Consider the following 134,474-nt stretch of genomic DNA (forward strand, 5'->3'; position numbering starts at 1 on the left):
GCCTGACAGAAGGTCTTGTTGAACTAATTGCAGATCATGACTAAAATCAACTTCCTTCTTGTTTCTTTTCCCATTTACCCGTTGATAGTTTTATTTTGAGAATATAATATAGTTACTACTTTCCTGCAGGTGTAGTGGTGTGGTGACAGGAATAGGGGACTCAGATCCTTATAGATGGCCCAACTCAAAGTGGAGATGCTTAATGGTGAGTTCCTAATATTAGCTTGTCTACTTATGCTTTTGTTTGTATAGTTTATCATGTCTAGTCTTTATCACAACACTTGACAAGTTTATATATATGGTCTTCATCAGAACAGTTTACATGCGTACATATGTACTTTATGCAGAACACTGAGGAACTCTGATAAACCCTTTTTTAAGAATGGCAAGTAATTGATGCACAAAACAACTATGAAGGTGTCCAAATTCACTTATTCCAACTGTCCGATCAAAAATACATTTGTACCTTCTTACTTAAGAGTTCTGTAGCTGTCATTGCCAAAAACTTTTTTCCAACTTGGCTCATGTTTGGGGTTGATTTTAGGATTTAAAAATGAAATAAAATAAATTGTTCCTATCATCAGACATTGAGGCCTTCACTTTAAATGCATAGACATGCACATGTTTTTTCTTTTTGGCTATCTGTGCATTCGTGTTGATACATGGAAGAAGAAAAATTTGAAGCTATAAAATGGATCTTGTATTACATTTTAAGATCTTTATTATGACATTTAACAGGTTAGGTGGGACGAAGATATTGTGAGTGATCACCAAGAGAGAGTTTCCCCTTGGGAAATTGATCCTTCTGTCTCTCTCCCACCCTTGAGTATTCAATCTTCACCAAGGTTGAAGAAACTGCGGACAGGTCTGCAGGCTGCTCCACCTGACACCCCCATCACAGGTATGAATCTTTTCACTAGAATGGTTGTAGTGTTGCAATACTTGATTTATATGTGCATCCTTTAAAATGTTCTTTTCTTCAGGAGGGGGTGGATTTTTGGACTTTGAGGAATCAGTAAGATCCTCTAAGGTCTTGCAAGGTCAAGAAAATGTAGGTTTCGTATCACCCCTGTATGGACGTGATACTGTAAACTGCCCGCTCGATTTTGAGATGCAGTCTCCAGCACATCAAAGTCTTGCGTCAACAGGAATTGAAAAGACTAATATTAGTGAGTTTCTAAGGGCTCGCGCCACCACTTACACGGGCTTTGCAGAATCTAATGGGTTTCCAAAGGTCTTGCAAGGTCAAGAAATTTGCCCATTGAGATCCCTAACACAGAAGGTTGATCTCAACCTTGGCGTTTGGGCAAAAACCAATCTTGGTTGCAATTCTTTCAACATGCATCAAGCACCCAAAACCAATTGCTATCCGCTGGCATCAGAAGGGCTTCGAAATATGTATTTTCCGTATAGTGACTTTTACAAAGCTGGCCAGGATCCTACAATGAGCTCTTATACATCTACGTTTCTAAGAGGCAATGTCTCGTTTAATCCTTCATCAATTAAGACGGGGGTTATTGTGGACAGTGTCAGAAAACCAAATCCATTGAATGAGCATAAGCCATTAGAGAATATTGCAAGTCCTGCTTTTAGGAAAAATTTGAGGAACCAACAGGATGACTGCTTCAAAGGAAATGTGGCTGGATGTAAACTCTTTGGGTTCTCCTTGACTGCAGAATCACCCACTCCGAACTCACAAAATTCTGGTAAGAGGAGTTGTACAAAGGTAAGTTATCTTATGGTCAAAGTGAATTTAACTTTACTTCCTATTGCTCTGATAGTGACTTTGACTTGACCAAGTGAAGGTTCACAAGCAAGGCAGCTTGGTTGGAAGAGCCATTGATCTCTCAAGACTGAATGGATATGATGACTTGATGACTGAACTAGAACGTCTATTCAGTATGGAAGGCCTTTTAAGAGATACTGATAAAGGGTGGCGAGTTTTGTATACTGACAGTGAGAATGATGTAATGGTGGTTGGAGATGACCCGTGGCAGTAAGTTTCACTCTCCTTGCTGTCCAGTGTTCAGTGTGTTGCATGCATTATAATGATTATGCATATCCAATGTCTTTATGGCATTGTCATTAAAATCAATAGTAATTGAAGATGTCAGATCTTTTTGCTATACTTTCTCCCTTTTTCAGTTCATTTGAGCATTGCATCATGCCTTTGAGCTTTGCACAATTAAAATGCATGTTAGTGATCCACAATGTTTTGTTATCATCGAATCAAACTAATCCTTGGGGACAACAAATCTAGCAGGCAGGGTGAATGAGAAGCATCAGCCAAGGGGCATGACTAAATGAGAGTTTGGCATTTTCATTGCATGCTCTTATCTTGACCTCCCATATTTTATGGGGCAGTAGCAGTGAAGATACTGAGGCGAGTGTTTGAGAGGCTCATTTCCCCCTATTCACTTGCTCAGTAAGAAAAAGAAAAGCAACTTCTTTAAAATCATAAATGGAAGATTCTTGAATGATTTTGCATTGTTGGACACATGCTTGGAAAGCAGTAAGACAGGAAACTAGAAAAGGGGGCTAAGAAACTTATAACAATATAATTAGTAATTCTTCATAGCGTTCATCAGCCCCCATTGGGAAGGGAAAACTGCTCAAACCTTGTTTACAAAGTTTCAAATGCTGATTGAAACTTGTGGACTTATGGTGTGTTTAAAATATCCTTGCATATGATGAGCTTTGTCTGTTTGCAGTGAATTTTGTGACGTGGTGTCCAAGATCCACATACACACCCAAGAAGAAGTGGAGAAGATGACCATAGGAATGGCCAGTGACGATACTCAAAGCTGTCTGGAGCAAGCACCAGTGATAATGGAAGCATCAAAGTCTTCCTCAGTGGGCCAGCCAGATTCCTCTCCAACAGTTATAAGGGTATGAGGATCGGTGTTTGTTGTTAGTGTTGTGTTGTGTTTTGCAATGTGTGCACAACTTATTGAACCCTGAAGCTATCTAGCATGTATTTGTCATTATCGAATGAACATGTCCGAAGGTAAAGTGGCCTTTCCTGGCCTTATGGTATTTTGACAATTGAACTTGATTGAAGTGATTCAAGCCCGGTGCTTTGTAGAGTCATCGACAATGTGTGGCACCATAATCGGATCCATGCACTGTCTCTTAGAGGGTCATTTCAATGCCTGACATGTGGTAACAATCCACATGAATTAATACCGCTTTTACATTTCGGGTTACTCTCAAAATTGGGTTTTCGGTTTTTTCTGAGCAAAAACTTATTGTTTTCTGAATTCTCAAGTGTTTGATCTCCCGGTGGACCTTGCAATGCTCAGGAGGTTATGTTATCCGCAGCTGCTCTCAAGCTGCTACCTTTTTTCTTTGAAAAGATTTCCTGTCCCTGCCCCATCCACCCTCCGTAATTTATGAACAAAAGAATTAAGCCTAATTAGGGTAAGGTCGGACTCGGGGTACCAGCCAGGCTGGACCTTTTCATCGCCCTTCGTCACTATCACAACAGATGAATGAGGCTAGCAGGTGACGAAGCTACTCATACTGCCACCATCAATCATGGCGGGCTCTCGCTTATAGATTTTGTGATATAATTGATTTAAGACTAACCATATTAATCTACGACGAACCCTAGTTCTCTGTACATCAACAAAAGGTCATAAAATGCAATCCACATCTATATCAAGCTGTTTTATGAGAAAAAAATATTATTATTATGATTTGTTTTCTGTAGTGTCTACAAGCAAGCAAATCTTTAGTATTGTAATGACAGTTTTCATACTCTCTTAGTTTACTGCTGCTTAAAAAGCTCACGACCAATGACCATTCTTCTGATTTCGCTAGTTCCTGCCCCAATTTCATATAGCTTGGCATCTCGAAGCAGACGGCCCGTCGTGTACTCATTTACATATCCATTACCCCCTAGACATTGTATCGCCTGAAAAGTCGAACATGAACACAAACAAATGATTTGATAATACATTAATAGCATTAATCAGATCACAAAACTACAGAATATACTCATGACCTCCATGTATCAGTTTGACACTTTCAGAAAGAGCGAGTGTGAAAAAGGTCTAGGCTGAATTAGCAAAATACCAGTTAACTAGATACTCATGTGCTCTATGATACATGAATGGAGAGCCGAAGAGGCAAACTGCAACCACCCTTCAGTCTTTACGGAGTTCACATGTTTATATACCTTTCGCAGATCAATATGTTATTATCATTTTAAGCATGCGGTCAGCTTTTAGTCTGCATGTCTTAATACTAGAACTTCACTTATTAGTTGCATTATTGCATAAACAATATAAAATGAAAAATGTGAATAAAAATAAATAAATCCTTCACCTGCAAAGCAACTTGAGTGGCTCTTTCAGCTGCCCAAAGTATAACTCCAGCACAGTCCTGAAATTTTGCATCCAGAAAAGTTATTGCATGCCTGATTTCTAGTGTGCTATACCGCTCAATGAGAACATAAATCTCTCTAATTTAAATTCCATGAAGTGATCTATCATCAAAAGAATTCAAGATAACAAAAATTGAACATCAAAAGCAAAAAGAAATGTGTTGCAAATTAAAGGTGTTTCCACATATTGATTTAAGTAACATAAACAAGAAGGTGATTGGATAAACAAAATGGGAAGGAAAGAAAATTACAAGACACAGTCTTCCCATGGCATCTACTCAAAAAACCTTGTTGAATTTGAGCAAGTTAAAACCATTATGAACCGGCTTTGTAGCATTTATACACACTTGAACAGCATGCCTTAAGCTAGATGCGTGAATTAGATATATTGCACAAACAGGTGTCCATGCAACAGATGAACAAACCATATGGAACATTATACTAAGCTGTTCATCTGATCTATTAAGGGCCTGCAATTGTGACTACCATGTTTTGTCATTACAGCAGTCGTTAATTATATGAGATATATTCATGTGCGTGTGAGCAATGCAGAAAACAAATACTGGCTACATGAAAGTCTGGCACATTACATGAAGCTTTCACAATGCTGCGTTTGGCAAGCGTCAAATAGAGCATGCTCACTGTTGTCAAACAAGTGAAAATTTAATTTAAAAGCGAGAGAGAGAGAGAGAGAGAGAGAGGGAACTCCATATTATCTGGTTGCGCAGCAGATAGCATTTGCAATACCTTTTTATTGGAGAGGGGGAAAATAAAAGAGATTAAATTTAAGCAAGTTGAATGTAGTAAGAATTCATAGTAATTGCGAATAGCCAAGAAAAATGTGTAGGCAATCACCCACCACCAGCAACCCCCCCCACCCCACCCCCCCCCCCAAAAAAAAAAAGAACCTCTATTAAGGGCTGCATTTTATTAAAAAACAATTTGATGATAACACTCTATAATGGACCTTGCAATATTGCACATAAGGACCAGATTGGAAGAACTTATCAACTTTCATACAAGAATAGGTACATACAATTTTTCAGATCAGGAATCGGGAGAATGGGAAAAGAAAAGGAATTAAACCTTAGGGTCAACTCTTCCATTGTCGCAGTCCCTTGCAACAGAATACACGTAGGACCTGAAAAATGAAAGTTAACAACTTCTGCCATATGAAAAGTAAATTCAGAAAGACTCTAGTATTTATACATCACATTGCTATACCTTGATGATTGTAGAGACGTATACATGTCAGCAACTTTACCCTGTAATAGCAGGATAAGAACATTAATCTAAGATTTCAAGACAAGCATCCACAGGACATTATCAAGATAGCTTCTGCTAACAATAATTACAAACCTGTATAAACTGAAATTCCCCAATTGGGCGGCCAAACTGTACCCTCTCTCGTATGTAAGGAAGAACAACATCAAGACATGCCTGCATTATACCAAGGGGCCCAGCCGCCAAAACAAGTCTCTCCAAATCTAGTCCTGACATTAATACATAAACCCCTGCAACAAGCCAAAACCATCAATTACAACATAATACAAGCAAAAGTTATAATTCCTCACTACCAATGCAGAAACATAAAAGCAAACAACTTTGCATAGCACTTGCATAATCAAGAGTATACAGTCAGCCTCCTCTAGCAGTTTTTTTTTCATTTTAAATACTCTTTGCTTCTAAAGCAGATTTTCTTCAAAAAGTAGAGCAGATGGATCATGTTCAAAATCCCATGACATCATCTGATTAGGCAGCTGTGCTATCACTCAATATTTCCTTCCTATAACCTGAAGAGGAGGGAAAAGCTTTTAGAGGCAAAACCTTTTCCTTCTTTTCCGAGAACATTTTCTTCTGGAACAAAGCAATTCTCAAAGACAAGCTCACATCTGCTCAGACCATCACCATTATTAGAATGAAAGAGAGCAGAAATGGACTTCAAAATATATGACTTCATTTACAGCAGAGCAGACATACGTATCACTTCCTCGCATCCCAAGTTTGTCTAATTTCTGAGCAGTACTGAATCTGCGTATTATCAAAATATCAAAAGATTAATGAATAAATCTAATTTCTAATTTTGCTATTATATTCCTGTCCTAGATGCAGGTCTTTCTTTATCTTTAAAGAAGATATTTTAGGAAAGGAGCATATATGTTGGAGGTAATACCTCCATTTTCTTTGGGGAAACAAAATTATTTGAACAAATAAAGAGTATATTGATTTCTGCCTTGATGTACTTAAAAGCAACCCAGGCAAGCAATTGGCCATTTAGTAAAGGGTGCTGAGGTCTCTACTCTCTACAGCCTAATTGTTAGTGTTCCATGTACAACATCCAAAAGCAAGACAGCTTAATGAATGGGCTATCACCCCAAATGTACAAGTGTTATAATAGACAAATGGTTTGACTTTCCCATTTTTTAAAATAGAAGATAATGAGATAGCTCTGATGCAAGTACCCAGGCATTCCCTTCTCGATAATAAATGCTGTGATTCCTTTTGAGCCAGCTGTGACATCTGTTTTTGCATAAACAACCTGAAAAATTTGATGAATCAGTATAACACGAGAATTGATGCCTTTCAAAAAAAAAAAAAAAAAAAAAACACAAGAATCAATGCAGAAGAACAGTTGTATGCTGAAAGCAGAGACAATAACTCTATCCGCATGAGACATAGCTTTTACAATCAGACACTCTAGAAAGGGAGTTTACCACTTATTCATGTCAGAAGGGGGAAGGGGGGAAAAGACGAAGAAAATGTAAGCATATTCAGAAACTCTTACCTTTAGCTCAATGGTGGGTAAGAGTTGGAACTTGGTAGAAACAAAAAGACACAGACAAAGCATTCATCAACAGAATTGTTTCTAGTACAAAGCCAATTCTGGCAGTCTTTGTTGTTGTATCCATAGAGTACAGTATATAGCTTTTTACTTTAGTTTAATGAGGGTTAAAAGAGAATTACACATTCTTGAAGCAATTATATTTAGCAAAATTAATCAAGTAACAGCAGCATACAGAAAATTAACCATAGCCATGCCTAACAATGTAAATATATTCTCAATAGAAATACCAATGTTTGAGCAACTGGACCATTAGTGCACCACATCTTGTTCCCATTGAGAACATAGCCCCCATCAACTCGATCAGCTTTGCACTTCATGCTAACAACATCAGAGCCAGCTGCAGAGAATGCAAAAAAGATTAGCCAGATCAAATGATCAAGAGCTGTGCAGCTTGAGCAATGTTTAGAATTGTAAGGCATAAGCTTAAGAAAGGTTCTAGTAAGTTACAATTGGGTTCACTCATTGCAAGAGCGCCTACATGCTCTCCACTGATGAGCTATAAAAAGAGAGATGGTGGGTATGTCATAAAGGAGATAGAATCCAAAATGAAGAATAATACAAGGGGCAGGGGACCGACTTACAATACCATCCTAATCAAAATCAAAGAGAGAAGATTACATTGGTACACAGAGTATCGGAGGGAAGCCAGAGAGAAAGGGATCACAATATCAAAATATTCTAATAAATGTAAAAATGCAATTGAGGAGGGAAAAAGGAAACTAACAGTTAACAAATACTAACACATTGAAAACAAGTCCTACTTATAAGAAACTCCAGTTTGACCATAAAGCAATATAAAAAATCCCACAGGCAATTCTGATTATAGCAATACATTTGCCAGAAAATACTGCACAACATAGCACGATGATCAATGAACACTAGTGTTCTACAAACGCACAAAAAACTAGTCTTTGGATAGAACATATCGGCAATAAGACACTGAGTTGGAAATTAATGAAAATGAAACACTAGAAATAGAACCTTCGGCAAGTACTTCTCTTTCTGCGCAGGGCTTCCATTCCTCACCTACAAAACCATAAAAAAAACCACTTTATGACCCTCTTAGAAGACAGTAGATGTAACTAGAACAACATAGAGTTAGTTATTTGGTTTACCAACTGATTGATGCATAGATTAGAATGAGCACCAAAAGAAAGACCAACAGAGCCCGAAGCTCGGCTTATTTCTTCCAATGCTATGCAATGATACAAGTAACCAAGACCAAGTCCCCCATATTCCTCTACAAGAGAATCACAAATACAATTTTCAGGAAAACAAATAAACTAAAGTTCCAGGCCTAAGCAAAATGAGTTTAGAATAAATGAATTCAAAAAACTAATAGGGAATTCATTTCATTTCACAGTTCTTTGGTCATCCTTTGATCGGAAAAAGTGATAAGTTTTTACCTGGGGCAGTTATTCCATGGAGATTAAAATCTCCCATGAGTTTCCATAAATTAACGTCCTGGAGAATGGAGAAGCAAACTATATTCAAAGAAATGAAACGCAAAGAAAGAAAAAGTAGCAAATCCAAAGCAAAAAGGAAAGGGAACGAAAAAGAAGAAAGGCAAGTTGAATGCGAACCTTGGGGAAAGAATTAGATTGGTCTATTTTGGAAGCATGAGGGGCAATATTTTCTTGTGCAAATTGCCTAACACTTTCTTTAAACTGTCACCATTACCATACAAAAAGGAAATTAAAGAAAACGTAAGATCAAAAACTGGAGATGAAATCCAACAATATGTCAAACATAAAATCGCTTTTTTTTTTTAATTTTTGGAAAAACATTGAGAAATAGAAAAGAGAGACCTGTAACTGAGTGTCGTCGAAGAGCAAGGAAGTTGAGGAAAAGAAAGCGCGTTGTCTCTCTTTTCTCAAAATTTTGCCACATAAAGACCTTGCTGCCGATATCCTCTGCATCCTTTTGCACTCTTTTTCCTTTTCGCTTTGCCTGCTCTTCTCTGTTCTATTATAATTTAAATACAGAGAAAGAAATGAGAAGAAGATGAAGAAGGCCAGCCATATGGCTCGTTTCCTAGTTATAGGATTACTACACTCAGTCAAATGCTAGAGAAATTCTGGTACTTGTTTTGTCGACTGACGCGTGGTGATTTTCTATTGGTGGGAGACAGTGTCCCGGTCGTTGATTCATGAGCTGGCTAAGTGTGGGCTGAGTTAATAGGTGCCTGACTAAGCAGTAAGTAGTTGAGTTGTCGAGGTTTATCCTTTTTATGTTATTTTTTATTAATCATTCTATCATTTTGAAGTTTTGGGGTGCAAGAGTTTGGAATCCCACGTTGGTCTAGATAAGGACAGAGGACTAATTTTGCTTGTCCTTTGGATCCATTTGATAAGACGTATACCTCTACGTTACGCTATCTAGGGGTTCGCAATTGGGTAATTTTGTCAGTTTCATTTGTCATATTTAAAAATTAAATAAATTAAATATTTTTGAAAAAATAATTAAAATTATCAATCATAAAATATAAAAGAAGATGTAGCCGATAAATATCAAATTAGTTCGATCGATTTGAATTTATATAAAAATATTAAATTTTTTTTTTTTGTAAATTATAATATTAAAATTTATAAATTTAATTTATAATAATAAAATATGAAATAAAAACTAATAATAAAAATATATTTTTTATATAATTTTAAAAATAATATATAAAATATTATATATAAATTAGTTTGGCCTAAAAAATTTAAAATTACGAACCAATTAAATAATCAAATTTTATCAAACTTTGTGGACTAATAAACTCAAAGGATTAATTGGATCAAACCATTTTACTCAAAGTATATTCAGTTCAATTAAGTTATTGATCCGGTTCAATTTTACTCACCTTTAACGCTATCTATATTTGACTTCATCAGTGGATATATCTTAATCCTTGCCACTTACATTTTGTTTAAAGAGGTGTGTTTTATTGGTAATTAAGAACATATATAGATCGAATGTAGAGTTCATTGTTAATTCATAAATAAATAAATAATTCATACTTGGTATTGGATTAGTGGTGTAAACCTAGTTTGAGATTCTAAAAATTGTTCTAAGTTTTAATATATTGTTTCAATTTTAATACTAAATCATAAAATCCAACATTTAAATACTTGATTCAATAATAAATATATATTTTCTTATTTAAAAAATTAAAATCAAATTTTCTTTCTTTCAAAATAAACAAAGAGAATAATTTTTTAAATGAGACTTAAATTTATAAATCTATACCTAAATTCAATTATCTATATAAAATCTTTGTTTCATTAGAGAGAGAGTATTAAACAAATTTGAATTTTATATAATTGTGTTCCTTTATTATGATATGAAAATATTTATGTTTTATGAGAGTTGACATGTTGAATGCCTATATGACATGTTAATATACTACGTTTAATTAATTATATTGATAAATTATTTTACATTAATATTATGTTTAAAACATTTAAATCCATTAATTGTTTTATTAATATTTAAAATATTTTATTATTCACATTTAATAAATTAATCATATGTACCTAAATAAATCAATTGTATTTGAACGTGTTAATAGTTTATTTTAGGATAAAATATTTTTACCTCTCTAAGTTTTGATCAAAATTACATGAAAGTCTATTAGTTTTCAAAATGGACACGTTGCCCTAAAAAAATATTTTTCGTTGGACATTTAAATCAAATCGTTAGTCAACCGTTAACGTTTTCATCAATTTAATGAAGTGGTAAAGGTAAAAAGATAATTTTATCTTTGATTAATTTTTAAAATTACTATTATATAAGCCTCGATCAAGCTCCCTAAGGGGAGCTCCAAATCGATGCTCCTAAGGTGCTTCCCTCCTTTGGGAGCATTGGCCAATGCTCCCCTTTCTTGGGGAGTTCGATACTCTTTTTTTTAATTTTTTTTAAAAATATAATAATATTTTGTAAAATTAATAAAGAAAGAAAAATTATTTTAACTTTTTTCTAATCTCTGTTAACATTATTTGTATTTTTGGATTAGAGTATCCATTTAAAAAAATGAAATATTTTACTCTTTCTTTTAACACAACAGGATTATAATCCCTTAACATAAATTGTCAATGTGTGAGTGACAAATGGCTAGGAAAAGTGAATGGGAATTAGGCATTAGCCCTTTTTATAATTTTAACCTTTAGAATTACCACTATAGCCCCAAATGACTATGTTACCTTACCGTCACTCATAATAGTTCTATTAAAACTTGCTAATTTAATCCATTATACATTTCCCGTTAGGCCATTATTCTTAAATTAAGTTATTTCAAGACTTTTCAATTTATCTTATTTTTTCAATTTATGAAATGTAATTATCCTCATTTTTAATAGTTCTATTAAAAAATAAAATTGTTATAACACAATATACACAAATGTAAACATAAAATTAAAAAAAAAAAACTTATTGTTACCAAATAAATGTTAAAAGCCCTTGACTATTCAATTGTCTAATTGTCCAACTATAGCGAACAAGTCACATTACTTTATTTATTAGGGAATTGTTTGAACAAATTCGAATCACTCTTGTTATTATTTTGTATTTCTTAATTGTTTAATTTTCTTTTTGTTTTTTCTTAGAGAGAATTGTAATCAAAAGTACTATGCTCAAAACTATTTCTTTTATGTTTAATTTTGACATAATATTTTAAAAAAATTCAAATAAATTTTTATACTGGGATGAGTCTTACAGCCAATTAGGATTGATTAAAGCTTGATTCTAATCGTGTAATAATATCATTCATGTTGAATTATTAGAGGTTTTCCTTCATCAATAAGACACTAGTTATGATGGGTTATAAGTCTAATTAGATGAAATCAATGAAATTAATATGTCTTGCAAAAGAATTGTGATGGGCTGCAGTTATGAGATCTCCATACATTGAAACATAATTTCTAAATATTCTTGGTCGATATATCATTGAAACTAGACATCAATGATGCTTAGAGACTGATACATTCTATATTTCTTACTTGTGAAGTAAACAACCGATTTTATAGGTTGAAGTATAAAGATATTTGGAACCAGAATGTTGGTGCTTGCTTAGGAGAGCAAATTCACTAAACATGCCTGCCATGAGAAGTGCATTTAGTAACATGTGTCAATTGTGTAAAAACTCCCTAAACTTGAGACACTAGGTTATCTTATATGTGAAGTGTTATACTTTGATTTTATCTTTACGGATGCCTAACCAAGGATGCTAAAACAGAATGCTTTTAGGTATAGCATAGAGCATGTAAAAGCAAATGAGTGGTTAAGATAAGAATCATTACCTCCAAGTGATTCAAGGAGACATATACTCTCAATTATTGGTTGACATTAGTTTATTGAAATCCTTGGCCAAGATGACTTGGAGAATATGAAAAGAGTTTCATAACTTTTTATAAAGCTAATGATCTAGCTGTAGGAACGACTATGGAAGTCATTAAGGGTAGACACTGCACCATGCTCTTATCATCTCCGAAATATATGATGAAGAAATAAATTACATTGATAGACTGTACATTGAAAGGTTATCAAAGAATCCTTTGACTCTTATAATAATTAAGTGGCCATGATGTATTGCTAAATGTCAATCTTAGTCTATGGAATTAAATTAATCGATTAATATTACAATTTAATTCCATTGCCAACTTGTTAAGAATCTAATGGGTCACACACAAAAGTTGTACAATGAATTAAATTGGGAGTATGATAATTTAAGTTAGACTTAAATCAAACTCTAAGTTTGAACTTCTAAAGACTTAATTAAAATAGTTTAATTAAGTGTAAGGTCAATATTATAAATAGTTATAATTTTAGAACCTTAATTGCAAACATGATAAAAGAAAATTAATTTCATTTTAATTTTCAAGGGCTAAATTAAAATGGTTTAATTAAGTGTTGAGTTAATATTATAATGGGTTATAATATTGGACCTTTAGTTGCAATTATGGGAGTTGTTGAATCTAAGTATAAATACCACCTTTAACTACTTCTCACATATGACTATGAAACCCTAATTGTTAAAACCAAAAATTCTCTAACCGCCTTTTGTGTTTGAGAGAAAATTCTTGTGATGAATTTCTCTAGAATGATCCGGCTTATATTGTGTGTGAAAAAAAAGTACAATTGTTGTACATTCTATTAACACAGAGAGTAGTTAAAAGCTGTTAACCTACTATAAGTTCAAGGGCAACTGTGTGGATACCATTGGAGGCCAAACGCTTGGGTGGCTTGAGTTCTTCCTCTTTTTGTGGTGTATATGAGCTTGAGTAGAAACAAAAATAGTGTCGTATCTTCTCTCAATTGAGAGGATTTGTCATCGTGATTACAACATCACTTGGCTAGGTAATATTTTTTATTACTCCTCCTAAATTTTGTTTGTATTAAAACCACCAAGGTAATCCATTGGTGACAATATAGTATGATACGTTTAAGTTTTTTGTCTTTCACTGCCATTCCAGTAATGGTATCAAAGCCTTCTTTGGCTCATTTTAATACAAACGATGTCTCATTGTTGTTGATTCAATGTTTATATTTGATATTAGGTGTTTGGGTTTAAGCTGGTAAGGATTTAAAATTTTTAAAATCGATTTTGGAGTTGTTTCAATTTTTCTGGATAGATTTAATTAGCAAATTTTAAATCTTAATTTTGGATATACTAATCTAAGTTTTAGTGTCTTGATTTGGCTAGATTAAGAAGTGCATAAGATGCACAAATTAAATTTGCAAAATCATATTCAAGTTCATGATGTTTTAGTGTTGTTTAAAGGGAAAATTTTGACTCTGTCCAACAATTGTTGTGGTTTGATTTTCAGTATTAAAAATGTATATAATGGCTTTGAAAAATATGGAAAAATCATGGAAGTAATATACTTTGGAATAGTTCCAAGAGAGATTGTCGGCTAAAGGTGAATGGTGGTGCAATAGCCACAAAATCATGGCTGAAATCGCTGCTGCTATCACTTATTTCAGGCCACGTTTGAGAAATTTTGGCAACTTAAAAGGAGTCTAAATTTGTGCAATTAGCTGTTTCAGGCCATGATTTTGACAAATTTTGACAACTTAAAAGGAGTCTAAATTTATGCAATTAGTTGCACTTATTTGCTAAAATTTTAAGTTTTTAAAGGAGTATAAATATTGCACCCGAGCATTTGACTCATTGGTTGGTGCATGATCCCCCTGCCTAAAGAGTAGGGTTTGAATCCCTTCTCCCTCAATTATAAAAAAAAAAAAAAGAAAGAGTTTAAATATTGCCAAATTTGAAGCTCAAAAATCAAGGGATTTGATCCCTAGGATTTTGGAATTGTCAATGCCACCCAAGCAATTGAAAACGTGATTGTGTCCAACAGACATAGGTCACAGTTTTTGAATTTTTTGGGTAGCTTATTTCTGTCCAAAAATTATGAAAAATTAATATGAAAAGAATCCATATGTTAGCTGACCATGAAAAAAAAATTAGAGATTAAATTCCATGATTTGGACCTACTTTAAAGCGTAGAACTATAACTACACCATTGATAGCAACAACAGTAAAAAATCACGGCTTTGAGGTGATTTGATCAATCAATTTGCATCAAAAATTTGTGCAAATTTGATATGGAATAGTTCCATATGTTGACTAACCAGAAAAAAAATTGAAACTAAAATTCCTAAATTTAAGGCCTCATAAAAATCGAAAATTGTTACTGCACCAATGCTGCTTGTAACTGACTAATGCCACTGTTTTGGCATTGATTACTTGCCTAAATTGCATCCTTAATTGGTGCAATTTAAATTACAAATTGGCTATTTGAACATTTATGGAAATGCTCCGAAAAAGATAATTTCGACATAATTAAATTAAGGAATCTGATTTCTTAAATAAAGGATGTTAGGATTTAATTTATAACACTCATAAATCATGAAATTCGATTCCTAAAGTTATGGGAGTCAATAATATTCAAAAGTTGATTGGATAATTATGGAAATAGTTCCATAAAGATAATAAATTCAAATATTTTGAATTAAAGAATTTGATTCCTTAAATTAAGGATATCTGAAATTATTTGTTGACACCAAAAATTAAGGAATTTGATTTCTAGAATTATGGAAGTCAAAAATATATGAAGGCAAGTTTTTCATCATGAATAAATTTCCTTTAATTAAGGAAAGAAGTTTGAATAAGATATCAAGTTTAAATTAAAGATTTTCTTGTCTTAGATTTGATCTAAATTACCGAAAAAAGATTAGGTAATAGAAGACATGCAATTTTTAATTAAATTGGATTAGTAAAAGAGTTACCTAAAGTATTTAAGACAACAAATTAAAAATATTTTAATTCGTAATAAAATTTAATTCTAAGCCTAATAAAATTAGGAATGGATAAATTACTAATTTTGATTAGTAATACTTACCATATATGAAAGAAGTTTCCATATATAGAATTAAATGATTACTTGAAAATTTGAAATTGGTAAAGTCAAATGTTGAAAAATTGCTAGTGCCAAATACCTCAAATAATTTATATATATATATATTGATGGATGTATGTGGATGATTATGGACTTCGGCCCACTATGATTGTGTTATGGTTCAATGTATATTCTTGGTATTTTTTAATAGGGTCTGCGTGTCCTGCCTTATCTCTTTATCTCAGTTTGTAAAATTCTTGCCTCATTTTACTCCCCTTGAATGTAATCAAAGCTTCTACATTCAAATGTAATTAAAATTATGATAGATTAGGAATTGAATTTTGAAAAAATTGACGATGGAGACCCGAGGCACCAAAAAAGGACAGAGATTACAAGCAAATTTTGAAGATTATTATATGTAATCTCCTAGGTTTGACCAAGCTAGTTTTCTTTGATGGCTCAAGAAATTAGTATAGTTAAAATCCATAATCATCCAAAGTAATTTATATGTGATAAATTTATTTTATGCAATTAATAAATGCTATGCATGCCAAGATGAAACCTTAATAAAAACAAATAACAAAATCCCTCAGTAAATATTAAGTCGCATGCCGCATATGATTAAGTTACCTTCCACCATATAGTAAGATAACATGACCACTCTTTTAATTGGAGACTTGTTAAGTACACTCAAGGTCACACTTTTACACGAGTATGTTTAAGCTATTGGTGGGTTTTACTCAACTAGTTTCATAAAATCCGAATGCTTGGAAACTTGATTATTATGAAAACTAGAGGCAAAGGCTAGGCGAAACATATATGATATGTTTAGGCAATGTATTGTCACCTAACTGATGTAAGAGTTGTGTAGAAATATAATTGGTAAGGTCAGTTACCTACCTAATCCACTTATCATGGTTTGTCGAGCGCACTCAAGGCTATGACTAGATGGATGAGATCCTAACCTATTAAAAGAATCCTAGTAGAGATCTTTCGATGTGATATGGAAGGTTATCATCTTGTAAAAATAGTGGGAGAACTATTTAAAATTTTAAAATCTTGTTTTAAATAGTTTATGCATGTTATTTATCAATTACTGTATCTATTCAAACATGTTTATATACATTTCAAATGACTAAAATCTGTCACTATAGTGCATCTTGGATGCAAATCAAACTCATTATACTAAACCTTTTTGAAAGGTACCAAGACTTAAGAAATGTTTTGAAGTAAAAGATTGTCTATTTATAGGAAGCTTTGCCATTAGCCCATGTTGAGGCAAATGGTGATAAAGCATGGGATGTTCATTAGACTCGTTAAGCCACATATGTGATGTTGGCTACTATGACTACAAAGCTTCAAAAGCAACATGAAAATATCTATGCGACATGTATGACTTTGCAATCAAAAGAATTGTTCTATAATTAAGGTCATACACAAAGGTATAAGATAACATAGAAATTGTTTCTATGCGAAAAGATAGAAGATATTTCTATAAAAAGCAAAAATTTAAGGTTGCTAAGCTTTATGGTAAAGCTATAGCAATGTGTTTATCATGAATTAAGTATCGACTTCATTCCCTAATCTCTACCAAAACAATTCATAATTAAAAGTGAGCTTCTATGAGATGGAATTTACATTGTCTTAATTATGAATTGGGAAGACAAACACAATAAAGGCACTAACTTGGAAATGTTCTCAAGTATCTTTATGGTAAATATGGATAAAGAAAGGACTAAAAATGTTGACAGAGTTAAAGAAAAAGAAGCTTATAGAAGTTTCTACTTTGTCAAAGTTTATGATTGAGTTAGAAATTATTATTATTGTATTAACATTATAAGCATTCGATACTAAATGTTGAATGCATTTAAGTAATGACATAAAGTGCAAAATAATAGTAAAAAGTCAACGCTCAATATAAATGTCAAGAAAACTGATTGCATATGATCTCGATTATGGCATTTGAGTATTGGTCATTGAAGTAAAAATTAAAGAATGAAGATACTTAGATCTTTTTAATTGAGAACCATAAAGCGCTAGTATTTCTTAATAACATGACTAAATCACTTTTTATGCAAAAGTGAACGACTTGATATGTTCAAAAGGTCTTATACATATAGATGTGTACAAACCATTGAACATAAAGTACTATTGCAAATGTTCCTAATTCATTAAGTTTACATAAGACCAAATTGAGATTTTGTCTTGTATACTTAAAGAAATATAATTTGAATTCTTGAAATGTTCAGAGAAATCAAATATAAGATCATATGAGTTATATAATATGAAGTACTCTTATTAAGGTATGATCTTAATGCAGATTGCTCTTACTTATTAATTAATCATTTAAAAGATGAATGTAGATTCATGTGAAATGGAACTTTCTTATGAATCAAACATAGAGATGTTTGTTCAAAAAAGAAAGCAAATTCATATAGTTATATGATTTGGTCCTTATCTTTCCAATATATATGTAGCCAATTATATTATTCCAAACCAATACTATTCTAAACATATATTGAGATACATGTATATAACATCATGGAATATTCAAAAGAGTTTGAATATTACTCTCACAAAGGATCTTAGATATAGTGAAAGCATGATGACACTAAGAAAGGAGTTTTTTTAGTATTACATGATTACATTGAAATCTAACTTTTTAAGATTTTCCATAAAGATGCATAATCATATATATGAGAACTCCATGGATTTAGTAAGATATATTAAAGGTGTATTATTCATATGAGATGAATCTATTAAATATGTTTTTCATTGGAGTTATACACTTTGTTCTATCAAAAGGGATCCAAAGTGCTAGATTTAATACAATGTACAAGTGTACTTATCTCATAAATTTAAGGAAGCTAGTAAGAGTGAATACAATTCTTTGGTGATACAATTACATGGGATGTAATGTGTATACAAAAAAAGTTCCAAAATTTAAAAGAGACAGATGGCATAATTGAAGAGTGACAAGTGCATATAATGCATTCAACATAGTTTAGTTGGAATGGTTTTAAAGAAAGAAAAAGGATTATGTACATGTATATAATCAAAGCCATATACAACCTATTGAAGGCTCAAATAAGAGGATATTTAGATCATTAGTTCACAAAACTAATATAGTTCTAAATATTATTAATGCAACAATGAAGCCATACAAAGAGAACCCGGGTCTCATTGGATCTGGATCTGGATCTGGATCTGGATCAAAGCATAATCTCTAAATGTTCCTCGTCGATATATTATTGAGACTGGACATCAATAATACCCAAAGACTAGTACATTTTATGTTTGTTACTTGTGAAGTAAGCAACTGATCTCATAAGTTAAAGTATAAAGATATTTAGAACTAGAATGTAGGTGCTTGCCTAGGAAAGCAAGTTCACTGAACATGACCTGCCATGAGAAGTGCATTTGGTATTTCACTTAAATGTCTATACAATACTTCTTATGTGTCAGTTTTATAAATACTCCTTAAACTTGAGACAGCAGGTTGCTTTAATTTTTTTCCTAATAGTGCCTAACCAAGGATTTTAAAATAAGATACTTTTGGGTATAGCATGAAGCATGTGAAGGTAAATTGAGTGGTCAAGATAGGAATCATTATTCCAAGTGATTTAAGGGGACATATTCTATCAATTCTTGGTAGACATTGGCTTATTAGAGTTCTTGGCCAAAGCGACTTAGAGATTATGAAAAGAGTTTCATAAATCTCTATAAAACTAATGATTTAACTGTAGGAACAAATATGGAAGTCAATAAGAATAGACATTACACTATGCTCTTATCATCTCTGGAATATATGATGAGAGAATAAATTACATTGATAGATTGTACAATGAAAGGTTGTCAAAGAATCCTTTAACTTTCCTAAAAATTGAGTGGTCATGATACATTGCTAGATGTCAATTTTGGTCTATGAATTGAATTAATCGATTAATATTACAATTTAATTCCATTGTCAACTTATTAAGAACCTAATGGGTTACACACAAAAGTTGTTCTATAAATTAAATTGGGAGTGTGATGATTTAAGTTGGACTTAAATCATATTTTAGGTTTAAACTTCTAAAGACTTAATTAAAATAGTTTAATTAAGTGTAAGGTCAATATTATAAATAGTTATAATATTATACTCTTAATTGCAAACATGATAAAAGGAAATTAATTTTATTTTAATTTTCAAAGGCTAAATTAAAAAGATTTAATTAAGTGTTGGGTTAAGATTGTAATGGGTTATAATATTGGGTCTTTAGTTGCAATTATAGGAGTTGTTTAACTTACGTATAAATATCACCTTTAACTACTTCTTACATATAACTATGAAACTTTAATTGTCCAAACCAAAAATTCTTCAGCTGCCTCTTGTGTTTGAAAGAAAATTCTTGTGATGAATTTTTCTAGAGTGGTTTCGGCCTATAGTGCTTGTGAAAAAAAGGACAATTGTTATCCACTCTACTAGCTCAAAAAATAATTAAAAACTCCTACCTTATTGAAGATTCAAGTACAATTGTGTGGATACTATTTGATGCGAACACTTGGGTGACTTGGGTTCTTCCTCCTTTTGTTGTGTACACGAGTTTGAGTAGAAATAAAAGTAGAGTCATATTTTCTCTCAATCAAGAGGATTTGCCATCACGATTACGACATCACTTGGTTAGGTGATATTTTTTATTACTTCTCTTAAATTTTGTTTGTATTAAAACTACCAAAATAATCCACAAGTGACGATATAATATGGTACGTTTACATTTTTTATTTTCTGTTATGTATGATAATTATTATCTATGAGTTTCATACTATTTTAGCATTTTATTTTTTATTATATTTAATTAAATTCTTGTACTTTCATTTTAAATTAAATAAATTATTGACTAAACTTCTTTAATCAAAATGTCACATGCCTATTTATGCCACGTAGTATCATATGGTATGTTGACACATTATATAATAAATGTTAATGTGACATGTTAAAAAGACTTGATAATAATAATCCTATACAATTTTTACCTTTCACCTCAATGTTTGTCATTACCAAATTAAGGTAAAATTGATATCATTAATATATTAAGATAAAATTATTGAATAGCATTTTGATTAATAATACTTAATCAACTATGAATAATAAAACTTTATTTAACTCAAAATAATTATATAACAACTCGATTGAACTCTAACAACCTATTTGAATGATTAAAAATTATGCCTACAATTTTGGAATAGTAATACTACGTTTTATTTATATATTTTTTAATTTTAAATTTTCTTTTGGCTTTGTTTCTAAGCAAATCTCACGGTCTGCTACCAACAGCTTCCAAAGTCGGGGAGGGAGTGCCAGATATTTGAAGTTTTGAAACTCAAAAACTGGCGAGGACTACAATGGCAACGACAACTCCTCGTAATTAACCCACAAACAATGTCATAAGCACTAACATATCTCTATCAAATCCCTCATCTTCCAAGTAACCGGTTAAAACCATGGCAGCAGCCGCCGGCCAAGACAGGGCCTCGCCTCCATCGAAGCCCTCAAAGTTCTCTGTCTACCAGAACCCAACCCTGTCCGCTGCTCTAACGGCTACAAGTCTACAGCCCTCCAAATCAACTATTCTTTGCATCTTTTTTCTCTTATCTGCTTCGGCTTTTGCTCTCCTCTCCATCACTTCCAGGTTCTTTTAACTTTTTTTTTTGGGTTTTTTTTGTTGTAATAGGAACGCAGGCGTTTCGAGCCTTTTAAGCCGAACATATCCATTTTACTTACATATGGATGGTTATTTTAGGGTTTTAGGAGGGTTTAAGCAAAAGGGTATGTTTTCATTGTTCTTTTAGTGTTTTTGATCCTTCGGTTTTGTTAGGTAACGTTTTGCTTGATTTTGTTTCTGAGAAAATGCATGAATTGTAACTTTGTTTTATAGAAACTTCATTGATGTTTCCCGGGAGTTTTTCTTTTCTCTCAAAGAGTGACTTTGATTATAGGAGGCTTTTCGGCTTTAATTGTTTTTCAAGGGGCAAATTTAGGTTAAATTGTGGTCATGCTGTTGTACAGATTACAAAGGCATAGGCTCATTGGTAGCTGCAGCTTTCTTCCGAAGAAAGAGATTCCCAGCTTTGAATCTTCCTTTCCCCTACTTAATTATTGAAAAAACAATTCAGACTGCAAGAGAATGATTAATGGAAAGAGAGTCTGTTGATACTTCTGACTGTCACTGGAATTATGTATCATGTAAATAAGAAAGAAGCAGAAATATGATTGAGTTGGTTAATTGGTAAAAGTATAAAAGTGAACCTTTTGAGGTTTCTGAAATCTATAGATTAACGTCTTCTTTATGTCCATAGTTTTGTTTTGGTTTGAATGTGTTTGAATTTCACTAACACAATCCTTTCTCTCACGTTGATGAAGGGGCAATCTGTTGGCTGATAAACTGAAGTTTGGAGATTTATCTCATGAAGTTGCTTGTAAGTTATCATGTGCAGATGGAATTCCTTTGATTCTTGAATTAAGAGCTCTATTTCCTGTTGTCACATTTGAGTGTTATCTGTGCTTCAGGTATATTTGCCAAAGCAATACAGACTGCATTGGGTGTTGTTTTCATTGGCACCATTTTTGCCTTATTCAAAGCCATCTCTCTGCATAGAGCCAGGAGCATTGGTTGTGTGCCAGCTGTATCTCCTTCTAAAGGTACTAAGGATCAACCTTGTCTGACGAAGCGGCAGCTAGGGCTTTTAGGAATAAAACCCAAGGTTGAGCAAGTTGTGCTAGAGTCTTCAAAGAAACCTCCGAAGTCCAAACCCCTAGTGACATCATCTCCTTCAGATGTTCTTGTCCCACTTCATCTGCCAATTAATGGCTCAGATCGTAAGTCTCGAGTCAGCTCTAATAAATCAAACACCAGTGGTGGGAATAAGATGAATTCTTTTGCTACCCCAACCAGATCCCAGGGTTCTCCTTCTTCATTATATCTTGTTCCAGCATCCACTTCTGCATTATCTTCTGTTCAAACTTCACCAGGCCAGGAGCATGTGGCCAAAACCCCTTGGTCCATTAAACGAGCCTCCTCTACCAAAGAAATAACAACAGAAGAGCAACTTGAACTGTTTCTTGCAGAAGTAGATGAGAAAATCACTGAATCTGCTGGAAAACTAGCCACCCCACCCCCAACCGTTAGTGGCTTCGGAGTAGCAAGTCCTAATACTGTAGCAAGTTCAGTTAATACATCTGGAACGACAAGGAGTACACCACTGAGGCCTGTTAGGATGTCTCCCAGTTCCCAGAAATTTACCACTCCTCCAAAGAAAGGAGAGGGCGACCTTCCTCCTCCAATGTCCATGGAAGAGTCTATTGAAGGTTTTGAGCATTTGGGCATCTATCCCCAAATTGAGCAGTGGTGTGATCGCCTTAGACAGTGGTTTGCTTCAGTTCTGCTAAATCCTCTACTTAACAAGATTGAAACCAGTCATATTCAGGTCTCTCATCATTTTCATTCTCTCAACTTTGCCACTATTTCAGTTACACTGTCTTTATGGAAATGTACAGAATATTCACTGTAATTGCATCCTAAACATGGAAATATTCAAGGTTGAGATTTTCAATTTTTCATGAAGGATATGTGTTTTATCAGGGATGAAAGGACAAGCCTTTTTTGTCAGAATATGGCTATTATGAATGAGTCCAAATTATATTCAGCTTTAATCTTGCAGAATGATTTGCAAAATTTTAAACTTTGCTATGTTGTTGTTGGTCATCAAAATTAGAAAGTTAGCATAATCTGGACTCAGTTTAGAATTTGAGAAATGAGAAAGTTTCTATAAATATTGACATGTTTCTTATAGCCCTTTTCCCATATTTGTGTGCAGCACAGGCTCAAATCTGTTGATATTATTGCTCTTTATCTATGTTTTTCTGTGTTTTGGACATTGCAACCTGATTATTGCTGTTATCTACGTTTCTTCTGTGTTTTAGACATTGCAACCTGATTATTCTCAAATCCTCTGCTTATAGGTAATGCAAGCAGCTGCTAAACTCAATATCTCAGTAACAATTAGTCAAGTAGGAAGTGATCAACCAACCAATGGAAGTCCTGCTACTATGTCTCCACCTGATAGGATGAAGGAATGGCAACCAACATTCACTCTTGAGGAAGAAGGGCTGCTTCATCAATTACGTGCAACTCTGGTCCAGGCTCTTGAGGCTTCTATGTGTTAGTTGCTTTTATTGCTGTTATTAATTTGTTCTTGTATTTGCTAGGTTGGTTTTGTTTATTGGTCTTAGCTGAGGATTTATAATGGTACTGTTTCATCAAATGCAGCAAAGCCTTTAGCCAACCAACAACAATCTCCACAACAAAATCCTTTGATCCCTGTTATGCAGGAGTGTGTCGATGCCATTACTGAACACCAGAGGCTTCATGCATTGATGAAAGGGGAGTGGATGAAAGGTTTGCTACCACAAAGCAGTGTGAGGGCAGATTATACAGTACAAAGGATTCGAGGTATTTAAAAGCTTAAAATAGTCCTCATATGCTGAGTGTCTGTGTTGCTTATAAACCATATTGAGACCTTTTAGTGTACATAATTTAGGGAGTTACCTTTTTGTGGAATTCCACAGAGCTTGCTGAAGGAACCTGCTTGAAGAATTATGAATATCTTGGAAGTGGGGAGGTTTATGACAAAAAGAACAAGAAGTGGACCCGTGAACTTCCAACAGATTCTCACTTGCTCTTGTACTTGTTTTGTGCTTTCCTAGAGCACCCAAAATGGATGTTACATGTTGATCCTAATTCTTATGCCGGAGCCCAATCTAGTAAGAATCCATTATTCTTGGGGGTCCTGCCACCGAAGGACAGGTTTCCAGAAAAGTACATTGGCATTATATCTGGTGTTCCTTTGACTCTTCATCCAGGAGCTTGCATACTGGCAGTTGGAAAACAAAGTCTCCCCATTTTTGCCTTATACTGGGACAAGAAATTACAGTTCTCTCTTCAGGTAAAAGAGTATTTTAAGTTCTTTGTTATAGGTGGCAAGACAAGGGAGTAAAGAACATGATTTAATGAAAACATGAAAGAGTGAAATTATTAATAACTATTAAAGATGATTTAAAGTGAATAAAAAAATTGATGTCAGCATTTGTGAAGCAAGTCTGAAGATGACTTAGACATAGATATAAAAAGATTGTAAAATAAAGCTGGATGTTTTGCTCTTAAAAAATGCTCAAGTGCATGAATGCCTTATCATATGGTTGAGATAAAGACTATCTTAATGGTAAATGAATAACTCTAGTGCTTGAAATTTGCCACTATAAAATATTGTAATTAATTATAATAGATAACTTGTATTCCTATCAATCAATTGTGATTTAATCTTTTCATTTTCTTTTGTGAGGCTTAGTCAACAGTGTCTGCAAGTCTGCAGCAGTTTTATGCCAACTTGACTTTATTCCAAGTCAATGATTTCTTTGGTCTTATGGAAGATTAAGTAGTGTATTGGCAACTTTTTTCTTAATTAAACAAACAATAGCACTCTTGGATGGTGCTTTTGTTTACCTAGCAGAACAAATAGTAAAAGAAACCAATGCAGTTTAATTGATGTCAACAAACGTAGTCGTGGTCTTTTATATTCATTATATTGTGGTTTCCTGTGGTAGCACATCAAAGTGAAAAGCTGAAGAATATCCTTAGCACTGCAGAAGCTGGCCCCAATTCAGTCAAAAGCTTTCCTCCATCCACATGCACGCAGACATTTGACATCTATGGTTGATAGAAAAGATATAAATCGTATGGGTTGGATGATAACAATTTTATTTTATATTTTCAGGGGAGAACGGCACTGTGGGATTCCATCTTGCTTTTGTGCCACAGAATAAAGGTTGGATATGGAGGAATGGTTCGGGGCATGCACATTGGTTCTTCAGCCTTGAATATTCTCCCAGTTCTTGATCCAGAAAATGAAGACTGAGTTCTTGTTAGGCATGCAGCATGCTGCAGTTTTGCCTGTCATGGCCTGTCTATTACAGTAGTCAGATAAGGTTCGCAAATTGCAGTGTATGTTTCAATCAGTGTGGAAGTAGAACTTCTCATGTGGGTTGAAGCTTGTTGGAAACTTGGAATCAAGGGGGAGCTGTTTTCAATATTTTGCTTGATCCTGTGCACTACAAGATCATTCCAGAGCATTCTGATGATTGACCAAGTTGGCAGTTTTGGCAGTGAAGATAATTTGGACCAAAATCTTTGAGAAATTTTGTAAGCATTGTACCTTTTGGCATAATATTTTTGCTTCAAACTTCCCCACGGTACCTATGGCCTATAGACATCTTCTTGTACTTAAGCAGTATTGCTTCTAACCTTTGTGAGAGTCAAAGCTTAAGCAAGAGTTTAATCCTCTGCTAAAAGAGAAGCCTGTTGTTTATACCCCTGGAAAGATTGTGCACAATCTATTAGTCCTAAATTAGTCTGGTTTTATTGATGTCAAGGTTTAGGTAAAAACTTTTAGTAATAATTATGAGGAAATTTTCCTTCTTTTGTATGCAGTTCTTGTACCAATGATTAATAGTACTAGAGCAAAGCTGGAGGGCGCAGAGGCTTGCTTAACCTTTGGATAAGAAGAATAGTAAAAGGAGAATAAAGAATCCAATGAAAATAAACAAGTTTAGTAATGCCAAAGTGAAAAATTAGTAGCATTCGAGTATTTAGCCCATTATTGAGGGTTTATGTATTTTCTCACTCAACAAACCTATGTGTAAGATAGTGAGAAGCGAGACTTTATACGTTCACGAATGAAGGAGCTGTAATGTGTGCATAGTGAGAGTTATACTCTATAATATTTTAAACAGACCTTAGCTTTCCAACAAGCCCGTCTAGCTCAGTCGGTAGAGCGCAAGGCTCTTAACCTTGTGGTCGTGGGTTCGAGCCCCACGGTGGGCGTATAAAGATTTTGTTTTTATTTTTTTCTTAATTCCTTTTATTAAAAGTAAGTAAAAACCTAAATTATTATAAGCAGTTAAATACATGAATTGACACTATACTTTTGATTCATTTGAGGTCCTCCATTTCAAGTTTCTGCAAATCCCAGGTGATTGAATTTCTTTACTCCATTTATCCAAAAACAAGATTGATTCTTTACTCTCTCTCTCTCTCTAATTAAGAAAGAAAAAGACTAATCTTTTGTTTAACCTATTCTTATAACTGCTTTGATTTCTACTTAATTTGTTCTTATAAGAATATTACGTATTTTCTCCCTTTAATTTGATGTTTATCTAATTGTATCAAATGCTTTTCATCAAAAAAAAGCTGAATACCCCTTTTTTTTCTCTTTTAAATTTCGCACTCATTTCCTCAAACAGTTGTGTTGCATTCTGATAAATGATAAAACTGTAATTTCCTTTTTGTTGCTTTTGGAACCAAAAATTGAAAAATAAAGGCAGCGCTTTTGGATATATACGAAAAAAAAGCAAATGATATTTTTGAAGAATTAAAAATTAAAATGTTATTTTTTTTATAATAAAAGGCATGATTTTTATTTTTTTTTTATGTAGAACATTATGTTAAAAAAAATTGGTGTTAAAGTTATAATTTGTTGAGTTTATTTATTTATTTGATTTTCCCATTTTATCTTATGAATTTTTGCTAAGTTTGGGAGACACTGCAGATAGCTAGAAACTAATCAATTGTTGGTTTGAAGAAGAATGAATAATGGAGGGGCAAGACGGATGAATGGTGGAGGCGAAGAGGACGATGATGAAGATTATGTGAATGGGGACCTTGATGCGTGGGAGAGAACTTACACCGATGAAAGGTCGTGGGAATCTTTGCAAGAGGACGAGTCAGGCCTGCTTCGACCAATTGACAACAAGGCCCTTTATCATTCTCAGTATCGTCGCCGGCTTCGGTCCCTTTCTTCCACTGCCACTGCTGCTCGGATCCAAAAGGGCCTCATTCGATATCTCTACCTTGTTATTGATCTTTCCCGGGTATCATTTTTCACCCCAATTACCACTGTAGTTTTATAAATTTGCTATCTTGTGTGAATATGTTCTTATTAGGATGAAGGGAATGGGATTTGCTCTTAGAGTAGGTAATTTGGAGCAGAACAATCAAGTTTGATAAGCAATCTTTTGTAGCTTTAATTTGGTTACTTCTTGCGGTCAAGTTTGGTAATCATTTATTATGAGTAATAATTTGTGGTTTTAAGTGATGTCATGTCGCTCAGGTCTACGAGATTATTACTCAATATCTGAATCACAAGCTTGTGTTTAGCAGAGGCTTAAACTTTCATTACTTTGACCACTGCTCTATGTTCACATAGGGGAGAGAAAAACCTAAGAAGTTTTTTCAAATTTTTCATTGAAGTTTCTCATGGATTTACCTCTTGCATGTGTTAAGCAATTTGCCAGTTTGATATCCTGAAAGCAATACATTGGTTTCAAAGTTCTTCACTGAAAAACCAGTCTATTGCCTACTTTCATATCTCTGTCGTAAATGTTTGATTTGGTAGAATTTGATCTATTTCTTGGGTTGATTGTTATTTGAGGCGAGTAACAGAATACAAATGATACAATATACCCCCAGGGAAATATGTTGGAAGTTCTTCAGAGAACTGGAACCCTTGAATTGAACTTATGATACCACCCAATTGGTTCTTTTATTTTTTTGGATAGTTGGGAAGGAGTAGTTGGATAGACAGAAGGTATTATCATGTTATTGCCTGGAAGTTGGTTATTCTTCTTCAATCATCATGAGGTTTAAAGTAATCAAAATTCCTTACTTCTTTACATGAACTATCAACTCATTTTCATTTGTTTTGCTGTATTTAGGCAGCTTCGGAGACAGATTTTCGACCAAGTCGTATTGTTGTTATTGCAAAACATGTTGAGGCTTTCATTAGGGAGTTTTTTGACCAGAATCCTCTTAGTCAAGTTGGCCTTTTGACTATCAAAGATGGGGTTGCTCAGTGCTTAACAGATCTCGGGGGTAGTCCTGAGTCTCATATCAAAGCTTTGATGAATAAGTTGGAATGTTCAGGTGATTCCTCCTTACAGAATGCATTGGATCTCGTAGATGGGTATCTGAATCAAATTCCATCATATGGTCATCGTGAAGTTCTTATATTATATGCTGCTCTCAGTACTTGTGATCCTGGAGATATAATGGAGACCATCCAGAAATGCAAGAAATCTAAAATAAGGTGTTCAGTTATTGGCCTTGCTGCAGAAATGTTTATATGCAAACATCTCTGCCAGGAAACTGGAGGAACATACTCTGTTGCATTAGATGAGGTGAGTGGAACAAGAGGTATTGATTGTCCATATTCAACTGAAACTGATGTAATAACGTCAACCTGAAATTCTTATCTGAGTCTCTTAATTGGTTACTTAAAAGGAAAATGAATCTCTGTTTTCATAAGGATCCAAAGGACACTTGTCATAGAGAAGCCAAGTGAAATTGCATGGACAAGTTAGGGGTGTCTAATTCTCTATATCTTCTAAATGTTCTATATTGCAAGTTGTTCTCTAATTTTCGCTTTCCTTTGCTTTTTGGTTGTTATTTATTTACCTTTTGAAAGTGGGAAGAGGAGTTGCTGGTTTCTTTCATGTGTTTTCAGTTCGTCTTGTAATAAAGTTTTTGTCTATGGATGGAAAGGGGGAAAATGAAAATGAAAAGTAAATATATTTCTATGTGCTTTTCTTGTGCAGTCCCACTTTAAAGAGTTAATATTAGAGCATGCACCCCCACCACCAGCCATAGCAGAATTTGCAACTGCTAATTTGATCAAGATGGGATTCCCTCAAAGAGCAGCTGAGGGTTCTATATCCATTTGTTCATGTCATAAGGAAGCTAAGGTTGGTGCAGGGTACACTTGTCCAAGATGCAAAGCACGTGTTTGTGAGCTGCCTACAGAATGTCGTATCTGCGGGTTGACACTCGTGTCTTCACCCCATTTGGCTAGATCATATCATCATCTCTTCCCTATAGCACCATTTGATGAGGTGCCTCCATTTAGTTTAAATGATCCAAACCACAAACTGCAAAGAAATTGTTTTGGATGCCAACAAAGCCTCCTCAACCCAGGTAAGTGATGATAAGTAATGAGTACATGATGATTTTACAATACCAGTGTGCGCTTTGACATTATATTTTAATGCTGCTAATATTGAAATTGCAAGTGATAATACCTAGAATTGGTTAATACATTGACATGCCATTATGATTCTTCATAGAACTAAGCTTAAGGCTCTTTGAGGGTTGAAAATGGGTGTTACTGTTAAGTGCTATGCTATTTCCTTGACTATTATGAAAGAAATGTACCATTCTATTAAACCTTTGCCTTTAATAAATTAAAAAAAAAAAAAAAAACAGATGTAGAAGTAATGATGAATTGACCAACTTACTTGCTATGCTAATGGCTGATATCATTATTTAGAACTATGATTGCTGCATTGGGAGAAAGTCAAAAGTGGCTGTTGAACTTATGTACTATGGAGGAATAGAATATTTATTCAAAAGGGACATTGTTCTTGAGAACTTGGAAATTCTTTGATGCACAACTGCCCTTTTTAAGTTTTAGGTTTTGCAAGATGTGCCAAGATGTTGTGGCCGATTAATTTCTATTTTGATTCTTAATTCTTTTGCTTAATCAAATTTGTATTTTAACCTTGTAATGTGTGTCAATTGTTCTTTCCTCTCATGTCTCACATGTATTCAAGAATTTTCCTTCCTGATACTCGCTGGTTTTGACTCAGGAAACAAACCTGGCCTTCTGGTTGTGTGCCCAAAGTGCAAAGGGTACTTCTGCCTCGACTGTGATATTTATATTCACGAGAGTTTGCACAATTGCCCAGGCTGTGACAGCTTCAGGCATTCCAAGGCAGATAAAGAATGAGAATGGCATTGCCCCGGGAATTCATAGTTCATAGTTGTTATAACAAATGCTACTGTCTCTTGTAACATATGCGCCCATTTTTGAGATAGTACACTTACAAATGGTCCCCTTTCTGTCGTTTTTGGTGTCAGACTCTTGAGAGTTTATAATGTTGGGACCATAAACACTAATTTGCTGCCAAGTTCAATGTTTCTCCTCTTCTAAGCGAATGCAAATTTTGTGTTTCCTCTTTGGGTAACAGTGCTCCACAAAATCCATGCTATATGGTTCATGATTAAAACTAAAATCGAAGTTCCAGTCTACAGTGACAGATGCATAGCAGGTAAACAAGTGACGGCCGAGAAAACTATCTGACAAAGGGAATCAATTTGATAAAATAGCATTTCTCTATTAAGTAACTGAATTTTTGAGTGAATTTACAGGTTATTTTATCTCATCTTAAACCAAGAGTCAAAATGGTGGATCCTTGTGTTACTTCAGGGTTGTTTCCCCACTGCAATGCATCCAAAGGTTTTGAAACAATGGATGTAATTCCAATTCTCGGACTAAATGACTAACTGTACAAATTCAATCGGACCTGCTCATCTGTGTTTTAACTGTGGTGGAAGTGCTTGTAACAACCCCGTTACAATGCATAGAATTAGAAGTAGAGCTTCATCGAGTGTGCAGACAACACTAACAGGCACAAGGCCCCGAGCTCACCCTCTTTAACAAAGAACTTCTGCAGCTGCCAGCTCAAGACCATCGGAGATAGGACAGTTCCCTTGCAGCCATTCTTACCTTAAGCTGTGCTTCGTTTCAAAATTTCCATTTCACGTTCACTGGCATGCCAGTCACGAGTGACCACCAAATTTCTCCACGAGATGCCTTGTTTTCCCCAAAAATTCACAAAGGGAGGAGCGCCAGTAGCTTTAGGCAAACAAGTCCAATTACTCAGAGTCTGAGTCAATAGAAAGATATAATCTCTGTCTTACAGAACGTTTTTGCCGCGGAAATAGAAAAGGGCTCTCTGATCTTTGCCTACTTGACTTCTCAGATCTACTGTCGTTCATACCAAGCAGCAGAGAAGCTGCAGAAAGAAGGAACAGCCAGTCAGTGCCAGAAATTGAAAAAAGAACCAAAAAAAACAGACTGATGGAGCTATGAAACGCTAATGCAGCGAATTATGATTCTAGAGTCATGCGTTACTCCAGGAACTTATAAGCCAGATGTAGAGCAACAAACTCCACCAGTACCCTCGTGAAAATTAATCATTATGACATCTACAAACTTCTACTAACTAATAAACTATTAAAAGTGGACAAAAACATTACAATTATTTATAATGTTAGTTCTATTTTGATTAAACTTATCATGATATAATTAATATTTTAGTGTTGGGGTGTTTCCTAGTTTCACACATATAGGCATTCCTAAGGTAAGCACAGTGCAACTTTTGTAAGGATAAGACTACTTTTGTTTTTACTGTTACCTTTATTCAGTAATATTTATATATATAATTCGTATTGATATTTGGATCATTCTATATCATGTTTCCTAGTTTTTACACCCAAGTAAATTTCTTTCTACCTGAACATATAAAACATCTTCATTTTTGTTCTACATAATCTCAATCTTATTTTTAATAACATGCCTCCAATTTTACTGAATTCAAGACAAATTATCAGAGTCAGAAAAAAATCATCAATTACACTTCAATCAAAAAGAATGAAATAGATTTTAATTGAATCCAAATACAAATAAATTCTAACTTAAAATTATTAATAATACTCACATGCAACATATCATGTGCAAATTGCACATAGCGAACCTAATCTGAAAAGAATAAAAAGATGGCAATTAAATATTTAAACAACACTAGAACAGATCCACTACTAATCAAATTCAACAAAACATAACAGCACTGTCCAAGAATTACACATGCTTGCATATAACCAGTTTGAAGCCTTTCCTATTTGCTGGCCATGATATGGCAAAGTTTAAACAAACTTTACAACACTATAGCACCTCAAAAGAACAAGGAAACTAACCGGTGTCATCCAAAGAATCCATAGTGCGTTCTCTGGAAGGTATCTGCTGCCTTAAATTCAATCCATTCACTGTTGTTGAGTCCCCATGACCACCAGTTGCACCATCTCCAAGCCTAAGTGAAATCCAATCATCAGTACGGATGCCATTTGATACATCAGCTTGATCTCTCAAATCAGACTGTGCTGACGCATCTGAAGGACGAGTTGGAAGAAATATCTGAAGAGAAGGATCTTCAGCACCAAACAAGGGATTGTCAACTAAGCGATCATTTATATCTGTATCAGTCTGACCAATGGAAGAACCAGGGACTAGATTTGCAGATCCCATTGTTGTCTCTGGAGCCAATGTATAACCATTCATTGATTGAGGGCAATTGAGAGCATTACGCTGCAGATCAACTAAGGCATCTGAGACATCTGCATTTGTACTAAATAGTTGAAACCCAGAGCCTTCTGGGGGTCCTGGAGGTAATGACCACAGACCCATGTCAAATTCATCATTAGTAGGAAAAAGACCCAAATTACCAGCAGGCCCAAGAGCTGGATCTTCTGAATATGGATGAGAAATTCCAGGAGGAGCCACTGGAAAATTAAGTCCAGAAGAATCATTTTGATTATCCTTATAAAGAGTTGCAGAAGATATCAATATGTCATTCTCTTCATCTGAATCACTAAGAACAATAACTTCTGCATTTCCTGTGGGTGCAGATGAATTTCGGTCCGTAAATTCATATGCCGAATCTATGTTCAGAGGCATGGAATCAAGTTCAATCCCATTGCTTGTAAAGTCGTAAGTCCCACCACCATCCTGATTTACACTAGGATCTTCACCATCCTTAACACTTCCAGTTGCACTGCTGCTCATTGGAATAATTTTTTGCTCATGATGTTCAAATCTTTCTTGTAATCTACTATCAGAAGACGTGTTCATATCTTCAGGCTTGCTAACTTCCCACAACCCATCGCTATTCTTCTTGATTCCAAGTTTCAAACCTGTATGACCATCTGAAGCACCTTCAAGTTTGATCTGCTTCGACGTTTCAGCTCTGGGCTTAACCTCCGCACTGCCAGGGACACATAGAGTACCATCAGGAGAATGCCATTGTGCAAGATCACCAAGTTCTCTACGCTCATTTTCACTTTTAGCCTTTGCACGCCAAGAACCATCAGGCTTGACCTCAATCTCGGTAATATCTTCTCCACAATTTCTCATCTGTAGCACAGTTAATCATGGTCATCACACATTGACATCATAGATAAAATACAGGAGAACCACAGGGTACCCACCTTGGATGTGATGCGATTAAAATAAGGATCAATTATAATGTTCTCCAATGAGTAGTTCTTCAGACAAATTGGGCACTGCCACTGCAATCACATACAAATGCTTGTCAAAAGCCTAAAAAAGAATTATACATGACAATAAACATGTTACTATAGTTGCTTGCCTTCCTAGAACGTTGGTTCAGCTCCACAAAAACTTCAAGATCAAAACAACCCATGTGAACACAAGGTTTAAACCTTCCAGCCACCTTCATTCTTGAACCACTCATCTATCACAGGTAAACACAGAAATGAATATCAGAAATAATTGGAGCAACTTCAAAACAAGGGTGCAGTAAATCAAATGCTGCATTCAATATATACATACTATTGAAAGCAAAAATGGCTCCATCTGGTTGATGATACTTTTGCCTTTTGCTTCTTTTGCAAAAAAAATGAATAGAATGGAAAAGGCCAAAAATAAAAATGAATATAAAACCAAAAACACGTCAACCAAACAAAGCCTATATAAGCAGTCATAAAGCCTAATAAGCAGACAAATATAACCCAAATGGTGCTATAATAGTTAAGTTCTTTATGGAACAAAGCACAAGTGATTGACTGCACACATTGTCCATGTAAAATAATAAATCCATCATATAGGCCACACCATCCAGCTAGCCGAAACCAACCTATTGTCATGACAGATTAGATATCTTGAGAAAGCACTTCAATATAGGATGAAGTGCATCTTCTTAATGTTAATAACACCTTTATGACAATGCAAGAAAGCTTCAGCCAACATTAATACTATACACCCAAACACACACGACATCCCTAGATGTTTCCACCATTGACACTATTGACACACTTTACAAAAACTTTGCTGGTAGGTAAGTGATACTTTTGATCCCTGAATTTTGCAAGGCACAAGCTCTTCCAAAAACACTTTCCAAGATAAACCAATTAAGTACTAAAAAAATAATGTCCCAATCAATTAAAGATGCAGTATTCTTGTTTCTTAGCATAAAACATGGTACAGAGCTACAGAAATATTTGGCAAGAGATTGCTAGCATTTGTAAAAACTATATAACTCACAGGGCAACGTAGGTTGACTCCAAAAAAATCTGCAACAACTTCTAGATCACTGTCACTATCACCATTGTCTGTTGCAGTTCCACCACCAACACAACGACAAACACGAGCAAGAGCGTCTTCAAAACGTTCACCATCAGTCTCCTTGGGAATCATGTTAAGTACCTAGGCAGGCCAGAAAAATATAATATGACAATAAAGACAACAAAAATAGTGATATAGCAAGGTAAGCTTCACTTGCATAGAAACTTGATATTATTAGCAAGGTAAGTACTAATACTAAGATGCTTGAATTCCTGCTAGTAGTTTATCTATGTTTTATCTCAAAGTTAAACTTGATGTTATTAGTTTTAGGATGAACTTGATATCATTAGTTTGCGGCCTTGAAAACAATACAAAATCATAAAAGCAAGCCAACCTCATAGCCAGCCCCAAATATTTAAATAGATTCAGGCCGAAAACCCATCTCCTCAGCTATTAAAATGGCCCCAGACTATGCAATTAAGCTTGTACACAAAATAGCCAAAACGAAACCGAGGAAAAAAAAAATTAAGTTGACCATGTTAATAATATGAAGAGTGGAGCACTTTATGTGACAGTTTAAAACAAAATAAATATATATATATATAAAAAAGCCCCAAATTTCACATATTTCCCCTTTTCTAGATATTCCCTTCATTCTCTGTTTGTAATCTCACCATTTTTCCAGATCCAGCCTTTTACTTCAGTTAATCTTCATGATCACAAGTTTCTTGTGATAAAGACCCATTCTCTCTCTGTTCTTCATTCTTTTTCTCCCAATTTCCTTAAATTAATGATAAATTGTGCTTGTTCGTTGTGTGGTATGAAGATTTTTAAAAAAATAGAAGAAAAAACAGGGTGAAAGGTGAAAAGAAAGCTTTATTTAGGGCACAGATTAAACCCAAATTGTGGCATTCCTCTCGTCTAATCTGACTCTGATCCCATACCCATGTCAATGTCTTGTTGACACAAGCACCTCACCAAAAATGCCAGTAAGTGATAACTTAATGGTCAAGTGTCTAATCTGTAATGATTTTTGCAATAAACATGAAATACAACTAGAATGCCGTCTGCAGAGATATGAAAATAAAACAGCCATATATAACAGCAGTAAATATATTTGCATTCTATTCTGCTTTATTGTTAAACTGATCAATGCTGCCAAAATCAATAACAGATCTTGCAAGCACAGGATAAAAATTGTTACATGCAGAGCTTCTATACTTCACAAATTGGGCATATATCGTTTTCGACTTTGAAGCCCATCAGATGGCAACGGAATAAATCTTGTAATTCCAATATGCAAAAAAACCTAAGGTCAATCTTAAAAGATAAAATTTGAAGTTAGTTAACATACCTGTTGAACAGTTCGCCGTTTAACAATTCTAACTCCAAAACAGAATACGCGAGCATCACATCCAGTCAAAGTTATCTTATTAATTCCATCTTTAGTACATGGAGTTATCTGACAACAGAATAGACGATAGACAATTGCTTAGACACCACACTACAAATGTTTCTTCAATAGGTTAAAAAATATTAACAGAATTGTAAAGCACATGCAATAACCTACGTGCCAGCTTCCCCACCCGTTCCCATCACATGCATACACATGTAAAGTTAAAAATTATGGAGAATATGATTACATATAATTGAGAACAAAAAAAGAATTAATCTGTTTTATAGAAGGACGAAACTCACAATTGGACCATCATCACGGCCATTAGCCCCGAGCAATTGCGAGCCAGGTCTATTAATAGCACGAACAGGTAAGCCTGTTTAAAGACAATCAGTTGGATGATTACTAATCAAAACTGAAATGGAAAAGGTACATAGAAATTAGTAGATGTAAAGATGCAATGAGGAAAAAAATGGCAAACATGCTAAGCATGCTTCTTTTTTTTAAGCTAGATCCAAGCATGCTGCTCAAGTGACAACAAATTCAATAAACAATAGCAAAGCAATTAATCTGAATTTGTAAAAGGAGCTGTTAAACCACTAAGTAGTCAAAGCAACACATAAATAACCATACCATTAACCTGCAAATCTGCATATTGAGGCCACTGCATCCTGAATGGAACTTTGTCATTCAGAAGCATGCACCATGCCTATGTGACAAGATAAAAAACAAAAACATCACAATAGATAACCAAAAAGCATATCATCAAACTGAACGCATTTTTTTTACACTAGCCAACCTGGACATCATACTCTTGTTTTGTCAGTAAGTCCTTGTCTGCCCTGGTGATTTGGAATGTTTTCTCTGCACTTAGGACTGGATTTGTACTGTAAAATGTTGGATTTGAATTACTAAACTAAACAAACAAAGTCATAAAGCATTACACATAAAGCACAAACACGTTGACATTCACACCTAATTGACAAAGCAGTTCATGGGGGCAAAGAAAGAGCTGTACTGTTTCTCATATAGTGCACTCACCCATCATTTGGGATATTTGAAACAGCCAACTTCAACGGATATAAAGGGTGCGCAATAGTAATCCAAAAACTGCACAAGGGGAGTCATATCAGGAATTAAAGGAATGTAACATAAATTTTCCAACAAAAGATACGCTAGATGCATCCAGATGGAGACATAAGAGCATACAAATTAGAATGCAAATATAGAAATATTGTTATCATGAAACAGTTAGATATATATATATATGATGCAGTGAGCAATAAATACTAGATAAATAGTAGATTTCATTTGTAGTAGAGCCAACTTAGCATAACCCTTTTGAGCATTCTATAGCTACAAGTAACAGTATTTGGCTCTTAAAAGAATTCCTGATAGGAAAGTGAAATAGCTCTTTTAGATACCACCAATCACAATACCTAATCTATATTATTTATATAGAAAGCCACCGCCTAAATGGCATCACTGAGATATTAGATACAAACTCAATGAGTTGAGAGTAAATAACAGAATAAACAAAAAAAAAATATCCCTCATTTTTTCCAAAGAAAAGGTTTGACTCCGCTTTCAAATTGACTCAACTTGATATGATCATTTCAAAAAAAAAAAAATTCAGTTCCAAGTGCACTTTTCCTTTCTTCTGCCTAGGTAGTAGGTGGCACAAAAGCTAGTCTATATTTACAAGTCTTGCATCCTAATTTTATTCTGACTACAAAGAAGCCCAACCAGTAATTACTTTTTACCCAACCAAACTGCACTACAAAAGTCTGCCATGTTAATATTGCAACACACATAATAAATTGAAGATAGAACACCTGCAATGAGATGTTAAATAAAATAAACATTTTCCCATATCTATATCACAAAATTAAACATCAGCAAATAACCAATCAGTAAACCAGCACATAGCTGGACCATCAATTTGCAATAATCATACATCCTCGAAGCGCACACATACAAACACACAAACACACACAAATACACGTAGGAGAGTGATTTGGCCAGAAAAAAAAAAAAGAGACATACGGATCAGCTTGGCTCAGCCGACAAATTTCACAATAAAATAAATCAGGAACTGGTGGATTCCCCTCCATAGTCTTCTCTGGAATTATAACACAACGAATATGTTGCCACACTTGACATCTTGGACCTTCACACTGTCATTACAACAAGGGCAAAAAGCTAAGTTGAGGTAAAAGTGTAGCACAATGTTGTATAGGAGAATTTAAAAAAAGAAAATGGAAGAATCTGGAATCTATGTCTTCTCAAATTGGACAGGAGCATATTATACAAACAAGAATTATGAACAGAAATAATAATACGTTTTGATACAACATACAATCCCCTGATATCATTATAACAAGAATCGCTCAAAAAAGGCACACAAAGAAACAAGAAGATTCAAAAGCAATGTAACTCAATACAATTTCATCAGGACAAGATTCATATGAAAGTAGCCAAACATAGACGTCTGCATTAGGAGATACCTATTGTTGTGGAAGGCCACTAGGAAAGATGTATACTTCTTTTTTGAGGTAAATGTTAACCTTAGGGAACTCAATAATTCACCATGAATTTTAGTGGCAAGAAGAAAATCTAGGAGAAAGTCTAATGTGCTGAATCTATGCATTCTTATTCAAAGTCAGTGTTTCCAAGTAAATACACCACTGCCATACTGATTCGTCTATTTCATTTTTTTATAGCCTATCTATCTGCAATTTTACAAGACAGTTTCCCAAAGCCCATCAAAAAGTTATCAGATTCATTAAGACCTCAAAGCCTCAAGAATTACAAAAAAACTATTGAGTTAATAACTAAAGTAAGCAATTTTACAATATAAGGACTTTGAATCTAAGTGTATGAGTCAAAAAGCAAAAAACCTAGATCATGAGATGATAACAGCAAAATGTAGAAGTATTATGAAAATTGAGCATCATATACAATTTCAAATCAAGCAAACCCAAACCCGAACTTGAAGAACCATAAATAAAGTAACATGACATTGAACTTAAAAGGTTACAGCCACCCCAACATTCCAATTGAATGTTTCTGACATTAGATCATCATTAACATAAAATAATGAGGTCAAAGAACATTAAGCTTGTTATCATTACCTTAATAATGTTCTCAGTCTCCAATGAACTTCCACAGGGACAACGAACTTTCATATCTGATTGAAAGGGATCATCTATTTCCCCTTTAACTTTTACATTACTGCTGTCCGACACACCCTGTCCCTTTGATGCCAATTCAGTGGCTCCAGAAACCTGCATCTTTCTGAGGACAAGAAATAAAATTTAGAGAAATAAGTAGAAAAAAAAAGAGAAATACACTTTAGAGAGAGGAATGAAATACAAAGCAGACAAAGATCATAAGCGGATAATCAGATATCCTAGATTCAATTGGCCAGCATTGTTTATCATAAGTCATAATTTGTTCACAAGAATGAAAAAAAAAAAGAAAAAAGAAACAACTAATCCCATTGTAAATGTTGCCATCTTTATTCTGTAATAGAGATAGATGTAAACACAAACCTGTATATGTCATCGACAAGTTTTGCCACATCTTCCTTTCCGACGGGAGTCCTTTTTGCCCACATCTTTGCAACTGGGAAACAGCAAGTAGACCCAAGTTTATTATAAAGGTTAAAAGGAATAGTTTCTGAACAGATAAAACAAATTTATGAGCCAAAAGTGAACTATCTACAGTCAAATGACACTACAAATTCAGAAAATAGTACAATTCCACTGACAAGCATACTTGTATCCAACCCCTTCCCTCCCCTTCCTCATCAAAAACACTGCACTCATAAAAAACCAAACTTTACACAGAGCCATTGGAAGCATCAACAAATTATAATGAAATTAATGGAAAAAATAGCTAAATGCTACAATCTCTGCAACCCAAAGAACCTACAGCAACATTAGGCAGAAAAACAGTTGCATAGTTACTTTCCTTGATCACTCCCAACCGACATCACAAAAAGGAAATAAAAAACTGACTAATATAAGTCCTACTAAGAGCTGAAACTGGAAAAAAATTTTGCAACATTCCTAACACAATCGATTACCAATACACATCCAACAATTTGACTGTGTGAGTACTTTGCAGACACAAGAATATCAACAGCTCAATACTAGCACTTTAACAACCTATGCTTTAGGCTAGCAGAGTAACATCAGAAACAATAAATATTTAAAAGATAATATAACTTATAAATCACTACAGCAGTTATAAATCGTCTATTCAAACAAGAGAGAGAAAGCTGGGAAGAAATATTTTACCTTGTTCATCAGAGAGAGCACCTAATATCCTCTCAACAAGGTCCTACAAATCAATATACAGAAAGGTCAAACATAATCCTACACAATGAAGGTGCAACTTATAATAAAAAATACAGATAATTAACGGAACAACAATTATCATATCCCCTAAATTTTTAAGGCTGCCAAATTTGCTAAATCTGCGGTTATCTTGAACAGATTTATACAGGGAAAAAATACAAAAAGCAAAAAAAAGGGGGGAGGGGGGGGGGGGGGGAACCAGGAATTCAGGATAATAAGAACAATGCCACAGCTATGAAGATAAGACTCAACAAAGACATCCCTCTCATACTCATACAAGATAGATACAGTGCATTATCTCAAGCCCCTAACCTGCTTCTTCCCTTGCTTTGAAAGACCCAATTGAGTGAGAACATCCTTGAGTTCTTTTATTCGAAAATACGCCAATTTATCCTACAATAGGAATATCAGATTGTAATAAACTCTTCATAAGAAAAATAAAAAAAAAATATCAACATATTAGCATCAAAGCATAACAAGTAGCAACTGAAAACATACCACTTATCTACTAAAATAGAGCTTAAAAGGGTGATCTGATACTCTAATTATAAATAAAAAATTCCATTATTTTTAAGTGACTATATAAAATAAAGTTAGCCAAGCGCTATTAAAAAGCCCTTTGCTCACAGCTGATACTAATTCTACCAAATAAAAGAACTAAAACCAACAAAAGTATCCACAATAAACTTACTACAAACCTAAAAGCACTTGATTCACAAAGCCACATAAGCTATTACCCATATGTTACAACAAAAGCATATCCCCATTATTGAAACTAAGTTCAGCAGTCGATACTCCCTATCCAACAATTAAATTACATGAATGTTAACCTAGTTAATTGAATTTGATAAAATAAATAAAAAAAAGGATACAAAAAGTTCGATCCTCAAACAATATTTCAAGAGTTTAGTCTTACATAATTGCATACCATATTTGAAGAAGACAAAAAAATAACAGGAGCTACTCAAAATAGTAAAAGATCAAAATAAAGCCAAAATATTTTACAAACAATATAAAAGTAAAATACCTTGCAACTGGCCACCAAATCCATGTTTAGTTTACAATCTGTAGCCAAGCAAAAAACCAGTAATCAAAAACCTAAACGCTCAAATATTACCAATCGATCTAATAGAAAATAACTAAAACAAAACCGCGTAAATGAAATTAAATAAATTAATTAATCAATCAATCAATCTTCAAAGAAAGCGATAATCCAATAATCAAATTAAAGCAACTCACCAGGTTTTTCTGATTATTAATTAAAAAGGAAAGGAAAGGAAAAAGTAAATGGAAAATTTGATAAATGGAAGAGAAATCGGAGAAATAGGGTTCAGAGTGTGGAGGACGCCGACTTCTCTTTCTCTTTGTGTTTTTTTTTTTTTTTTCCTTTTTTGACCAAAGAGACCCAACCAGAAGGAACCAATCCTTTCAAAAGAAAATTACAAAAGTGACCGGACTTATCGCCGATTATCAAATCCGGTTTTTTGACGGGGAACACGTCCGGGTTTAGTTTCGGTGAAGTTGCGTGTTCGTTTGTAATACACGCCTTCCTTTGTTTTTTTTCTTTTTCAATATTCAATGCAAAATTCCTTTTTATCTAGGAATTCCTAAAGTACGAATGTATATACGTTGACTCAATCTGACGTTAGCTGTGATTCTGCCACGTAAGCAGAAAGTCGAGATCGCATGAGATGGTTGACCTGGTGAGTTGAAAATGAGACTGCCTAGATGGTGTTTTAGCCGTCGGATTTTTGGTATTTCCATGTACGGACTTGAAAATAAATGAATATTAATGTTACAGATTAAATCTCATCTCACCAACCAAAAAAAAAGATTAAATTGCATAATGTTTGAAATTTTGTGTCATTTTTCATCTTCGTAATTCAAATGTCACTCTTTCACACTCAAAACTTTTTTTGTTATAGATTACAAGTTATAAATAGCAAGGTAATTTAAAATTTTTATACTCAAAATAATCTTTTAAAATTCTCGAAATTGTAATTATTTTAAAGAAATCATTTATCAACCTAACAATTACTTAAATCATTAAAAATGGCATGTTCATTTTTTCCGACCAATATAATTGACATATGCTTTAATCATTAAATTTGCAAAAGTATTTATTTGATATAAAACAAATATTTGAAGATAAAACTAAAAGACTTTAAATTATAAAGACAAAGACATTAAAGGATATGAATTTTATATATAACGGTTGTAATTTACTTCAATGTAACCGTGAAAAAAAGTATTGTTTTTAAAATTGGATCCAAAAATTATTACCTATTAAAGTTTACAGATCATCGGGTCACGATTCAATTATTAAGTCATTTGACTTAATGTTAAGTTAATAAAAATATTTTAAAATATTATCAATAAAATGATAAATTATGTAAATATTGTGAGTAATAATATAAATGATAATAATTTATGATAGGAAGACAAGAAATATTCATCATCATTATGAAAAAATGGTTAAGCTTACAAATGCCATTTTTACTTTTAATTTTTTTAATGTATTTTTATTTTTTATAATAAAATTTTAAAATTTTTTTAAAAATAATAAAAAAACATACTTCACTGATACGGATCAATAAAAATCTAAGAGATTATTAATTTATTTCATAAACTCGACCAATCAAATATCAATTTCTCAAATCATATGCATAAAAAATTCAATTGAATATCAATCCAAGTTAAAAGTCAGGTCACCCAGTGGGATCAATTCCACGGTAATAGGATTATTTTTTTAAAAAAAAAAAAAAGGAAATTTGGTGGAAACAACCAGAAGAAGCCAAGAAGGGCTCATCGGAAGTCCACCATGAGAAAAAAGGGACCCATTGGCTACAAATTAATAAAAAGGTAAAAAGTTAGGTATTGAAGGATACAACCTTTTTTTTTTTATTCTTTTAAGTTGAAGGACAATGCGACATGGAGCATTGATTGGTTGATAAAGTCATATAATGAATCTCAACCTGATTCTCATCGCCATGATACCATTCATTGGAATTTTACGCGTAGGGGCAAGTGAAATTATTTTGACATAATATATAAAAAATTTTAAATTATTAAATAAATTAAATAAATTTTTATATTTTTATTACGTTTAATTAAATTTTTATATTTTTATTTTAAATTAAATAAGTTTGTATATTTTTTATTTTAAGTTAAATAAGTTTTTATAATTAATAATTGACTTAGTCAAAATATTAGTTATTATATGTTGCGTAATGTTGATATAATATGTTAAAATATCATAATTGATTATGATATGACATATTGAAATATCAAAATAGATAATAACATGACATGTTAATGTAATATGATAATATGATCACATGACAATTTTCACTTTTTATATCAGTGTCATATCAGTATTATGTACATATAAAATGATAAGAGACATTTTTAATAATGACAGCTAATCAATCATTAATAATAAATACTTATTTAACTTAAAATAAAAAAATATGAATATTTGATTGAATGTAATAAAAAAATAAAATTTTATTTAAATATTTTTAAATAGTTTATGAACATATTTGAATATTATGTCAATTATTTTTTATTTTATTTTTATTTTTTTCACCATACTTTTCGCTTGAAATTGCATTACCCATTCTAAGAAGCTCGTGAGAAATTGTAGAGAACATCATCCCAGATTCCATTCACACTTCCTTTTCTTTCTTTTGATAAAAAGCATAGCATATCCTTTCTTGGAAAGTAATAATCTCGAATTAGAATTTAAAAGGTCACGCCAAATTTGATTTTAGAATATGCTTCTTTTTTTTTAAATGTTATGAAAATATGTTTGTTTATTGAAAACAAAATATTATTTCTAAAAACAGGCAACAAATATCTTTTTATTTAGAACGAACAATAAAGATAATTATTAATATTTTCGAACATAAAAAAAAAACTGAAAAGAAAGTTGAAAATTCGACAACAATTATATTTATTTTTTGTGAATTTTCAAATTAAATTTAAATTATATGCTAGACTTATTTCTCAAAATTTCTGAAATTATTTTAAGTCAAACTAGTTGGATTTCAAATTTCAAATTGGATCTATGTTCACATAATTTAGGATTGAAAACATATACAAGAAATGGTTATTTAATTGGTTGGATCAAATTAGTGTTTTTGCTTAATTTGCCTTAACGCAAACTAGTATTATGTATTATATGTTCTTCTCAACAGTTAAGAGTAATCTTTTGACTAAGAAATTTAATTTTAAACATTTGACATAAAAATTTTAAGGTATAATATGATGAGGTGGTGGTGTTTGACGAGTTTATATATGATGCACTATTTGTGTATAATATTTATATATTAATAAAATATTGTCACCTTATTAATAAATAAATTTAAAAATTAAAAACTTTTAAATGGATTTATATTTAATGCACTATTATTACAGTAAAACTTTTATAAATTAATACTTTTGAGACTATGAAAATTTATTAATTAATCAAGATATTATTTAATCAATAAGTTAATAATTTATTAATTTATACATTAATTAATAAAAAACTAATTTATCAAGGTATTTTTTAATATTTTTCAAAAACATTGAACTTAATATATGTATTGTGCATTGTGATTATACGAATATTACCTAATTACTAATTACGAATTATCATTATTCAATGCATTTGTTTAATCAAAACAAGTTCATGAATATATTTAGTCTTATTAAATAGAAGTAATGAATTTATCCATTTTTACAATAAACTAAAGTTACATTCAATGTATACTTAATTAGAACATGTTTAGCCTAACTTTTTTTAGCTTAAAAGCTATTATGAAGTTTTTATGAAAAATAATAACTTTTAAAATTAAGTGAGAGTGTTTGGTAAACTGTTTAACAAAATAAATTATATAAGTTCTAATTTCGATTAAAATTACCATAAAGGGTATTTATGCTATTTTCAATCAACTATAAACTATAACAGAACACTTTAAACTTATATACGATTTCAGATATTAAAATCAAATAAAATAATAAAGAAACGGAACAATTCTCAAATTTGTATAATAACAATAGTATTAGACTTTTGTTGATATAAAGACCAAAATGCTTCAATTCCAAAAAAAAAAACTATATATTGGACTTTAAAATCTTTTTTTGAGAAAAAGAGAGAAAACCTTTAAATAGTATATAAATGCAGTTTTGAATTTTGAATTTTCTTTTCTTTTAATCTTTATAAAAACAAAAAAATTCTAAATTTTGTTATTCTGTTACTAAATCTTTTGTTTTTTTTTTTTTTTTTTTTTTGTAGTTTTTGTAAAAAGAGGTAGATGACAAGAAGATTGCGATTTGCATTGGAGAATAATGATTTGCAAAGGGAAGGAGGGGAAAGAGACATTAATTGAGAAAAGGGATATTTCTTAAAATATTGATGTGTTTTTAAAAGAAGAAAAGAGAAAATAAGAGAAAGATCTTCCTTTGAGCTTTTCTTTAAGCTCTTTTTTTTTTTTAATTTTGTTCTTTAAAAATAAGTTTTTTTAAAAAAAACTTCTCAAAAATCATGTTTGGTCTTACTTTTACTTTTAAGAAGTAAATAAGCTGAAAAGAAGTTAAGCCAAACAATCACTTAATATACTCATAAATGTTAAGTCAAACAAAAACATCTACAAAAAGAGCATACATTATCACAAATGATAAAGTTAAACATAATGGCTTTTAATCTAAAAAATATAAAAAATCAACAATGACAGATGAAATGCGTAAAATACTAGGTGAATACAACATAAAAAATCTAAATTGCACCCAAAAGCAATTGCAACAATGGGTATCAGAAAAATTTAATTTGCAAGTGAGCCAAGCAACAATATCAAATACGATCAATAGGTCATCAGAGTATTTATTGGCCAATATCAATTTTCTCCTGCAATATAAAAACACTACACCAAAGTTTCTTAATGCAAAAGTTAGAGATGTGGTCTAAAGAGACATCAATTTAAAAAAAAAAAACTAACATTAGAGTCATATGTTACAAAAGTCTCTTAATTAAGTTAAGAATATATATAATTTTGATGTATAAAGAGATTATTAATTTATATATCAAGTGGGACTTATATGTTTTTTTAAAATATATTATCTTATAAATTAAACGAATTATTAATTTACTACGTTGGTCCCAAATCAATACCAGTTTAAGAATATTATTTAATTGAGATTATTAATTTATTGAGTATTAATTTATCGAAATTTTACTATATATAAATTTTATACATTATTATTAAATTAGTTGTCACGTCATTAAAGGTTTATATTTAATGTAAGTGTATAATTTTTATATACGGTCAATGCATAATGAATGTCACATTATTAATAAATAAAAATAAAAACTTATAAGATCTTAAAATAAACATTTAAAGTTTTAACGATTAATAAGATAAAAAAATAAAATATTTTCAAAATCTCTTTTCCAAGCTTCTCTCCCCTTCTCTTGTTCTTCATGTGTAGGCATACAAACCAAAATCCTCTTCAGACTTCTCTCTAGTTCTCTAGTTCTTCATCTGTAGGCAGTTAAACCAAAATCTTGCTTTTGATTTTCTTCTTCATCGATTGTCTCCCCTCGATTTTGTCACTTCTACATAAAAGGAAATGGAGCAATGGATTTGATTTGCTCATTTTCTATTTTTTTTCTTCACCATTGGAATTGCAAAGTCTTTTATAATTAATTATATTTAATGTACTGTCACCTCATTTAGGGATTTAAACTTAAATACTAAAAAGTCTATTGATTTATTAATATAGAGAAAGTATTTAGAGGGAGTAAGAAGATCTTTTTCAAATATGTATTTATAAATGAATTTATAAGCTAATAACCCTTATTTAGTTAGAATTTATAAGATGAAGATAATATTAAGGAATTAGATAGATGTATTAAATTTTAATCTTAATCCAATCTAATCTACATCCAGATCTAAATATACATAATACAAATTGATATTCACAAAAATATTCATAACATATAATAATTAATTAAATAAAAAATTTCCCTATAACCCAAAGTTGTTTGATTATTCTCCTACTTTTTATTCGTCTTTAACTTCATTATCTTCTTTTCCCCTCCTCTTCTTCTATTAAAATTAAATTTGGCAAAATTATTCAATTTTAAGAGATTTTAACATAATTTTTACTTGTTGACTTTTATAATATAATTTTTAAGTGATTTTTACTTTTGATTTAGGGTTATAATGTGATAACCAACTGTTATTTTTTCAAATAAATAAATTAGAATTTTACTTTTAGTTTGATTAAAAGGTAATTAACTAGCATCAACTTAATATCAAATTAAAATTCTAACAGAAATTGTGATAAAAAATTTTCAACACTTATATCGCCCAAAGATAATTTAATGAAGGATTTTTTATCACAATTGGTGATTAAATCGACCAGCTACCCATCCCATTTGGTTCCAATGTTAACCAAAAAGAGAATTACTTCCTTGTTGAGCTACAAGGTGTTTTGGTTCAATAGCACTTTTGTTTCCTCTCTCAAAGAAAAAAAAATCTTAATACCAAATTCTTCACTCTTTCTCTCTCTTAAGGTTTCAACAACATACTCTCTTAGGGATGTAGTAGATTTTTAGTTTAAATACCTATTAAAGAACAAGAAGAAGAAGAAGGTGAAAGAGGTTATGGGGGAAAAGTGAAAATATTTTAATTTTTAATTCCTATGGAAGAAGAAAGGGAGAAGAAAATGGCGTTAGAGAGAGGAAAAATGAAAATAATAAAAGAATGTTGTGAGGGAGTTGGAAAGGAAAAAAAAGAATTTTTATTTTTTTAATTAATTATTAAAATCTTTTAAATAGTTAAATATAAATCTTTGAAATTTTTTAATTTTGCCTCGTTAATGAGATGACAAAATTTGATGAATTGATATTTTAGGCCCCATTTAGTAACATAGGTGTTTGCTATTTTTTTGTTTTTATTTGCAAAAAACACTAACAAAAAAACATATTTGGTAACTCTGTTTTTGTTTTTTCTCTTTTGAAAACGTTTTTGATATTAGTGGAAAAAACACAAACATAAAAAAGGTGTTTTTCATTTTTTGCTTTTGTTTTCATAACAAAAAAATATGCTGAACCACCCCAATTAGACCAACACCAAACCACCTCTCTCCCATTTTTTTTCTTTGTTTCTCTCTCTTCTAACACCACACCCTAAATCATTTTTTTTTTCTAATTTGTTTGCGTTTCCACCTCAAGCGAGTTTCTTCGGATCTTATTCACCTTATATAAGTTTCTTTTTCTTTTTCTTTTCCTCTTTTTTTCTTTTTGACTTTATTTTATCTTTTGGATTTAATTTATTGTTTCTGAAGACTTTGGGTGTCTCAATAGAACAATGCTTCTTCCTTTTTTAGGTCATTTTCTCTGTGAATTATGATGGTTATGTTTACGTTTCCCTATTAGGTCTAAGCATTTAAAACAAAGACGAAATTGGAAATTTTGCATGGTAAAAGTATTAGTTATAGAGGAACCTTGATAAAAATGTTTTTGAGACTCGAGAAAAATGTTGGTGGTAGTAGTTCACAAAATCCCGTTGACATTGATATATCTCGTGGTTGACTTCGCCAAATGGCCTGTGTGAGAAGTGAAATTGCAAACTAGATTTAGAGCATGTTTGGCTTGGCTATTTTTTAATTTAAAAGCTATTATAAAGTTCTTGTAAAAAGTAATAGCTTTTAAAATTTAATTAAAGTTGTTTGGTAAATTTATTTTTTATAAGCTCTTTTTTATAGATAAATTGTTTGGCAAAACAATTTATATAAACTCTAATTTTAGTTAAAATTACTATAAAGGGTATTTAATAAATAATTTTTTATTAATCACGAATTTCTTTGTTCAAAATAAAAAAATAATTTTATTTTTTATCTATTTAAAATAAATGTTTGAAAATATTAAAAGGATTTTTATATAACATAAAGTTTATAATTAATAATAAATCATAAAAAAAGTTTCACAAATAATTTATAAGTAACACATAATTCATAAATAAATTTTTATTGAATAATAATAAATAAATAAAATCAAAAGAAAAAAATTGAATCAAATAAAAAAAATGATAGATGAAAGAAAGCAGTAAGTCGATTACTGGAACGCTTAACCTTAACAATGGAGTAGAACCCAAAAAAGAAGAAGAGAAGTCTAAGGTGGTAATAATAATTCAGGAAAATCACGTTTAGCTATTGATGTACTTATTAACAAAGTTGACCTCCATGAACAATATTATCTCAACAACCATAATCAACAAATATTATCTCAATTTTCATCTAATTTATCTCAACAACTATTGACCTATTTAATTAATTATTAAATATTATATATACCATAAAGAAGTTAAGAATAAATAAACATCACATAATTGTCATATCAAACAATAATTGAGAAATATCAACTAATAAAGAGAGTTTTCAAAGTAAAAAAAAATGATAAAAAATAAAATGAAAAACAAAATAGAAAGAAAAAATAATAATACTGAATGCAGTTTTGAATTTTGGATATTCTTTTTTCTTAATTTTTGTAAGAACAAAAAAAACCCTAGAATGATGATTTACAAAAAGGGAGAAAGGAGAGGAAGATCAATAGGGAGAGAGGGAGGGAGTATTTTTTGAGAGGGAGGATCTTTTTGAGAAAAAATAGCTCTCCTAATAAGCTGACGTGGTTTTCTTTTAAAAAAAAAAAAAAAAGAAGAGAAAGCTCCTAATTGGAGCTTTTTTTAAAGCTTTTTTTCTAGATTTTATTCTTTAAAAAAAGTTAATTTTTTTAAGAGTTTTTTACGAAATTCTGTTTGGCTCAGCTTTTACTTTTAAGTAGTAGATAAGCTAAAAATAAGCCAGGGCAAATGGGCACTTAGACAAGTGTCCATGGTAGATGATTGATTTAAATGTTAATTTGAAAGTTATTGTTCTAATTGTCACTTTTTCCTTTGAATTTTATGTCTTCAGTTGTATTTTTACCTCTTGGTGCAAGTTTTGAACTTGATAAAACAATTACATAAATAATATTTGGTATATTGGATGATTTATATGACTTAATTGTTTTTTATTTTATTATATATTTTTTAATTTAGTATATAACAAAGACAAATAGATGATATTACTGGTCATATTTTCATGTTTTTATTTTCAAAAGTTTCTTATAACAAGAATATTACCAAATGTGTTTTATTTATGCTTTTTTAAGAAAAAAACGAAAACAGTATTTCTGTTTTAATGTTAAGGTGTTGTAAAGACACCTAAATGTTGTAAAAACCCCACTACAGTGAATCACCAATCTGGTTACTCTTTAAAAAGAATCTAGAAAAATAAGTACTTCTGTTTAAGAAAATATTATTTATAAACTCTCCACTTGAATGTCTCATAACTAAGCTTAAGGGTCCTATTTATATTATTATAGACTCACATCCTAATAAAACTCTACTTCTAGTTGCTTAACACAATTAAAATAGTTAATACGAGACTTAAATAAAATAGATATTCTATTCCTAAATACAATATGACTAGTCTAATTAATAATTTTTAAAAGTATTAAAATCTTAATAAAAATAAGAAAAAAATTTAAATCTAAATAGAATAAAAAAATAAATCCTAAATCAACTAAAATTAGAAAAACTAAATAGAATCTTAAACACTCCTGCATCATGTTTTTATTAAAAAAAATTAGATTACCAAACATCAGCTTAATTTTGCATCAAATATAAATCCTCACTACCCGTGAATAATTTTTATACATTATCAAATCATCCGAATATGTTGTACTTGTTCTTTTATTTTCTTCCCACATTTCTGTCTCTCCTTTTCTTCCTCGTCCTTGTTCTCTTTTCTCTATTCTTTGTCGTCTTTCTTGTGTTGTCCTGCTGGTACAAGAAATGGTGGTCGGATAAAACTTTTCATGGTCTGTTCATGTGTTTTCAGGATCTCGCATTTCCGTAGTGCCAATGGCCTTGAAATTGTTTCAATGTCTGGGTATATTTGAAAGCTCAGCCCGCGTCGTGTTGGCATTTTAATAGCAATGAAATTCATTTGATCTTTCAAAAAAAAAAAAAAATCTGTTTGATTACTGGGTTTGAACAGGGAGTCTCAACTTGTTTCTGCCAAGAGCATCCACAACCATTGAGTGGTAGTTTTTTGTAATGTCCCTCTGAAAGCAATACAACTCCAGCTTTTTCATAAAACAAAAAATTAAATTTTTGGCTTTTATATTCCAAACCAGTTTCTTGTTAAGAATCCATGGTGCCTTCTCTTCTTTATGGCATTTTCCCTTTTATTATCAAGGCTTTGTTGCTTTAGATTATGGGAGCAAGAACCATCTGTAATTGTTGAGACTCAGGGCTTTGAAAAATTGTTAGAGGACTAACGATTGTCTTTTATCTATATTGGGAAGAAAATAAAAGATTTTGATTTTTTATTTATTAAATACTAAAACTTTAAAATATTTATTAATAACTCTCTAAAAATATTTAATTTTACTTCATTAATGAAATGTTACATTTCAACGACTTACCATGCATAAAAACAATACACTGTTAGTACATCAAATATAATTTTAAAATATATAGTTTCAAATTATTTTGAAAAGCTGTAATGCACTTCTTCTAAGAATGAAATTTTATTTGTGTAATAGCAATTCAAATGATAGTAATTTAATTAAAAGTTTTATTTTTTTGTGAGGTTAAATTGTGAGTGGTCCTAGTCTCAATTATAAAAAAAAAAAGAATTGAACAAGGAGACAAATGCTACAAATCACTGCTATATTCTCACGCCATGCAAAGGAGACATTGCGAAAATCATTAAATGCCTCCGAAAACTTGAATCTTTCCCTTCAACCCCTGCCTTTACTCTTTTTAACTCCTTTACCCAGAAAAAACAAAACAAAAGAGCCATCTTCCAGTCATCAGTTAAGGGTGTTAAATGCTTTGAAAAAGAGAGACGGGGAACCCATACCAACACCTTTTCCAAGTTTGAAACTTAATGGGAGAAAAGGAGAGAGTGACCATTACTCTAAACAATTATTTAATACTAATAATGATACAATAAAAGGATATCTGATACTAATAGCTAGCCAGCTACCAAATTCACAAGAATACAAAGTTAGAATCAAGACACCACCCTCCCACTCCTAGTTATAGTACTTTTTCTTCTTCTCTTCATCTTACAGAAACCATTTTCTAGAAAAATGCAGTCCATGCTAAACCTTCATACAACTTATGGTCTTCCTCTCTGTGTTTCTGGCATCACCAAACATTTTATCCTCTCTGAAGAGTACAAAACTACTTTTACATCTCTCTCTCTCTCTCTCTGTCTCTTACCTGTATAAGTATGCGTTAATCTCTTTTCTAGATGCCATAATAAACAATTTTTCTTCTTTTTTTTTTTTTTTCCTTCCCTTGCTTGTTTTGATGAGTAGGATGGCAGATCATGACCGCAGGAGGGAGGCCATGAAGAAGAAAAGATCAAGAGCCAGTGAGAGTCTGCATGCAGATCGAGAAATGGGTATTCAAGAAAACTTTGAAACTGTGGTTGAACAGATCATGGAAGGTGAAGTTGATGGAGATGGAGCTATTGTTTTGCAGCATCTGTCCTGCAGTTGCCTGGCTTGTACAGCAAAAGCTGCCTAGTTTAGGCAAGTTTAAACTAGTATTTCTAGGCATGATGTGGCTCAGAACTTTGGTTTTTAACGAATATATGTATATGGTTTTGTGTTAGATTTGGACTCCTTTTGGCTCTTGTGGTTGTTTTCTTTCTGGATCTTAAATTACTATTAATTACTGATTTCACCCAAAAAGCAAATTTAATTTTTGTTCTTGTTGTTTTATCGTTTTGGATCTAACCAACTAGACATGTACAAATTGCATCTAGTTACCAATTGTTAGGTTTTTCCAAATAAAAATAATTAGTGAAACCAAGGCACGCTTACCAAAAAGGAAACGCTGATGCTATGGTTTCGATCAAATAAATAAATTTGAGGTTCATCTTTTCAAAGCAGAGCCCACTGCCCTCGAACGAATTGATTGCTTTAAAAGCCTGGTACCAACCCAAGGGTTGAAAAGGAACAATCGTAGATCAGGGGTACGACCAAGTAATGCACAAGAATCCCCTTCCCATGGGCCGATCCATCCATGTAAGAAAAGCCCTCAAACTTGAAATTTAGTTTGTAAATGGTAGTACTACTTATTTACTTTTGTACTGACGTCTCTCATTAAAAGTTTTTATTGAAAAATCAGAATTATTTTTTATTAAATTTTTTCTCGAATTCTGCATCTAACATGTAACAAGTTAGCATAAATTTTCCCACCGCAAGTAGTAACATAACAGAATACAGCTTTCTTCCCATCCATTTCCTCCTAAAAACCAAATCAAGAGAACACATCTCGAGACACAATGCACCTTGGATTCAGGCCGAGAAATGCCAGTAGACGATAAATCAAGAATACACGGGGACAGCAAACCTTGGGCTCATACTAGATAGATAATCTGATAATGGAAGCGATTGAACAGAATGAAGTAGCTAGGACTAAATAGAAAAGCAGGTCTGCAATAAAAATCAAAATAATGCAATGACTGACAATAATTCCGCAGCAGAATGAAAAACATAAACAAAAATTTTGAGCTACCTTGGGAAACCAAGGCACTCCCCACGCTATAGCTGCCACCGTCTGTCCAGCACCCAATTCTGAGAACAGCCACGGACAAACAAAGACACTCCCCTATAGCAGAGACAAACCGTATCATAACTAAGAATAACAAAGACTCTTAAACTATTAATAAGGTAAAGTACATCAGCTGCGGAAACAGCAAGAGGATTAACCAGCACAGTTCACTTTCCACCCTTCTTAGCTGCAGACTTGGTGACCTTGGCACCTGTTGGATCCTTCTTCTCAACATTCTTAATAACACCAACAGCCACAGTCTGCCGCATGTCCCTCACAGCAAAACGTCCCAATGGTGGGTACTCAGAGAATGTCTCCACAACCATGGGCTTGGTGGGAACCATCTTCACCATACCAGCATCACCATTCTTCAAAAACTTGGGTTCCTTCTCAAGCTCCTTACCAGATCGCCTGTCAATCTTGGTCAACAACTCAGCGAACTTGACAGCAATGTGGGAGGTGTGACAGTCAAGGACTGGGGCATATCCATTTCCAATTTGGCCAGGGTGGTTCATGATGATGACCTGAGAAGTGAAGCTGGCAGCCTCCTTGGCAGGATCATCCTTGGAGTTAGAAGCAACAAAACCACGCTTAAGATCCTTAACAGCAACATTCTTCACATTGAAGCCAACATTGTCACCGGGAAGAGCCTCTTGAAGAGCTTCATGGTGCATCTCAACAGACTTAACTTCAGTGGTCAGGCCAGACGGGCCAAAGGTCACAACCATACCAGGCTTCAAGATACCAGTCTCAACACGACCAACTGGGACAGTTCCAATACCACCAATCTTGTACACGTCCTGAAGTGGGAGACGGAGGGGCTTGTCGGAGGGCCTCTTGGGCTCATTGATCTGATCAAGAGCCTCAAGAAGAGTAGGGCCCTTGTACCAGTCAAGGTTTGTAGACCTTTCAATCATGTTGTCACCCTCGAAACCGGAAATAGGAACAAATGGAATTTTATCGGGGTTGTAACCCACCTTCTTCAAGTAAGAAGAGACTTCCTTCACAATTTCATCATACCTAGCCTTGGAGTACTTAGGGGTAGTGGCATCCATCTACACATTAAATAAGCAAAAATAAGTTTAATGTGTAATTAAAGCAATCAAATGGTAACAATAGGCTTGCTATAAATCCAACCTTGTTGCAGCAGCAAATCATTTGCTTGACACCAAGGGTAAAGGCAAGCAAAGCGTGCTCACGAGTCTGACCGTCCTTGGAAATACCAGCCTCGAAACCACCAGTGGTGGAATCAATAATCAAAACAGCACAGTCAGCCTGTGAGGTACCAGTGATCATGTTCTTGATAAAGTCACGATGTCCAGGAGCATCGATCACAGTGCAGTAGTACCTGGTGGTCTCAAACTTCCACAAGGCGATATCGATGGTAATACCACGCTCACGCTCGGCCTTGAGCTTGTCAAGCACCCAAGCATACTTGAACGACCTCTTGTTCATCTCAGCAGCTTCCTTCTCGAACCTCTCAATCACACGCTTGTCGATACCACCGAGCTTGTAGATCAAGTGACCGGTGGTGGTCGACTTACCAGAGTCGACGTGGCCAATGACCACGATGTTAATGTGAACCTTTTCCTTACCCATCCTGATTCACTGCAGGAAATAACAATGGCAGACAAAGAGAAAAACCACAATATATCAAATCATAGAAAAATAATAGTAGTACACATGGAATCTCACATGGATTCTAAGCCGCTATCGGAGTCGAACCGATGACTATCGCAATTAGATTGCGATGCTCTGACCTCTGAGCTAAGCGGATTCAGACTAATAAATCACACATATAACAACACATGGGCTCAACTAAGGCTTCGTGGATTGGGCTGAAAAATCATTAAAAGCCCGTGACCAGAGAAGCTGTTTACCCAAGTCTAATAATAGTATCGCCTTATAAATCCACGAAATATTTTTAGATAATTTCCACTCATCTTTTCTGAGATTCGAGACAAAGAACAAAGATCTACTTGCAGTTAATTTGAAAAGCAAAAAACCACACGTATCCCAAAAACGTATTCAAAAATCGAAACATAATTCACAATTTCAACACAAAATCGTTCCATAGCTAAAACAAAGCCTTGAATTCATGATATTCGATCAACTAATAAGAAAAAAGGAACTAAAGAAGAGAAGAAACTAAGCTTAGACCTCTCACCTTGATATGGAGCTCGCAAAAAACCCTAGGCGCCGAAAGAACAAAGAAAATTAAAGAGCGGAAAAATGGATAGTTTCTGGGCGCAGTGTAGGGTTTTGCTTTGATATTTATAGAGAGGAAAGCAGCAGAGCTAGGGTTACACAAGGAGACGATTTCTGGTGGTTTACGAAATTGCCCTTATTCCTTTGTTTAATTGACTATAGTCAAAGCCGGTGTTTGCGTGGGAAACATACTGTGTATTTTGTACCGAAAGTATCGTTAAAAGGTCGGCGGTTTTCGTTTTCTCACTAATAACGCCAGTGATTGGATACGCTTACATGGATCCCAGCATCGGCGTAGTTGTTAATCCCATTACCGCCTTCCTTATACGGATGTGATTATGAATTTCCTGGAATCAGTTCACAACATTCCTGCAAAATGTAAAATTACAAGTAACAAATTGATATTCTGCGTCCGGAATCTCAGTTTTTTTCTAATTTTTAGTTAAATTTTATTTTTTTTTAATTTTTTACTATAATTTCCAAAAGTTCTTAATCATGTTAATGACATATATTATAACATTTTTAAAGCCTAAATTAAAGGTAATCGTATTTAAAACAAAAATACAATTAAGATGACGTGCATGGCTATCAAATTTCCACCTTCTTCGTTGATATGATTTGATTCCACGCACCAAGATTTCAAGTTTAATAAAACAAAACTAAAAAATTTAATATTTAGAAAAATAAAATTATAAAATTTTTTAAAAAATTAAAAAAAAAATTATAAATTTTTGAAAATTTGAGAGACGAGCCCTAATAGCCCCCCTCCCTCCGCCTTTATTCCATGTAAATGCCGTGGATAATCGTACTTGTATCCAAAACTTCAATTATTTGTACCATGTGAGATGTTGGATACGGTACGAAGGGAAAAGGATTTCCATTTTGTTGTTAAAAGAGATGGTGCAAACTCTGAATATTTCATCAATTTAAACTATAAACAATCAATTTAAAATCTTCTAAGTTTTTATTTTTACTTTTAACCATGTCTAATAGTATATAATTTTTATATTATCCGTACAGCAAATATAATTTTTATTTATTATTAGATGTGATGCATGTGAACATTTATTTTTAAATAATATCTATATAAAAAGATGGAGATAAACTATCTTCATTTTTTAATTTGTAGGCATAATTTCATTTAAGTCTATTAATATTAAATATAGATAATTTGTTCTAAAAATATAAACATCGTTCTTTGAAAATATGAAAGAATTAAAATAGTTTTTTTATTAATTTTTAAAAATTCTTATTATATAAATGTTTTAAAAAAATTCAATGAGCAAGGAATCAGTGTTTTTTGATTTTTTTAAAAAATTATATAATAGTAATTTTTAAAATTAATAAAAAGTAAAATTAATTTTTAATATTATCAAATTAACAAAAATATTAACGATTTATTAACAGATGAACCTATATGTCTAGTAAAAGATATTTTTTTAAGTACAATATCTATTTCGAAAATAAATGAACGTATTTAGAATTTTGATTAAAATTGAAGAGTGAAGCTATTTTATTCAAAATATAAATATTTTTAAAGTGTAAAATTCAAATAATAGTTCAATTGTGGATTTGTTTGGACGGTTAGATTCGACTATCTCGGACCAAAGGAAAAAAGGCATTTGGGCTGACTAGCTGAGGCCCATGAATATTGTGCAGCGTGGAGCAGAATTGGAGAAGAAATATTTCAGTCTTCACCATCACCACTTAACAGTTGTGTTTTACTCCAGTTTTTGTGTCTTTCTCTAGTTGTCGCAGCTCCAACACGTTTTAAGGTTAGATTCTCTCTCTGTCTCTCTTCTCATATTCATTCTCTCTGATTAAATAAAATATATATACAGATTTCCCACCTGCTAAAAGAAAAAAATTTGTTACTTCGATATTAATCTAGCAATCAAGCCAGCTGCAATTTCTTTCAATAAATAATAATATGATTTCTCTTCATAGAGATTGCTTGAGGAATTTCTACCATAAAACAAAGATTTTTATTTCTACGAACCCTTTTCACAATTTCCCTTATTACTCTGTTTTTTCTTCTTATCTGAATCCCTTTATCAAAGACTTTAAGCCTAAAGAAAGCCTTTTAGGCTTTACCCAAATTGACCCATTGTCCGTTATATCTCCCACTGCAAATTTACACCCATTTTGTTATAATTCTTTCACTTGTTTTTACTCAACTAGAGCCCCATCTAGATCATTTAGAAGAAGAATTAATAAGAGATTAAAAGCTAGTAGCAAACCTGTTCTTGATCAACCAAAATTTGAGAAGGCGGTTTCCCAGCTCCTGCCTAGGTTCACTGCTGAAGACCTATGTAATGTGATAACTCTAGAAGAAGATCCTTTAGTATGTTGGGAGTTATTTAATTGGGCGGTGCAGCAGCCTAGGTTTAGGCATGATGTTTCCACTTATCATATTACCATAAAGAAGATTGGTGTAGCGAAAATGTATGAAGAAATGGATGTTGTTGTTAACCAGGTGCTTGCCCTTCGTACATTTGGTTCTGAGCCTCTTTATAATACCATCATATACTTTTTTACGGAAGCCAGGAAGTTGACTAGAGCTGTGAATATTTTTAAGCATATGAGGAACAATAGAAAGTTGGATTGCAGGCCGTCTATTAGAACATATAACATTCTTTTCACAGCAATGTTGAGTAGGGGAAGAGATTCCTATATAAATCATATGTACATGGAGACTATTAGGTGTCTGTTCAGGCAAATGGTCAATGATGGGATTGAGCCTGATGTTTTCTCATTGAATTCTATGATAAAGGGATATGTGCTTTCACTTCATGTTAATGATGCTCTACGAGTGTTTCACCAGATGGGTGTGGTCTATAAGTGTCTGCCTAATTCTTATTCCTATGATTTTCTGATTTACGGGTTATGTGCACAAGGTAGAACCAATAATGCTAGGGAATTGTGCAACGAAATGAAGAAAAATGGGTTTGTTCCTAGCAGTAAATCGTACAACTCCCTTGTGAATGCTTTGGCACTTTCTGGAGAGGTTGAGGAAGCACTACATTACCTAAGAGAGATGATTGAGAAGAGAAAGTCTGCTGATTTCATAACATACAGAACAATCTTGGATGAGATCTGCAGAAGAGGAAGGGCTGAGGAGGCCACGGGATTGTTAAAAGAGTTGCAAGATAAAGATCTTGTTGATGGGCATACTTATAGGAAACTTCTATATGCAATGGAGGATGATTTTGGAAATTGAAATGCAGAAGCCAGATTAGGTATAGCACACAGAATTGGTAATTTTTATGCATGATATTTTCTGTTTTAAATGCATAAATCGTTATTTATTTGGTATTTATTTCAAAGCCAACCACTAGAAATATGCACTTTTGGCCTAAGCGCAAATCTAGGAGCTCTTACCTGTGAGTAATTGGCAGCTTTTCCTGAGGTTGCACTTATTTTCAGGTCATATGTATGATATAGATGATATATTGACAGTGAAAACTCAAAAGCATGCTTTTAATGATTTTTATACTTCTATTGTTTAAACTTGTTTATTCAATTTAGATTTGCACTCACCTTTCAAAAAAAAAAAATTTAGATTTGCAGTCTCATGAAATATGATGATGTTAAGGTTAAGCTAGATGAAAAGTACATCTATGAAATATCCATGGAAGAGCTCACTCTATCATGGAGTTCCTACTTTATAGTATTATTATTGGTTTTTGCTATCTTCCAGGATATTTGATTGGCTGAAAAATGTTTATTTGATGAAACAACTTATAATTTATGTAGTCTAAGAGAGTTTCGGAATTTGTGCTTCTTTGGTGTTTGCAGTAATGTTGGCGTAAACAATCACTTTCCATGCAGTTTGACATTCAAATCATGTTTGAATTATGGAGAAAACCTTCCAATGAGTTGGAGGTTGCTACTGCCACTTGATATTTTTTTGTGAAGGTACAACTTGGTACTTGATCAACATACAAGTTTTACTTGTGTACCATTTTTATTTCAAATTATTTAGATTTATAGATGTAAAATCTTGGCTGTGCCAGCAGTTAATAAGATAATAAGAGTCAAAGGAATGACTTTATTTAGAACTTCTTATGTGTCTTGTCATTATTTAGGGAATGATGGTGAAAATGGTATTCACATATATGAAGTTTTTACATAGTTATGGTCCCATAGAAGTGGATTATCTAATGGGGGACCTACATATATGATCCTACATTTTTGGATTTTGTGAGCATATTCTTAGATGGTTGAGTCCTACCTTGTGCACTATGTTAGGAGCAATTATTGTTTCATATTTGCGAATTAGAAACTCTTTGATTGGGCTCTTGAATTGGTTTTCCATTTTCCGTTTTTACATAAATGGCTTAATTGTTATATCACTATTTTCGGTTCTTGAAAATGCATCCTTACTCCTTAGTCTTCAATAATTTATGCATCATTGTAGCAAATATGAAGAAAGCTCTCTGACTAGCCTCCATCATATTCTATCATAACTTGTCTTACATCTTATTACATATGTTAACCACATTTTCTGCATTATGTAAAGAGCAATTGGATTTTGTGCAAGGGACTATTGTTTGGTATCAGAATGGTCATTGAATGTTGCTTAAGGTGTTGATACATCAAACAGCATTATTATTAGTATTATTTTATTGAAAGTGCATTCTCCTTGTTGTTCTTAAATGCCTTTCCTTTTCTCTAAGATAAAAAGAAAAAAAATTCTGCAGGGGGTTTTTATTAAACCATATTGGAGCACCATTGATTATTTTCTAGATTGTAACTGAACTAAACTCTTAGGTGAGAACTTGTGACTGGTAGCATCTGGAATCTATGAAGGTATCAAGCCATATAGTTATGCCTCATTTCAACAATGAGCTTTAGATAGATAATCTGTAGGCTAGGTTTCCTTGCTGTTAATATGTTTGATTTTGGCCTTTTTTAACATAATCTGGTTATTGAGACAACATCCGCAAAGTTACTTAGTGTATGGATTCATTAAAGCAGTTATTCTTGCTTGGTCTTGGCTAAAAATAAGTTTGTAATGTGCCAATCTTGCAAAGGAAGGAGTTCTTCTGCATCCAGGATTCCTGCGGGTTTTTCAGTAAGGATCACCTTCTACTGTTAGCGTCCTTTTTTGAATGTGCCACTGGAATGTCAGGAGATTCTGTGTTGGGCACTTGATGATGGAAGGAGAGTTGTTTTCAGTTAGGATTGATGTTGATGGTTCTCTGGAAAGGGTGAATGTTGTTCAAATTGTTGACTGATATTGTGTTGGTCTTGCGGATTTGTGATCGTTTTGTTTTGTCCCTAAGGTGTATGGCTTCAAGTAGGAAGATTCAGGATTTTTGTTGCTCTAATCAGATGTACAAGGAAGGTTCAGAGCGATGTGAGGAGCTGTTTTTGTCTTTTGAATAGGAGTATTGGGAGTGTATACTGTTACAGGTTAAGGGCATACCAACCAATATTCTTCTTGTTCGGCCTGGTTGCTCGCCATGGCCCTTGTAAAGGGGAAAACAAAATTCCCAGCTTTTTAATGATATTCTTCTTTTAATTTTCAAAAAAAAAAAAAGTTTGTAATGTGAAGGCTGGAAGGCACAATACTGGCTGGTATTGATTGAGTCAATGTCTAATTATTTTATAAAAAATTCTCCATTGATTATATTTTTGAATTGTTTCAAGAGAAAGATTGTTCCTTCAACAGCAAATTTGCCTTACTTTTGAATAGGAGAAAGATCTGTTATGCATAATGTTAGTTTGAAATTGCAAACGAAATCATCAAACCAGTACCATAATTCAAGCAGCATTATAGTCGGTGAGAATAGATTTCTTAGTCTGAACTTCTAGACTACAAAACTATCAGCATTTGAAACTCTATCAACATTCAAGAAGCAACAATATGGTTCTAACATGCCTAAACACCATCAAGAGCCACTCATTAATGGCAATTTGCAAGCATCAAAGTTGTTCTTCCTGATACAGAACCTGCTTCAATTACATTATCAATGGCGATTATGTGAGTATAATACCTTACATAAAGCATGCATCAAAGCCACTTCCTACTTTGTCAACGATCATGCGTATCTTTGGCACGATATAAAATCCAGTGAGAAGCAGAAACAGCTATAAGAAATTAACCATCAATTGATTTCAATCATTCTAAATTAACAAACATATTTCCTCAACAGTATGATGGAAAAGATTATCCAAAAATGATTACGCATTTTAACCGCGGAGCTAAGAATTGCCTCCAAACCAAAGCCTTCCAGGCTGCCATAAGAAACAACAACAACAAAAGTTGCTCCATTGCCTCAAATCAATCAACTATCCACTTCGTTTTTAATCTTCTTCTTCCTTGGCTCTGAAGAAGAATCATTTTCAATTCCCTCCCCAATCTCTCTACTCTTCCGTTTCTTCTTGTTCTCCCATTGCCCTTCTGCTTCATGTCTCATTTCACCCTCCTCAATTTTCACCCCATTTCTCTGAAAATTTTCAATTTTTCGGCCACTTTTCTCCCTCTTATGCTTCTTTTTCTCACTTGGTTCCTCGATTACCATTTTTTCCTCATCTTCCTCAGAGTTACAAACCTCATTCTTCTCCTTCTTCCTCTTGCTCTCTCCATCCTCAATTGCACTTTTGCCTTCACCATCCCCGACATTACCAACCTCACCCTTCTCTATCTTCTTCTTGTTCTTATGCTTCTTTCCCTCGCTATCCCCATACCCATGACTCGCCTCTTGACTCAGCTCCACAGCACCACGAGTCAAGTTGAACACACTCGGTTCTAGACTCGACTCGCCGGCACCTTCCACTGCGGCCTCAGACTTGGACTTCTTGTGCTTGCGATCCGATTTCGACTGTTTTCGGAGCTCCCTGTGCAACTGTTTGAGCTCGTTGAATGAAGCGGAGGCGCGTCGAAGGTATGCGCTGACCGCTTGCGACGCGCCGTTGTCTGTAGCGGCGAAGTTGGAGATGATTTTGGTTGCTTTGGAGACGGAAATCGGAGTTGAAGAGAGGATTTTGCCCGTTGCCGTCTTCATCAGGTTTAGGGGTCTAACGTTTACTTGGTTTTAGGGTTTTGGGTTCGCATGTGATATGTTATGGATAAAAAGGTAATTTAAGATATTTGTCCTATCTTTTTATGTGTTTGTTTCTCTTGTAGTTTGCTGCATTGTTGCGAAATATCAGTTTACTTGTACAAGTATGTTCCAAACCTTTTGTTGTGACAAAGTATGCATAGTGCTAAGAGCTAGCTTGCTTCCTTTGGCACCTAACCCCTTAAACCCCGTGTGTGTACGAGCAAGCAAAGTAAAGTTGTAATTGGAATCGTGTCTGACCTAGAGGGCTATCCTGGTCATAGACAATTAAGAACACCACACTTCAAGTTTTGATGCTGCAGTTTCTTTTTTTTTTTTTTGTCAACAGCCAATGCTGCATTTGAAATCCTTTAAAATTCCTTTATTCCCAAATATCTTCCATTATATTTTTCCTTCTCAATCTCTATGGATTGGCTGACATAGTTTCCTACTACAATGCTATGAAGGAAACAATTTAACTTTAAAAACGAAATTATGTCAAACAAACTTTTTTCCATGTGTTGAGTTTATGCAGCAGTAATTGATGATACCTGGGGTTGTGGTACTGGAAAGAAAGGTTTGATAAGTTGATACATGAACAAAATCTTTTTGTTTTTAGCTGAACAATTTTTTTCTAAGCAAACCAAAGCTATCTTATAATGCTCTATCCTGCTCACCAGCTCGCATCCACTTGTGCTTCAGAAATTATGTATCTGTTGATTATAATGCAATGTTCCAGATAAAAATAATATTCTACTCCCTTCAAATTTTCGTCATACTTTAGTACTTTCCATTCATTGGTATGCTTCATCATGGTGGTCTAATTGTGTGCTTTTACCAGATATATTTGGCTTGGAGATGGTGAGGACTATATATCACTTTTGCAATGGTGTACCCCTAGAGGGGGCAGGGAAGCAGGTCAGGTTGCTGGTGTTGTCGTTTAAGCCTGCTGAGATGTATGCAGCCACTGAAACAAAGGGGAAGTGATCCATCTCAATATATTTTGGTTGTCATTATGCATTACAGGAATGGGCGGCCTGTCATGCACCAGCTTTAAATTATAAAATTGTTGGAAGGCATAATCCTGCTTTTGGAATGATTCTATCATCAGTTGTGTCTAAATTGCTAGCATTATCTTGGAGAAGTGATATGGTTTCAAATTTGAACCAGACATGCCCTTATATGGCAGCCATGCATACATGAAAAATGATGCTTCATGTGCTTGTACTTAAGGCTTTGTTTACTTGCTATCTTTATTAATTGCAAATATAAAAAATTTGTGTTTGAAACTTTGAATGCAAAAAAAAAAAAAAAATGAAGAATTGAAATTAAGAATGAGTGAAATAAATTGGACAAACCTAACTGTTTTTTTTTTTTTGAAGGTGCAAATTTTAAAGTTATGTATATAAAAAAAAGAAATAACATAGTAATAGTTCCAAAAACCATATTTTCAATAACATAAAATAATACTTGAATAAAACAAAAAAAACTTATTAAATAAATAATAAAAAAAATTGCATTTAATTATTTATTTAATAAACAAATTACATGTTCTATTTTTAAAAATAATGTTCCAACAATTTCAATAATCAATGGAGGGTTATTTTAGAAATTTCAAGGAAATAGAAAAAGAATATGCCATGCCAGCAATGTGCACATCCAACGTGGTAACTTTAATCCATAACCGTTGGATGGAGGACCCTTGAAATCCAACGGCGAGGAGAGAAACCCTAAACTCAAAACAAGAACTATGTCGGCTAAAACTCGCTTTAAAGCCACAGCTCTTCCTCCAGTCTGCGTTCCTCAACCTCTCTTTCGATCAATCTCCAAGGCGGCTCTTCCTTGTTTCTTCATTTCTTTCGACAAGGTTCAAACCTTTTTCCTTCTTCATTACTTCATCAATATTATTCCTTTTGTAAATTCTGGTTTCTTTTTTCTTTGTTTTTAGAATGAGTTGTGTAGATCTGGTAGTTTCTGAAACCAATGCTATGCTCAAATCTTTTCAATTCAGACATCTCAGTCTTACTTAATTTTATTTTGGGTTACTGTTTTTTTCAGTTATTGTTATGTTATTCTTGTGGAAATTGGAATATTGGGAAATGTCTTTTACTTATGTTTTAGTAACCCTTTGCTTTGCCTTTCTTAGATTTGTTTCCCAGTGAATCAGAATGGGTAAGGAAAAGGTTCACATTAGCATCGTGGTCATCGGCCACGTCGATTCTGGTAAGTCGACCACCACCGGTCACTTGATCTACAAGCTCGGTGGTATCGACAAGCGTGTGATCGAGAGGTTCGAGAAGGAAGCTGCTGAGATGAACAAGAGGTCGTTCAAGTATGCTTGGGTGCTTGACAAGCTCAAGGCCGAGCGTGAGCGTGGTATTACCATCGATATCGCCTTGTGGAAGTTCGAGACCACCAAGTACTACTGCACAGTGATCGATGCTCCTGGACATCGTGACTTTATCAAGAACATGATCACTGGTACCTCACAGGCTGACTGTGCTGTCTTGATTATTGATTCCACCACTGGTGGTTTCGAGGCTGGTATTTCCAAGGACGGTCAGACTCGTGAGCACGCTTTGCTTGCCTTTACCCTTGGTGTCAAGCAAATGATTTGCTGCTGCAACAAGGTTGGATTTATAGCAAGCCTATTGTTACCATTTGATTGCTTTAATTACACATTAAATTTATTTTTGTTTATTTAATATGTGTAGATGGATGCCACTACCCCTAAGTACTCCAAGGCTCGGTATGATGAAATTGTGAAGGAAGTCTCTTCTTACTTGAAGAAGGTGGGTTACAACCCAGATAAAATTCCATTTGTTCCCATTTCCGGTTTCGAGGGTGACAACATGATTGAAAGGTCTACCAACCTTGACTGGTACAAGGGCCCTACTCTTCTTGAGGCTCTTGACCAGATCAATGAGCCCAAGAGGCCCTCCGACAAGCCCCTCCGTCTCCCACTTCAGGACGTGTACAAGATTGGTGGTATTGGAACTGTCCCAGTCGGTCGTGTTGAGACTGGTATCTTGAAGCCTGGTATGGTTGTGACCTTTGGTCCTTCTGGTCTTACCACTGAAGTTAAGTCTGTTGAGATGCACCACGAAGCTCTCCAGGAGGCTCTCCCTGGTGACAATGTAGGGTTCAATGTGAAGAATGTTGCTGTTAAGGATCTCAAGCGTGGTTTCGTTGCTTCTAACTCCAAGGATGATCCTGCCAAGGAGGCTGCCAGCTTCACCTCTCAGGTCATCATCATGAACCACCCCGGCCAGATTGGTAATGGTTATGCCCCAGTCCTCGACTGTCACACCTCCCACATTGCTGTCAAGTTTTCTGAGTTGCTGACCAAGATTGACCGGCGATCTGGCAAGGAGCTTGAGAAGGAACCCAAGTTCTTGAAGAATGGTGATGCCGGTATGGTGAAGATGGTTCCCACCAAGCCCATGGTTGTGGAGACATTCTCTGAGTACCCACCATTGGGACGTTTTGCTGTGAGGGACATGCGGCAGACTGTGGCTGTTGGTGTTATTAAGAATGTTGAGAAGAAGGATCCAACAGGTGCCAAGGTCACCAAGTCTGCAGCTAAGAAGGGTGGAAAGTGAACAACGCAACAGCTCTATTCTCTTGGCGTTTGGGCGCAAGGAGTGTTCTATCCTGGTTATAGTTTTAAGAAACTGGTTATTCTCAGTCTTTCAAAAGTTTTGCATGTCGTTATATGTATTTTCTTGCCTTTGAATTTGAGTAGCGATTTTCAGAATTGGGTACTTGATAGGCGGTGGCATTCTTAGCACTTTCGTTTTACCTGTTTTGTGGAGGATTAAAAATTGCGATGCTTTGGTTTGCCTAAGCATCTTTAGACGTTTTGTGTCAGTTTTTGCGGAACTATCATTAATATTTTGTTCTGTTTCTATGCCTATTTATGCCTGACGTTCTTGTTCTGTTTAGGGTTCTTTGAATTCTGGTTGATCTGTCATTTTGTACGCTGATTTGGTTCTTCTGTACGAATCTGATAAAATTTGCATTACATTAATTTTTCAAAATACTAGGGGAAAAAAAATGATAGAAAGCCATAATTCTTTCTCTCGGGCAGTCATTCTAATTGTAACGAATTTTTACTCGTGGAAAGTGTCTCTAGCGAACATATCAAACATCAATGGTTGACAATTCAGAAGCTGAAATAATCCTATACTTGATATTTATGTTTTGAAGCAAACAATCCAAGTAAAAAACAGTTCTCTTGGCAATAGTTCTGGTAGAAGTTCGTCCAACCTTGCATGCAATGTCTCAATTTCGGAGGCTGTGTTTTAGAAAAAGATATCAAACAAAAAATGAAAACATTACTACCATTCAGGTTCTGACCTATGCTGAATTGAAAAAGTAGCCAACCTCAAAGACGACACAGCCAATCTCTACAATGAATTTATGTTCTGCACCATAATATACTCGAGTAGATTTGTCTTGTTTTTCTGTCACAATAAAACTCATCATCCGAAGTGTATATAAAGGGTGCATATGACAGGCAGAGTGAACTGTTCTGGGTATTGAAGGGTGGCAGTAGAGATGGATGTTAAATCTAAAATAGTAGCATTTTCGTCTGGTTTATTTTTCAATCAAGAAATCATTAGTAGCGACCAATTTGGCAGTTTAGTCCATTGACGGATGTTTTCACCCTCTCACTCGCTCAGAAGCTGACAAGAATTGCAATAGAACAGTTTAAATGCTGTACGTGTACACTCACAGTATAGATGAATTAAGCAGGGCTCAAGACCAAGCTTCAACATGATATTTACCAGCTTTTTCTAAAGACCTAAGCCATCTTGCTGCCGATTCCCTTGGGGCCCCACTCTCCTTGGATATAATCTCCTCAAAAGCTAACATGACATCTGATGGCATTTTCGTTGAAGAGCCTGCAACATAGATAGCCGCTCCCTCACACAGCAGATTCCAAATCCTTTGGCTTTGTTCCTGCATTTTATGTTGCACATAAACCTTCAGGGGTTGGTCTCTCGAGAAGGCAGCATAAAACCCACCACCTTTGGCTTCTGAAAGCACCCCATCATTTTGTGAATGGGACAACCAAAAGTCTCTATAAAGAAAGTCATTCTCCTCATTTCGGCAACCGAAGAAGAGAATAATTGGAGCAATTGAACCGGACAAACTCTGTGCAGCTCTTTCCTCTACAAATCCTCGGAAAGGTGCACAACCAGTTCCAGGTCCAACAAGAATGAGGGGAAGTGAAGGTGGTGGGGGAGGAAGCAAACCTTTACGAAACCATACTGGAATGTATATCCCTGTTCAAACAAAATACATATTTTAGCATGACTAACACATGTTGCATAGTACATACAGTTGTAAGTTACAATGACGAAAATAATTGGAGCTTATAATCTGACACCCATACTTTGTTCAGGATTGAGACTGGCTAGCCATGTTGAGCAGAGGCCTCTCCTTTTCCTCTTGAATGGTGTTGTCCATGACACGACATCCACAGTCAAATGCACTTGATTGGGGTGAGCCAAAGGGGAAGAAGAAATGGAGAAAGCCCTTTTTTTCAGTGGAGGAACCAACTGCACCAACCACTCAAATGGTATTTGCACAGAAGGGAAATCCTCCAATACCTGTATCATGAAGATTGAAATCAATTTTGTTTGCAGTGGAAGTTGCATTTTTCTTTAAAATCTAGTATTTAGTATAAAATTGAACAGAGGGATAATTTGTCATCCTCATCCAAACCAAAAAAAAAAAAAATTGAAAATATCAAAATACAGAGGAAGATGACCATTAGAATAAACTACAAAGCACCAAAAATGGCATTATGCATGTACTAAATCTATTTCACTTTACCTCTAGAACAGTTCTTCGTTCCTTCTGGTTGTATTGGTAAAGATCATCTCTTCCTTCAGGTGAGGCAAAATACTGAAGCCTTTCTTTCTCATGTTCAGCAGTTGCAAAGAAGCTCATAACCTGCAAATATTGATGTTGTCAGATAGGAAACAAGAATTGAAACCTTTGGAAAACTTTGAGTTTCTTTTCTTCTTTTCTTTATCAGAAATCATTTTTAAGACCTTTATTTGTATAAAGCCCATGAATTATATTCATGGTGATACATTTATGACAAACTTCCATAAGGGGCACAGGAAATGGAGCCGTAGACCACTAAAAAATTTGATCTATAAATAGCATCATTATGGCAAAGGTCTGGTAAAGGTACTAAATGTCAAAGGAATCATTACCACAAGGCATGAGAGGGAGGTAACAAGCATCTATACTGTACAATCAGTTTTCTACAAAATGAAAAATGACACGTATGGTAGGATTGTAACTTAGAACATGGCCTTAATCAAAATGCATACATTTGTCTTAAACATAATACCCTGATTGAAATGCACCTTTTTATATGAAGAGTATTTAATTGAAAATTACAGGAAAGTATAACACTTTTCGTTTTTGAAGTTATCTTCTGAGATAATCGTGGTAGTTGATACTGCAAGTGAAATGACGTCTCAGGAGAAGGAAACAAAAGTGCATCACATTTTACCTAATTAAAGGTGGGAGGAATAGCTTGATAGCAAAATTCCATAATAGGAAAACCAAAGAAGTTAAAACATACAGGATCTTGCCTCAAAGAAATAGCGTCGAGGGGAAGCAGATGCGACATCCATTGTCAGTTCCACAAAAGTTCTTAATTTAATGGGCACCTCCAAAGTATTTACATTGTCATCAAGATGGTGATTTTCCAATTCCCTCGGATGGATCTGAAATAAAACATATTTGTCAGCACAAGGTTAGTATATGGCAAGATCATGGCTTCAATGTTTCTTATGCATGTGAGGTGTACAAAAGGCCAAAAGAGTTTTGGCAACCACGATAGACAAGAATATTAACTACGAAACAACAAGCAGTGTTCTAACCCATGGATGTGAAATACTGTCAAACTATGAAAAGTGGTAAATATGACCATGACAAGGGATATACTGCCATAGGCCCATAAGGCTATTATCATACAGGCAGCTGGAAGAAATTACCATGACAAGGGAATATGACCAATGCATTATAAAGCAAATTGACAAGCAACAAATAAGTATTCGAAGTCTAATCACAATAAAAATGAAAATATCAAAGCAAACAAGTCCAAAACCAAGCACACAAAGATAGAGCAGGTTAGGAGGATATTTATGCATATTGAAGGATTCAAAAAGGTACAAGCTTAAACATTAAAAGCGGATGTTAGAGAAGACTTCCGTGCCAATAACCAAAATATCCAGCTTGCAGCTTTAAGGCAATGTTGATAGAATGCTAGATACATTATGTGAGCATATTTAAATCAATATTTCTATTGTTTAAAAACACTACCTGTCATGACCAAAACCGAGAGATAACACGACAATCTTAGCAGTCACCTTGTGTTGTCGTATTTGGGCTAAAGTATCATGAAAGCCCAATGATGTGGCATAGGGTCCCTTATTTGTTTTTAACATATGTTTTTGGTTTGTTTTTTAAAAAATTTCTGTAAGTTGGGGACTAATTAGCAAAGATTTAGGGCTGGTATAAATAGCCAACTTAGCAATCACCTTGTGTTACAACAAGAGATAATTCCTATGTTACTAAGGGCTATCCACTAACAAGATGCTCACCAAGTACTGATATTTGCTGGCTTTCTCATCTTTAATATAGTTGCACATTATACTCAGACAATTGAGATGGTGTCTAATTAATGTCACCTGAGCAAGTGCCACAAACTTTGTGTAAGTTTGTTGAAATACTGGCCTTGATCTTTGGGAGTAAGACCCCGACTGAATGGTGGCAAATAGAAGGAAAAACAAGAGAATATAGGGGAAAAGTGGTGTAAGACATTTCTCACATACATTGTAGTTCTCTACTTCCAAGATGAGTCCCTAAACGTCTGCTGCAGTATTGTTTGAACATGTAGTTGATGCAAATATAACATCAATAAAGAACATGAAAAGACAGGAGCATCAGAAAGAATGATTACTACAGTTAGCCAATATGGAAAGAACTTACACTTATGAATGATTCAGGGTCCAAATTACAGTGCTGTATGAAAGAATCAACTGCTGCAGGATTTTGAGAAGGAAGAACCTCTAGGACACCACCAATTTCATATTGAACCACCTAAAATATACAGAAAAAAAAAAAAAGACCAAAAACCATCATGCAATAGCCAAGGGGTCTGGTTTGAAAGGTGAGCAGCACCAAAAATTAAATGTAAGCAACAACAAAAAACCTACCTGTGTAACAAATTCAAATTCCAAGTGACATACATCTTTTTCGTGACTTGCTCTGGTCAATGGGAAATTTTTTATCTGCAAAAGCAAATTAAAACATCTGAGAAAAATATAGACAAAGCAAAATACCCCATAAACCAAGACTATTAAATATTAATTTTATATTCATGAACAATCCAACGGCCAACCACGGGTAGAAACTACCAAACAATATCTAAAGATAATGGATAAATATAGTTTCACATAATAAGATTTTTTAAATAATAAACTTCATCTTAATTATTATTTTTAATTCATTTTTCTGTTGAATGATATTTCCAAACCACCAAATGCAATTCTGTGCTAAAGAATAGGGCTTAAATATTCCTTAATAACGCATTCAAGGCATCTAAGGAAGTCCTTAATAGGGTTTCATTTTAACAAAATAAATTTGATTATCTTAATTAATGAACAACAAAAATTAATAAGTTAAAATTCCATTTAGTCTTATGGATTAAAAGAGAAACTGGGGAATGAAAATGCCCCAAAATCACAGAATAGCCTTACTAATTTGCAACCAATGAGAAATACATCTAGATTGCATTCTACCCAAAGTTTCTAGCCCTCAACTTTCATGCCGAAAAGGAAAAAAAAAAGAGCAACTTTCCATCACTTTAGTAGCTAGTTCTTCTCCAGCCAAAAACAATATTATTACTTGCATTTCAACTTTCTTTCACATGGATATGAATATATCTTCTTTCATGAGAAATACATGTTTATTTGTGTGTATAGATGGTTTTAATATTCATTTGGCAAAAGCCTATTACACAATAGAGCAAATCGTTGGGAGAAGATAATAGGCAATGAAACATCTTTGTGCTTTAACTAGGAGATGAATTATTTATCCTAAAGCAATATAATTGGTGTTGCATGTTCCGTAAATGCTGGCTTTCAAACTTGGACAACAAGGTACACAACTACAGAATTGAGCCATCGTCAAGTGTCATTGGGCAAGACAATGGATTGAACAATGTGGTCATGAAGAACATATAATTAAATAACATAGCTTTCTTAAACAGTATGGTAAAATATGTTACAAATACCATTTTAAGAAAGGCGTCAGGCTTGCACTTCTCATGAGAAACTTTTCCAGCATACATTGAGCAAGCCCTTCCAATTTGCATCTCAAGATATTCAAAATCTGAGAGAAACATAAGCGAGAGTATGTTCTAAGTGGAAAAGGCAAAAACAGAAAGAGAAAAGAAGATGAAATAAAATTATATCGAGACATCAATCTAAAGCACAAGGATTCCACTTGCTCAATACCCTTTCATTTTTTCTTTTCAATTTACCTGTGGCAGATGATAATTGGGAATCCATCTTGTCTATGTTATGGTAAGTGACTTGAAATTTTGGTCGGCCAATTAATTCCACATTTGGAACCAAAAAGTTTGGGCCTTCAGGGAAGAAATTGGGTTTGATCTCAGACAACTTTCTCCACAATGCTGACATCCAAGGATCCAGAGCAGCTTCATACCTGCGAATATAAATTAAAATTTCAGTTAACAATTTTTCCTAGTCAACTTTCTGTTCAACTTATCTTTTAACCTAAACATCAACAAAACCTCAAATCAAAAAAGAAAAAAAGAACAGAAAAGAAAAAACATCACGCAAACTTGGAGGGCAAAAAAGAAACCTATATTGGGTGCAACTCAACCTCACATCCATGAATGATTCAAAAGTCTACTTGGAATTTCTTCCAGAAACAGCAAAGATCCTTTTTATTTAACCATATTTCAACTGAGGTGATCTTATAATGCACTTGTAGCATAGTGATATTTCTGCTCCATGAAGTACAAAGTCTGTGTGCAGTACATATTGATGGCCGCTAGGTTTCTAGCAGCTACAGTTAACCTAAACTATCCACATGATTCCTACAGGAAAATAGATGGCTTCTAAGGTCATCAATTCTTTTCAGAATACCAGGGTTGATATAAATTATCCACTCTTGGCACTAAAGTGCACTGCTTTCCACGAACAAAACCATTCATAAATGAAAACTTATCCCAAAGAATTTTATTTTTATGTAACAAAGGTTTTGAAATTTTTAATAAACTAACGAACTAAGATATGGGATGCATGCACCAGATATGCCCAAAAGAAAATTTTGAATAGGCAACTAAAATAGGATCATATATAAACCACTCAAATCTCTCTTAAAATCTAGATTATCTTGCTTACACCCATCATTTTAATTCCACGGGATCTTATAGGTTCATCTTTGTCTTTATAGGTTTTTGCAACAATTTCTAACTGGTCTTGATTAGTCAACAGTGAAACATTTAAAGAAACCAAAGCATATGCTGAAATTAAGAACTCTGAAAACAATATAGTTAAAGAACCTGCTATCACACCAAGTTAAATGATCTTCTTCAGCAAAGTAATTAGCAACCATACCCTGAAGGATGCTGATCATCTCCCAAACCTCTCTCAACGACAGCTGTAGCCCCAAGGTCTGAAAGTCTTTTATCAAGCTTCTTTGCAACAAACTGCAGCCACAGCTATCAAATTAAGTGTTTCTCTAATTAAGCACCAAGAACTGAGTCCATCAAACTACTTGACGAGCCATTTAATAAAAATTCAAAACTACAAAAAGCTGCCTGATTCTTAGCTTATAGAACAGTGTCCGATAGTTCTAACACCATATGAGTCCACAGCTAAACAAATTATGTACCAGGAGATATTCCATGATAATTTAATTTGCAATAGACACTTTATTACACATACATATACTATGAAACTTCCGGCCCTCATGAAGCAATATAAACAAAGCATCAATACTATGCTTTTCAAATTTTGGCAATGGCTAAAACCCCGCATTTGATAACAGTCATCATGTTCTATGAACTCATTTGCTTCCTCAAACATTGTACTTATTAAATATGAGGAATGGTAACTACAGTCATCATCTAAGCTACACAGATTCTACGATATCATGAAGAATTAAAAAAATCTAATATATGAAAATTCTAACTACTATATGTAAGTGGAAGAAAGTAGACATGAATTTGACAATTCACCAAAGGAACTCCGAAAAACCATTACATTATATTTCTGGTAGCCAGAATCACCTAATCCAAACACAGCGTAATGAACTCCTTCCAACCAGTGGCTGCCTAGATTTCTTTGTAGAAGAAACCTCCAAAATACCTGCAATACAGATAATATTAGGAAACTCAAAACGATAACTTTGAGGCACATTCCAAAAATAATAACAATGAGAAGATAGTTATGATTTTTTAGGATAACTAATAAGAACTAGCATTGCCTTCATGGAATCTGGAGCATCCCCTTGGCCCGTGGTAGAAACAACAAAAATTACAGCGTCTTCTTCAGGTAAGGAGCTCTGCAAAAAAGTAACAAGTTACCATTAACCAAAAACTTTTAACTCGAAAAGTAAAAAGAAAAAGAGGAGACTATTTACAGCATCATATTCGTCGGTCGAACGAATGACTACGAGGCAGGCTCGGCGCTCAGCTTCTCGAGCAATACGCTCGGCCGCATCCAATGCATTTCCAGTTTGAGTTGCGTATAGTATCAGTAGTTTCTTTGATTTAATCTCCATTGTGAACTTGGCGATTGACAAAAATTGTTCTTTTTAGGGTTTATTGGAATCGAAGGAAGATTCAAGAACCTGTAGAAGGAAGGTTGGGGGAAAATTGATTACGGGTCGGGTTACATGCAGGTGAGAGTCCGGATCCTGATTAATTTCGGTTAGTGGGCTACAGCCTACAGCCGTCGGGCAAGGTGGAGAAAATTAAGATTTGCGTGTTCTTGAGCTCCTGGCTCGACCTGAATGTTTTGGGTTTCATGGTTAATTATGAAATTTTTTAAAAATAATATTATAATATCAATATGTATATAACATATATTGATAATTTTTTTGAAAAAAATGATAATATAGTATTCGATTTAAAATTATTATATTGAGTAAATAAAAATTTATTTATAAATCGAAGAAAAGTGTCAAAGGTCTTTATGTTTTTTAAATTAAAAATATGAGTTCATAACATAAAGATTAAGATAATTTAAAAAAATAAAGAAATTATATTCTCATTGATCATCGGACAATTTCATGAATTTTTTTTATACAAATATGACCGTGTATTTATTCTCGATTTAAATGCATAACATTCCTAATACCAAAAGCCTCTTAATTTCCTTCCATCTTTAATATATTCAATCATTTATACTACAATTTTGGTTTGCATATTTTTTTTCAATAATAAGCTTTAAGTGCTTAAAACTATTAAATCGGGAAAATAAAATTAATTAAATTATTATATTGAAATCATATGATCTGAGTTTAAGTCGTTTCATATGATATTAATTTTATGATTATATCATGCTATTCTTATATATTATCATTTGCTTTTAAGTGAATTAATATTTCACTATTAAATCTTATATATATATATAGTCTATTTATTTGGAACAAAAAAAAAAAAGAAAGAAAGAAAAGAAAAAGCCTTCCAATTAAAATTTTAAATACTGCTTCTATCCTGCCTATAAAAATTGGTTTGATTTACTAAAATTAGGATGCTCATACCCAGACCATGCACAACTAGCTCAAAACATGCCAACATTCAGTGTAAAAACAAGCCATTGCCATGCCCACGAGATTAGTCCTGCATCTGGCTAGAAATATGCAGAAATTACATAAAAACATCATATTCGTGATACAATCCAGTACAGCCCAGCATATCATGTGTGAGTTGGGGTGTCTTCAAAATTTAAGCATCCTGTTGTGAACAGCGACCCAAACCCTGTTTCTGCTCGGAAGTCTAGTCTCTGCATCGGATGATAATATACTGATCAACAATCCAAGAACATACTGAATTCCAGTACGTATTTGAAATCAATTTCCCTGAGTGACATTTACAAACTATTCTGCAAGAACGGTTACATGAAATGAAATTGAGAAGCAATTTATACTTGCAAACTCTATTCAATTTTTAGTCCTTCACAGAATGCTATAGCAGTACAGGAGATTTCATGCCCATTATTTTGCACCAAAAATAGGAAGCATAAATAAGAGATCTAGTGGTGTGTGGCTTAGAAAGTTATAAACCTTGTCCAATTATTAGCCGTGCTTTTGGCATCGATATTTGGTTTCATACAAGCAGCTTCAAACTTCAATTATCCTTTTTCTCTCTCTTACTTCTTTTTTCATCATTCTTAACTGCTATAACAGATTTCAGGCAAATATTTCATGGAACTGCTAAGCATACTGAAGAGACCTGGGTTCTTACCTTTGAAATGATCATAACTCTTTATCAATGCCTAGCTGTGCGTTTTCTGCAGCCTTTTCTGCTTCTTCAACGGCAAATGTTTTCAGTGATTCAACATCCCTTGGCCCTGGTCAATTGCATAACATGCAAGGGAGAAAATAACTCAATTAACAGAAATAGTTCCAAAACATGGTCTTTTGAAATCTTTAGGGACTAATGCTTATTATGATGCATAGAAAGATGAACCCAAACATATATTTTATGTTGATGTGGCATTCAATGAAATCAGATCAACTACCAATAACTAGATTTATCCTGCTTAGAGGTGATTTTGACTCATATTCAGTTCAGGTCGAGTCAAATTGCTCAAAAAGGGAAAAGAAAATTCCAGTTCTTTCAAGCTAGACTTCTTTGATTGCGATATGCATCATAACAATATAAATACCATGTTAGATAGTCCTTTATAAAGATTAGCCAAGTTGAGTGGCCAAAAGGCCCAGAAAGCTCAGTAACTTACCTACATGCTAGCTCTAAAATGTCGGTAGCTACAAAAGAGAAATGTCCACTTAAACTAAGTTGAGGAATATCAAATGATGAACAACTTGTAAAATTCGATGAATTTTCAAATATCATATTTTATCATTAAAAGAATCTCACAAGTAGTTCAGATGAATTGGAAACACTTGTACACTGAGTGATATAGATTTGCTATTTTCATCTGAAACACATTAACAGATAAATAAACAGGCATGCCCACATTCAGATATTTCATTATATAATAGCCTTTAACAATGCAATTAGAAATTCAAAGAAAAATGTAACATTTTACCATTTGGTGAAATAATTAAGTCACTAATGTCACAGATAATAATTTTAGGCAACAAATCAAACTAGATTTTGTGCCATGCATACATGAAAAAACATGTTTTTCGCTTCAAGACTTGACTTCCAAAAAAAAACTGCTCAAAAAAAAAAAAAAAAAAAGAGAATAAAGGGTGATGATGTGAGAGAAATACTATCACTTATCTACATTTTCCCCAGCTTGATCTCAACTCAAACCCAAAACGGCCCTATGAACATGATAGATAGCATAAGCCTTTTGGCACTTTTCTTCCTAAGGCATATAAGGCTCTCCCAATGCAAGTGAGAGCTTAACCAGCCTGAGTTCTTTCTACTTTGTTTAATTACAGTGGCCTTAGATCTGCATCTAAATCATTGATCCCTAGAGCTTGCTGCATAAGAACTGGTTTATGTGAAGAGAACAAATCAGACTTGTCCCTCTCAAGAAGCAATTGAGACATATTCCAGGACAATGCCAGCCTCTGATGTATACATATGGACAGAGGATCCAGAAGTATTGACAAATCAGACCAGATACCTAACAAATAAGGTACAGCTACCTTTTGGAAGAAATTCAGGCTACATAAATAGGTAGCAGAAACAATAGTTTGACAAAATAGAGACTACCTCCCCTTAAAAGGTTCTAATCCATTGAGCCCTCTTTGCTTCCACTAAGAGAGTACACTCTACACTAGTATTATTCACAGCTTATTTTGCTTGCTTTGATTGAGTGCCCAATCATGGTCCCAAAAAGCTCTCCATCCCCTATTGAGTTGACGCAACCAATAACTACTTATTGCAGATTGCAATATCTTTTACTTTAGAATGAAATGTTAATCCTTTGCATCAAAATTATATGCAATAACACTACAAATGCCTCACAAAGAACATGAAATTCACAGTTCGTATTAAACAGCATATTAAAAACATGAAAATTATGTTGGTAGAAGGGAAGGTGGGAGGAAGGAACAGGAGCAGAAGGAAAATAGTGTTTCTTTACTTCCTTTACTTTGTTTGGTAGGAGAGAAATAGAATGGGAAAGAAAATAGATGGATTTGCAACTTTCTCTTCCTTCCAAATCTAATACTTCCAAGAAAAGAGGAAAACACTCTTTATGCTTAAGTTAATGATTTTATTTATAAGTGAAGCCCTAGCCTCTTTCTTTTCCTCTATTTTCTATCCTTCATACCAATCACAAGGAAGGAAAAACAACTTTCCTTTCTCGCATTCATTTTTTTCTTTCCTCACCTCTTTCCCTTCCTTCCTACTGAACATAGTGGAACAGATGAAATAGGATTGTTACCTTGATATTTAGCAACTTCTTCTCCATCATAAAAGAGCTTAAAAGTGGGGTATGAATGAATATCTACTTTAGCGCATACAGGTTTGCTCACACCGCAATCAACTTCTCCTATCTCTATTTCGTCTTCTCCTTCCATTGCCTTCCCTAAGTCATCCCACAACGTCCCCAAGTTCTTACTGCACAACCAAACATTATTACATTCATTAGTAAGCAAATTAGAACTGCGGATAGCTCGATAATCAGATCTAGCTTGCTCAAACAAATAGACTAAACTAGGCAGAAAATATTTACCAATGCTTACACCAAGGAACACAAAATTTCACAAACCACGCCGTGTCTTTCTCCTTTACCTGAAAACAAAAAAAAAAAAATGCAAATTCAAGATAAACGCCAAGCACTCATATTCATTTACTGTGCTTTTATCCACTCATTTGATGCAGTTCAAGATTTATTCAATTTGATGTCAAAGTTTTTTTTTTTTTTTTGAAGAGCAGAATTCATTCCAATCATGAAAAGAAGAACAAAAGATAGTCACTGGAGCAAAAAATCTCCAGCCACCAGCAAAAGAATTTGGAAAGTTAACACTTCGTTAAAAACAATTCACTAATAAAATTCAATCAATATTGAATAAAATATGTCTAATAAATTCTCCCTGGAAGAACGTAAATTGCAAATGTATTCATACTACAATTTACAAGTAGTCACCCCATAATTAAATTTTGACGAAAACAAACACAAAAAAACAACTTTGATAACTGATTTGATTCAAGTAAAAGAAAACCCTTTTTTTTTTTTTTGCGACGTTGAATGTGAATAACGAGAAAATTTGGGTTACCTTGTCGGAGAAGGTGTCGGGGGTTAGGGTTATGACTTCGGCTTCTGTGTGAACTGTTATTGATATCAAGAAAAGCAGGAGGAGGAGGAGAGTAAAACGACGGTCGCTCTTCATGGCCGGCGATCGTGATTTTACAACTTCGTTTTTGAAGCTTGTTTTCTTTATTTCTTCGTTTCCTTTTTGGAGAGAAATGTAAAACGCCTGGAGATTTTCTGATTCAAGATTCCTCAGATTGCTTCTTGAGCCGGATTCAGGCCAACGGCTCAGCCAAGAGTTAAAGAAGAGAGGCCACATGGCACGTGCTATTTGCACGTGACATTTAGAGTTGTTTATAGTTTGATTTACATTTTAAACATTAAATTCGAATTTAATTTTAGTTTGTTCATTTAAATTATATTTAATTGTTAAAATATTTTATATTTTTAAAATGTACTTTAAAATTAAATAAAAATAAATAGATCGAGATTAAAAGATTTTGTCCAACACTCGACTTGAGTTAGGTTATTGGAGATTTTGTCCAAAACTTTTAGGTTACCTGGAGCTCGCCTTGGCACAAGTCTAATGACATTATTTTATTTATTTATATTATTTTCATTATTTTCATTTTATATTTTTGTTTTTGTTTTTATTTTTTATTAAAATGTAATAATTTGTATGTAAAGATATGAATCTAATACCAAGAAATGGAAAATCTAAAAATGACTTAATTTAATTAATCATGTTAAAATATTTCAATTCCAATATATTAACAAAATAGGTATTATCTTAATTTGAAAATTAGTCTAATAAATGAATATATTACATATTATTTTATATATAGTTTATATTTAAAGAAAGAACATTCACCAACCAATGGTACATAATACCACACGAATGTGAATAATAACGAGGAAAGGTAACCAGAAAATTTTTATCTTCACTGTACATCTACCTTTCGTTAACCCATTGATCCTTTTATTTCTCAAAATGGATAAATTTTGAGACATTTTAAAAAATAAGGTATTTTAAAAATAATTATTTTTAATTAAATTATACAAAATTACCTTTAACGATGTTATATGTTATATTCAAAAAGAAATATTAATATTACATGTCATGATTAAAAAAAATTGTTACACGTAATGTTAAAAAGAAATATTATTATTACACGTCATGTATAAAAACATGTTACGCATTATGAATAAAAAATATTGTTGCAAGCCATATTGAAAAAGAATAGTTATTACACGTCATATACAAAAATATATTATACGTCGTGTTGAAAAAAATGTTATAGGTACATGCCATATTCAAAAATTTTGTTACATGTTTAAAATATTGTTAATTACGAATCAAAATTTCAAATTCTGTTAACTCTCTTCATTTCTTTTTGTTTTTTTTTTAACATTTTAATATCGATTAAAGTGTTTCTAACATGTTTTTATAAATCAAAACATAAATTTTTTTATCTAAAACTCATATTTTGATTAAAAATCGAAAAAAATTTCCTTTGAAACTCTAGATTTATAAATTTCAAATTCTTAAGTTTATTGTTGTTTACGTATCGAATTGATCTAATTAAAAATAATTTTAAATATCTGTGATCATTTTTACCGTTTTAATTTCATCCAAACTGTTTAAAAATCAAATTTCTTAAATAATCATCCACTCCAAACACATCAAAAGTATAACTTGGCGTTTTAAAAGTGTAGGTAAGAGAAATCGAGAGTACAACAAACGAATGTTCAAAAGAAAAATTAATAAAATTAAAGAGAGTTGGATGATGAGAGAGAAATCAAAAGTATAGATGAAGAGAAATTAAGATAAATGGTTTAATTTATTTGAAATAGTTGCGAAAGTATTTTTATCAAGTCATGATTAAATATAATTAAAAATAATTAAATTTGTTATGATCAATATTTTTAAAATACTTTATAATAATTTTTTAAAAAATTAAAATTTGTTATCCTTTGAAGATCGATTGCTAATAATTTGACTGGCATGAATCATCATATTTTAGAATCTGAATCGCTAATAATAAGTTGTGTTCCTTGTTGTTTTCCTCGTTCTTCTTTATTATTCCCCAACAACAATTTTGTTTCCAGGATTAATCGATGAATGACAGACAAAAAAATAGCTCCAGCAAAGTCCGTACTAGCAAAACAAGACACTGATTCCGGTCCGGTCGAGGGGCGAAAAGAAAAGCACAGTGGTTTTATTCACAACTCGTGGAAAAACTCGTTGACAAAACCCTGAAGAGAAGCGAAAGCCAAAAAGACGAAATAAAAACTAACACCAAGCTTCCTAGCTAGCCTGCGACCAACATTTCCATCTTATCAACTAAGCCCATCAAACTTCTCCCTCATCAAAACCCATAATCATTTCACTGCCCAAGTTCTTGATCACCTTTGGCACTGCCTCAAAGTTCACTCTCTTCTTCTCATCTTCCTCCCCAGCTGGTGCTGCTTCTGCCGAAGGAAGGATCACAGCTTCACGTTGCGCATTGATAACACGTCTCATCCTCTTCTGGGTTACACCAAACGCTGCTGCAAGCTCAGGGCTGCTGAGAGTGTGGAGAAGTGAGTTTGAACCCACAAGGAACTGAGGCCGGTTCTTGCACGATGAGGTAGTGAATCCAAAGAACTCGAAAGGGCCTGCTCGTGATGCTATTTGACAGAAAGCAAAGTATCTTGGCACCCGAAATACATCACCTTCTTTTACCTTGGCGTCCAAGGCTAAGGTTCCATTTGGATATACAATCTGTATTCTACCAGTTCCCCTTAATACAATACCGTACTCGGTTGCTATTGGATTCACATGGGGTGCCAACATTGACCCCTGAAAAGTAAAGGAGAGTCATGAGTCATTGGCAATTGTACAACAACTTCGACCATCATCAGCAGTTTTTCAGCTTGTCCTGTTAAAAAAATCTCTAGCAGCACTTCTTTTACACTTTTGTAAGAAAGAGAACACTTTTTTTTTAGCTACTAAAGGTTATATAATTGAGCTAAAGAGTCTAAACAGCCACATTTTTTGTTTTTCTTTTTGCATTAAAGAATAGTCTAGTTAAATCAAGCTGCTAAAAATAAGTAGAGATCAAGCTCGAAATTGTTTGTAGCATGCGATAATCCAATTAGAGAAGAGTTTGCTAACTGTAATGCATAGGGTTGAGAAGTTTTGAAATTGATTACCGCAGTAAGACTGACAAGATAAATGCCGATGCCAGAGTATTTGAGAGGGTTGTTATCGGATCCATCAAGCGCAATGCTCCATCCATAGTTGTTCTTGAAGTCAGGGCTTCTCTTGTAGATGTTGTAACAGTCTGGGGCTTTGTCCTTGATATTTTTGTCTTCGCTTCCGAAAAATGAGTCAAAGAGTTTCCTCCATGACCACTCGGTTGGCTGCTCTTCCTCTTGATTAGGTTCTTCTTGGATCAATTTCTTCAGGTGTTTCAGTCTATCTTGCTCTTGAAGTTGAGAGAATTTTGTCCAAATGCTTGGTGCGCGAGACTCGGTCAGATATACAATTGGCCCCTCCTGCTGCTGGCTCAAAATCCCCGTTAGTTTCGACACTGAGACCTGTAATCATGTTGGTTAGTTCATTGCAGCACTCAATGATCTGCTGGCTATAGAGATGATGTGTTTTGCTTACGTTGAAGGCTGTTGAGAGAGTTTCAGGACCAAAGCCAGCAAGGATAGATGTTGGATAGGTTCCTCCGCCAATAAAGAAAGACTGCATGCAGATACAGAAATCAAAATATATCATTTCATATGTTAGTCTTACATTGACAAAAGAAATAGGGAAAAGTGTTGTGATCATGAACTGGTGTAACCCAATAAAAGCTAATTTTAGCAACTTTCAAGCCAAGAAATCCTAGCCTGGAGTTAAATTATGAGTATTGTACCTGGAAAGTACCCAATTGCGAACTTTCAGAGGGATCAATGCTGCAAATGATGTGAAGCCTCTGCCCCTCCCCTGGGTTCAAAATGTAGAATGTTGAACCAGCTGGGATATGATACACGTCTCCGATCTTCATTCGCCTCTCTACCATCTGATCGTTGTAGATGCAGCCTACCCTGGCTTCCCCTGCATCCATACCAATATCCATCAGCATTTACCTTGCTCCTCACATTGATCTGCTTTACTTCCATAGTGTAATTGAGCAACTGCAGTAATCAGTGTAACAGAAATACAAATGAGAAATTGGCATACCTCTACGAACGAAGAGAATCAAACTGGAGTCAAGATACTGAGGAATAAAAAGAGTTTTAGGCTCCATTGTAATGAACCCAATGTGCAATGGCTTTTCAATAATCCTCCCTCCAAGACTTTTAACCACCCTCATTTCTCCAGCATCAGTTTTCATCACAGGCTTTGAGTCTGGAAACAAGAACCATTCCTCTCCTTTTCCTGCTTCTCCACCCTTCTCTTCCCTCCTTTCTGTTTCTCCTTCTCGCTCCCATTCCTTCTCTCCTTGGTACGCCATTGCCATTGTCACTCCATAGCATACGACAAGTACTAGCAGCAACAAGCTCAGTCCCTTTCCCATTTTTAGCTTTTGCTTTCTTAGCTGACTCTTTGGTTTGATTTGAGTTGGAGTGGCTTATGTAGAGGAGAAAGAGAGAATGCAGGGAGACGCGTGTAATCCATGCATGGTTTGTTGGTTTAGGTGGCAGATTATGGTTTAGACACAGTTGCGATCTGGTGAGAAATATCAGTTCTCTGCTAGACAAAGTCTGTTTGCTTCAATATATGTAAGTATCATGATCCATCTCTTCCTCTTTCCTTTATTTTGTTTGTCTGTAAGTTCCTTCTTTTAATTTGTTCATTCCATATTTCCCTTGCATTAATTTTTTCTATGTCTAAGATTTACAATATTGTTTTCACAGTATTGTATTTGCTTATGCACTAGTATTGGAGAGCAAAAGGAGGCCCGAACTGAAAAAAGACAATTATGTTAAGCATGACCTTTTTGCACTAAAATTGCAATTGGCTTGGGGTTCTAAACAAGATAAGCTTATGTGAGTTGTGTCTTTTCAGTGAAGTCTTCTTTGTTGGTTGGAAGTACTAACATGGAGCTTTGACCGTAGGCGCTGATCTTTATTTTCAATATTTTTTCTTTCCTTGGGGATTGTTTTTCCACCTTTTAATATGTCAAAGGAAATGGGTCCCTATTTCTTCAAGCCTCTAAGACTAAGCACATCATCTCTTCCTTCTTGGGCTCAAGCCCAGTTAGTAAACGCAGGCAAAGGGGCAAATTTCCAATCAGGCCGCTAGAAGGAGGCTAGATACCTAAAGCTCAATCCAAACTCTCAAAAGGAACAATGCTGATTGGTGCTCTCTGGCTGGCTGGGAAGAGGATTGCTTCTCCCTTAACGAAAAATCAAAAGTTGTGAAAACAAGACATGGTCCGAAAAGCAATGAAGTGTGGTCTTTTCTTCTTTCCTTCCGGACAAAGAAATAAAAGGTGGCAACTTTGAGAAAAGAGATTCGTGACTGTGACGCTTAAACACAGCTACATCATTTCATGATAGATGCATGGAATTAAAGCCTACGAGAGACCACGCACGGGGGCTCTTTCCACTTGTTTTTTTCTGTCTTTTTTTTATCTTTCTTTTTCTTTTTTTCTATGACTTCCATTTGGCTAGATGAGGAAGCCCCACTTTTACTTCTGCTGAATCTTTTTGCATAACTAAGCCGCTAATAAAATCCCTTTCAAAGGCACACTTCCTATATTCAAGCCCAAAGCCTTCCTGTAAAGGCTCCATTACAATACTAACGGCAACGCCTACATTTCAGGTCTAAACTTCTAAGCCTTGCTTCCATGCAACGCAAACAAATCTATAATAATAATATTAAAAAGCCAAATCAAACTGCAAAAAACTGAAGCAACCACCCCATTAGGCGGGCGGTTGTTTGTTCCCAACGGTCGTTTCCCCGCAAAAAACTCATCAAATCGAAAATGGCTGAGTCACCTCCCAACCCCCAAGAACTAAACATTCCCAACATCCCAGTCGAGTTCGTGAGTGAAGAAGAGATGGCTCTGATCGAAGCAGCTTGCGCAGCAGCTCATTCCTCTCTCTCCTCCTCGTTGGTTTCTTCTTCAATTTGTTCACCGTCTCTCTTGCCAAGCAAGATGAGGTCGATCCAATCGATTTCCCTCTTGTCTAAACGAGGCTTAAACGGTTCTAGGGAGCCGGATATAGAAGATTCCTGCAATTTAAGAAGTACCCAGAAGAGGAGCAGAGTGGCTCAACCCTTTTTGCTTCGGTTTAGAAGGGATAGGGGATTGTCTGTTACTGATCTTACCGCCGCGGTATGGCAATTTTTTTTTCAAGGCTTTTAGATTATGGGTTTGGTTTGCTTTTAAAATTTAATTTTCGTTTTTGAATTTGAAGACACGCGGCATTAGTATAAACTTGCGTTTCAATTGAAATCTTCGTAGGACTGGTGTGAGAAGCAACTGGAATTTGCCCTCCACTTTGGCAAACGAAAAATCAATAAAGCTATGAAAGCTGGTCGGGCTCGCCATTTGAAACTTGAAGAAGAGGTTCTCTTTTTAAACACCAGAATTTTCAAATTTCCTTTAAATATGACTGCTTTTTACATGTTTTCCCGATTACTTGTCAGGTTCTCTTAATGCAATTATCTGACGCTGGTTGTGTTTCTTTGCAGGTTGTTAAGAAAGTAAAAGTTCGTGTTCAATCAGTTGAAGATACCTGGGCTATAAAGTTTATTAATTTCGTAACTGGTGCTACCCAATTATTGTTTGAAGGACTTACACGAGAGCTACCGCTGTAAGTTTAACTGTTTGTCTATATCTCCAAAATCGGAATACATCTGTGTCTCCTCATGGTTAAGATAACTCTCAGCCACTACATGGCAGTGAGTTATACAATCATTTTATGCATGAAAGAGTAACAGGGTGTGCTTGAGCTCTAGGTTTTTACATCTTTCATACAAGGTTTGACTAATTGATTTTAACAGAAGCGGTTGTTTAGAACTTCTGAAGAATCTGTTTTTAGATCCATATTTCAAGATTGCCATATCTTAATTAGCAGTTTTTCTCATCGGGCATCTAGATCAACCTTTGTAGAACTAAGATTAGATATCAGAATAGCTATTTTATGAAGTTTGGCTACAGATTATGTTTTAATTACTGTTCTTGCATTTAAACCTTCAGGATAGGTCTTTCTTTTCCCAAATAATTCTTCAGGATTTTACAAATTTATGTGGAAATGAAGAAATGAAAGAGAAGTTTACTGAACGCTACATTTTGGGATTTGGACAGCAAATGGTGCTGGTGAAATGTTTTAGTTTATTAAAGTTTTTGTTGTTCAAAAATTGGTTAAAATGACGTTTAAAATAATTGTTTGTTAACCTGTTTTAGGTCAGTGGTAGTTGTTTAATTTGCCCGTCAAGTAATTCTTTCTCCTTTGATGTAAATTAGAGCTATGGATTTTCATTTTAATTTCCCTGCTGATGGACTGTGATGTAATATAACATCAGAATAGGTTTTGTGGAAGGTGTATGGTTGGTAGGAGTTATTGATGAGATCAGAATGTCTGAGAAAGGCAGTGGTAGAAACCCAATATTAGTAGACACAAAGACTCGGGTACGAGACTCTCTCCCTAGTAAACCACAAAGGAGAAATGGAAGGTATGCATATTTTACTGGCTTCTGTTTTAATGCAACTACTATGAAGATTTGGAATCTTTCTCATGGCTAGCCTTTAGCTCTTTTAGTCTATTATCCACTTTATATTGCTTGTACCAAATTTGGCAAGATTTCATGAATCAAAACGTTATTTTGTGTCAGGTTTCAATTAATGTGCTACAAATATTTGTGGGACACCTTGGTTGCTGATAGCTTCCCTTCCAGACAGTTTTTCAATTTCTTTTCATTGAACCCTAACTATATATTATCTGAAGACATCAGAGAGAAAACTGCTAATTCAGGTTTTCCAACTAAGGTAACTTCATATGTATATGTTTTTTAATTTATTTGTTCCATTCAATCTGGGATAGTCAGGGTATTTACAGTGTGTGATGTGTACGATCACTTTTATTCCCTAAAATATGCAATACTTATATTCAATTTTTTTTCCTGGAGTCGTGTTCATTGGTGGGGATGGGTTAATCTGCTGCCTATTCAATAAATGTCATGATTTTGTGCATCATGGTGAGAGTTGAAACATAGATTTAAGACTACCAAGATAACTAATAGTATTAGTTTAATACCTTCAAGGTTTCAACTCTTGCTCAAATATATTTTTCCTCTTCAATGGCTGTGCAGACCCTTGATGACATAGTGGGATATTACAGAAATACATGTAGCATGCTTCCCCCATCTCAGGACCAGCTACTATTGAGGTGGGTGAAAAGTAGTCTTAAAGACTTTCTGTTAATTTTTGTTTACTTTTGACAGTTGAATATTTTTGTTTTACCATTACATGGAGACAATGTATGACATAATTATATGTACATAATTAAGATGCTTGGGATTTGGTTTGGTGAAGCATGGCGTGTTTTAGCGGTTTGCTGAGATCGAAATCAAACGTTTAGGCAGTCAGAAACAGCTCAATATGAAATGTTTTCTGACAATGTTATTATCTACTGCTTTGTGTACTGGGATGCCTCAAAAATTTTGTTACAGTGGCATATGCTATATCTGCTTTGACATTTAACAAAAAGAAATTAGGAGAATTTTAGAAGCCATATTTATTAATGCTATGTCCTGTTAGTCAACTTTTTAAGGTGGGAACTCAATTGTATTTATCATAAAATGCACTAGCTGATGTCAAATTGGAAAAACAAAGAAGGAATGATGATGAACCAACCATTTTAATGAACTAGTATCCAGGGAACTTAATTGTATTTATTATAGAATATAATTTAGGTTATTTAATGTGGGTTCAACCCTTAGCTATAGTAATATGTGAGGTTTTCCATCAAGTCACGTTTTCTAATTGCTTTGAAGCAGATATGAACTACAAAAAGATCAATCAGTGCTTGGTGAAGATCAATTTGCATATGATCCTGACTGGCTCAAGAAACAAATTCAAGGCAGTCTCGAATTCTGGTTGGGCGAGCGAGAAGCCAGTTACACCCCTGAGGAAGAGCGTTGGAAGTGTCGGTATTGTCAATTTGCTTCAGTTTGCCCTGGAAACCCCACTCCCGATAGTTCTCGTGGCTCCACGAGCTCTGATACCTCACAATCCTTTGAGCTAGAGCAGAACACTGACCTAGCTCCTTGATAATCTTTTCACAAGTTCATTCCTAAGTGAATGTGATGGGATGATATTGTCTTGTGCAAAAGAAGCACAGTTTTTATAGATGCTTCTCTGTGCTAGCTGCAACATTCATTGGATGTTGTAGTGTATTTGTTCTATTGGCAAGAATTGCTGTAAAACTGTAGTATTTGTTCAAATGCATCTGTTGTAGGTCTTGGTGACTAACTGTTGTAAAGTACTGAATTACCATAATTTATTGATTATCATTTCTTAAGTTGAGTTGAGTTTAAGAGAATAGAACAATTAGAATAAAATTCTCAAAAGTATAAATAACTTACAAATTAAACAAGGAAACAATTAGAATAACTCTGAAAATAGTATAAATAAGCCACTTACATATTCAGAAGCTTATCAAATGTTGAATCTCTTATCAAAGAGTGGATACACAATAAAACAAAAAACAATTTCCAGGCCATTTTAATTAACTCAAAAAAAAAAAAATACAACTAGTACATAACGTGGTTTAGCGTTTTCATGCCAAGCAACGCTGGGGAAAGGCTTATCAAACGTTCAACAGCCAACAGCCCAACGCCCAATCGCCAGATTCGATTCTAAAAGGTCGACTTGTTCACCACCCAGATTCTTAAATTCTAGGTATCTCAATTATACATAACGTTTGCTTACTACATCAGCTGCAGTGGTCTTGTTTCATATCGTTGGAAACAAGCTTGCACTTGAAACGTTTGGTGTAATGACCCACAGACAATTTTTAAGAGTTTTGTCTTCACCTTTTTAGCTATGTTTCTCAGGATGTTCGTGAAGAGTTCTGTCTTGGTAAATGTGTCTTCTTTGAGATACTTGTCGTCATCATCATCAGCATCACCTCTACTTAAAGCTGGAGATGTTTTAAGACATAGAAGAATATTCTCAGATAAAGATGTTGTTGAGTATTCTAAAGTGACCCATGATGCAAATCCTTTGCACTTGGATTCTGGATCTGCTCGAGCTGCTGGGTTCGAAGATCGGCTTGTACATGGGATGCTTGTTGCTTCACTGTTTCCTCGGATTATTTCCTCCCACTTTGTGAGTCACTTTCACCTTCTTAATTTATCACAAAACTCGGTGTGCAGTCTAATGCTAAGTGCATGTGTTTGGAATTGTTTAGCCTGGAGCTATATATGTTTCGCAAAGCTTGCACTTCAGGTCGCCAGTTTATATTGGAGATGAAATTGTGGGTGAGGTACATGCTGTCAATATAAAAGATACCAAGAACAGATACCTGTAAGTTACATCCCCCTCAGTTTCACATTTTGTTGAAGTAAGCAAGACATTGTAGCCTTTGGGTTTTAAGCTTTCCGTTACATGGTTCAGAGCGAAATTCTCAACCAAGTGCTTCAAGAATGGTCAGCTTCTTGTTCTTGATGGTGAGGCCATGACAATTTTACCAACTCTAGCTGTGGAACAAGTGCAATATGAGGAATGAGGTCATGAATGCGATTACAATTTGGGTTCATCATACCCTTGAAGGTGCCATGCCTTTCATATTTGCTATTGGCAAGAGTTGAGGCACTGATTTGTTTTTCCAGATGACGCTAACTACTGAGGGTCTGTCCAGCTGTTGATGGTTTCCCTAAGCTTTTGATACTATGCATGCTCTTGTTGAAGCTGCTTCACTAGATTTTAGTCATTGCATGTTTTTACTGCTGTAATAAAACCCATTGTTAGCTTGTGGCTGTCCCGTAGGCATGAACAAGATAATTGACTCGGTGATCCTTCTATCGTATTGGTCAGAAATCTCAATGACAAGCTCATTGACTTGTACCATGATTTTGTTGCTTTGAGATCGAAATTGAAGACGTTTGGCTAGCTTAAAGGAAAGATGGATTTAAACCTGGAATCTTAACACTCTCAAGGAAGATTATAACGTTTACATCAATATCGTGCATGAATTCTATATTGACTGTTTCAATTTCGTATCTGGAACCTGGGTGTGTCTTATGACAAACCTTTTTTTTTTTTTGAAAAGTTGAATTTGTATTTAATTATCACTGGATTACAAAATTTTCACATTCTAAAATCGATGTCAAAAAACGTGATCAGGTAAACGACAACCTGATCCAAATCTAACTTAAAAACTCAAATCATGCAGTAACAAGTCTGGATACGTGTTGACTGATGAAATGCCAACCTGCTGCGAAAAGGCAACATATGGCCCACACCCGCTGTGAAACCCATGACAGGCTTTGAACCAAAACCTCAACAGTCCCGCAAGATACTACACTGACTTAAAGACCACCAGCTCAAAAAACACAAAACAGGCAAACTTATCAGCCAAAAAACAAATTGCTTGACTTTGTTTTGATTTAATGTTCAGCACTCTGCCAAAAGAAAACAGTCCAAGGAGTTGTCTAAGCCTTCATCTTTCAGTAACCGCAAGTAGTAAGATTATAAGTCACAGTGATGCCCCATTGTATCCATAAAATTAATTGTAACAGATCTTTGAATTCGCATTTAATATGGCCTGATGATTATCTTTGTAATCATAACTCGTATGATTATTACTTGATTAGCATATATAATGAATGAGTCATAATAGGAACAATATGGACAACGTACACTAAAAGGAAAAATAATACTGCACCCATGATAGACGTGACGTGCATTACATTTACAACAAAGAAAATAATTCTTCTTATGTCCAACAGCACCCTTTTAACAATTTTAGAAAATATAAACAAATATATTTATTCTTGTGAATTAAGGCGTTTAGGGCAGCAGACGGTAAACTGTCCCACAATTTCTTCCTTCGCCCAAATTAAGTACTCCATGAAATTTAACAAATTTCTGTTTCTACTCTTTACGTACACTAGTATTTCTTGGAAGCCCGAATTCAATTTTAACCAAAATGTGCCACCTCAATACGCAATCCCTTTATTGTGAACCCTCAAAATCTCATGAGATGGAAGCTTGCAACTCAGCCCTCTATTCCATTTGCATGCACCCAATTCAACCCAACCCGATTCATGAGCAATCCTGATAATCTAATGAAGATAAGGTAAAAACCGGAGTTTTCAATAAAATTCCAGTCTGCCTGAAATTGTGATGGGTGGGTCGATTTCAACAAGACTTGCCTTCCCTTCTGAAAGCAATTGTGGTAACGTGTTGGCCTCCTTGGGCGCTACTCCTTCCGCACTCCATATGGTAACATGGGGCCACTGGTTTTTCGAGACTATCTTTTCGTCATCAACAGAACCAAGTCGGGCCTCTAGTGCAGCGATTTTATCTGTGAAGAGAAGAGCAGTCAGCTCCACAGGAACCTGACGATGGAGGTAGGGGCCATAACTAGCCACAGCTATGACACCGTGACTTCTCTTATGAGCAAGAGTCACATGAGCCTTCTTAAGGATGTCCTCCATATGTTTGTACTTGAGGAAAGCTTCGACCTTGACGTTCTCCCCAGACAACTGCTCCATTCAACACAATATATTACTCAAATTTCTAGTGAATGAACTCAAAAAAGTTGAGGCCAAAGAATATTGCTCACTTTGTTAAGGACACTCTGGATCTCTGAAACAGGCAAATTGACAGCAGCAAAAACAATGGTTCCAAGCTTCCTCTTCTCAGCTGGCACTATGTACTCACCCTTCGCTATCTTTCTCAGTTGTTCCACCACCTGCTGAACTGCAAACTCAAATGGAACCTGACAAGACACAAAAAAATAATTAAAAGCATGTTTGGAATTTGGAATAAGTAAATTCCCCCAAAATCCATATTAATAAAGGTAACTCAAAATGAATTATATAGGCCAATTTCTGTTATTTAAAACGTGAGAATATGAAACTACAGCAGAATTCATTTGCAATTGAAATTATTTCTATTTCCATTTGCAAACAGTAAGCAGATAAGTGCCTTGTTGACTGCTGGAAAAATGTGATTAGACAAAAGAATGCAGTAAGTAGAAGAAGATAATGATAATGATGTCGACCTGAATAGAATTTAAATACTCAGCATTGGCAAACAAAGTGTCCCTTAATTTCTTCTCCCATTTAGCCCACTCCTGTGCATATGAGCCTTTGGTTGACTCCAATCTAACAGAAAAAACAAGAAACAACGATGTAATTATATCCACCAAAGTTAAAGCAGTAACAAGTAATGACAATACTGCCACCAAAAGGGAAGCCTACAATGGAATGGGCAAAACTAGGACCAAAGCTGGGACCACTTAGTAAGTTCTGAAGGAGACTGGGAGAAAAGAGAAGGGAAAAATGCAATAGATTATGTCACATGGTTATTTGAAATAAACAAATTCACAAGATAAAAACAGCTTAGTCTTAATTCCCATGTAAAATATTGTTACCAACGAAGAATACAAGTCAAGAATTAGAATAAGCTTATAAGTAGTTAATCATTTATCAGCTAGAACAAGAAAAAACAAGAGAAGAAAGAATGAAAGTTTATAACATTTAGTTCCTTCAATTCATTGTTGTAGACTGTTCTACAAAGAAGATTTATGTATGACTACTTTGTGCATATATTGTTTAAACTTTTGACCAACCTTCCATGACTATTAGTGTGAAGATTGTATAGATTTATTCCCTCTTCCAGAATCAATCTCAATGGAACAGGTAGAGGACTCCTGCAGATGGAAGAAGTACACAAAATATAAGTCTAATAAAAAGGGGAGAAAAGGTTGAAATAAATGGCATTTAGTTTCATATTCTTCATAAAATAAGAGAATATTCATTGAATATTGGGTTAAGGCAGGGAGGGATGATGACAAAACACTATCAAGTCAATCTTTAGAGGATAGTACAATCCAACAATTCAAAGATTTACAGATCATTGGTCCGTCCCAGGTATAACGGAAAGAGATTGCAATATCATCACCAATGCTCAAGTGCCTAGTTCACTTTTCTTATGTCTTTTGGACCACCTTTTATTTTCTTTTTCCTTCTTTGTTGTTGAAGGGGCAGCTTACTAGCACCTTTTACTTTCCTCTGTTCCAGTTCTCTTGATTATTATTATTATTATTTAAAAAAACTACTTTTTCCTGGTTTCTCTTGAAACTTTATGCAGGGTTCCTCATATTCACTCTATTTCTATTCTCCCTAATCTTTTTTATGGTTCCTTCATCTAGTAGAATGAAATACATTAAAATAGCCAACTAATTTAGGGGGCAACATTCTCACCTGTCAGGTTTCAGCAATGGCATCTTGACAAGAGAGCCGAAACGTTCAACCAGTTCATCCTCAAAGTATTCACGACTCTAAATATATGACCAGGTGTTAGAAAATGCTGAGTGAAAGAGAGTAAACACTATACTTGGTACAGCATAATGTACCTTTCCCTCATAAAGGTGATAAAACATTAGCAGCACATAGCCAGCATTTTGAGATGCCTTGTCAAGATTACCCTAGAATTTATAAAATTGAGGAAGTGTTAGCTAGATGGTAACAATTGGGAGTGTGATTTTTCACATACCTACAAGTATTAAGAGAAAGGCAATTGAATACCGGGTGGTTGACTCGTTGAAGCACACGAAACATGAAAACACCCAATGCATCAAGAGAAAATGGATTTGAGTCAGTCCCTGCATGTTGACAGAGGAATTCAACTGAGGCTGAGATGATAGATGAATAACCTATATGCAAGGTCATCAATTCTATATTACTTAGACTCCTAATTCTCCTCCATATGTGTAAACACAGCACAATCTTGGTGTGAGTAAGCTATATGTATCTGACAGCCCAACAAAATCATCAAACAGGTAATAGCCAACTTGTCACCAGTGTTGAATATGACTTGCATTTCTGAAAGTTGTCCAATATTTAAACTAAAATCATGAAAACAAACTTCGATGCCAATACTGAAATAGGAGACACAAAAGCTTTTACATTTTTTTAATTTTTTTAATCAATCCAAATGGTTTAATACAATAATCTTCTAAAACCTTCATTTAATAGTCCTACATAAATATTTGTGTACTTAATTTATCTAGCATGTCAATTAGGCAATAACTATCTGTTTTATAAATAAAAAAAATAAGGATATTAAGTCAAACTCGTGTATATACATATATTTTTTTGGGAGGGGGGAATAAACCCAGCTCAAACCAAAATACACCTTAAACTCAAAAAACAATGAACATAAAAGCTAAAAGTAGCAAAAATGATCCCACTCTAAAAATTTTGAGACTTTAAACAACCAACACTGAAACTATCTATTTTATTTATTATTCTTTTTGGACACCGAAACTACTAATATGCTTGAATAACCCAAGGCCCAATCAACCCAAAACAACTTGAAAGTTGAAATGATCAATTCTAACCCACTTGAACGCCACCTAGGCCCAAGAAAAAAACAGACTAGTTTATCTGTATGCACTCCATATTCAAAGACAGATCTGGAATAGCAAGGGATAAATTTAAGATAATCATCATGCAGACAAAGTATATCAGACTAGCAAACAAACTATGAAATGCATCCAAAGCACACTTTAGCATTTTGTCAACAATAACACTTTAAAACCCAAAAAATTAACAACTTTCTGTTGGAATAAGATACAACCTTCAGAATCAGGTATCACTGGAACAGCTGAAGCTCTGGTGCTACGGCACATGTTTTCAATCTGCAGATACAAAGGGGACCATCAAATGAATTTTCCTAGAATGCCAAAAAACCATATGAACAGTAAAGGGGAAAAGAGAGCTAATCTTTCAGCAATATGTCTCACCTTCCACCACAAAAACCTTGTAATTATTAACAGAAGAATCAAAATATACCATCATTTGAGTATAGAGTTAATTTTGTAGTTCAGCTTTCAAAAGTTCAGTATATAGTAATTAAACAGCTATTATCAGTCAAATCCCTTCGGATTTATCTTTTGTTAACTTCATTGAAGCAGTGTACCGCACATGTCAAACAATGAGAGAGTTACCTGTCTCCAAACTTCTTCATTTGGTGCATTCTTATCCGCAAGAATTATAGAATTAGGTTTTCTCCTGAGCTCATCAGCAACTTTTGGCCAATATCTTCCTGTTTATAACACAATACAAATAAGTAAAACCTCAATTACATCAAGTAACTATTAACAAACCATATATACGAATTATCTAATCCATGTACTTTGGTGCTCAATCCTATTGCTTGTAATTGTAATTTTGTACATAAACACACCTATCAAATTATTCAAGTCTCAAAGTAAAGTAACCCTTCCTTTTGATGTGCCAATGTAACTTGTCAGAAATGGCAAAAGCAAAATATTAGTTTTTCACCAAGCAGTGTCTGATATATCACACACATACACAAACAATAAAAAATACCAGCATTGTCAACTTTTATACCAGTCATAATTAAATTTGGCATTATATGCAATCATTGATAAACACAAATTAAAGAGATAATGTTATTGCCTTTCAATAAAAAAGAGATAATGTTATTCAATTGATTTCAAACTTGGCATTTATGATCCCAATAGACTAGTACATTCAAAAGTTTGATTGGTGGAAATTGATCACACAAAAAGTTATGGAGTGCTTGTTGCACTATGTTATATAATTAAGTTTAAATGGAGGCTGATAAATATTAAAAAACTTATTCTGCATGAAATCACACATACACACACATGAATAGCATTCCTAATTTTGGTCCAACCAAGGTAAGTTCTACAAGCCATAATCTAAAGGTACAACGAAACTGTATTTGTTTGTCATGTCTAAAATGTATTTCATGCAATAGATACATTTTTGTTAAAATTCACCTGCATATATCAACTTTGTGACAAAAAATTATACCTAAATTTTACATAACTTTTTGCAACAAGATTTCACCAGATTTATACAAATTGCAAAATATTTTAACCAATAATATATACTAATCCCAACCAATCATTAATGCTGTTAACACCCCAGCAAACAAATAGGATGTGAAACCATTTCTACCTTGTATATTAAAAAAATTATGAGATGAAGGGCTTAGATAGACATATGCATACAACCATTGAACATAGAGAAGCTTTTAATTATGATCAAGAGACATTGCAAGTATCTTTCATTAAAAAAAAAGAGACATTTCGAGTAAGAAGATCATTATTACATATGGAGCAAAGTTTTAAAATCACCAAATGGTTTCAGAAAGCATATTAGATCAATTTCACATTTATCATGTACCTTTGATAAGGTCACCCATCAAACTCTGAACTGACAGATCATCTCCAAGTCCTCCTGGGGCAGTTAATAGTTCTCTGCAAAGTGCAGACTTAGCACAACCAGGTATTCCTGAAAACGCAATTGTATTGAGGTCAATGCACAGAAATTAAGATGAACATTACACATAATGTAAATAGAGAAAAGAACAATACAATAGCATTCTTGAATCATACATGAGAAAATGCAATATTACTTTTAAGTGAGCTACAATTGAAACATGTTGATTAACATAAGCAAAAAATACACTGCAAAATATTTGGAAAGTAATATCAGGCAAACTCTCCATCAGCCATATATAAAATGGAATACATATTGGACAAGGTAAACTTTGGCTGACACTACTTTTATTATGGAAACAGCCAGCTACCACACAAATAATTCAGAACCAAGTTATTTGATTTAGAAAATTAAATTGAAATGACCACAGTTTGGTCCTGATTCTTTACGTTCTAGGCATCTAGCGGTCGCCAAATTTGATGACCCAAAATTATACCACTATACTGTCAATTAAGTCCAAGCTGCAACTTAGATAGCTTAAGGTACCAACTTGTGGCAAATCAATAAGCTTGGTCAGAAAGAAGATAACCTTTTCAGAAACCAAGAGGAAATGTCCAAGGAAAAGTGCTTCAGGTAAATATTGACTCATTACTCCAACATAATAGAAGTTTTATTGAGTATTAGAGCCCAGTTGGCATCATACTTTTGGGCTGAATGCAACAAAACCATAATGCACAACACAAAGGCTGATTCTTCCTAATACTAATTTTAAGATATTATTATTTGGATTGTGATTCAAACTAGACATAATGTGAGAATTGAATAGTACTGGTTATGAGAATTAAAATGCATATGATCATTGAAGATAGCTTATAAGCAGTTTCTTCTCACTTATTTTCAGTTTTTTTTTTTTCTGTAAAAATTCAGAAGCAAATACACGGTATTGAACACAAGAACTAAACCATCCACATATTTACCCACCTATTCCCTACCAGCAACTACTCAATCTATGTACTTATGGTCAAGGAGGCTCCTGTTAAATAATAGCATATATTTGTTAAAGAGACTTATTTTTATGGTTAAAAAACCGAGTAGGAAACTAGGGAGGAAAGTTTTTATACATTTGTATTATGCATTATCACACCATATTGCAATTTTCAAGATCATACTTTTTAAACTTAGGTAGTAATATTTACATCATAAATGCAAGAAAATGCATAACGAATGTTTTACATATTAAACATGAATTCTGATAACAAAAGGATGAAAGTTGGTGTGTTAATAAGTTTTTCTTCTTAATATGTTTCAGATGTTGGATAAACAATTTTAATAGTTTTTGACCACACGATGTGTATACAACTGCAGGAAAAAGAAAAACTTTTGCAAAAAATTTGCTTTAAGTGTTAACTAAAAGGACTGAAGGGTTCAAAAGACAATTCTAATGTATTTTTTCTAACAAATTCCTATGCATTCCATGGCCAGTAAGTGCTTCCACAAATGCACTTTTGGCTGCTGTTAAGAAATTCAAGGAGCCTAGATCTATCATCAGACACCCTTTTGCCTTCAAGAGCCAAAGATCCTATCTTTTAGCAACAAAAAAAGAGTATATTATAAAATCAGATCTTAACATTTTGCAACAGCCACCAGGGAATATTTCAGTGACCTTCAGTGTAAGTTAATTCGCCAGATAACAGTAAAAAACTTCTCAACAAGAAAGAATAATGGGGCTTCAGCCAAATGGCAAATTAAAATTACCAGGGAAAAAAACAATCAAACTGTCAGCTTTCTGAATAGTGTCCTTGACTGAGGGGCAAAGACTTGCTGCTGCTGCCTCCTTCTCTGTCGCGAGATCACCTTCTTCGTCTCTGCCTCCTTCAACAATTGCCAAGAAATCTTCGGTTCGTACCAAGTTCCCAGCAGATCCAATTAGAGCCTGATTCTCTGGACTGCGTTTTGCATACTGTTCAAGAAATGACTCCGCTTCCGAAAGGTATATTGCTGATGATAATTGTTTGTTTCCACACTTCCTTCGAATGTACACAGCCCTGAAGTTAAAGCAGAAAAATAAATAAAAGCCCAAGAGAACAAAGAGAGAATGAAATTCATGTCCCAAGTGTATAGAATTAAAATTTCATCATTACCATTCATCGAGCATCTTGCTGAGCTCTCCCCGCTTCCCTGCTGAAGTGCCCCAAATCTTCATTTGCCTAAATACCAGAAAGAAACAAAATTTTTTGTAAATGGGCTGAATTGAAGTCTATTATTCAAATTTTATTGATTTATTTAAGAATTTGAAAATGCAAACATCATGATAGTACAAACTTTGTGGCCAATCATATATCACCACAGTAAAAAGAATATGTGATAAAGTGTAAGATATTAGAAAGGGAAAAAACGTAATATATAATATGAGAGAGAGACAGAGAGATGACCAACATCTGACCATAATTACTATCTAACAACCAAGTACCGAAGCCTCGCAATTTTTTGCTCCTTATTATAATTCACCAAATAGTGAAGTCTCATCTTACACCTTCCTTTCAAACCTCACCTCAGGTAGTAAGCCTTGTAAGCAGCTGGCCCATCCTTGAAAAGGATTGACAACCCATTGCGGATCAGAAATGTTCTCAACTGGCGGGAGGAAAAGGGCAAAGCATGATGAGAATCAGATTCCAAAGGACTATCACATGAAAATTACTATTTGGGAACCATACAAGAAGCAGAATTATAAGAAAATAGGAAATGAATGTTCATCCTCTGGCAATTTGTCTGCTCAATAAATAATGGCCAATAATACTCACTAAAGAAAAAATATTTGTATATTTACACAACACACCTTGTTCTGATAACTATCACATAAAATTACCATTTTGTAGAAAAAAGAAAAAACAAACAGCAGAGGTACAACAGAGAAGAATACTTCCTTAATGTGATGCTCAAAATGCTAAATGCCATGTATGAATTATAATGATAAAAAGGAAGGGCTATATTGATTCATGTAACGGAATTCTCTTAGCCTTGTAGTTATCATTTTGATGCCAACAACAAATCTTCAAACCGAAAATCTAAGCAAGGACAATTACCCACTTTCTATAAACATTACAAAGATGGCCAAATCATCAAATCCAATCTCACAGACAAATTAAACATAAGTGCCTCCTTCGCATCAAGAAAGTTGTAGAAGTAAGTATACCTTATATGTAAGGAACTTCAGTTTAATCATTAGATTTGCATCATCATCAGCTAAACCATCTCTTGTGGATATATTACTGTCATTATTTACATTTCCTACTAGATCATTGTTGCTTTTCGCAATTTCAGCAGCTCTTTCCTTGTTTGCCTTGAACAAATTAATATCAAGAAAAAAACCTGAGTAAAAAACAAAGAGCATGAGAATAACTAACTTTTTGCAACACAAGCAAGTATGTTTCTTCAATGCTTTTAAAGAAAAGAGAAAAAAATGGAAAATAATATTATCACACACAAAACAGATTTTACATGAAAATACATGTCAATTCAGTCATTTGGTATGTTTTTGACCTTAACCCCTTATTTAAATAGCTTAAATTTTTTCTGGACTTTCATCCCTTTTCCAAAATGCAAACAGTCATTTTTCTGAAATTTTTTGGCTTTCATTAAAGACTAATATATATTGTCATGAGTTATGTAGGTTTAGGGCTGTTTTAGTCTTTTTCATATTCTCTATTCTATCAGAGCCTACCTATCCAAAACCCTAAAAAAAAGAAGGTACTCGTCGAATTGTTGTAACCATGCGGATCGGGTTCTATTGAGAATAGTAAACCTTGTTAGTTGAATATAAGGTTGGTTGGTTTTGATATGTTAGTTGATTTGTTTTTGTTAGGTTGCTAGTGTCGTCTTTAATCCGTTGCTATTAAGTATTGCATTGTGTTAGTTGATTGTTTTAATAGCGGTGTTTAAAGGTCAATGAGATGGCGTTGTAAGGTAGTAAGAGTGTGGAGGTTGTGTCCTCACATCACAAAATAGTTGATGTTATGCTAGCTAGAGATGGTTCTACTTTAGTAAAATGGAAGTTTCTAATGAAGGTTAATGTAAGAGGACTTGGGAAGGAAGCACATCTTACTAAACACTGTCGAGATGAAGAAGATGCTGCCAAGGTATGGATGATAGATGATGGAAGATTGTTTTCTCAAATTGTTAATTGTATTGATAGAAAGATGGTTATTTCAATGCAACATACTACGACAGTTAAAGAGTTATGGGAGTTATCGCATGTGTGTTTTTCAGGTACAAATCACAGGAGGTTAGTCATCCGAGTCAGAATGGACGGACAATTATAGATTATTACTACGATTAAAAGAGTGCTACAGAATTTCTACACTGCCATGCTACTTGCAACCGATGCAGCTAAGATGAAAGAACAACGTGAGAGACTGTTTGTCTTTGGTTGGCTATTTGGTTCAGATTCAGAGTATGAAGTGATTCATTCTCAGCTCTTGGCTAAAAAGGATGTTTCTTCATTGTTTGATGTGGTTACCATTGTACTGAGTGCTACCAAGGAAAGTGTTCTTACTAATAGTGATGTGTCTGACCGATCTGCTATCTCACAGGGTACTACTGGGTTTAGCAGTGAATATAAAGGAGGATCCATAAGGGGAAGAGGCAATTCTAGAGGGGGCCATGGTGGAAAGGGATCAAGTGGTCATGCAGGTCCAAGAGTGTGTTATAATTGTCGCGAACAAGGTCACCTCAGGAATCAGTGCTCTAAATTCCTACAGGGACAACAAAATTATCATTATTAGTCTCCTCCATAAGGGCAACAATAATAGCAACAGCAGCAGTATCTTGTCCCCTCTAAATTTGCTCATGCAGCATCATAAGGTGGCGACTCCACTACACCCTGCACTGAAGGCCATACGATAATTACATTTGATGAGGAGTTTTCTAGGTATACTCAATTCCAAAAGTCGCAACAGCCTTCATCCTCTTCTACTACGACCTTAGTTAAGAAATCTCACAGCTTGTCTTTCTTCTTCCTCTCATCATTGGGTCATTGACTCAAGTGCCATTTGACCATATGACAGCAAATTCGAGTATTTTATCCACTTATAGACATTCCAATCATTGGACTAATGTCACTCTTGCAAATGGGTCAACTTCTAAAGTCTTAAGTAGTGGTAGTGTGTCTGTTACTTCGCCATTGCCTTTATCTTCAGTTTTGCATCTTCCTAATTTTCCATTTAACTTGATGCTTGTTAACCAAATAACTAAAGCCTTACATTGTTGTGTTGCCTTCTTTCCTGGTTATTGTTTATTTTAGGATCTCTTGACTTGGAAGATTGTTGGTAGCGAGAGTGAATCCAATGGACTATATCTAATGATTGAAGTTGTTGTTGTTCTTCGTTCTGCTGGTGCATCAATTGCCTGTTCCAATGATCTTTCCCCTTTCCAACTTCACCATCAGCTTGGTCATCCAACTCTATCAGTGTTAAAGCAAATGTGTCCTGAGTTGGTATCTGTGTCTAGTTAAAAATGTGAGTTTTGTGAGTTTTCCAAGCACCATCGTGTGCCATATGTGTCTAGAGTCAATAAAAGGACTACGTCTCTCTTTGAGTTAGTCCCATGACTTCAAAAAACAGTTTTAAGTATTTTGTTACATTTGCTGATGATTTTTCCAAAAGTATTTGATTATATTTAATGAAATTTAAATCTGAGCTGTTTTCCACCTTTGTTGCATTTTGTGCAGAAATTCGTACTCAATTTCACTCTAATTTTCGTATCCTTTGTAGTGATAATGCTAAAGAGTATTTCTCTGAGTGTTTTACTTCTTACATGATACAAATGATATTATTCCTCAATCAACTTCCTATGTGAGCACGGGAGAGCAGTCAGCAAATTTGTTTACTAAGAATCTTTCTCGAGTTAGGATTGATTATATTCGTAACAAGCTGGGCATGATCAATATCTATGCTCCAGCTTGAGCAGAAGTGTTAAAGATTGATATATGTTGTTATGACTTATATAGGTTTAGGGCTATTTTGGTGTTTTTCAAATTCTCCATTCTACTATAAATAGAATAGTCACATTGTGGATATTGACTTTAGTCTAATATACGAAAAGAAAAGCTTACTTTCACCATTGAAAGCTAACATTAACTAAGCTAAAGCAATTTTAGTACAGAGGAGGGAATCTAAGATTCCCATGGTAAACAAGTACATCATCTTAGTTTTTTCTATTATGAAATTCCAGAAAGGACTAATGACAACAAGGTTTACAGCAAAATCAAGCATATTCAACCCTAGGTATTACCAACAATCTACTTCAGGTACCATCAAACAATTTGAGATGAAAAGATCTCAGCTGCTTTATTGATTTTTCGTCTTATGGTTGCATCAACTGCATAATATTATTTTGCTTTCTCAACATAATAGTTCTTCTGATAATAAGATTGTTGAAACTCTTATCAATATCTACTAGAAGCAATCCTCTCTTAATGAATTCTAACCTTCATCATGCAAACTGTACCCAGCAAATTGTTTTTCCTCACAAAATATTGCTGTTTGCATGTTTCCTTCCATAAAGGTATTAACTTCCACCCACCTTTAATTAGTTTTATCTGTCAACTAGGATATTGTGAGAAAGCATTACTCTATCTAGTCATGTATAGGGAGCTTAAGCAAATCAAACACTAACATAATTTAAGTTCAAGAAATTTTTCACACCTATATATGCACAGAAACTATTTTATTTTTGAGTTTTCCGTGAGTCACAATGACCTGCTGCTGATTTAACGTTTAGGAATCATACAAATCAATTTTTAAAAAAAGAAAAAAAGGTATCATACAAATCACATGAGCTGACGTTGTAATTATTTGATTTCTAAGCATCTTGCAAGAAGTATGAACATAGATTAGTAACAGAAGGAAAGGAATTCATGAAGCACACAGGCAAGATTTAGCAAAATGGTTTATTTATCACAATAAAATAATCCACAAATTTTGAAGCACCAGATTCTCACAAACATGTTCCTAGAGACTTGAACGTGAAACACTTTTCTATATTCTGCAAATTTGTAGGTTAATGAGCAAAATAAGAACACAACTCTTATACTTGTCTGGATCACTAATTTGAAACTATGTCCTTTAAGTGTATATTAGACCTTAACTAATTGAAAAATGTCCTTAACAAAAAATTAACACTCATCAAGAACTGTTAAGTTCAACATTCAAACACAGTCCAAGTATGCGAATGAAATATTTTTACCTCGATAAAGAGGCCATAATCCTGGCTTTTGCCTGAAGCATTCCAAATTTTTTTGTGCAATAAGACAATGCAGAAAATAATTAATAAGCTTCCGTACAAATGAACAAAAAAAAATGGCTGTAACTAAAAAAATTATAGAGTAAGTTTAAGAAATACCTCATCTCCTTTTGATAACGCCGAAATCCTGAGTCACTATGGACATGAATGACCATTTTATAGAAAAGGTTGTCACTTGAAACAGATTCAGCTTTGTGGAAGTTATGATAACATTTGAACGCAGCTGGGAAACGTTTTTCTCTCATCAGACGAATCATTTCCTGGTTTAGTAAAGAAATCAAATTATTATTTCAAGTGTAAACTATAACGGAAATATCCATGTAACAACTGAAGAGATCACAAAAATTTAGAAACCAAAATTTAATCAGTTCAATCAATGAAGGAAGCTTTATTGGCTTTTGGGTAAGAGGTTAAAAAAGTAATGAAGGAGAATATACATGTGGGTCACTTTAGCTCAGGTTGCTCAGTTTGGGCCATTTCAAGTTTTGGGCTGTTGACTTTTGGGTCAAGTCACTACATGTTGGAGCTTGATAGCAAATTTCATGCTATCCGGTTTGTGGTTATTCAGGTTCAGTTTCAGGCTGCTTGGATATGAACAAGCTGTGAAGGTGGAAGAAAAATGAGAATGTGGAGTAGCCTAACCTGCAACTTAGTGGTTGTATAATCAGCAGGATGAGCTTGCAAAAATTTTGAAAGAACAGATCTATCTGCATTTCTTGAATGCGCATCATCATACCAGTCTGAATGATCAGGGCAGAAAGAAGAACCAACATTTTGAAGGAGTGCCTTTATTTGCTGCAGTGGTAGATTCAAGAAAAACAAAAAGATTCACAGATAAAAAAGTATCCCAAGTGATATAATTTCTTAATCAAATGTGTCACAAATAACCAGAAGACAAAGTACAGTATTTCATATTCAAAGAAATTCCAAGTCACCTGTTTTTCATCTGACCTATTCGCAGCACAAATTTCCCTTAGACTTGGTCCCAAATCTATGCCAGCTGAAGTAGGCAAGGAAATTACATAATTTAAAAAGAGAATTAATTAGTTTTGACTCAAGAGATACACGTCTTTTAACAGCCAACATATTAATTTTAAAGTATGTTCTTAAGCAAAAATCATGCAAAGAATTAAAATGGGAAAAAGAAATGCAGTGCATGCACCATAGTTAAGAATAATAGCACGCAACTTTTGCTTGAAGCTCAAGAGTCAAAAAAATGAAGGAATAGCCCCTCTGATGACTCAGGAGAGTTGATTTCTGATTCCCTAGGCATAGGTAAGGGTGCTTGCACTTTTGACATAGGAATTATACTATCTGGTTGAATCATAATAGCGGTCCTGGGCATTTTAGATAGTTCACTCGGCTTCTAACTACAAAACAACATGCCGGTTCTCTTAGGAGTGTGTTAAAAGTATATAAATGTATTAGAAAAAAAAAAAAGAAATATATGCAAGAAAAGAAAAAAGGATGAAAGACAGATATGTCTTCACAAGAAAGTTACTTCATAACCAAGAATATAAACAAAATGAATGAGAAGATACAGCCTCATACCTCCATCGGCAGGCGGAGGAGGGTGATCTTTCAAGACCTCCTCCATATGTTTTGAGCTCTCATGACTTACAATACGAGCTACAAGACCCTCTAAGATTTCTCCCTGCACCTTTATATGATCTTTTGAACCTGCGTGTTGGTAACATGTTGATTAAACGCTGCTCAGATACATCACGATAAATTCCTTTAAATTTACCAGAGAATAATACAGCACCACTTGAATCCAATAACACTGACCCTAAATGTTGAGGATGCAAAATGAAAATTTGCAAACAATTGCTTCCAAGCAGTCACTTCATGATAGTGTTGGCCACAGAAGCAAATGCACAATTTAAGCTGGAATCAGTGACTTGGAAATGCAGCTTATGCATCTGTGACGAAAATGTTGTTTAATAGGTGTAAAAAATAGTGAGACTAGCATGCATTAGAGGTGATTATAATGACATGGAAAGTACACTCCTCTCCCAAACCATTTGAGGACATACATTTCCAAATTACCATCCAGTTTTGTCAAAGGTATAATGCACATCCCTAGGCAATAGGACCCTGTATTGTCCAAGGCACAAGGCACAACAAAAGTGTTCACCTCAATGAAGTAAGGCACTAATTTTGAAAATTAATTTCTATCTATAACAAAGAAAGTTCAATGTATCATGTCTAAAGAGCTTTAAGTATATGATCTTCTAATAAACATTAAAAGATTTGCCTCATTAAATTGCTTAAGGTGGTTCAAAGGTCAAGTGTTATCATAATTAAGCAAAAGTCATCACAAAATACTCACCCATAGCTAACAAAAGAAATTAAAGGGACACTTAAGTGAGGCATGCTTTTCATGCACTTTTTACAATTGACCTTTTGATTGGACATAGCATTTTAAATACTGTCTATTCTTTCATCCTACTTGTTCATTTCAAGAACTCCTTCTGATTGGTAATAGCTAGACTTGGCCTACAGTTTGGTACTAGCAATACTTCCAATACAAATGGCACTTTGTTTGAAAAGCAGAAGCAACTGACCAGCTAACTGAAAGATACTTGAGTGAAAAACTTTACCAGGTACAGATATATCTGCAACTTCATCGAGAGCCCTACATACAGAAGTCGCTGTTCCTTCTTCACATAGAGCATCATAAGCAGCAAAAAATGATGTCACTGACTTCCTACAGTTATAGAAGATCAATCAGACGCTTTTCTTGTAGTTTCATAATCTATATGCATCTAAGAGAAGAACTTACAAAATAGTGGATGCCACACTCAAAAAATTATGTTTAAAGAATTAGCAAAAATGCATTTGTTGAAAGAGAAATCGCAGTACTAATAAGAAAGAAAAGATGATGCTGAAGGATGAAAAATAGCTACTAATGCCACAAACTAACCAGTAACCACAAATAATTGCACAATTTTAAGATAAGCTATGTTAAGAAACTCTAAACTTTCAAGTCAACCAAGTTTGTGAGAGGAAACAAGGAAAGAAACGACATATAATAAGGCACAAATAAGAATTTGTGCTAAGTCTAATGAATACAAATTTTGGGTAAAAACTTACTTATCAACAAACTCATGAAAAAGAAAGCCATGTGAATTTCAAAATTTAATATCAATTCAAAATTTCTGCTTTATCTTGTTGATATAAACAAGAAGCAGGCAATCACATGAGCACAGTAGACCTTAAATACCAGCAAAAATATCTGATTCTCCATGTTATCACTATAAAGAACCCCATAAACATAATTATTTTAAGGATGTGTAGATGTAAAGATAATTAATCAAACCAATTTTTGAATTGTGATAACTATACAAATCCTAGATCATCACCTTGTTGAGAACAACCATATGTGATTTGTTGGTAGACGCCATTTACGACAAAAAGCAATTACTTCAGGAGTTGAGTAGAACTTTGGCTTTCTGTTGCCCAATTCAGTGACAGCTGTTACTACCGCTGAAGGAAGCAAGAAAATAAGTATTACGGAATGTAGGACAAACAATATTAAATAATGGTGCAAATTAATATGGATAGTTTCATCATAGACAGTACTATAAATAATTTTCATTTTAAAAATGGAACAAAAACCAGCATTTGCACTGACATTTCATTAACTAAGCTGAAAAAACTACCCCTATCTCAGAAAATTTCTAACAGCACTAAACGAGACTCTACATATTAATAAGAAAAATTAGATCATTTTTTCTTGCTATATGTTTAAAATAATTTTGTTGATCATCAACAAAATTAGATTGACAGCTAGTCAAACATTTCAAAGCAATAAGAAGAAAGTGAAAAAAAAAAAAAAAAACACTTAACCGTAGTCTTCTCGAGGGCGCTGTCCATGATCTCCCAGAACAGCAGTTACCAACTCCATTGATATGGACATATGATTATGCTGAAAGAAAGATTAAAGATCATAAAACTGTCTATTAAGAAGGCAAAAGAAATTTCAATAGCAATTGTAATTGATGCAGAAAGAATATAGACCTAGAATAATAGAGATAAACTAGGCAGCCAAAAGAGGCTGGTCTCCTGCCTCTAAGGCCAAGGAATAAAAAAATGTGGCTCATTGAATATTAACAATTGAATCCTTTTAAGGGAGGAAAAATTATATCAAAGAGAGAAAAGCAAGTTAATAGGAAATGGAGGCAAGCATCAATTGCACTCGCACAGCATTTTACCATATATCCTGCCGTATGTAATTGATTTTTCATGGTTTAATTCACTGTGAAACGAGTCCTTGTTTGAGAACCAACCCCAAAGCAAAAGGTATACAAGTAAAACACAAGTTAGAGGTACATTCTGCCCGTCCAACATCTAATTAATCATAATTCTCCTTTCATGAGTCTTTTAAATTAAATCATCACCATGGCATTGAGTCCCAGTATTATTAGCAATATTTCTACATATGGATGTGAAAAGATGAAATAGCATGGCAAGAGATAGAAAGAGATCAAGCAAACTCTAATTGGCTAGAATGCTATAAATTCATATAATGTTCATTTTGGTGGATTTCTTTTACACTTTATGTTCATCCGCAATTGTAATTAGAATGCTACCTCAATAAAATCATTGAATTGTGCTTGCTTCTCTCCAGCTTTAGTCCCCCATGCCTCACGAAACATCCTCCCAAGAACAAAAACACCAACAGCAGTGTAACTACAGCAAAAATGTTAAATCCCATGAGTTACAGCAAAGGAAAAACAGCAGAAACCCGAAAGGAGAAAAGAGAAAGAATATATACAGTGCAGTCAAGACAAGTAACTTGGCATGCCCAGTTCTAATGTCAGGTGCTTTTGGGCATTGCCCCCCCCGCCCCCCACGTTCAGTTGCCTTACCAAGGCACACAGCTTTGGCAACTAGGCATGCTTTTTTGAAAGGAAATAGGCACCTAAAAAGGCACATCTCATTGATGTGTCCTCATTTTGTACAATTTTTATATTTTTATATTTCACTGCATTCTCTTATGTTATACAATTTTTATATTTTGTAATAAGCTATACTTCACGAAAGGGGATCTGCCTATAAATCTGTAATCTATAACACAACTATTAATTTCTCTTTTTTGCTGATACATTACACATCTAATGCTCAATTTTACACTACAACACAAGTAAACACTGATTAAAAAGAACAAAGTAATTATAAGTCACACACATCACATATACCACACTGACAGGTTTAATTGAAACATAGAATAAGTCAGAGTTCGAATCATCCAATTAGAAACAACGGAAGAACCACCAACCAAAAGAATAGTAAAGCGAAGAGGATCCAGGATTTTTACAAGCATACATATTTCCAAAGCTGTTTTTAGCATATGCTCCACCCTCATTACCCGCGTACATAAACAGAGATCCAGAGTGTTTAAGCGAAACCTGTGGAAGTTCCAAATTTATACGTATAAAAATTTATACACATTTCCATACACAAATACTAAAAAACAAGCTTACATTTGGTTGTCACTTTTTCTACTTGCTTTTGGCTTTCGGAATATTTGAAACTAACTTCTTGTAAATATCAAATTCGTATGAATTTTAATTTTCTATATACATTTTTAACAATTTGCTCGTTGTTTTCTACTCTTTGCTTTTCCATTTTAGTAACTTTCAGAAGAAGCAAAAGTAAATAGCAAAATTAACACCAAAAGGAACCTAAAACAAAATCTTAAAGTTATTCTATCTATTGCCTTTTTAAAATGATGTACAAAACTAGTATAGCAAAAAGAAGCACAAGCTTCTTAATAAAGAACTTTACAACTCTTCTCCCTTTTCCAAATAAAGGTAAAGAGCTGCGTAACCCATACCTCCAAAGTAGCCAAACCTTTAGACACCATCTCGATCATCCGTATCCTAATCTAAACACATTCAGAGCCAACGAAAATTAATTAACAGGAAAAATATTGCCTCATCGTTCAAAAACGAAGAAAAAATAAACAAACAGTTACCTCTTGATCAGACTTTTCATTTTCGAATTTCGGATAAAAAGTAGCTCTGATTTGTGCAAGTGAATAAGTCGAATTATCAACACTGAAATTATCTAACAAATTAGGCTTCAAAATTTTACTCAAATCAACACTTCTCTTCTCGGTTTGAATATCGACGGCCGTGGCTGTGGCGGTGGCGGCAGCGGCGGCGGTGGGTCCACTCACAGTTCCATACGACGTCGGCTTCCAAATTTGGCCGTTATTATTTTCGGAGATAATCAAATCGCCGAGTTTGTTAGCAACGGCTTCAACAACTGATGCGGAAGCAGACGTAACCGCCTTCGGCTTTGGCTTTTCCTTCAATTTTTGTTTCAAAAAAAAATTTATTTTGAGCCAAACAGAGAAAAAAGGTAAAAGTTCCATTTATAAAGTAAAAAATTATGTTACCTGATTTTTGGGCATGATTAGGCGAGAAAAAGAGAGAGGGCGAGAGAAAGGAAAATAATAGGAAGGAGAAGAGCGGAGGAAAGTAAACGGAGTGGATTTATTGGGAAGAGAATGGGAGAGAGTGCAAAGTCTCCGCGAAGCCGACATTCAATATTGTAGAAAGGAAGGAAATGGTTATTTGTTAAATATCAGCGGTAGCTGCGCAAGCTATTCAGCTTACACGAAGCTCTCTAGAGACTCTGCTCAGGAAAACAGACGTGGAAGGAGCGACCCGTCGTTGTAGGGGGGATTTGGTGTGTCGCAAGGACAGGGTTAACTGTGGGGATCCGTGGCTAACCGTTCCACGTTTTGTGGCACGCCACATTTCTACGCATTTTATTTTAGATTTTACTTTTCTCATTCTAGTAAGGGTTACCAAATTAAAAAAAATATTTTTTTTCAATGAAATTATTATATTAATTATCAACTACTATATTTATTTAATACAAAATATTATTAATAAAATAATATTTTAATTAATTTTAAAACACTCATTAAGTTTTTAAGTATAGTCGTATAATATTAGTATTTAGTTCTTACCTCTTTTTATTCGGAATTTTTAATTTTTTATTTACATTAAAATTTTTTAAAAGCTTAAAACTTGGAAATAGAGGTGTCAAGTCAGGTGAATTATGTGACTTGGCATGACTCATCCACTCGATCAAGCCACCATGACCCATCGAAGTTGAGGGTTGGCCTTGAATGATGAATGGCTCATAATTTGCATTGACCAAAGTTTGTTAAAATATTATCTTAAGAAAATTATTACACTTACGAAAATGTTTTTCATTATAATGTAAAAGTAAAAATAAAGTGCTTAGCTTTCAAGATTTTAAAATTTTTACTTCGTACAGGCAGCCTATTTGAGTTTTTAAACTAAGTTATGAAGCAAAGTGTTTTTTTTTTTCAAAAAAGTGTTAATATGTAGAAGCAAATAGCTAAGGAAATCTTTAATATTCTCATTTTCTCTTTAATAATTCATAAAATAAAATTATAGGAAACATTATGTTATTCGTATTCAACCTTGTTATCTGGTTTATTTTTTTATCAATTATAATAAAGTATTCTCTATCATTATGAAGCATAGTTCAATTCGAGTGTTATAATAATGACTTACTTTGACAGTAAATTGGAGCAACTTAGTATCTAGACAACATTCTCACATGGTGAGCTTAATGAGTGGGTCTACATGCAATAACTTAAAGGATTTCATTGTTTCAAATATGGAAGACTACATTTGTCTACTTAAAAGGTCATTATATGGCTTGAAGCAGTCTCTTAGACAATGATATAAAACATTTGATATGTTCATGGAAGCATATGAGTATATTAGGAGTGTATATGATAGTTGTGCCTACCATAGGAAGCTTCTTGGTGATCCGTTTATCTATTTGTTGTTGTATGTAGATAACATGCTTATTGCTACCAAAAATATAACAAGTATTAATGTAATAAAAAGTAACTCAGTGATGAGTATGAGATGAAAGACTTAAATTTTACAAAAAAATTTAAAATAGGTGTGTGTCTAGGTTATATTTGTCCTAAAAAAAGCATATTCAAGAACATTTTAGGATGCAAGATATCAAGTTTGTGACTACTTCATTAAGGCTACACTTAAAACTTGTAACTGATTTATCACCACAACGGTATGCTATGGTGTGTAGTAGACCATATGCCTCGCATGCTGTCAGTGTGGTCAATAGATTCATAGGCAAATTGGGAAAAAGACATTGGCAAGCTATGAAGTGAATACTTCAACATCGAAAGAGCATTGATATTGGCTTAACGTATGAAATAGGTGCAGGCACTAGTTGCAATATGCTTGACTTCTTCAATTCAAATTTTGTTAGTAACTTAGATTATAAACGATCTCAAATGGAGTATGTATGCACTCTTTTAAGATTTTCAATTAGTTGGAAAACATTTCTTCAATCTATAATTACTTTGTCAATAACTGAACTTGAATGTACGATTATGCCTGAGGCAGTGGAGGAGGCTTAATAGCTTCGAGACTTGGTTAGTGATATTGATTTTGGACAAGTACAGACACTTGTATTTTGCGATAATCAAAGTGACATACATTTGACTAAAAATTAGATGTTTTATGAGTAAACTTATCACATCCAAGTCAAGTTTAATTTTATTCAAGAGATTGTTTGTAGAGATGAGATTGTAGTGAAAAAAGTAATTGCAATTGAAAATTCCACAAATATGTTGACTAAGTTAGTTTTTAAATAAAGTTCAAGCATTGCTAGGACTTGATTAGTGTTTGCTGTGCTTGAAGCCTTTAGGGCAATGGTGGTGATGATAAAAATTGGTTTGTGAAGTAGAGCTTGATGAATTCAAGTCAATAGAGGAGATTTGTTGTAATAATCTTGAATTCTAGTTATACTAAGATATTTTAATTCTAATTATACTAGAATAAGACTCTTGTAATTGTTCCTTATGGATTTAAAGAAAATCATTAAGCTAAGAGAGGGGATAGAGAGCACCTTGATCTAGAAGAAGAGATTTGACTGCAAGTGAGACGAGAGTGTGAGTTTGAGATTTATCTTATAATCTCTATTGCTGTGTAAGTGATCATAAGTCATCAAAAAATGAAACCACATCAATTATTTGTATTCTTGAGAGTGTGCTTGATTTATTTCTCTCTCGCAACACTGTCTCAGGAAGGTTCTTGTTGCCGAGGTTCAAGCTCAGTTGATGAAGGCACTGGCAACCAGCTTTGGATTGCTAATGGGAATGCACAGGAAGAGTTGGTGGGCTTGGAGGTAAAAAGGTTAGTAATGGTTTAGGCTTGCACTTGCTCATTGATGGAAGAAATGGCCTAACAGAACTACTTAACTGCAAGCTATCGTATTACTACTTTTTTCAAGTTTCTGATGCTCTTTTTAATTCTAAAATTTTCTTGGTCGTTCTATCCAATAAGAATCACAAGAATTTTTCCAATAGGAAAAAAAAAAAGGCTTAATCAAGGCGGAAAATGTGCCAAGGTATAAGTAAAATGATTGATCCAGATCTAGATTAATCAATCAGATGCTAGTGCCTTGTACTATAGCCAGCCAGGTAAGGTTAACATGATTCCAATCAGCTGGTATTTGTTGTGCACAATACATGTATGATAAACATCACAGGCAGCTTAGAGACTAATCCTCTAACATAAACCAATCCACCAGGTTCATATTAACTACCTCAAAGCAGCTCCGAAATTTACTTCGGTTATGCAAGGCATAAGGAAAACCTTCTGATCCAAAGGAAATGTAAAAGGAAAACAGTTTGATCCAATGATTATGCTATACGACTTCGTTTCCTATACCTTACAGCATAATTTAAACCTTGGATATGATAGTATTTCATCTTTCTACTTTTCTCCCCTCCCAAACATAGCCTTACAGAAGATACTGAATAGAAAACGGCAGGAAAATTCTCTAATTTGTTTTATGGCTGGTACTAGTTTGTTTTGCTGTAGCAGTCCCTCTTCCAATTCCTCTTCACATTAAAACTGTGGTCATGGCTTGTTGCAGACATTTTAAGAAACAGTGTTAAGAAACTGAGATGAGAAGAAACCTTGATCTATTGTCAACCTAATCACAAGAATAAACTATAGTTTCCAGATTAAACTGAGAGCAGGTAACTGGGAATAAGAACAAATTAACTTCTCTTGATTATTTCCCGTGTAGCCAACATCTTCAAAAGTTTCTCAATCCCACTGACAAAATAAATCTAAGAAATTTTATTCTCCTAACTTTCTTTACTCACAAGTAATAGAATGAACCTATGATATGTACACCTTACATGTCAAACCTATTATAGAAAAATTTAATATCTTAATCTGCCTTTAAATCACCCTGAGTTACCTCTTCCTGCACTTGCATATCATCAAATGGAGTTTGCTCTACTTCTATGGTATTGTTGAGAGGGCCCTGTGGGGTTCCAAATAGCGTGGTGAATATCTGTCTATGGCATTCATCACAAAAGGAGAAATATGTGAAATGGCCCTCATATGGGAGCTTATGCACTGCAGCCCCAGGTAGAACCCTATGCACAAAATCAGTCATCGAAGGTGGGACCACTTTATCATCCATCCCCTGTACAACACCAGAATATTCAGAAAATAAAATTAAAAAAGAAGAAGTTAAATTAATTAATATTGGCTTGATACAAATTCCATAATTCCTCTGAACTAAAATAGTAATCCATGTGTTGCTCAGCTCCCAAACTAAACAATGAAACCACAGCTTATAATGGAAATAACTTCATTGGTATCACACCTCACAGTAAAGAAGAACAGATCACTAAATCCATCATGTCTTAAAGAACAGGAAAAACAATTTTAGCAGTATAGTAACTACAGTTCAATGCAGCGGCAATATATGAATAAAAGGATGGAGGTAAACCTGCCATATGTGTATTGGACCAAGAAAACCAGTATATTCTTCCTCAGAGCTACCAAGTAACAACTTAATCAAATTGAGAATGCCTTTTCCTTGTTGTTTCTTCTGCAATTTGAGGTCTGCAAGGCTGAAACCCCAATTTGAGACTTGCAATACAGCTTCCTCCACAAAAGGTTTAGCATTTCCTTGTCGGATTGATTCTTCAACATCCCTTTGCCAAAATTCTTCATAGACAGGGTCTTCTATCAAAGCCCTATCCTGGAAAGACAGGAAATGCGATAACTTAAGAATCTAGATATGACGTTTGGCAAGTGACAAACAACAGCAAGCTTTTAACTTGTTCACAATATAATATACTTCCACAGTCAAGATCAGTGTGTTCTTGAAAAAATTTGCATATGAAGAACTAAACATGATGTTTTCATACATGTTGTGAATCAAATAAGTGCCTACCATGTGGATGATTTCTTTCCTGTAATCAGAAGTATGCAGGACCAGATTCTATATCCATATTTACCATTTCCACTTAGGAAAGCTGTTTTTGATTAGGACTATAAATAACTTAGGTGGTTTAGGCTTGAAGTTCCCAAATCATTGAGGTTTTTATCCTTATACAGATTACTCTTATAAAAACAATATGCTATTACAGCTAAAAACATATCTCTTGAAGGTATACTGCTACACTCAGTAGTGAAACAAATTATTGAATGCCATACAAGTTTCATCCCTTTTCTACAGATAGCAAAAGATTTTTCAGTTTTAAGTTCCGAAATAAAAAATTTCCGTTGAAGTACACTGCCAAGTGCTTCATTTACAACATTCTTCAGTATGCGCCTGAGAAATGATGAGGCAAAGACTAACAACTTTGGTTCAGTTTTTATGGTCGTAAAATTAGGAACAAAAGGAAACCAGTATATATACTGTGTTAATCTAGCACTAACTCTGCTTATACATCACGTTAACTATTTAAAGCTCTCAAGTCTCTATTTACACTCATGGCATGGCCTTAATGTAGCTTCGGATTTCATGCTATATGCATTACAACACCAAGGTAGGCTTCCTACTTGAAGCAACAGAGAGACCAAACCACATCATATAAGGGCATGCTAAGTCTCAACGATTGGCATAGGCACATCATGAACTCAATCATTAATAAACATTTCATATAACTTTCCTTTGACTACCTAAATTTTCCAAAAACATGAAATTTTACTCCTCCATAGACCTGACAATTTGTGTTTTTGTATCTTAAATGTATCAGACACGATTAGACACGAAACACATTAAGGCTAAACACGAACACGACACGTTTAATATTCGTGTCTTAAATTTGAAACACGTACACGTACACGTTTAATACACGTGTAACACGACACGATTAACACGTTTATTAAACGTGTCAATATACGACACGACACGATTAATAACACGTTTAACACAATTAAATAAAAATATTTATAATTAAATATAATTTTATTATTTAAATTTAAAATCTATAATTACAAAAATAATTATAACAAAATAATAATAATAATAATATCAAATATAATAAAATTTAATATAAATAACATACATAAAATTCATTATCATACATAAGGTTAAAATACACATTAAATAATTATTAAAAATTATTTATATAAGGTTAAAATAATTTTTAACTATTAATGTTTAATAGGTTAATAAACGTGTCATGTATACACGTTTAAACACGTATACACGTTTAAATACATATACACGTTTAAACACGTATACACGTTTAAATACATATACACGTTTAAACACGATAACATGATTAAGTAAACGTGTTTGTCGTATCTGACACGTTAAGACACGAAAATTTTCGTGTCTTAACGTGTCAGACACAATTAGACACGAAACACGTTAAGGGTAAACCCAAAACCTGTTTAACTCGTGTCTTCTCATGTCGTGTCCAAAATTACCAGGTCTACTCCTCCATCCCCTTCCCCCTACAGCCGCCCCCCCCCCCCTCTCCCCGGCACAAAAAAAAGAAGAAAAAGAAACAAGAAAGAGTTGTAAGACTAGAGATGGTTTCTAAAACCTTCAAGAGTTCACAGTGTTCAGAATCACTCACCCTCCTTCCTAGTGTCAATGCTAGCCATTGATCAATCTGACTGTGCTTTCCAGAGAGGAAGCTTCTTTGGTAGAAGTAAGATAGAGATTTAGGAAATCTTCGAGCCAAAAAGTACATAAATTTCCTTTTATGGGTCCACTTTTCCCAGGTTCCATATTTTTCTTCCCTATTCATCAATGAATCATAGGGACTAACCATTGGAGCAAACATAGCTGCACCTGCAAATCAGCCACGATGAATCAAGATGTATTCACGTCCAGAGTACAGTGGAAAATTTCATTTCCTATAACAATGCAACAAATGAGGAAAGCACAGAAATTGTTAAATCACAAACAATTCAAATGATGATAATGCACCAAAATTTGCATTGACCTCATCAATATTTATTGGTTTTGTCCACCACCACCCAGCCTCCAACTCCCAAAGAGAAAAAAAAATAGATTTTACTACATTCCAACATAATTAAGCAAAGCAGCATTTTATTTTAAGATTTACCACTTTTTCACCTATGATAAAAATGGTACTCTAACAAGGGTTGTAATGCAGGTGCTATTTCCACAATCCATTCAACTTGGACAGAATGTATAGTTTTACTACTCTCCTGACAAATTGAAATGAAACTCCTTAGACTTTGCACAGGACGCACAATGATTTCAAAGCCTACTACAAACTTATGAACTACAGCACCTTTGCACCCAGAACCGAAAAACAGCCCAGCTGTTTTATTGCAGTAACATTTTGAGTGAAGGGTTTGATGTTTCAATCAGTTACATCCAGAACTATCTAGGTTCACTTGCGACTAGACATGCAAACACCTTTTACATTGTAGACCATCTCATTTCTGATTTTCACAACGAGATTTCTCCTACAAATAGATGAGCATTCTCTCCAACTCTTTTTATTACCTAGTTAGAAGTATATGCATCAAAGTCTTTAAGAAGCCACCATATTTTGTTCTTGTTTTCCTAGGGAAGGATGTCCATTACTAAAGAGATGCAGCCTTGGCCAAATCAAACTTCCAAGCAACAAATATTTAGCAGAAAGAACAAAAGATGATTATCACTTTAATAGTATTGTTTTAAACAGCATAAACTTTTTTTTTCTTTTAAAGTGGTTAAACAGCATAAACTGTTTGAGCACAACATGTGCAAAGCCTTTTTATTTCCAATAATGGAAAATTAATTAGCTGAATTATGCATTTTGAAACAACTAAATTTCACATATTTTTCGTTACTAGCTAGCCAATACTATGGTTATCAGTAGAGGTGATGCAAGAAACTGTTACAAACTAATGATAGTGCAGATAAAATAATATTCTTACCTGCAAGTCTATCAGGAATATATTTCAGAGCAGCCCAAGCATGCAGGCTACCGCTTGAGTATCCAACTACCCAAAACTTGTCACTGACACCGAGAGAATTTGCTAAGAACAACATATCTGACGCTGATGACTCAAGGTTTCGCTTGGGGTGAGGATCACTCTCGCCAAAACCTGGAAGATCATAAGTTAACAAGCGCACACCAAACTCTTCTAGTAGTGAAGCCTTAAGTCCAGGAATCCCTAGTAATTGGGGTGAGAAAATACACAAACTGAGAAGATAAGTGTGAATTGTATGAACACACCTCACTCAATAAAATCAAGTTCTTATGTACTCAATTTTGATATCAAACCTGCAAGTCGGGAAGAAAGAAACGAATGTGGAATGATCATTGTAAATCTAGCTCTGTCAGCTGGAAGGCCTTGCTCTCTATATGCCATATATCTACCATCTGGTAGCATTATGCGATCAGCACTAGGTGGATGTATGTACACTTTCTTTGCCACTGGGATGGCAGTATCATGTTCTACGCTTACACTCAGGACTGCAATTTTTTTTTTGTCAGTAACAGCTCAATGGAAACACAAGAAAAATGAATGCATGCGGATGAAGAATTACCGAGGCAGAAAATGCAGAACTTGATTGATTTACATTTACATTCATAACATGAAAATTGAAGTTACAAGACACATTTGTAGTCACCAAGTTCAGTTGAAAATAAATTAATCTAAAATTCAATCCATCTGCAAATGACATCTCATATCGAGTGTAGCATCCATTGTTCCAAAGTGATGCATAATTAAAGCACAAATAGGACTAAAAGGCAATAGCTTTCAAATGTCGATATACATGTGAACAGAAATTTTTCAATACTGAATTTGGTATTCTAGAGTCTGGACCTTTGTGGGCAAGAAAATGAAATACTTCCGCATATAGAAAGTATGACCCATAATGAATTTTACATGGAATACGTCAGATTCATACATTCTATGCTACCAAATTGATTCTGAATCTGGATGAGAATCTTAAATCTTGTGAATTAGTCCTAGTAACCATGCTTGATTAACCCAAGAAAGAAAAATATGATCCCTCGGAAGGAAAAAGAAAATCATTGCCGACAAAGATAGAAAAAAAAATTTGGTTCATAATTTACTCATAACTGGAATCTCACCTTAATTATGACATTCCCAGTTAACTGAAAATCAAATAAATTTAGAATAATTCAGAGTTCTTCCTCCTATTAGCAACGAAACAGCGTCTAATTAAAATAATTAAAGCATTTCATGTAATGCAACATCCAACCCATCAAACCACCAAAAAAAAAAAAAGGAAGAAGAAGAAGAAGAAAATTAAAAATACCTGCAAGAGCAAGAACAAAGACGAACAAGATAACAGACCAAGCATGCCACGGATCCTTATCTTCAGGAACCAAGTACTCATTAAACACCTTCAATCTCCTCAAAACGTTGTCGTAAGGAACCTTAAGTTTTCGACCAATGCAAGAATCTTTACCAAAATTCCTTACTAAAAACGAATCCTCTGTAACTAAACTCTGCTGCACCACATCCCTACACCCTCTCCCGAATTGCACGCTCATCTCAAGTAATCCCCTCATGAATTCACGAACAACATCCTTAAAATTAGCTGCTTTATCCGGTGGTACGCCGGTGTAGCGCTGCTCCTCCTGATCACCGCCCTCCATATCTTTTTTTGATGAAAAAGCAGAGAAGAAAGAGCAAAGGTAGTGGTTTTGAAGTAGAGTTAGAAAATCTAAAAGGCTTGAACGTGACGCAGAGGTTAATGGGAATATTTAAGTAAGAGGTCCGTAAATGTGGAAACGAAAAGAGAAGAGAGAAAAAGTTGAGAGAGAGAGGTTCGGTAAGAAAAAAAGAAAAGGTTCACTTTTTATTCCATGGGTTGGTTGTTGCTTTTTTTGTATTGGTTTGATGGTGCATGGTGGAGATGGAAGGTGGGAGATTTGTCCAGGGTGGACAAATGGGTATATGTCAGACTGTTGCTTCTGAGGGGCAGCGCAAGTGGAACTGGCGGGTTGTTGGGGGTAAAAAGGTTGTGTCCGCTTTTGGGAATTTTCACTGGTAATAACCGCCGTCACTTAGCAGAGGTTGCTGGTTTTTCTGGGAAAGATTTTCTTTCTTTCAAGTGAGAGTCACATCTGTCAACTCCACATCTTTCAAGCAGGGCTCCGCTTGCTGATGCATTTTCATGGCTCCGCCATTTATTTCAAGCTTTTTCAACCCTCATTTTTTGACTAGTCAGCTCTGTTCTCTTCTCTTTTATATATATATATATACACTATTTTACATTTTTTGACGTAAGACATGATATATTAATTTATTTTCTCTCGAATAAAAAAAATTAAAAAATTTTTTCTAAAAAAACCTTTCAACTTTCTTCAATGAAATGAAATCATAACATTTTTTAATTTAACTGAACGAAATCTGTAATGATTATATCAAAGATTTAATATATATATATATATATTAATGAATCAAATAATTAAGTACTTCTATATTTGGGTACTAATAAAAAGAAAAGCATTTGCAATTTTGCATGCTTAGTGTTGCCAAGGATATGCTCTGCACTCTTTACTTGTTTTTCCTTAATTTTTTTACTATAATTTCACTCAAAATAGATGATGAATAATAGATAAAATTCTGTTTGATCATTGCTTTATCTTTGGATATTTGTTTGTATTACTTACCTTTGAGTAAAATTTTGGATTCTTTCAAGCATCAAGGGGTGAAGATTACCAAAGGATTTTGAGTTATGTTGTTGGTGGGTTTTCTAATCATGGGTCCCTTTTTTTCCTGTGTAAACACGAGCCATTCAAGTCCAAACAATTTGCATTAGCTTCGAAATTACGTTTGCATAAAAGTGTGGCCATTCCTAAATTTGAGTATGAAAACTGTGCAGTCTCCACCCCGAAAATGGCAATTTTCCAATTTCTTATTGGTGTGAAAACAAGATGAGAAATTAACCTCTAAGCCACGATGTGAAAATGGATAGAGGATAGAGACGAGAGACAGTTTCAAATGGAGAAAAACATGGCAAAAGGGAAAGAAGCTGTGGACCACAAGCACGATCCCACCACAACATAGCACATGATTCGTGGCAGAGTTATGGAATGGCACGCCATGTCCCGAGTGCTTGAGTGGTCCTAAAACTACTACTTCTACTTCTTAACTTTGATGCACGTATCACGTCCAAAGATTTCTCCAAGACATAATCAATTATGTGCGTTATTCAGACAAAGAGTCCGTGCATGGATGAAGACACATGGATTATGACTACCCTGGACTCTATAGTGTTAGGCATAGAAACAGCTTTACTTTCGCCATTGACAAGCTCATGCAGCTATCCATTACAGTGCTTGCTTTTTCAAAAACTAATTAATACAACAAGTGCCTCAGCTACAGGAAAGAAGAGGGAGAATGAGAGAGTAGATTTAAGTATACATTGTAATAAGTATGAACAATGAAGAGAGTGGTGTACATCATGAAGAGAAAAAGAGGGGATAATAGCAACAGTAACATATAACTTTTGATACTGTTGAATGAAGCAATAGACTGATTTGTTAAAAGCCCCACTAACCCAGGCAACAGCAATAGCTGATGCCTTGCATAAAGTTACTCACCCAAACTGAGCAACCTCACTGTTCCACGCCAAAAAAGGTGGGGAAGGGACTAGTGAGGGAGAGAGTGTGTGTTTGAGCAGTAACCTCCATCCAAATTGAAATGGAGAGGCAACATACTTGCAACAAAACTAACATGCCACAGATTGCAGGTGCTACCAATCCTCATGAAAACCATTTCCGCTTCACCAAATTCTACAGGATGTCCAAAAGGGGTCTTTCATAAAAAGGTCCAACAATATGCAATACCTTCCGCAGGGTAATGGTAATACAATGCCAAAATTCTTGAAAAATAATAATGAAAACCTAACCTTGCAGACAACTTTTACGTAAAAATCCATGAAGTTCAATCCTTATCAAATTCCTATTAACTTCCCCAAGCGTTCCCTCTAGAAAACATAAACTCTAAACCCCAAAAATCTAGTTTTGAGAAAGGGGAGAAGCAGACAAAGGGAAAATAAAAGAGGGAACTCATGGAAGTAAATTGCCTAAATTTTCTTCAGCTAGAGCTATTGAGCTCTAGATCATTGTCTTGTCACTATTTTAATCTAGATCATTGCCTTCTTCGTCGATCACGTATAATGTTTCGCTCGTCCCAGATTGGACATGAACATGTTGGTTTCTTGTTACGCCACTGAGCTCCACAAGTATAGCAAAACTCATATCCACATCTGCAAAAAGGATACAAATAAGTGGTAGCATGAAAATCAGTAAATTTAAGACAAAGAAATAACAGGTTCTAATTATCATGATCTTGTTTCCATCAAGGAGCAAAGTAAATAATCATCAAGAAAACATCAACCCCTTGCTTTCTAACATTTATAAAAGAGTAAAGATGACATTTCTTGATCCTAGATTTTGACCACAAGCCCTCCAGTCCCCTTTTCCCTACCCTTAACAAACAACCCCCCCCCCCCCCCCCCCCCCCTCCAAATTTTTTTTCGACATAGTTTCTTTTCCTTCATTAAATCACGTGAAACATCACATTCTAATATGGTTCCATGGAAAACCAAGATTGGTTACATACCTGCAAGTGATGTGATAGCACCCTTCAGCAAGTTCAACCAAATTTTTGCACTTTGTACACTCACGCCATAGTTTTTTATTAGCAAGAGACTTGAGCATTTCATCCTCTTTGGTGGGATAAGGATTAGATTTTTTGTAATCATAGCAGGTCATATCATAGTGCCAGGGAACCTTGCAACTGATACAGAAAAAGCGATGGCATTTCACACATTTTCTGGCTCCAGATTGTTCAGCACCAAGCAATACGGTTCTGGTATATTGCAAGACCTCATTCTTTGACATTAATGCTGAACACCTTGGAAATGCACAATAAACTTTCTCTGAAACAGCAATAGAAGCTTCCTTCGTGCGGTTGCTCATGATCTCAACTAATTTAGGATCCAGGAATTTTCCGCAGCTATCAATAGTCACCTCAGAATTACAGCCTTCATGTGGGCAGCTAGCCACCATTCCATTTAGCAATTTGACTTCTACATGCTGCTTCATACAAGAAAAGCAATACCTGTGAAAGCAACCATTGACTGAAAACATCTGAGCAGCATCAATATCTTCGAAACATATCACACAAGTCTCCTTCAAACCCCTGCCATTGCTAGTTTCTGCAGACCAGGCAATCTGAGAGACTATAGCATCTCTTGCTAGCTTCAATGCAAATTTCATATCATTACGTGCCACAAGAGATGGTTGGCAGTAAGTAAATTTCTTGTGTAAAAGAGCCACCTCATTGACTAGTGTCCCCATCTTACTCTGCCCTGGTTGCACTCTGCCTGTAACCTGTATTCAGAGATTGACTGTAAACCATCACCGTTTAGGTATTTATCAAAATCCTCAACATCAGTAGATATAAATGGCATTGGATCTTACTTTATGAGACATTGCAAACACTACAGGCTTACCAGAAACAATCCTTTCCCATTGGAAAACCAATGCTGACAAAGATAAAATTTAGTCTTGCCAAAATAAACTATGAATTACCATTATTTAGCACTGATAAGAAATAAATCAAAACAATCATCAAAGGGAAAGATGGAAGAATTTTATAGATAAAGGCTTTAACTTCAAGGTGTCTTTATGCAAATAGATAAATTTGAGATAAAGAGTCGAGAATCTAACAAAGCTCAAAGCAATGAGAAATTTTCAACTTGTAACCAGAAACTTCTACAACACGTTATACATAAAGAATAAGCTTGAAAAAGAAACTCAATTGAGGCATCAATATACTCAACAATTGATTGCCTGTTTGGTTACAATAATGAGGAGGCCACAATTGTTGTGCTGACCTAGTTAGCACAAAATTTATAAGAGACAACCACATCACATTGTAATAGTTGGAATAGACTAGAATGAACCAACTACCACTATATCTAATCTCCTAATATGGTAAATGTCTTAAAGTCAAACAATAGGTTGCTTATTTATTAACCATTTTGTCCAAGCTTGTCTATTACTTACACCTGCAAAACTATGTCTTTATCTCAGCAACAATCCGCTGACAATGGCCCCGCATGATAAGTAATGCAACAAGAGATCTATGCAAGCTAGACCAACCACAAAAAAGAAAGAGAAAAGAAGACTATGCCTAGTGCTATCGCCTACAACTAATTCCCGCAATTAGCTATCCCATAATCTTCAAAAACTTCTATATAAGAAACCAACAAAAGAATTCATTACCAAAGCTACAAATAAAGCATATTGAGCCAATGAAACAAACACCAGAAGCATGAAAAAAGCCATAAATGAAAAATCTCACCATTGCAAAGGTTATAACCATTACTCACATATAAAAAAAAATGCAATTCCCTTTGTTAAAACACTAACATTTAAATAAGATAAATAAACTTGAAGAAGGGTATAAGATTTTAGACTCCCATATTAGAAAGACTCAAAACCGAGAATAGTTTAGCAACAAATAAGAGCATGCTATACCCACAAATTTGAAATCAAGATTAGCAAAAAAGAAAATTGGAAAAGAAAATTTGAACAAAGGCATATATAGCTTTCTAAACTCATATATTGATAAACCAAGAAAGCATCCACAACCAAAAAGTAACCCTATTCAAGTCCAAACTCAAAGCTACCCATAATTAAAAACCAACATTGTAAACTTACATATTGATAAACCAAGAAATCATCAACAAAAATAGTAACCCTTTCCAAGTCCAAACTCAAAGCCGCATTAAGCCCATGAACCACAGCCTCAACTCCAGCCATTTCACCACTCATGAATTCCGCCCCCTCCAACCTTTTCCTCACTTCCAAAACCAAATTATCTCTAAAATCACAAATGGCAACTCCAACACCACCCACAACAACATTAAACTCCCTTAACCTCTCTTCACTAACCAAGCCTTTCACATAAACTCTAAAACCCTCAGTTGAAATGACACCGGTTGCAACATTACCATCGAAGGGTCTTTCGTAATTGTCTCCGTACTCCTTCCATTCTTCTTCGGGGACATTCATGATGTAGCTAGAAAAGTTTTGATCGTGAATCGAACGGTTCAGATCGTTCCTAAGTTTTCTCATCTCTTCCTCGGTTTGTTCCCTGTCTTTACGTTCCATCTCGAACCTGTCTATGTCTTCGAGCAAGAGAGTTAAGTAGTCAAAACCCATTTCGGGAGCAGGCAAGAGGGTGACGTCTTGGGAAATGGAAGAGTGGTGAAGAGAAAGAGAAGCGGTAACAGCTTCTTCCATTTGGAGTTGGAAAGCAAAGTCGAGATCAGAGTCTAAGGTTTTGGCTTCCATTAGTTGTTGACGTTGGAGAGTGAGCACTGACTTGAACTCTTCTCTGTCGTCGTCGTCGTCGTCGTCGTCGTTAAATTGGGTGGCTTTGGCTTTGCCTCTGCCTCGGTTGGGGTTTTCCATTGGCTTCTTGTGTTTAGCTCGGGATGAATTTTCTGGGTCAAGAAGGAGTCGAAGTAGCGAAGAAAGAGACTACTTAGAGCGCACGCAACTTATGGGAGAAGGGGTGTATGGTCAGTCAAGGCCAGATGACGAGAAATGTAACTTGATAATATTGTTTTATTTGTACATTTTATTTTATGTGAAAAAAATTAATTTTTGCTCTTTTTATTATCTTTCAGTAAATTATAATTATTCATTTCTCCTTTTTCAAGCTAATATAATTTATAAAAATAATTTATAAATATTTTGAACTTTATATAAAGTCAAAATCAGATATTATATAAATTAAAGAGGGTATTTAAAACAATAACAGATAATGGGCAGAATATTTTGAACAACCTCAAGATAAATTAAATTTTAATAAATGATGCATATATTAATTTTAAAAAATCAATATCACACAATTGTTTTTCGCATATTAAAAATTAGACCATAAATGATTTTTACTCTGTTTTATATGTATCATTTATGGTAATAAATATAATTCTAATAAAACTCAAATTCTTTAAAATACAAAAATAGGTAATAATTGATTAAGCAGTCATGTTTTATTATTCAATTCATAAAAAACAATATTAGAATTACATATTCAACCATCAATTTGATTTTTTTTTTCAAAATATATCACCTGATCTTTCTATTTTAATTTTTATTCTTTTCTCCTTCTCTTCGGGGATCCTCTCTATCAAAACCCATCTGATATCTTTTTCTATTTATTTTTTTGGAAGAGTCATTTGGTGATGCAGTGATACTTGAATGAACATATTACTTCATCCCTCAATGATTATAACAACTGAACTCTACCAAGCTGGTTTTTCTCAGTGAGTTTCCTTATCTTGGCTTCTTTACTGGAAAAGAGATGTTGGCAGAATATCTTCCAACTCGTTTAAGAACTTGGCTAACACAATGTATGCCGAATTTACAAGTTATACACATATATTGTCCAATATTCACCAACCCTGCAATTAGCCAGACAGATAGGATAGAAGGGTGAGAGTAGAGTCAACAAGAAGTTGAGAGTCCTCAGAAATGAAGCCAGTCATCCTCCTCCTCTTCCTCGAACCAGTCATCCTCCTCCTCTTCCTCTTCCTCCTCTTCATCGGAGTCCCTATTTTCATGCCAAATGCGATCCTCCTCCCAGAGTGGACAAGAACAAGTTGCCTTCTTATCCCTCCATGCAGCCCCACAATTATAGCAAAACTCATACCCACATCTGCAAAACATAGCAACCATGAGATGCAATATTTATTAGCACAACACAATAAAACCGAAAGAATTAAGTCACTGAATATGATATGGTCATAGCTGTCGACTTCAAACACAAACAGACATATGAAATGAAACTTATGAGAGCCTGGTATACGAGAATGACTGAAGAAATGTTCCATAACATAGTTGAGTAAGAAAATTTGGTTTCTGCTCCTATGACAAAACAATGATTTGTTCTATTCATCCTCACAGAAGGAGAAACACACAATTAAACTACTAAACTATGTACTTCCTCCCAAGTCCCAACCTAGATCCACCATTTTTTTCTCTTCATTGCAACAAAGGATGCAAAGAATTTTACAGGCTTCAATCTCAGCATGCTCTCAAATTGAAATTCCTCATTTATAATAATGATTCTAAAAACGTGAATATTCCTTGACACCCAACCCTAAAATTTATAATATTTAGGTTATATCCAAGGCAATGGTACTTAATCGTCCACCTCAAGCACCCAGCCCTTATTTTCAAACAATATCCTCCCAAGCACCTTCTCATTCCTCCCCCCTCCCCTTCCCTTTTTCTTTCACCTTGTGTTCATATTTTTAAATAACTTGACCTTGTGGGGCAAAAGTCTTAAAAACAACAACAAAAATAAAATAATTAAACCATAACCAGAATAAAAGACCTGCAAGTCATGTGGTAGCAGCCCTCAGAAAGTTCTATCATGTGGTTGCACTTCACACACTGGCGCCACAAATTCATTGTTGCAAGTGACTTCAGCTTAAGATCCTCTGCTGGGGGATTAGGATTCTTTCTTTTGTAATCAAGACATGTCATGTTACTATGCCAAGGAACCTTGCAGTTGATACAGAAAAGGCTATGACATTTCAGGCATTTACTGGCTCCAGATCTTTCAGCTCCAACAAGTACATCTTTAGTATATTCTGAAACTTCGCTTCTTGACATTAAGGCCGAGCACCTAGGATATGGGCAATAAACTTTATCTCCGACAGGAATTGAAGCCTCCTTCAAGCGCTGTTTAAATGTCTCAATCATTTTAGGGGTCAAGAACTTTTTACAGCTGTCAACATTAAGCTCGGACTTACAGTTCTCATGAGGGCATTTGGGCACCATTCCATGAAGCAACTTCACCTCCACATGCTGTTTCATACAAGAAAAGCAGTATCGGTGCATGCACCCATCGACTGAAAACATGCACCCAAGATCAGTATCTTCTAAGCAGATAACACAAGTCTCTTTCACAGTCTTGCCATGGTTTTGATCTACAGGCCTGGTGACCTGAGAATCTATTGCTTCCCTTGCAAGTTTAAAGGCATATTTAATATCATTACGTGCTACATGTGTGGGGCTGCAATAAGCAAATTTGCTTTGAAGAAGTAATACTTGATCAACTAACATTGAAATTTTTCTTTGCTTTGGTGGCCATCTCCTAATAACCTGCATTGCCAAATACATCATGAACAACATTTTCTTTGCTCTTTATTTTGAAAATAAAAGGCTTTTTTTTTTAATTAGTTTACTTAATTATAGCACATTGTATACTCAAACCCAAGTACAGAGTTCTTTCCATGTACACCTGAAATTTATTCTTATTACACACTTAAAGCTAATATGTTAACATTCAACAAGGAAAATGATTAGCTAATTGTCCATCATTCCTTGAGAGAATGACGGGCAAATATGGACCATGCAAACCCTTAAAGTAAATAGATGAACGTGAATTTCGAAACTATTGCTTATATACTTAGATAATTAATTCTTGAAAATATGATTTTTGCTTCTATATCAAAAACCCATTTTTCAACAAAACGGAACGTAAATAAAAATTTATATACATTATACAATGCCATAAAAGAAGATGAAAAAAGAAGTAAAAGGAACTTACGTATTGATAAATGGGGTAATAATCACAGAAAACTTCAACCCTAGTAAGCCCCAAAGACAAAGCAGCGCTAAGCCCTTCGATCAACGCCTTAAGCTCAGCCGCTTGTTTACTCAACCCAACGCCAACTAACGGCTTCTTGATTTCGTAAATCAAATTATCCCTAAAATCACAAATCGCAACTCCGATCCCCGCAAGGTTCGATTTCACATTTTTAACCTTCTCTTCTCCTATTAAACCCTTAAAGTAAATGCGAAATTCGCATTCACCGTCGTCAGAAACATCAACGTCGTTGTCTTCGCTGTCGGTTTCTTCCCATTGCAATCCCTTCGAACAACCTTCTCCTAACGGCCGTTCAAAGCAATCGCCCCACTCGGCCCATTGACCCTCCGGAATCCCCGCTAACTGACGCGCGAATTTCTCGTCGTGGACTTGACGCTTGAGGTCTTCCTTGAGTTTCTGGGTTTCGAGGAGGCAGTGTTTGTGATCAAGCGACTCCTGTTGGAGTTTGGAGAGCTCTTGGGATGTCAAGGAGATTACGGAGTCGTTCTGAGAGGGACGCGGAGGAGGTGGAGGTGGGGGAGGTTGGGAACTGTGAAGAGAAAGGGAGGCGGAGAGGGCTTCTTGGAGTTGTAAATGGAAGGCCAAGTCGAGGTCGGACTCGAGACGGTGGGCAGCCATGAGCTCGTGGAGTTGCTGGGAAATGAAAGAGTGGAGGTCTTCGGGGTCAGCGTTTGAGTCTTCTTTTCCCGTCGTCGCCATCGCCAAGAAAATGCCGATGGTCTTGGTCATTTATATGTCCTTTCCTTAACTCGGAAGTACGACTGTCAGTAATTGGGCCGGTCATTTTGCGCCATGTCTAGATAATTACTAGCATATGTTTCCAATCCAAGCCCGGCCTATCTCGGCTTCAAATATCTATCTATCTATATATATATATATATATATATATATATATATATATTTTCCTCAGTAGCTTGAAATATTATTGCGTTATGAATATTGAGTAAATGATCATATATTTAAATTTATTTAAATTTAATAATTAAGATATTATTATTTTTATATAAGTTTATTTTATGACTTTATAAAATTCGGATATACAAGAAAATTTGGATTCCTTCTATAATAATTAGGCCTCCTCTTCCACACTCACTCCAACTTGATCTATAGACACCTTCATTCAAAATTTATTTGAAATTAATCATCGTAAAAACAAGGTTCAAACATATTTATTAAATTTAATTAACAAGTTTAACATACTTTTTCGAGTTAATTTGATAAAAACTCATGAGTCATTCTTAACTATAGTAGTGTGGTTATTTCTCATAGACCTTATGTCTAAATTTGTTAATAAACATTTGAATAGATTTATGCACAACATGTTTTTGAAATAAATAAAATGTAGTTATGTATATTTAATTATTTATTTCATACATATATTTAATTTAATATCCAATTATGGACAGCTTTATCATTTACAATGCTGATCCTTTTCCTGCCCAAAAGGAAGCCTAGCTCTAGCCCAATAAATTCTTTGAAACCCAAAAAGAGCCAGTCAACTCTTATATGAATTAAAATACACTATAGAATATGAAAAAAAACTTGAACCAACAATCATGGGTGAAATGTATTAAGAAATTAAAATGATCGATGTTTTGCAAATGGGGTGTGGGATATTTATAGGCTAATAGTCTATTTAGATAGAATTTATAAAATAAAAATAATATTAAAGTATTTAATTTGAATTAATAATATTTAAATTAAATTTTAATTTTAATCTAATATAATTTGCATTTAAATTTAAATATACATAATTAAATCTAAAAGGTCAAATTAGATTACACGTCTTTATTTGACTTTCTGAATTGTTTCGTGAGTTGCCTTACCTACTTAAGGTACTATTTGTTTGATTATCTAATTTAATTTGAAATCTCAGATAGTCACGTAATAGATATTTACACAAATATTTACTTATATTACTATATAATTCATCTAAATCTAAAAGGATAATCTTAATAGGAGCCTGCTTCTACTTGGGGTCTGGACAAATCTTTAATTTGGTTTGGTTTGTTTTTTTTTTAGCTTTTGTTTGCGCTTGTGGCTTGCTAATCAAATTGCTAAGTTCTGCAGTAAAGCATAGGTGATGACATGATAATCAGTTAATTACAGTAAATTAGATAAAGATATTTATATTACTTTGATTGATTGTGATTTTAGTAAGTAATCATGTAACCTAGGACATTAACTCCATGGTTTAATCCAGCCAGCTGAATAATTTTTCCTAATTGAAAAGCAAACGGGATTGATAGTCCGATCAGTGGTTGATATAGCTATTTAATTAAGTGTTGAATTGGTGAGGTTATATACATATTCTCAGTTCAAGTCCAAATCCATTTGCCTCATAATTTCAGTATTTCACACTTAAGACTAAGTTTCATTAATCCAATCAAATGCATATTTTGGTCGTCCTAAATTCGTTTCCAATTACTCTGTTTCCATCTTCACTCTCTCTTTCTCTTGGAAGCAGTCGTGGCAATCTATATACCAGATGGATAGACACGACTGTCACGAATCAAAGAACCCAGAAAAACCAAAGAAGTTTCAAAAGACTGGAAACATAATACATTGAAAGAAAACTAAAAAACAGATTAAAAACACCAATTAACATCATGCTAATAGCGTCTTTAACGGATGTTTTTATCGAAAACGCCATTAAACACAGCCTAAATATCACCTTTTGATAGGCTATATACTTACAATATATACTAGAACTAATTAATTTTCCTTCTCTTAGTAGGAGAAGCTAATGTATCTAATTGGACAGACACCCGGTTCGACCTTCCAAGTTCCAACTGCCTGCGAGAAACCGCTAGGAGTCAGCTAACCATCTATTCAAAGTGAAAAGTCTTCTCTTCATTGGGTTCACATCAGATTAAGAGTCAGTTCAACAATTACTCGTGTCCATATGTGCAGGATTTCTACCTCCGATCACCTAACATATAAATTTTATGAATAACTTATGAAAGCACATGCCAGCATTTGCTTAGACTAGTTGACTATTTTGACACTTCTCAGACCGTTAGGTTCTTTATTATATTGCAGAATTTGAGAAAAAATAGTAAGCCACCTTCTTTGTTTTTGATCTTGACTTGAAAAACTTGCCGTGAAGGTACTTTCGTTGTAACTCCACCGGTTGAGATAATGAGTCCAATTCACACATTTGATTATTCAATTTTAAGTAATCTATGAGTAAACTGTTGCCCTAGGTAATTCCCATGTTGGGGTTTAATGTTCGGATCAAAGGCAAAACCATTGCCGGTAAACTGTGTTTGTTTTGCTTTTGTTTCTTTCTCGGAAAACTTCATTGTCTTCCTTTGCATGTTTGACTCCCTTTTATAATAACTTTTTGACTACAATAACGGATTCAAGCTTTTACATGAAAAATAATTAAAAAGTTACATTATTTCATAATAGACCGTTTAATTTAATTAAGAATGACACAACTATATATATATATATATATCAGATTTTATACATATTATAATAAAAAAAAATTAAAAACTGAAATATAACAGTCTCATCTGCCTCTGCTTGACAATGCCGCATTAATATGCTAAATCAATAAGAAAGCAGTTCATAAATGCCAGATTCTCAACCAAATTTTCAGTACAAAATGTAGGTTTGTTGAAATTTCTGCCGCCATCTTTCTTTCTTTTTTCCAAAATGAATTGCTAGCTTTATGAGTTTTGCTTTCAAATGCAGCTATTACCCCTCATGTTTGAAAATGCAATGAACAATTGCTACAGCCAATTCTGAGGTCAATGAAATGTACTGATGGCCCCCAAGCCTCTTCTAGAAACAAGCATTTCCTCCTTTTCCTATTGAGATCCGAATTCTTCCAAAAATTTGTATCTTTAATTAAAAAAAAATGATAATGCTGTGTACTAAAATGAGCTGAACGACTGACTTGCAACCAAGCGTAGGTAGAAAAAGGGCAAACAACTGGTCCCGACATCTCTCTTTTCTTGACTGTGACAGTAAAAAGCTTCCATTCATAAATAAATTATATTATATATTATTAAAAGAAGCAAAAATTCTCTCGTAATGAAAATTATTATATAAATCCTTTTTCTTTTTGGATTCCTATGACTGAGGGGAATATATTTATACCATCAAGCCTGTTGATTATCATGTTCATTGTAATTTTAACAAATTAAGATGTAATACGTGATAAAAAAAGGTTTCATGTCTAGATTAATTAATAAAATATATGACATTTTCATCTTGATCTGGTAATAATTTATAATATTAGAAGATTATACCATATGTTATTAGCTTTATGTCCAAGATGTAGTGTGAAAGTATTGGCATACCATGCATGACTTTTCTCTTTAAATAATAAGTCACAATTTCGTACACTTTCAATGTTCAAATTAAGTCATTTTTGAAGACTCACATCCAATATAAATACTTGTTTTTTTTTAATTTATATTTTTGGTACGGCCTCATAATTTCTTAATTCAATATAAGTTTCAAAACACATATATAGAGCTCATTCAAAAAATTTAATATGTATCTATGTAGTGATATCTAGCTAGCTAATTAAGTATATGAAAAAGGATATAAAGCCTTTTACCAAATAAAGAGAAACATAAATTCTGGAGTGAATGATGAACATTTCCGCGTTAATTAAAAAGTTTGTATGAAGTAAAGATAAGTGGGTCCTTTACAA

The 134,474-nt window shown here is 34.2% G+C and overlaps 18 protein-coding genes, 1 long non-coding RNA gene and 1 other non-coding gene across 36 annotated transcripts in view; 9 read left to right on the forward strand and 11 right to left on the reverse strand.

Annotated features, from left to right (window-relative positions):
* Positions 1-3,036, forward strand: part of ARF4 (auxin response factor 4) — a 7,640-nt gene extending 4,604 nt beyond the window's left edge. The window contains exons 7-12 of one of the 4 annotated variants that reach the window (XM_007015379.3): positions 1-12; positions 130-205; positions 739-901; positions 984-1,726; positions 1,806-1,996; positions 2,712-3,036. The exon at positions 1-12 is cut by the window's left edge and continues 108 nt beyond it. In XM_007015379.3, the coding sequence (XP_007015441.3) occupies positions 1-12; positions 130-205; positions 739-901; positions 984-1,726; positions 1,806-1,996; positions 2,712-2,895 (1,369 nt within the window). In that variant the 3' untranslated portion in view covers positions 2,896-3,036. Of the gene's footprint in view, positions 13-129; positions 206-738; positions 902-983; positions 1,727-1,781; positions 1,997-2,711 lie in introns of those variants that run through there. The other 3 variants (XM_018127415.2, XM_018127414.2, XM_088810204.1) reach the window with 3 other exon arrangements.
* A 632-nt stretch (positions 3,037-3,668) lies between these two features.
* IVD (isovaleryl-CoA-dehydrogenase) lies at positions 3,669-9,259 on the reverse strand. The gene is made up of 15 exons (XM_007015382.3): positions 9,041-9,259; positions 8,816-8,899; positions 8,639-8,696; positions 8,348-8,472; positions 8,214-8,258; positions 7,680-7,728; positions 7,460-7,569; positions 6,850-6,926; positions 6,368-6,418; positions 6,215-6,279; positions 5,747-5,901; positions 5,612-5,652; positions 5,474-5,528; positions 4,330-4,386; positions 3,669-3,916 (listed from the first exon to the last, which is right to left on the reverse strand). Exons 1-15 carry the CDS (start codon positions 9,149-9,151, stop codon positions 3,770-3,772), a joined length of 1,230 nt encoding a protein of 409 aa, XP_007015444.3. The 5' UTR covers positions 9,152-9,259; the 3' UTR covers positions 3,669-3,769.
* An 11,651-nt stretch (positions 9,260-20,910) lies between these two features.
* Positions 20,911-26,032, forward strand: LOC18590082 (cytochrome B561, amino-terminal protein). Its single transcript, XM_018127417.2, has 7 exons — positions 20,911-21,288; positions 22,020-22,075; positions 22,167-23,083; positions 23,619-23,817; positions 23,926-24,108; positions 24,225-24,601; positions 25,430-26,032. The coding sequence occupies exons 1-7, from the start codon at positions 21,101-21,103 to the stop codon at positions 25,568-25,570; spliced, it is 2,061 nt and encodes a 686-aa protein (XP_017982906.2). The 5' UTR covers positions 20,911-21,100; the 3' UTR covers positions 25,571-26,032.
* Positions 26,033-26,462: 430 nt separating this feature from the next.
* Positions 26,463-26,535, forward strand: TRNAK-CUU (transfer RNA lysine (anticodon CUU)). The gene has a single exon. It is a non-coding gene; the product is annotated as a tRNA-Lys (tRNA).
* A 28-nt stretch (positions 26,536-26,563) lies between these two features.
* Positions 26,564-30,728, forward strand: GTF2H2 (general transcription factor II H2). 4 transcript variants are annotated; one of them, XM_007015386.3, is made up of 5 exons: positions 26,564-26,683; positions 27,293-27,581; positions 28,425-28,886; positions 29,304-29,679; positions 30,351-30,728. In XM_007015386.3, exons 2-5 carry the CDS (start codon positions 27,297-27,299, stop codon positions 30,488-30,490), a joined length of 1,263 nt encoding a protein of 420 aa, XP_007015448.3. In that variant the 5' UTR covers positions 26,564-26,683; positions 27,293-27,296; the 3' UTR covers positions 30,491-30,728. The 4 variants fall into 4 exon arrangements, with proteins under 4 accessions (XP_007015448.3, XP_007015450.3, XP_017982930.2 ...); XM_007015388.3 differs by having other exon boundaries at positions 26,605-26,683; positions 27,296-27,581; XM_018127441.2 differs by having other exon boundaries at positions 26,619-26,683; positions 27,260-27,581.
* Positions 30,729-30,857: 129 nt separating this feature from the next.
* On the reverse strand, positions 30,858-42,187 carry SIZ1 (DNA-binding protein with MIZ/SP-RING zinc finger, PHD-finger and SAP domain-containing protein). Of its 4 annotated transcripts, XM_088809523.1 has the most exons (18): positions 41,903-42,187; positions 41,691-41,728; positions 40,976-41,056; positions 40,604-40,646; positions 39,854-39,926; positions 39,434-39,596; positions 38,346-38,476; positions 37,341-37,409; positions 37,099-37,186; positions 36,933-37,008; positions 36,602-36,675; positions 36,258-36,365; positions 34,883-35,044; positions 33,969-34,073; positions 33,808-33,888; positions 32,521-33,733; positions 32,265-32,305; positions 31,419-31,559 (listed from the first exon to the last, which is right to left on the reverse strand). In XM_088809523.1, the coding sequence occupies exons 2-17, from the start codon at positions 41,712-41,714 to the stop codon at positions 32,301-32,303; spliced, it is 2,496 nt and encodes an 831-aa protein (XP_088665649.1). In that variant the 5' UTR covers positions 41,715-41,728; positions 41,903-42,187; the 3' UTR covers positions 31,419-31,559; positions 32,265-32,300. The 4 variants fall into 4 exon arrangements, with proteins under 4 accessions (XP_007015455.3, XP_007015454.3, XP_007015452.3 ...); XM_007015393.3 differs by lacking the exon at positions 32,265-32,305 and having other exon boundaries at positions 30,858-31,559; positions 41,691-41,739; positions 41,903-42,181; XM_007015392.3 differs by lacking the exon at positions 32,265-32,305 and having other exon boundaries at positions 30,858-31,559; positions 41,691-41,761; positions 41,903-42,181.
* An 11,929-nt stretch (positions 42,188-54,116) lies between these two features.
* On the reverse strand, positions 54,117-56,653 carry LOC18590086 (elongation factor 1-alpha). The gene is made up of 3 exons (XM_018127438.2): positions 56,495-56,653; positions 55,465-55,935; positions 54,117-55,382 (listed from the first exon to the last, which is right to left on the reverse strand). Exons 2-3 carry the CDS (start codon positions 55,924-55,926, stop codon positions 54,495-54,497), a joined length of 1,350 nt encoding a protein of 449 aa, XP_017982927.2. The 5' UTR covers positions 55,927-55,935; positions 56,495-56,653; the 3' UTR covers positions 54,117-54,494.
* Positions 56,654-58,206: 1,553 nt separating this feature from the next.
* LOC108663453 (uncharacterized) lies at positions 58,207-64,816 on the forward strand. Its single transcript, XR_001929473.2, has 2 exons — positions 58,207-58,310; positions 64,426-64,816. It is a non-coding gene; the product is annotated as an uncharacterized LOC108663453 (long non-coding RNA).
* On the forward strand, positions 58,265-62,170 carry LOC18590087 (pentatricopeptide repeat-containing protein At2g27800, mitochondrial-like). Of its 2 annotated transcripts, none has more exons than XM_088810054.1 (2): positions 58,265-59,792; positions 60,334-62,170. In XM_088810054.1, exon 1 carries the CDS (start codon positions 58,466-58,468, stop codon positions 59,753-59,755), a length of 1,290 nt encoding a protein of 429 aa, XP_088666180.1. In that variant the 5' UTR covers positions 58,265-58,465; the 3' UTR covers positions 59,756-59,792; positions 60,334-62,170. The 2 variants fall into 2 exon arrangements, with proteins under 2 accessions (XP_088666180.1, XP_017982929.2); XM_018127440.2 differs by having other exon boundaries at positions 58,267-59,774.
* Positions 62,315-63,603, reverse strand: LOC18590088 (uncharacterized). The gene has a single exon (XM_018127477.2). The coding sequence runs from the start codon at positions 63,546-63,548 to the stop codon at positions 62,829-62,831; it is 720 nt and encodes a 239-aa protein (XP_017982966.2). The 5' UTR covers positions 63,549-63,603; the 3' UTR covers positions 62,315-62,828.
* A 492-nt stretch (positions 64,817-65,308) lies between the features above and the next one.
* LOC18590089 (elongation factor 1-alpha-like) lies at positions 65,309-67,442 on the forward strand. The gene is made up of 3 exons (XM_007015404.3): positions 65,309-65,451; positions 65,731-66,214; positions 66,299-67,442. Exons 2-3 carry the CDS (start codon positions 65,753-65,755, stop codon positions 67,184-67,186), a joined length of 1,350 nt encoding a protein of 449 aa, XP_007015466.1. The 5' UTR covers positions 65,309-65,451; positions 65,731-65,752; the 3' UTR covers positions 67,187-67,442.
* A 709-nt stretch (positions 67,443-68,151) lies between these two features.
* LOC18590090 (Flavodoxin family protein) lies at positions 68,152-75,683 on the reverse strand. The gene is made up of 12 exons (XM_007015407.3): positions 75,294-75,683; positions 75,138-75,215; positions 74,915-75,019; positions 74,267-74,358; positions 73,162-73,346; positions 72,913-73,010; positions 71,834-71,908; positions 71,607-71,717; positions 70,205-70,339; positions 69,429-69,548; positions 68,986-69,202; positions 68,152-68,875 (listed from the first exon to the last, which is right to left on the reverse strand). Exons 1-12 carry the CDS (start codon positions 75,432-75,434, stop codon positions 68,346-68,348), a joined length of 1,887 nt encoding a protein of 628 aa, XP_007015469.3. The 5' UTR covers positions 75,435-75,683; the 3' UTR covers positions 68,152-68,345.
* Positions 75,684-76,426: 743 nt separating this feature from the next.
* PDIL5-1 (PDI-like 5-1) lies at positions 76,427-80,338 on the reverse strand. Of its 3 annotated transcripts, none has more exons than XM_007015412.3 (5): positions 80,079-80,338; positions 79,535-79,593; positions 79,244-79,419; positions 77,122-77,227; positions 76,427-76,754 (listed from the first exon to the last, which is right to left on the reverse strand). In XM_007015412.3, the coding sequence occupies exons 1-4, from the start codon at positions 80,190-80,192 to the stop codon at positions 77,133-77,135; spliced, it is 444 nt and encodes a 147-aa protein (XP_007015474.3). In that variant the 5' UTR covers positions 80,193-80,338; the 3' UTR covers positions 76,427-76,754; positions 77,122-77,132. The 3 variants fall into 3 exon arrangements, with proteins under 3 accessions (XP_007015474.3, XP_007015471.3, XP_007015470.3); XM_007015409.3 differs by having other exon boundaries at positions 76,427-76,759; XM_007015408.3 differs by having other exon boundaries at positions 76,427-76,660; positions 80,079-80,337.
* Positions 80,339-82,252: 1,914 nt separating this feature from the next.
* Positions 82,253-84,631, reverse strand: LOC18590092 (RmlC-like cupins superfamily protein). The gene is made up of 5 exons (XM_007015413.3): positions 84,270-84,631; positions 83,962-84,143; positions 83,709-83,789; positions 83,249-83,635; positions 82,253-82,895 (listed from the first exon to the last, which is right to left on the reverse strand). Exons 1-5 carry the CDS (start codon positions 84,604-84,606, stop codon positions 82,407-82,409), a joined length of 1,476 nt encoding a protein of 491 aa, XP_007015475.3. The 5' UTR covers positions 84,607-84,631; the 3' UTR covers positions 82,253-82,406.
* Positions 84,632-85,778: 1,147 nt separating this feature from the next.
* On the forward strand, positions 85,779-89,563 carry LOC18590093 (exonuclease V-like protein). Its single transcript, XM_007015414.3, has 7 exons — positions 85,779-86,373; positions 86,503-86,607; positions 86,733-86,854; positions 87,567-87,716; positions 87,876-88,029; positions 88,353-88,429; positions 89,040-89,563. The coding sequence occupies exons 1-7, from the start codon at positions 86,020-86,022 to the stop codon at positions 89,311-89,313; spliced, it is 1,236 nt and encodes a 411-aa protein (XP_007015476.3). The 5' UTR covers positions 85,779-86,019; the 3' UTR covers positions 89,314-89,563.
* Positions 89,564-89,631: 68 nt separating this feature from the next.
* LOC18590094 (hydroxyacyl-thioester dehydratase type-like protein) lies at positions 89,632-91,116 on the forward strand. Of its 3 annotated transcripts, none has more exons than XM_018127482.2 (4): positions 89,633-89,907; positions 90,099-90,372; positions 90,455-90,570; positions 90,661-91,116. In XM_018127482.2, exons 2-4 carry the CDS (start codon positions 90,100-90,102, stop codon positions 90,770-90,772), a joined length of 501 nt encoding a protein of 166 aa, XP_017982971.2. In that variant the 5' UTR covers positions 89,633-89,907; position 90,099; the 3' UTR covers positions 90,773-91,116. The 3 variants fall into 3 exon arrangements, with proteins under 3 accessions (XP_088666459.1, XP_017982971.2, XP_007015477.3); XM_007015415.3 differs by having other exon boundaries at positions 89,635-89,943; XM_088810333.1 differs by having other exon boundaries at positions 89,632-90,372.
* Positions 91,117-91,907: 791 nt separating this feature from the next.
* Positions 91,908-111,525, reverse strand: RNL (RNAligase). 2 transcript variants are annotated; one of them, XM_007015417.3, is made up of 27 exons: positions 111,202-111,525; positions 110,776-111,111; positions 110,635-110,685; positions 110,124-110,206; positions 109,388-109,487; positions 108,645-108,723; positions 108,158-108,281; positions 107,396-107,502; positions 106,344-106,472; positions 105,728-105,792; positions 105,435-105,587; positions 104,892-105,052; positions 104,736-104,767; positions 100,687-100,862; positions 100,045-100,124; positions 99,635-99,700; positions 99,249-99,538; positions 97,458-97,565; positions 96,227-96,324; positions 95,857-95,917; positions 94,803-94,879; positions 94,631-94,702; positions 94,479-94,555; positions 93,845-93,925; positions 93,275-93,377; positions 92,834-92,989; positions 91,908-92,753 (listed from the first exon to the last, which is right to left on the reverse strand). In XM_007015417.3, exons 1-27 carry the CDS (start codon positions 111,346-111,348, stop codon positions 92,361-92,363), a joined length of 3,405 nt encoding a protein of 1,134 aa, XP_007015479.3. In that variant the 5' UTR covers positions 111,349-111,525; the 3' UTR covers positions 91,908-92,360. The 2 variants fall into 2 exon arrangements, with proteins under 2 accessions (XP_007015479.3, XP_017982896.2); XM_018127407.2 differs by lacking the exons at positions 110,635-110,685; positions 110,776-111,111; positions 111,202-111,525 and having other exon boundaries at positions 110,116-110,206.
* Positions 111,526-114,875: 3,350 nt separating this feature from the next.
* On the reverse strand, positions 114,876-121,238 carry LOC18590096 (uncharacterized). Of its 2 annotated transcripts, none has more exons than XM_088810286.1 (6): positions 120,405-121,238; positions 119,398-119,589; positions 119,048-119,218; positions 117,727-117,944; positions 115,638-115,892; positions 114,876-115,328 (listed from the first exon to the last, which is right to left on the reverse strand). In XM_088810286.1, the coding sequence occupies exons 1-6, from the start codon at positions 120,745-120,747 to the stop codon at positions 115,068-115,070; spliced, it is 1,440 nt and encodes a 479-aa protein (XP_088666412.1). In that variant the 5' UTR covers positions 120,748-121,238; the 3' UTR covers positions 114,876-115,067. The 2 variants fall into 2 exon arrangements, with proteins under 2 accessions (XP_088666412.1, XP_017982922.2); XM_018127433.2 differs by having other exon boundaries at positions 119,048-119,287; positions 120,405-121,234.
* A 1,250-nt stretch (positions 121,239-122,488) lies between these two features.
* On the reverse strand, positions 122,489-126,700 carry LOC18590097 (E3 ubiquitin-protein ligase RSL1-like). Its single transcript, XM_007015420.3, has 3 exons — positions 125,833-126,700; positions 123,725-124,497; positions 122,489-123,368 (listed from the first exon to the last, which is right to left on the reverse strand). The coding sequence occupies exons 1-3, from the start codon at positions 126,586-126,588 to the stop codon at positions 123,251-123,253; spliced, it is 1,647 nt and encodes a 548-aa protein (XP_007015482.3). The 5' UTR covers positions 126,589-126,700; the 3' UTR covers positions 122,489-123,250.
* Positions 126,701-127,376: 676 nt separating this feature from the next.
* Positions 127,377-130,531, reverse strand: LOC18590098 (E3 ubiquitin-protein ligase RSL1-like). The gene is made up of 3 exons (XM_018127429.2): positions 129,743-130,531; positions 128,522-129,294; positions 127,377-127,840 (listed from the first exon to the last, which is right to left on the reverse strand). The coding sequence occupies exons 1-3, from the start codon at positions 130,529-130,531 to the stop codon at positions 127,651-127,653; spliced, it is 1,752 nt and encodes a 583-aa protein (XP_017982918.2). The 3' UTR covers positions 127,377-127,650.
* Positions 130,532-134,474: the final 3,943 nt, after the last annotated feature.

Source organism: Theobroma cacao, chromosome 9 (genome assembly GCF_053813885.1).
Source record: "Theobroma cacao isolate CCN51 chromosome 9, ASM5381388v1, whole genome shotgun sequence".
Taxonomy (NCBI): Eukaryota; Viridiplantae; Streptophyta; class Magnoliopsida; order Malvales; family Malvaceae; genus Theobroma; species Theobroma cacao.

Excerpts from the sequence above, each read along its gene's own strand:
- IVD (XM_007015382.3), bottom strand. The coding sequence starts at position 9,151 with ATGCAGAGGATATCGGCAGCAAGGTCTTTATGTGGCAAAATTTTGAGA. Across the intron at positions 6,927-7,459 it reads GTCCAGTTGCTCAAACATTG|GTTGTTTATGCAAAAACAGA; the intron begins GTATTTCTATTG and ends CAAATTTTTCAG. Across the intron at positions 5,902-6,214 it reads TCTCGGAAAAGAAGGAAAAG|GGGTTTATGTATTAATGTCA; the intron begins GTTTTGCCTCTA and ends GGCTTGTTGCAG.
- LOC18590082 (XM_018127417.2), top strand. The coding sequence starts at position 21,101 with ATGGCAGCAGCCGCCGGCCAAGACAGGGCCTCGCCTCCATCGAAGCCC. Across the intron at positions 21,289-22,019 it reads CTCCTCTCCATCACTTCCAG|GGGCAATCTGTTGGCTGATA; the intron begins GTTCTTTTAACT and ends ACGTTGATGAAG. Across the intron at positions 24,602-25,429 it reads AATTACAGTTCTCTCTTCAG|GGGAGAACGGCACTGTGGGA; the intron begins GTAAAAGAGTAT and ends TTATATTTTCAG.
- GTF2H2 (XM_007015386.3), top strand. The coding sequence starts at position 27,297 with ATGAATAATGGAGGGGCAAGACGGATGAATGGTGGAGGCGAAGAGGAC. Across the intron at positions 28,887-29,303 it reads ACTCTGTTGCATTAGATGAG|TCCCACTTTAAAGAGTTAAT; the intron begins GTGAGTGGAACA and ends TTTCTTGTGCAG. Across the intron at positions 29,680-30,350 it reads ACAAAGCCTCCTCAACCCAG|GAAACAAACCTGGCCTTCTG; the intron begins GTAAGTGATGAT and ends GTTTTGACTCAG.
- SIZ1 (XM_007015393.3), bottom strand. The coding sequence starts at position 41,714 with ATGGATTTGGTGGCCAGTTGCAAG. Across the intron at positions 34,074-34,882 it reads GAGTCAACCTACGTTGCCCT|ATGAGTGGTTCAAGAATGAA; the intron begins GTGAGTTATATA and ends TACCTGTGATAG. Across the intron at positions 33,734-33,807 it reads TTAATCGCATCACATCCAAG|ATGAGAAATTGTGGAGAAGA; the intron begins GTGGGTACCCTG and ends ACTGTGCTACAG.
- LOC18590086 (XM_018127438.2), bottom strand. The coding sequence starts at position 55,926 with ATGGGTAAGGAAAAGGTTCACATTAACATCGTGGTCATTGGCCACGTC. Across the intron at positions 55,383-55,464 it reads TGATTTGCTGCTGCAACAAG|ATGGATGCCACTACCCCTAA; the intron begins GTTGGATTTATA and ends TTTAATGTGTAG.
- LOC18590087 (XM_088810054.1), top strand. The coding sequence starts at position 58,466 with ATGATTTCTCTTCATAGAGATTGCTTGAGGAATTTCTACCATAAAACA.
- LOC18590088 (XM_018127477.2), bottom strand. The coding sequence starts at position 63,548 with ATGAAGACGGCAACGGGCAAAATCCTCTCTTCAACTCCGATTTCCGTC.
- LOC18590089 (XM_007015404.3), top strand. The coding sequence starts at position 65,753 with ATGGGTAAGGAAAAGGTTCACATTAGCATCGTGGTCATCGGCCACGTC. Across the intron at positions 66,215-66,298 it reads TGATTTGCTGCTGCAACAAG|ATGGATGCCACTACCCCTAA; the intron begins GTTGGATTTATA and ends TAATATGTGTAG.
- LOC18590090 (XM_007015407.3), bottom strand. The coding sequence starts at position 75,434 with ATGGAGATTAAATCAAAGAAACTACTGATACTATACGCAACTCAAACT. Across the intron at positions 73,347-74,266 it reads GATGATCAGCATCCTTCAGG|GTATGAAGCTGCTCTGGATC; the intron begins GTATGGTTGCTA and ends TTATATTCGCAG. Across the intron at positions 69,203-69,428 it reads AACGAAGAACTGTTCTAGAG|GTATTGGAGGATTTCCCTTC; the intron begins GTAAAGTGAAAT and ends TTCATGATACAG.
- PDIL5-1 (XM_007015412.3), bottom strand. The coding sequence starts at position 80,192 with ATGAAGAGCGACCGTCGTTTTACTCTCCTCCTCCTCCTGCTTTTCTTG. Across the intron at positions 79,594-80,078 it reads CCGACACCTTCTCCGACAAG|GTAAAGGAGAAAGACACGGC; the intron begins GTAACCCAAATT and ends TTTTGTTTTCAG. Across the intron at positions 79,420-79,534 it reads GTTCCTTGGTGTAAGCATTG|TAAGAACTTGGGGACGTTGT; the intron begins GTAAATATTTTC and ends TTGGTTGTGCAG.
- LOC18590092 (XM_007015413.3), bottom strand. The coding sequence starts at position 84,606 with ATGGGAAAGGGACTGAGCTTGTTGCTGCTAGTACTTGTCGTATGCTAT. Across the intron at positions 84,144-84,269 it reads GATTCTCTTCGTTCGTAGAG|GGGAAGCCAGGGTAGGCTGC; the intron begins GTATGCCAATTT and ends GTATGGATGCAG. Across the intron at positions 82,896-83,248 it reads ATCTTGTCAGTCTTACTGCG|GGGTCAATGTTGGCACCCCA; the intron begins GTAATCAATTTC and ends TTTACTTTTCAG.
- LOC18590093 (XM_007015414.3), top strand. The coding sequence starts at position 86,020 with ATGGCTGAGTCACCTCCCAACCCCCAAGAACTAAACATTCCCAACATC. Across the intron at positions 86,608-86,732 it reads ATTTGAAACTTGAAGAAGAG|GTTGTTAAGAAAGTAAAAGT; the intron begins GTTCTCTTTTTA and ends GTTTCTTTGCAG. Across the intron at positions 88,030-88,352 it reads ATTCAGGTTTTCCAACTAAG|ACCCTTGATGACATAGTGGG; the intron begins GTAACTTCATAT and ends ATGGCTGTGCAG.
- LOC18590094 (XM_088810333.1), top strand. The coding sequence starts at position 90,088 with ATGTTTCTCAGGATGTTCGTGAAGAGTTCTGTCTTGGTAAATGTGTCT. Across the intron at positions 90,373-90,454 it reads GGATTATTTCCTCCCACTTT|CCTGGAGCTATATATGTTTC; the intron begins GTGAGTCACTTT and ends GGAATTGTTTAG. Across the intron at positions 90,571-90,660 it reads GATACCAAGAACAGATACCT|AGCGAAATTCTCAACCAAGT; the intron begins GTAAGTTACATC and ends TACATGGTTCAG.
- RNL (XM_007015417.3), bottom strand. The coding sequence starts at position 111,348 with ATGTCGGCTTCGCGGAGACTTTGCACTCTCTCCCATTCTCTTCCCAAT. Across the intron at positions 110,207-110,634 it reads AAGGTTTGGCTACTTTGGAG|GTTTCGCTTAAACACTCTGG; the intron begins GTATGGGTTACG and ends GAACTTCCACAG. Across the intron at positions 97,566-99,248 it reads TTTGATTGTTTTTTTCCCTG|GAATACCTGGTTGTGCTAAG; the intron begins GTAATTTTAATT and ends TTGCGTTTTCAG.
- LOC18590096 (XM_018127433.2), bottom strand. The coding sequence starts at position 120,747 with ATGGAGGGCGGTGATCAGGAGGAGCAGCGCTACACCGGCGTACCACCG. Across the intron at positions 119,288-119,397 it reads TCTTTCTTCCCGACTTGCAG|GGATTCCTGGACTTAAGGCT; the intron begins GTTTGATATCAA and ends CCCAATTACTAG. Across the intron at positions 117,945-119,047 it reads TATTCCTGATAGACTTGCAG|GTGCAGCTATGTTTGCTCCA; the intron begins GTAAGAATATTA and ends GCTGATTTGCAG.
- LOC18590097 (XM_007015420.3), bottom strand. The coding sequence starts at position 126,588 with ATGGAAAACCCCAACCGAGGCAGAGGCAAAGCCAAAGCCACCCAATTT. Across the intron at positions 124,498-125,832 it reads ATTTCTTGGTTTATCAATAT|GTTACAGGCAGAGTGCAACC; the intron begins GTAAGTTTACAA and ends CTCTGAATACAG. Across the intron at positions 123,369-123,724 it reads TGCTATCACATCACTTGCAG|ATGTGGATATGAGTTTTGCT; the intron begins GTATGTAACCAA and ends TCCTTTTTGCAG.
- LOC18590098 (XM_018127429.2), bottom strand. The coding sequence starts at position 130,531 with ATGACCAAGACCATCGGCATTTTCTTGGCGATGGCGACGACGGGAAAA. Across the intron at positions 129,295-129,742 it reads ATTACCCCATTTATCAATAC|GTTATTAGGAGATGGCCACC; the intron begins GTAAGTTCCTTT and ends TTGGCAATGCAG. Across the intron at positions 127,841-128,521 it reads TGCTACCACATGACTTGCAG|ATGTGGGTATGAGTTTTGCT; the intron begins GTCTTTTATTCT and ends TATGTTTTGCAG.